Source organism: Oryza glaberrima, chromosome 2 (genome assembly GCF_000147395.1).
Source record: "Oryza glaberrima chromosome 2, OglaRS2, whole genome shotgun sequence".
NCBI lineage: Eukaryota > Viridiplantae > Streptophyta > Magnoliopsida > Poales > Poaceae > Oryza > Oryza glaberrima.
The window spans coordinates 3,419,325-3,554,348 of NC_068327.1; the positions used below are offsets into that span (position 1 = coordinate 3,419,325).

The 135,024-nt window shown below is 41.9% G+C and overlaps 21 protein-coding genes and 1 non-coding gene across 34 annotated transcripts in view; 12 read left to right on the top strand and 10 right to left on the bottom strand.

Annotated features, from left to right (window-relative positions):
* Positions 1-3,394: 3,394 nt before the first annotated feature.
* LOC127761251 (biotin--protein ligase 2-like) lies at positions 3,395-6,557 on the top strand. 2 transcript variants are annotated; one of them, XM_052285517.1, is made up of 9 exons: positions 3,395-3,808; positions 3,895-3,956; positions 4,433-4,581; positions 4,665-4,833; positions 4,933-5,088; positions 5,366-5,411; positions 5,739-5,805; positions 5,878-5,954; positions 6,120-6,557. In XM_052285517.1, exons 1-9 carry the CDS (start codon positions 3,420-3,422, stop codon positions 6,163-6,165), a joined length of 1,161 nt encoding a protein of 386 aa, XP_052141477.1. In that variant the 5' UTR covers positions 3,395-3,419; the 3' UTR covers positions 6,166-6,557. The 2 variants fall into 2 exon arrangements, with proteins under 2 accessions (XP_052141477.1, XP_052141478.1); XM_052285518.1 differs by having other exon boundaries at positions 4,713-4,833.
* Positions 6,558-7,278: 721 nt separating this feature from the next.
* Positions 7,279-10,407, top strand: LOC127764057 (thiosulfate/3-mercaptopyruvate sulfurtransferase 1, mitochondrial-like). Of its 2 annotated transcripts, none has more exons than XM_052288882.1 (12): positions 7,279-7,348; positions 7,439-7,547; positions 7,887-7,946; positions 8,036-8,098; positions 8,342-8,466; positions 8,595-8,757; positions 8,841-8,900; positions 9,137-9,195; positions 9,392-9,473; positions 9,562-9,625; positions 9,841-9,908; positions 9,983-10,407. In XM_052288882.1, the coding sequence occupies exons 2-12, from the start codon at positions 7,479-7,481 to the stop codon at positions 10,091-10,093; spliced, it is 924 nt and encodes a 307-aa protein (XP_052144842.1). In that variant the 5' UTR covers positions 7,279-7,348; positions 7,439-7,478; the 3' UTR covers positions 10,094-10,407. The 2 variants fall into 2 exon arrangements, with proteins under 2 accessions (XP_052144842.1, XP_052144843.1); XM_052288883.1 differs by having other exon boundaries at positions 7,288-7,348; positions 7,442-7,547.
* On the bottom strand, positions 10,364-13,497 carry LOC127764056 (pentatricopeptide repeat-containing protein At4g20770). Its single transcript, XM_052288881.1, has one exon. It carries the CDS (start codon positions 13,495-13,497, stop codon positions 11,086-11,088), a length of 2,412 nt encoding a protein of 803 aa, XP_052144841.1. The 3' UTR covers positions 10,364-11,085.
* A 2,655-nt stretch (positions 13,498-16,152) lies between these two features.
* LOC127762311 (tubulin beta-5 chain) lies at positions 16,153-19,062 on the top strand. Its single transcript, XM_052286784.1, has 3 exons — positions 16,153-16,629; positions 17,450-17,719; positions 18,115-19,062. Exons 1-3 carry the CDS (start codon positions 16,236-16,238, stop codon positions 18,792-18,794), a joined length of 1,344 nt encoding a protein of 447 aa, XP_052142744.1. The 5' UTR covers positions 16,153-16,235; the 3' UTR covers positions 18,795-19,062.
* Positions 19,063-19,550: 488 nt separating this feature from the next.
* TRNAD-GUC (transfer RNA aspartic acid (anticodon GUC)) lies at positions 19,551-19,622 on the top strand. Its single transcript has one exon. It is a non-coding gene; the product is annotated as a tRNA-Asp (tRNA).
* Positions 19,623-19,908: 286 nt separating this feature from the next.
* Positions 19,909-27,842, bottom strand: LOC127762196 (SUPPRESSOR OF ABI3-5). Of its 3 annotated transcripts, none has more exons than XM_052286605.1 (17): positions 27,551-27,842; positions 26,649-26,775; positions 26,434-26,474; positions 26,038-26,226; positions 25,488-25,905; positions 25,325-25,396; positions 25,145-25,237; positions 24,982-25,061; positions 24,167-24,245; positions 23,586-23,670; positions 23,418-23,509; positions 23,272-23,340; positions 23,025-23,195; positions 22,635-22,803; positions 21,535-22,473; positions 20,917-21,104; positions 19,909-20,345 (listed from the first exon to the last, which is right to left on the bottom strand). In XM_052286605.1, exons 2-17 carry the CDS (start codon positions 26,694-26,696, stop codon positions 20,163-20,165), a joined length of 2,916 nt encoding a protein of 971 aa, XP_052142565.1. In that variant the 5' UTR covers positions 26,697-26,775; positions 27,551-27,842; the 3' UTR covers positions 19,909-20,162. The 3 variants fall into 3 exon arrangements, with proteins under 3 accessions (XP_052142565.1, XP_052142564.1, XP_052142563.1); XM_052286604.1 differs by having other exon boundaries at positions 24,167-24,317; XM_052286603.1 differs by having other exon boundaries at positions 24,167-24,320.
* An 11,927-nt stretch (positions 27,843-39,769) lies between these two features.
* On the top strand, positions 39,770-40,689 carry LOC127763552 (auxin-responsive protein SAUR71-like). Its single transcript, XM_052288290.1, has one exon. The coding sequence runs from the start codon at positions 39,881-39,883 to the stop codon at positions 40,250-40,252; it is 372 nt and encodes a 123-aa protein (XP_052144250.1). The 5' UTR covers positions 39,770-39,880; the 3' UTR covers positions 40,253-40,689.
* Positions 40,690-43,716: 3,027 nt separating this feature from the next.
* Positions 43,717-53,835, bottom strand: LOC127762309 (cullin-associated NEDD8-dissociated protein 1). Its single transcript, XM_052286782.1, has 29 exons — positions 53,526-53,835; positions 53,040-53,128; positions 52,768-52,937; positions 52,146-52,353; positions 50,646-50,811; positions 50,414-50,543; positions 50,078-50,192; positions 49,840-49,997; positions 49,635-49,758; positions 49,391-49,441; positions 49,225-49,307; positions 48,984-49,068; positions 48,820-48,921; positions 48,645-48,743; positions 48,457-48,567; positions 48,296-48,379; positions 48,078-48,218; positions 47,460-47,552; positions 47,227-47,348; positions 46,990-47,152; positions 46,675-46,911; positions 45,951-46,199; positions 45,682-45,867; positions 45,432-45,578; positions 45,233-45,349; positions 44,962-45,130; positions 44,637-44,714; positions 44,399-44,537; positions 43,717-44,136 (listed from the first exon to the last, which is right to left on the bottom strand). The coding sequence occupies exons 2-29, from the start codon at positions 53,073-53,075 to the stop codon at positions 44,040-44,042; spliced, it is 3,660 nt and encodes a 1,219-aa protein (XP_052142742.1). The 5' UTR covers positions 53,076-53,128; positions 53,526-53,835; the 3' UTR covers positions 43,717-44,039.
* A 4,812-nt stretch (positions 53,836-58,647) lies between these two features.
* Positions 58,648-62,162, top strand: LOC127763203 (urease accessory protein F). 2 transcript variants are annotated; one of them, XM_052287841.1, is made up of 3 exons: positions 58,648-59,331; positions 60,391-61,236; positions 61,662-62,162. In XM_052287841.1, exon 2 carries the CDS (start codon positions 60,444-60,446, stop codon positions 61,227-61,229), a length of 786 nt encoding a protein of 261 aa, XP_052143801.1. In that variant the 5' UTR covers positions 58,648-59,331; positions 60,391-60,443; the 3' UTR covers positions 61,230-61,236; positions 61,662-62,162. The 2 variants fall into 2 exon arrangements, with proteins under 2 accessions (XP_052143801.1, XP_052143800.1); XM_052287840.1 differs by lacking the exon at positions 58,648-59,331 and having other exon boundaries at positions 59,341-61,236.
* LOC127763202 (4-hydroxyphenylpyruvate dioxygenase) lies at positions 61,864-64,309 on the bottom strand. The gene is made up of 2 exons (XM_052287839.1): positions 63,092-64,309; positions 61,864-62,311 (listed from the first exon to the last, which is right to left on the bottom strand). The coding sequence occupies exons 1-2, from the start codon at positions 64,243-64,245 to the stop codon at positions 62,125-62,127; spliced, it is 1,341 nt and encodes a 446-aa protein (XP_052143799.1). The 5' UTR covers positions 64,246-64,309; the 3' UTR covers positions 61,864-62,124.
* Positions 64,310-66,325: 2,016 nt separating this feature from the next.
* On the bottom strand, positions 66,326-68,292 carry LOC127764296 (transcription factor HHO5-like). The gene is made up of 4 exons (XM_052289154.1): positions 67,968-68,292; positions 67,209-67,285; positions 66,968-67,108; positions 66,326-66,837 (listed from the first exon to the last, which is right to left on the bottom strand). Exons 1-4 carry the CDS (start codon positions 68,134-68,136, stop codon positions 66,517-66,519), a joined length of 708 nt encoding a protein of 235 aa, XP_052145114.1. The 5' UTR covers positions 68,137-68,292; the 3' UTR covers positions 66,326-66,516.
* A 3,797-nt stretch (positions 68,293-72,089) lies between these two features.
* On the top strand, positions 72,090-75,425 carry LOC127761727 (protein JASON-like). The gene is made up of 8 exons (XM_052286057.1): positions 72,090-72,257; positions 72,362-72,416; positions 72,539-72,612; positions 73,773-73,865; positions 73,970-74,013; positions 74,111-74,825; positions 74,909-74,991; positions 75,078-75,425. The coding sequence occupies exons 1-8, from the start codon at positions 72,198-72,200 to the stop codon at positions 75,121-75,123; spliced, it is 1,170 nt and encodes a 389-aa protein (XP_052142017.1). The 5' UTR covers positions 72,090-72,197; the 3' UTR covers positions 75,124-75,425.
* A 3,035-nt stretch (positions 75,426-78,460) lies between these two features.
* LOC127764267 (putative E3 ubiquitin-protein ligase LIN-1) lies at positions 78,461-84,060 on the top strand. Its single transcript, XM_052289120.1, has 7 exons — positions 78,461-79,846; positions 79,971-80,118; positions 81,261-82,234; positions 82,365-82,509; positions 82,598-82,849; positions 82,952-83,261; positions 83,586-84,060. Exons 1-7 carry the CDS (start codon positions 78,861-78,863, stop codon positions 83,693-83,695), a joined length of 2,925 nt encoding a protein of 974 aa, XP_052145080.1. The 5' UTR covers positions 78,461-78,860; the 3' UTR covers positions 83,696-84,060.
* Positions 84,061-87,165: 3,105 nt separating this feature from the next.
* On the top strand, positions 87,166-89,471 carry LOC127762864 (O-fucosyltransferase 23). Of its 4 annotated transcripts, XM_052287383.1 has the most exons (3): positions 87,166-87,499; positions 87,633-87,653; positions 87,737-89,471. In XM_052287383.1, exon 3 carries the CDS (start codon positions 87,849-87,851, stop codon positions 89,172-89,174), a length of 1,326 nt encoding a protein of 441 aa, XP_052143343.1. In that variant the 5' UTR covers positions 87,166-87,499; positions 87,633-87,653; positions 87,737-87,848; the 3' UTR covers positions 89,175-89,471. The 4 variants fall into 4 exon arrangements, with proteins under 4 accessions (XP_052143343.1, XP_052143341.1, XP_052143342.1 ...); XM_052287381.1 differs by having other exon boundaries at positions 87,633-89,471; XM_052287382.1 differs by having other exon boundaries at positions 87,645-89,471.
* Positions 89,472-90,035: 564 nt separating this feature from the next.
* On the bottom strand, positions 90,036-94,012 carry LOC127762865 (OVARIAN TUMOR DOMAIN-containing deubiquitinating enzyme 11). Of its 4 annotated transcripts, none has more exons than XM_052287387.1 (10): positions 93,854-94,012; positions 92,742-92,940; positions 92,453-92,526; positions 92,321-92,375; positions 91,909-91,983; positions 91,700-91,773; positions 91,558-91,606; positions 90,871-90,955; positions 90,573-90,629; positions 90,036-90,303 (listed from the first exon to the last, which is right to left on the bottom strand). In XM_052287387.1, the coding sequence occupies exons 2-10, from the start codon at positions 92,901-92,903 to the stop codon at positions 90,260-90,262; spliced, it is 675 nt and encodes a 224-aa protein (XP_052143347.1). In that variant the 5' UTR covers positions 92,904-92,940; positions 93,854-94,012; the 3' UTR covers positions 90,036-90,259. The 4 variants fall into 4 exon arrangements, with proteins under 4 accessions (XP_052143347.1, XP_052143346.1, XP_052143348.1 ...); XM_052287386.1 differs by having other exon boundaries at positions 92,742-92,968; XM_052287388.1 differs by having other exon boundaries at positions 92,742-92,968; positions 93,883-94,011.
* Positions 94,013-95,225: 1,213 nt separating this feature from the next.
* On the bottom strand, positions 95,226-97,611 carry LOC127763575 (peptidyl-prolyl cis-trans isomerase FKBP17-1, chloroplastic). Its single transcript, XM_052288318.1, has 4 exons — positions 97,255-97,611; positions 96,844-96,966; positions 96,032-96,148; positions 95,226-95,726 (listed from the first exon to the last, which is right to left on the bottom strand). Exons 1-4 carry the CDS (start codon positions 97,528-97,530, stop codon positions 95,601-95,603), a joined length of 642 nt encoding a protein of 213 aa, XP_052144278.1. The 5' UTR covers positions 97,531-97,611; the 3' UTR covers positions 95,226-95,600.
* A 1,816-nt stretch (positions 97,612-99,427) lies between these two features.
* LOC127764186 (porphobilinogen deaminase, chloroplastic) lies at positions 99,428-102,391 on the top strand. 2 transcript variants are annotated; one of them, XM_052289022.1, is made up of 5 exons: positions 99,428-99,716; positions 100,446-100,851; positions 101,025-101,228; positions 101,695-101,872; positions 101,976-102,391. In XM_052289022.1, the coding sequence occupies exons 1-5, from the start codon at positions 99,547-99,549 to the stop codon at positions 102,092-102,094; spliced, it is 1,077 nt and encodes a 358-aa protein (XP_052144982.1). In that variant the 5' UTR covers positions 99,428-99,546; the 3' UTR covers positions 102,095-102,391. The 2 variants fall into 2 exon arrangements, with proteins under 2 accessions (XP_052144982.1, XP_052144983.1); XM_052289023.1 differs by having other exon boundaries at positions 99,442-99,716; positions 100,441-100,851.
* Positions 102,392-102,687: 296 nt separating this feature from the next.
* Positions 102,688-104,337, bottom strand: LOC127764187 (uncharacterized). Its single transcript, XM_052289024.1, has 4 exons — positions 104,147-104,337; positions 103,971-104,063; positions 103,534-103,709; positions 102,688-103,006 (listed from the first exon to the last, which is right to left on the bottom strand). The coding sequence occupies exons 1-4, from the start codon at positions 104,298-104,300 to the stop codon at positions 102,941-102,943; spliced, it is 489 nt and encodes a 162-aa protein (XP_052144984.1). The 5' UTR covers positions 104,301-104,337; the 3' UTR covers positions 102,688-102,940.
* Positions 104,338-105,049: 712 nt separating this feature from the next.
* On the bottom strand, positions 105,050-108,949 carry LOC127764185 (uncharacterized). The gene is made up of 7 exons (XM_052289021.1): positions 108,519-108,949; positions 107,624-107,683; positions 107,126-107,374; positions 106,876-106,952; positions 105,940-106,016; positions 105,710-105,842; positions 105,050-105,622 (listed from the first exon to the last, which is right to left on the bottom strand). The coding sequence occupies exons 1-7, from the start codon at positions 108,901-108,903 to the stop codon at positions 105,467-105,469; spliced, it is 1,137 nt and encodes a 378-aa protein (XP_052144981.1). The 5' UTR covers positions 108,904-108,949; the 3' UTR covers positions 105,050-105,466.
* Positions 108,950-111,899: 2,950 nt separating this feature from the next.
* LOC127764183 (phosphoglycerate kinase, cytosolic) lies at positions 111,900-115,588 on the top strand. The gene is made up of 7 exons (XM_052289020.1): positions 111,900-111,991; positions 112,102-112,309; positions 113,487-113,564; positions 113,664-113,924; positions 114,294-114,611; positions 114,900-115,058; positions 115,141-115,588. Exons 2-7 carry the CDS (start codon positions 112,115-112,117, stop codon positions 115,336-115,338), a joined length of 1,209 nt encoding a protein of 402 aa, XP_052144980.1. The 5' UTR covers positions 111,900-111,991; positions 112,102-112,114; the 3' UTR covers positions 115,339-115,588.
* A 2,608-nt stretch (positions 115,589-118,196) lies between these two features.
* On the top strand, positions 118,197-119,291 carry LOC127761621 (uncharacterized). Its single transcript, XM_052285939.1, has one exon. The coding sequence runs from the start codon at positions 118,197-118,199 to the stop codon at positions 119,289-119,291; it is 1,095 nt and encodes a 364-aa protein (XP_052141899.1).
* Positions 119,292-132,880: 13,589 nt separating this feature from the next.
* The window catches only part of LOC127761167 (protein argonaute 17), a 7,110-nt gene continuing 4,966 nt past the window's right edge, over positions 132,881-135,024 (bottom strand). The window contains exons 14-22 of the mRNA XM_052285409.1: positions 134,859-134,996; positions 134,602-134,744; positions 134,449-134,511; positions 134,203-134,266; positions 133,975-134,107; positions 133,813-133,886; positions 133,626-133,720; positions 133,510-133,541; positions 132,881-133,387 (exon numbers count right to left, since the gene is read on the bottom strand). Coding sequence (XP_052141369.1) covers positions 133,203-133,387; positions 133,510-133,541; positions 133,626-133,720; positions 133,813-133,886; positions 133,975-134,107; positions 134,203-134,266; positions 134,449-134,511; positions 134,602-134,744; positions 134,859-134,996 — 927 coding nt within the window. The 3' untranslated portion in view covers positions 132,881-133,202. The remainder of the gene's footprint in view (positions 133,388-133,509; positions 133,542-133,625; positions 133,721-133,812; positions 133,887-133,974; positions 134,108-134,202; positions 134,267-134,448; positions 134,512-134,601; positions 134,745-134,858; positions 134,997-135,024) is intronic.

The following is a 135,024-nucleotide window of genomic DNA, read 5'->3' on the forward strand; positions in this document are numbered from 1 at the left end:
TATCCATAATCTTGGATTAATTCGCGAAACGAATCTATTGAGCCTAAGTAATTCATGATTAGCCTATGTGATGCTACAGTAAACATTCTCTAATTATGGATTAATTAGGCTTAAAAAAATTGTCTCGCAAATTAGCTTTCATTTATGTAATTAGTTTTGTAAGTAGTCTATATTTAATACTTTAAATTATTGTTTAAATACATAGACTAAAATTAAGTCCATGGATCCAAACACCACCTAAACTTTTAACTTTTCCATCACATCGTTCCAATTTTAACCAAACTTTCAATTTTGGCGTGAACTAAACACACCCATTGTATGAATTGGCTATTAAGTTGCCTATAGGTGATTTGAAGCTAGTAGTTGGTTATGCCGTTAAACTTGCTCTTAGGCAAGTAGGTACTCCTACTCTGCAATTACTATTAAAAAATCTGGAAGAAGAAGAATAAAGGAAAAATGTTGGCCTAGAAATGGATACCAATGGCGGTAGCTAGCCTAGGCGTATATTATACTCTACTCTACCATGACCCCTTCTTCGCTCCATACTCTACAAGTGTAGAGTACTCCTGAAATGGAGTAACGAAGACCGACGAAGATCAAACAAAAAACGATCAATGCACAGGAGCATAGACATCAATGCCAATCGTCAAAATGCAGGCAAGAGCTAGCAGTGTTGGTCGTGGCAACAACAGTACTAAAAATTTGGCCCGGATTTGACGTGACTCTGATTTGATCTGTGATATGATGTGATGTGTGATGTGATGTGATATGACCCGTCGGGGCCCTCGTCCTCCTACAGAACCTGAATCAAACGTCGCACCCTTTTCCACCGCCGTCGCCTATCGCCGCAACAGTAGTGTATCGCTCTCCCTCTTCCTACCCCTATGCTGTGTGTTTAGTTCAGCATAAAATTTAGATTTTAGTTAAAATTAAAGATGATATGACTGAAAAGTTATATATATATGATATATTGATGTGATAGAAAATGACTGAAGTTTAGATCCAAACTTTAAATCTAAACACAGCCCTATTTTGACGAGGAGTAACTCAGGAGAGGATGTTTGGTTGGCGGTTGGCACGCTCAATTTGTCTCATCTTTTACACTACCTACGTATTAAAAAAAATATAAGTTAATTTTTCACTCCAGTCTTCCGGTTAGCCTAATGAAACGTACGTCCAGAGGTCTTCTGGCTAGCTCCACAAAATAGTGGGCTAGATGACACGATGGCCGACCTAGACAACCTGAATCAAATGTGGGCTAGATGACCTGAATCAAACGTCCTGCTCGATCTATCGCCTATCAGAGGTAGCTCCGTAAGGTGGTGGGCTAGATGACTTGGGTTTGAAGTCTCACACCTTCTAAATATTTGATATTAGGTCATTCCCTAATATTCACGTCTTTTTTACCCATTTCACACATACAGATAAAAAAATTAAAATGTCCATACTATATCAAATCTCAACGCAATTATTTCTCACTTTATCTACTGCCAATATAATAACTACTCCCTCCGTCCCATAATATAAGGGATTTTGAGTTTTTGCTTGCAACGTTTGACCACTCATCTTTTTCAAAAAAATTTAAAATTATTATTTATTTTATGTGTGACTTACTTTATTATCTACAGTACTTTAAGCATAACTTTTCGTTTTTTATATTTGTAAAAAAAATTTGAATAAGACAAGTAGTCAAACATTGCAAGTAAAAACTCAAAATCCCTTATATTGTGGGAAGGAGGGAGTATTATATACTTTCACAAATTATGATGAAATGATTACTCTATAAATAAACTTATTTTGGGACCAAGGAAAGATGCTGAAAATAAACTTAATATGGGACAGAGGAGGTGGTAGAGATATCGATCACCACAATTTTTATCTATACCATCCACTTAAAAAGTTTAGAGTTAACACTCTATTACACTAGCCCCAATACACTTGTCATCAATCTACTTCTTTTTTTTATCTCACACTTTTTGAAGTTTGTATAAAGATTGTCCCTTTACGAAGGTGGGCTTATCCTCTCTCTTTTCTCCCCTCCCACAAATCATCCTTTTAGCCTAGCTTGTTTCTTGTCTAAATTCGTATTATTAGAATGTGACTCTTCTCATTTTAGATTTGTTTCTCTTAGAGTGGAGGATGGAGTATTTTAGATTGCCTTATATCTAGTACTTACCACTATATTAAATTTGCTCTTAGAGAAAGATAACCTTTTCATGTTTATTACCCATTCGCATTAAAATATAGCGACCTAGTACCGTGGTGAATATGAAGAGATGTTTGATTCCTTTTGTTCGAGGATGTAGTACTTTAAGGCAATATTTGTTAGGAGGACAAAATGAGAACAAATCTCTATTTTTTTTCTGGCACGCTTTCTAGTTTCTTAAATTATGTTTTGATACAGTGACTTTGTAAATTTTAAGATATGTCGATCTAATCTTTTGGAGGTTTTCATAGCGGCAACGTGATGTTCACAAGAATGAGCGTCAACTCGTTACGAGTCGCATACTATGTTTTAACTGTATTTTTTAATTAAAAAAAATCGATGAAGAGCTTGATCAGCGCTCCAGCTGTGTGTTGATTGGTGACGTGTCGTTTTCTAACACTGCGTGCGCCATCCCATCGCTCCCCGCGTTTCCCGGATCTTGGACGACACGCCCCACGGCCCACTGCCTCCCGTTTCATCTTGGGCTGGGCCCCATTTCGTCAGTGCTTTGTGCATGCCATTGCAATTGCAATGCACCCAGCCAAGCAGAATGGAGTGCCACCATGTGCCACGTACCATGTCGGTTGCCGGGTGGTATACAAGGGATTTTGGTGTTCAATTGAATATCTAAAATCTCTTATATTATTAAACGAAGGTGGTACATATATATATATACTACTTCCTCTGTTTTATAATATAGAACGTACACATATTTTAAGATTAGACTTTAGAAACATTTGACCAACAATTACTGTAATATAAAAACGTTTTGAATGTGAATGTTGGATTGCGGAGGCTGTGTTCGGAACGGTTGGTTCCCAGCTCATCCGCCTCGTTTTCCACACGCATACATTTTTAACTGTTAAAAGATGTGTTTTTATAAAAAGTTTATATATAAAAGTTACTTAAAAAATTATATTTATTTATTTATTTATTAAAAATAGCTAATACTTAATCAATCACGTGCTAATGAACCGCTCTGTTTTCCGTGCGCACTATACGTGATTTTCACCCATCGTTACGAACAGAGCCTAAGAAGGGCCTCAAACGCAATGGGGTCTCGATCTGTTAGGCGGGCCCAAGCTGTGGATTTCACCGGGCCCCTTTAGGCCCAATTGGCCTAGTTCTCGTGGGCCCGGAGTTCTCTATCAAATTAAGTGAGAGAAAAAAAAATAAAAGCGGAGAAAACAAGGCACGCCGCCGCCGCCGCTCGATGCGTTTCCCCGTTCGCCTCTCGCCGCCGGCCACCGCGGCGGCCGCCACGGCCGGCGCCGTCCTGGCCGCCGTCGCTCTCCGCAGGTACCTGCGCACCCGCTCCTCCATGGCCACGTCGGCGCACCGGCGCGGCAGCGCCGGTGGAATCACCCTCGTGGTCTCCGGCAAGTCCACGGAGGACCAGCATCTCCTCGCCGCCGCCGGCGGCGCGCTCGTTCTAGGGGAGGGCGACTCCGTCGAGGATATCACCGTGTCGCTCGACTCCGGCGCGGGCGCGGGCGCGGGCTTCGACGCCGGCGCTTACATGGCGGCGCTCCGGGCGTCCCGCTTCGGGAGGTGGATGCTCTGGTCGCCCAGGCTGGCCTCCACGCACGACCTCGTGACGCAGTGGGTGCAAGATTTGCTTGGTTTTTTCTTGGCGCTGTTTGAATTGGGATTCTCTTGTTGACTCCTCTCTTGCTCGGAGTGTGCAGGAATTTCGCCAAGCTTCCGGTGGGCGTCGTCTGCGTCGCCGACGTGCAGTTCAAAGGGAGAGGTGAGTGGGATGGATTGATGAATAGACAGTCTAAGTGGTGATTGTTTGTTGCTGTTACTGTTCTAGATGTGATCAATCCTTGACACTTTAGGTGGATTAATTAGTGTTGTCTGCTCTAATGCTCTCTAGTTCTGACATGTTTGATGGTACTGGATGTATGACTCGAGAAATAGTGAACTTGGTGGATGAATTTGGATTTGTAAGTAATCCATGCCATGTATGTACTCGACTTGGTTAAACAGAGAAGTTTCAGAAGTGAGACCATCCTGGCAATATAGTGCGAGAAATGCTGATCAAAACTTGTTTTTCGATGATTCAGCCTTATCGTTTCTACGAAAATTCTTTAGCTTACCGCTTACATATACTGGCTAAAAGAGTCCGTTAAGTACTTGATTGTTTCATGCTTCCTTTTATCCATCACCACAATGCGATGTGCATTTAGACCAGATCCTAATCTCACTGATGAATTTATGCAGGTCGTTCAAAGAATGTGTGGGAATCACCACCAGGATGTCTCATGTTCTCCTTCACTTCACAGATGGAGGATGCACGGAAACTGCCTCTTATGCAGTATGTTGTCTGCCTTGCCATGACCGAAGCCATCAAAGAACTGTGTTGTGCTAAGGTGAATAATAGTGCAGTACCACTAATTCAGTGATTATTCGTTGTGCAGACCATTTATCACATTATGGATATTTCCCTCAACAGAATCATGGATATTTTTCTGAGCTTGACCATCTTTGTGGTTCAAATCAGGGGCTTTCAGAACTTGATGTTAAAATAAAGTGGCCCAATGATCTCTATCTGAAAGGGCTAAAAGTTGGTGGCATTCTTTGTACTTCGTCTTATCAACCAAAAGTATACAATATTTGCACCGGTGAGTATTATTTCTAATACTGATGATAATAATACCATTCACCACCAAATGTTAAGGTATTTCTTAAGATAAATTTGCTCTTATTTCTATCCTTTCCAGGTATTGGTTTAAATGTTGACAATGAGGAGCCTACAACATGTTTGAATGCTGCACTGAAAGAAATGAATGCTAATTTGCCCACATTGAAACGTGAAGACATACTGGCATCATTCTTCAATAAATTTGAAGTTCTTTTTGAGATCTTTACAAATGAAGGTAACTTATATTTTCCCCTCCTCTCCTGTTGTAAGTGGCCACATGTTCAAGGCTTCAACCACAATGTCCTTTTGATGCATGCCCATAGACATGCGTTTTGCTGCTATTTTTTTTTAACTCATGAGTGATATTGTACTGCGGTGTATAAATTTTAGGGTCAAAATTGAATAGATGTCTCAATTTCTATTCTTAATTGAATAGATGTCTCAATTTCTATTCTTAAATTGAATAGATGTCTCAAAATTGAATACCATGACATTCTTAATTTCTATTCCAGGATTTCAGGCGCTTGAGGAACAGTACTACAATTCATGGCTTCATAGGTATGTAGTGTCTCAATGCTTTGGATCCCCATTGTTTGATTTTGTCTTGAATTTTATCTGCTAGCGCTGTATATCCATGGGTCACACAGGTAAAAGGTGGCTTCCCAGACTCTGGCATGGCAATCAGACTGATCACCTAGATATATCCATGAACACCCTAGTATCTTTTACTGCTAATTGAGTCATTTGCCATATGAAACTTGTGTGTGAGAATGGTTGATGGAAAATATTTGGAAAAATGTTGAATCTTTTGAGAATCACCTTGCATGTCATATATTTTCTACATGTGATTCGATATTACTGAGGCAGATCTTCGCTGATATGCAGTGGACAGAAGGTCGTTGTGCAGGATGGGCCTGAAGCCCAGCATGCAGACAGTGTGGTTACTATTCAGGTTAACACCGAATTTAGGAATTATGATTAAAATAGACATTTTCAGTTCTCTGACCATTCTGTTCTTTTTCAGGGGTTGACACCAGCTGGGTACTTGTATGCTATTGGCGAGGATGGCAAAAGCTATGAGTTGCACCCTGATGGAAACAGGTATTGTCTTGTTATCCATCGCTAATATCCTCCTCATGTGCTAATCTTAGTATCCATATACTATAAACTTCTCTTCTGATTTCTGTTGTCAACAATGTAAAGCGCCACATGGTATCAGATTTTTTTTTTCAAGAGTGACATCTGAGACAATTTCCTGCACTGCAGCTTTGATTTCTTTGCAGGGTTAGTGCGAAGGAAGATGGAAACGTAGTTCTACATGAATACATACATAGGTAGAAGAGCAGTGTACAATAATGGATAGAAGGCTGCTAAAATCCACATATTTGTAAACATGAGGGGTTGAAATGTTTTCAACTATGTAAATTAACTTTGAGAAACTGCTACCACCTTTGGGTTTGCTACTGCTAACATGGCGCCATCAGGCACAAGATCAAAATAAGCCTTCCAATTCAAGGTGGGATTAAAGAAAAGAAAAGGAGTTGACCTGTTAAGTCCTGTAGAGACTCAAGGACCAGGAGCAGCCATGCTTTGAGTGAAATGTTTCTGGCTTTCTGCTACCCTTTTGTAAGTTGTAACTTTCTTGAAACAGTGTAACAATGATTGATGCAATAATATATCATCTGAGCTTGTTAACTTATTGTATCCTTCAATTGTTGATGGTAAAAACTGAAAATAAGAGCGATGACTGAATTCACCGTACTGGTGAGTTAAACTTTTCTAATGGCAAATTTTAGGCCTCTCTGGTTCTGAAAGGTATCGTTTCAGGTGTGCATTCATCCTGATTATGAAAAAGGAATGAAAGAAAAAAAAATATCTTATAATCACAACCCGTCCGCTTCACTTGCTTCGAAAAATTAAAGAAAATAACAATTGAAAAACAATATAGTTCACCAGATTAGAAGACTCTTGTGCTGAAGTGTCATGGATGACGTACTCCACAACTAATCTACAAACTGCCAAGTCGCAGTTGTTTGTACTCATAGACTTGGTTGCGTTCCTTTTGGCTTATAGGGTGAGCTACAGATTTTCATTCACGAGCACTTTTTCCAAACTAATAAATGGTGTATTTTAAGAAGTATATAGAAAAGTTTTCTTAAAAATGAATATATTTTTTAATTTACAAAAGTTAATATCTAATTAATTATATACTAATGACTCGTTTAGTTTCACGTGTTGCTGCAGATAATAAAATTGGTCTTTCTCACAGACGAAGAAAGCGGTCACAAACATGATCCCAGAGTCAGCTGTCGCAGGACATCCCTGAACAGACAGCAAGTATTTCTTTATTTCTTTCTTTTTTATTTATTTATTTATTTATTTACTAGTAATATATAAAAAGGCGCCCTTGGCTGCAGCTGCTTCACGAGTCCAACTCGGCTCATCCTGCTGCTCCGCCCACAGCCTTGCGCTCCGCCCTTCTCAAGATCACCAAGGTGAGTTCCTCCCCCTCCAAATCTTGGGAGAAAGATGGGCCCTTTGCTTTCTCTCACCTCCAAATCCCCTGCTTCCTGATCCGTTTTCAGCAGCCGCAGTAGCTCGGCGAGCCGGCAGCCGACGGGTCCAATGGCGCAGGATGATTCGGTTGTTTCTGCTCAGTGGCTGCATGAGCACTTAGGGCAGCCTGATGTTAAGGTGAAGCAGTTTTCAATTTTATCATCTACTCCGCATGCAATACTTAGGGCCCTCAGTTCAGAAATACTTTTATGCTTGAATCTTTTTGGCAGCATTTTAGAAATAGTAGCAAACTGTTCTTGATTATTGTCCAGTAATTAGTTTTGCCCATGTAAGAAGGATGTGGAGTACAGTACTACTGTTTAGTGATGATCAATATAAGAAATTATTGGTTGTTTGCCAGTTTGATTATAGTATCTTACTTTCTTGCATGTTGTCTAGTTTTGTTGATCTGCCAAAAAAAAAAGCATTGGAAGATTATTGATTGATTTGTTAGTAACATTCGTCCACTTGATATAGGTGCTGGATGCTTCCTGGTACATGCCTGTAGAGAAGAGGGATCCATTGCAAGAATACCAGGTTTGAGGATCAGTTGTACTGAAAGTACTGAACTTTGTTTCTGCTTTTGTGAAAATGTTTTCTCAGCTCAAGCATTCTGATTTACTCAGGTGGCCCATATCCCTGGTGCGCTGTTCTTCGACATAGATGGCATAGTTGACCTGACAACTGATGTGAGATGTTTCAAGATACACCTTTCATTCTCATTTCACTTATTGTTTGAGACTTTGAGTTGAGTAAATAATCAGCACAAACATCCTTGTATGACTTGCACTTGTTAATTTTGCTACAACTGGAAACTTATTCTTTCAATTAATCAAAATTTTCTTACTGTATGAAGTTTTTCTGTCCTTTTTTAAGGCATGGCATATAAATTTAGATATGTGATATATCTTTACTTCATGAATTTGTGTCAGTTGCCACACATGCTGCCATCACAAGAGGCTTTTGCAGCCGCAGTTTCTGCGCTCGATATAAAAAACCATGATAAAGTTATTGTTTATGATGGAAAGGGATTTTTCAGTGCACCTCGTGTATGGTGGTAAGCACAAAACTGTGATTTTTTAATACTGCGACAATGAAGTTGACAGAATCCACAGCCTTTGTTTTACTTAAATTAATATGTTCAACATGACAATTTTATCTTTGTATACTCTTATCAATCAACAGGATGTTCAGAGTTTATGGACACAATAAAATTTGGGTGTTAGATGGAGGTTTACCTCAGTGGCGAACTTCTGGATTTGTTCTTGAGAGTAGCACCCCTGGTGATGCAGTTCAGAAAACTAAAGCGGCTAACAGTGTTGTTGAAAGGATTTATAATGGTCAACTGGTAAGCTGGCTATAAATACGGTCTAACTATGCATCATGCAAACTGTTTTTAACTTATTGAAGATTTATGGATTCATTTTTCAGGCAAGTGATGTAACATTTCAGACTGAATTTCAGCCTCATATATTCTGGACACTAGAAAAGGTCAGCCTTTCCTTTTATAACTGAAAACTTTATAGAGTTATGAATGAACATGACCATGAACTCACGCGATGTGTTTCTTTCTATAGTGGTCTCCAACTCTAAACTTTAGGTTTCATGATCTTAAATTTAACCTCCTTAAAAGTTGTGTTACTTTAACCATGAGGAAATGAAGATGACTGTCAGGACTCTGAAACCTTGATTATCCCTGTGTGTTGGGCTGTTTTTGTTTTGAACAGGTTAAACATAACATGGATGCACAGTCTCACCAAGTCGTTGATGCCCGATCAAAGGGCAGGTAAGTTCTCCTAATCTTTAGTACTTAGATTGCAATATCTATTTATAGAAGTTCTAACGATAACTATAAGGTGCTAGTATGTAAAGTGCCAATCAAATATGATTACTTATCTCTGTATTAGTAGAATAAGTAGTAATAGATACCTTGACAGCAGTTTATTACTTCGTGAAGAAAATCACTTGCACATCGTTTGCAGATTTGATGGTGTAGCACCAGAACCACGGGAAGGAGTAAGAAGTGGACATATCCCAGGGACAAAATGTGTTCCATTCCCTGAGGTTGGTTATAATGCAAATATGCAACATATCACATGGTATTTGGGTAGTCACAGACTTCTAAAAACTGGCTTCATTGATCTTGTTACAGATGTTTGATGATGCACCAATACTTCTCCCTGCAGATGAGATCCGTAAAAAGTTTGAGCAAGCAGGTTCGAAACTCTGATTCATCTCACTATCCAAAAAAAATGTAGTTTGGCCAATGTACACATGAAAAGTAGAACAGATATTTCAACAAATAAACAGTGTAAATTTTCTTACTCAAGAGATGATATTTCTTAGGGATACGAGGATACTATAGCTGTAGAATTATGAAAATTTCACCGAGCAAAAACCAATGACAAACACTCGTTTGACGTTTCTGCAGGGATATCCCTTGATCGCCCCATTGTAGTCACTTGTGGATCTGGTGTAACTGCCTGCATACTTGCTTTGGTTTGAAACATTACCTGCTCATCTTAGATTGTGCCATTTGGTTGTAAAGCACTCTAACAACTATCACTTTACAGGGACTCTATAGAATTGGGAAGCAAGATATTCCAGTTTATGATGGATCTTGGACAGAATGGGAAGCTCTACCGGATCATGATTATCCAAAAGTTACCTCCAATGGTTCTTAAAAATCATCAGCTCCGAAATGATGGATTCATCTGCTGCATTTTTCACCATTCAGTTTAGATTGTCAGCTGGACTGTGTTCTCTTTGACATGCTTAGCGTTTGAATCAAAAGGAAGCGGAAATGTGCACTCTTGGCAATTTTGATGAGGCCATATTCAATATTAAACTTAGATCGATGATGTACTGAATGTTATCGTTAAACAATAATAAGCATACCAATTGATTTTATATCAGAATGGCAAACTGTGTTGTCACTGCATTATATTTTTTTATTAGTTCTGTGCTCTGTAACAGTGCAATAAAATGAATTTGTTTACCACAAGTGCAAGTCCGCAACCTAGTACCTCAGGTAGCAATTCGTTTTACATAAATATAAATAAAATGATTAATAATTGCTCAACTGAGCAAATGATATTTGTACTAGGTACAGAAGATAAAAATCTCTGCTCCCCAGTACAAGTTGAGTGGCAGTACAAAGTTATCGTCCTTTGCTACAAGACAAATACTCTCTACTCAGCAAGTTTTTGGCTAATTATTAGTCAGCCCATGCTCATGGATGCAAAGAAAAATGGCTCAATTCTAGACCCTTTTATTTATTCTTCAATTGAAGTTTTGAACTGACAAGCTATTTCATTTCATCCAATGGCCCATCCAGATTAATTTAGCTTTACTGTCATATATTGGGGCTGGAATCTCTTTGCATTTCCAAAATCCAGAGGCTCTCCACCCATCAGGATTCAACACTTAGCAGCCATATGACAAACATGAACAGATCATGTAATGTCCCTTTGCGCCTAATCTGCAACATATATCATTTTGCCTTCCAGATTCTTCCACAGATCATTCAGACGCCCCCTTGACCACATTACAAGAATGAATCCTCGAAGGCTCTCAAGCAAATGGCACCAAAGTGGCACAACTGGATTCAGCAACCATTTGCTTAGATTTATCAGTGCATTTTGAGTATTTGACAGTAGAAAATCCACATGTTGAATCAGCCGACACAATTCTCATCTTGGTGTACCTGAGGAATGCTATCTTCGTTGCTAAACATGGTGAGTTCTCCACCATCTGCTCCAAGATCATCAGCAACCATAAAGGCACGAACACCATCCTTCTGATCTATCCAGCTATATCCACGACCTTTGACAACTCCACGATTACTCATCAATGCCCTAACAGCCGATGCATCCCCATGTCGGCCCAAAGACGCATATATATTTGACAGAAGTACATAAGGAGATGGGTTTTTAGGATCAATTCGGAACAGGTGCTCCGCAGCACATTTCCCCAATTCAGCATTGTGATGTACAACACATGCAGCAAGTAGAACTTCCCAGATTATAGGATCATCTTTGCATGGCATTTTATGTATCAGGGCCTCCACTTCTACAAAGCAGCCAGCTCTTCCCAGTGCATCTATGAGACAAGTGTAGTGCTCAGCCAATGGTATAATCCCATAACTGTTCTCCATGGAATTAAAGAATGCCATTGCTTTGTCTACGAGCCCGGAGTGACTACATCCTGTTAAGACGGAGATGAAAGTGACAGCGTCTGGCTTCTGCTCTGTAGTTAGCATATACTCAAATAATTCAACTGCTTTGTCTCCAAGACCATTCTGAGCATATCCATGTATCATCTCATTCCAAGCAACTATGTTTTTCATCATCATGGTGTCAAAGAAAAGACGCGCATCATCCATGTTACCACATTTAGCATACATATCGATAAGCGCACTGCCCACATAGACATTCTGATCATAACCATCTTTCATAACCTGAGCATGTATCTGCCTGCCGTGAGGTATAGAAGACAATCTAGAACACGAGTTTATCATACTAGCATATGAAGATTCTGTTGGCATGATCCCATTTTCCCTCATCTGCTTGAAGAAATCGAAGACCTCTTTATTCAAGGAATGGATAGTCAAGCCTGAGATGATGGAATTCCAGCAAACCACATCTCTCTCGGTCATCTTATTGAAAATGCTCCTAGCAATACCAATCTGACCACATTTCGAATACATATCGACCAGACCACTAGCAACAAACATGTCGTTGTGAAGCAGGAATCTTACTGAAGCAGAATGCACCTGCCTGCCAAAATCCAAAATTCCTAATTTAGAGCATGAGCTGAGGATCACGGCCAAAGTAGTCCGGTCAGGCTGCACATTTTGATGCTGCATCCTTCTAAACAACTCAATTGTATCTTGATGCTGTTCCTCCTGGCAGTATCCTGACAAAAGTGTGTTCCATGTCGTCACACTTGGCCTTGATATCTTGTCGAACATTGCACGAGCAGAATGAACATCCCTTGCCTTAATACAGGAAGCAAGCAAGTTACTGTAAGTGACCTCATTGGGCTCAAAGCCAGCCTCTTGCATCAGGCTAAGTACCTCCACTGCCTTTGCACAGCTACCCTCTTGACCAAATCCAGTTATAAGGATGTTCCAAGACACAATAGTGACACTGGGCAACGACTCGAAAACCTTGACAGCCTCATCCATCTCCACGCACTTCGTGTACATATCGATCAACGAGTTCCCCACATGTTGGTCTGATCCAAACCCTTTTCTGACAACCAATGCATGAATGGCCTGTCCTAGCCGGAATGCTCGAGCAACGCTGTAATCAGTAGCGCAAGCTTGCGCGCAGGCGCCAAGAACACTAGAGACAGACACGGGATCAACAGGAACCCCGCTCCTGCACATCCTCGCGAACAGCCTCAGCGCGTCGTCGATGGACCCCGTCTGCGCCAGCCCACCCATCATCGCCGTGAACGACACCTCGTTCGGGCGAGCCATTCCGTCGAACAGCCTCACCGCGTCGCCAACGCTCCCACACTTGGTGTACATGCCCAGGAGCGCGTTCTCCACGAACTGGTTGGCGTCGAGCCCGACCTTCACCGCCACCCCGTGGCACCGCCTCCCGTCGCCGAGCGCGGCAAGGCCACCGCACGCGCTGAGCACGCTGGCGAGCGTGAAGTGCGTGGGGAGCAGCCCCTCGGCGCGCATCCGCCCGTACATCTCCACCGCCTCCCCGCCGTCACCGGGCGACCGCGCCAGCGCGGAGATGACGGTGTTCCACGACACGGCGTTCCGGCGCGGCATTCCGCCGAGCAGGTCACGGGCGGCGTCGAGGTCCCCCGCGCGGCACGCCGCGGAGAGCGCGGCGTTGTAGGAGTAGTCGTTGGGGCTGGGCAGCGCGCGGAAGGCGAGGAGCGCGTGGCGCGGGAGGCCCGCGCGGGAGTAGAGCTCGACGAGGCGGTTGGCGAGGAAGGTGTCGGCGGCGAGGCCGGCGGCGAGGGCGCGCGCGTGGGCGGCCTTGGCGTGGGCGCGGCTGGGCTTGGGGCTCCGCTTGATGCAGGCCTCCACCACGCCGGCTAGCTGGGCCGCCGCGCTCGCCATCTTCCCTGTCTCTCAACCGCGCGGGAAATTCACGAGCAACGACGTCTTTTATAGTGGCCGGGAGTAGCTGGGCCGTGAGATGGGCCTAAGGTTGATTTGGGCTCACATTTTAGAGGCCTCTGTTTCATCGTGCACCAGTGGGCCGTCAAAATTCGTCAACTTCTCTTTTTTTTTTTGAGAAAATCCCTTTGTGTACCCACTAATCCGTTCCATGCCCTCAAATCATACTTGATCCCTTCTGACTTGTGTACCCAAAATTTTGCTTCAATCTACTCCCTCTATTTCATGTTATAAGACTTTCTAGTATTATCCACATTTATATATATGTTAATGAAAATGTGGGCAATGCTAACAAGTCTTATAATATAAAATGGAGGAAGTAGTTTCTTTCTAATACGGTGTATTAAGGTTTTTTTTTTTGGTTGGACGTTCATGTCTAAATACGCTGTAGTAGTAACGTCCCATCCAATTCTATATTTATATATTCTGGGATAGAAGGAGTACCATATAATTGTTTCCAAATTTACCTAATATTAGATGCTCATTTTTTTATCAAACTTTAGCAAGGATAATGTTACCATACTTTTTTTAGCCATTAACATATGGTGCCTAGAGGGGATCTTGTTATAACTATGGCTACAACTAAATGATTGTTTAAGTTGGTTAAACTGTTGTCTGAACTTAGACGTGACAAACTGCGACTTGTTTGTAAGTGACAAACAAAACAAACAACCCTGATGCTAATGGTGGTAAACGACCAACTTCTCATGTCCTTATACATTTGATATTCATAGTAGTAGCATATTCTTGAGAAAAAACCATGACTTTTGTGAACACATGTTCCGTTGGTAAAATTGTATACCTACGCTACGTGAGCGCATGAGTTCTACTCCCTCTATCCAAAAATATAAGAAATTTTATGTGGGCATTGGACGCATCTTAATATTACGAATCTAGACAGACTTCCAACCACTACGATTAAAAAAGAAAAAGGTTCTTAAAAAAAATGTGGACGCATTAATTCGACCTGTACTAGCAAACCTAAAAAAGAAACAAATGTTTATGACCAGATACAGCAAATCCTAGGTACTGTAACTACTAGTAGCAGATAGATTTGCCGGGTGTTAGATCCGATCGAGAAGAACAAACAGATACAGCTAGCCCATGGATTAGATCTCCGATGATAAATCCTAATCTTAATGCAGCAACCATGATCCATCCAGTTCATCAGTTGGTGCTTTTCATGAGGCACACACGTGATGGTCATGGTCCTCATGGACCAGCAGGAGCAGTGTATCAGTGGATGCACACATGTGAACAGAGCCAACAGCAAGAACAGATCTATCCACTTCGCTTAAACATGATTAGCCACTTACTTTTGCTTTTCAATTAAGAGGCAAGCTGAACTGATGTTCACTGATAACAATGTATGATCTGATCTGAACTTATGAAAACAGTTTTGTCATCATTAACCAGGATTATCAATAGAATGCGACCATATCCGGCAAGAAATTAATTAAGGCTTCTAATTAAGTTGTATCTGTTTTTAATTACTGATTAATAATGACTTTGATGTCAGTCGGTCAATGTGGCTGCAACTACTACCGTGATGGGGAGATGAGAACAAGAAGATGGATAGATGCAGCAGTTTGTTGGGAAGAAGCTGTCGAAAGCGAAATACCATCTGCTGCTGCTGATAAGGATCATAACTTTGCATGCGTTTCATGGCCCAAGTTTCAGCTGTGTGTGGTCCTCTTTTCATTTTTCAGACAAATGTAACTGTCTCTGGTCCTGCTTGTTTGTAGCTAGATCTGTACTGGTGTTCACTGGCTTAATTATTTGGCAAACCAGCTAATACTTGCATGAATTTTGGCGGAATTTATATCAGCCACGTACGACAGGGGTATTCTGAATTTGTGGTGGAATTGCTGAGCAGAGTGAACTTAATTTCACACTGAAATTTAAGGTACTGTTTTTCTGTTCACTATCTATTTATTCCTTACAGGAAGAATTTATAGTTTGTAACCATGAAACACAACCTATTTATTTAGCCTCGTATGTATTCTGGATCTGTGATAGAATTGGTGACCATTAAGTACAACAGGCGGATGATTATTCAAACGATTAAAAAAAAGGTTCAACTAATCGCTAAATACAGAGTTCCGACGTCCAGAAAAAAAAAAGATCGTATCGCGTTAATGAAACGGTTTTGTTATTGTCACCGTATACAAGACTGTAGCAATACATTACTCCCTCCATTAAAAAAAACACAATCTTGAGTTTAAATTTTGATATATACTATGTTCAGATTCAAGCTTAGAATTGAGTTTTTTTTTTTTTTTACGGAGCGAGTATAACCTACTTTAATGAAAAAAGTCCTTGATGAATTAATAAACTCATTTATCTCCCTCCAGAAAAAAAAAGGGGTTAAAATCGAAAGCCCACATCAGGTTTAGGCTACATACACCAGTGTACAGTCCACTATACACCCACCCGGTAAAACCACCCCCCTCTCACCGCCCAAAACAAAATTCCAAAATCACCTCCTCCCCAAAACCGAATTTTAAATTTGAATCCCGGTAATCTCACCGCCACATTCCCCTCACCCACCCTTTCCCAATAAAATTCCCCACCTCCCCCCTCCCCACGCTTCCCACCCCCCAAATCCTCCTCCCTCCCTCCCCTAAACCTCGCCGGAATCCAACCCCTCCGCCGCCGCCGCCGCCACCGCCGCCGCCATGAGGGAGATCCTGCACATCCAGGGGGGGCAATGCGGGAACCAGATCGGGGCCAAGTTCTGGGAGGTGATCTGCGACGAGCACGGGATCGACCACACCGGCAAGTACTCGGGCGACTCCGACCTCCAGCTCGAGCGGATCAACGTCTACTACAACGAGGCCAGCGGCGGCAGGTTCGTTCCGCGCGCCGTGCTCATGGACCTCGAGCCGGGCACCATGGACTCGGTGCGCTCCGGCCCCTTCGGCCAGATCTTCCGCCCCGACAACTTCGTCTTCGGCCAGTCCGGCGCCGGCAACAACTGGGCCAAGGGGCACTACACCGAGGGCGCCGAGCTCATCGACTCCGTCCTCGACGTCGTCCGCAAGGAGGCCGAGAACTGCGACTGCCTCCAAGGTATTTTGCTAGATCTGCTCGTTTTGTTTGGAATGGTGGAAGATTGGGTGTTGCTTTGCTGCATTCCGCGTGTAGATCTTGTGTTCCATGCTTGTCGTAGCGCGAATGGTGGGGGAATGCTGCGATTCTAGGGTTCTTAGCTCGTAGATCTGGCCATTTTTTTTTACTGAACATGTAGATCTGTGTGTTTCACTGCGCAATCCATTTGTGGTGTAGTTGGGGAGGAGATGTTCCAACTGCTGAGATGTGGTGATTAGCACAGTAGGTGTGGTGGTTGTCAACAACCTTGTTAAGCCTTTCCTCGTGTAGTACTTAAGATGTGGTAGATCCGGCACAATTTCATTTATCTTTGTATGCTTGATTGGTTGGTTTGTTGCCTTGCTTAGCTGCAAATGTGGAACTCTACATTCCCCTGACTTGTAGTAAACTGTAATTTTTCGCGAGTTGTTGAAGGCATTTTAATTCGAACTGACACTTTTACACTTGCAAGTGTAACTGCAAGCTACTAAAATGGTAGTAGAATCTAGGGGCTGTAATTCAAGTTTTACCTTTGAGCCCAGCTTATCTTAAGGTTGTTTCTGGTGCAATACTCTGATATTTGCTAGAATGATAGATGCAGTTAGGAAAATAATGCAGCATATTGTTGTTTAGTTCTACTGAATAGGTATGCTATGTGGTTTCTGTCACATCCACACATCAGTAGTTCACTTGGTGGTGCCTTAAGTGAAGCGCTTATGATTCACGCTGATGTGTTGCAGTTTGTGTTCAACATCAACTGAATATTGGGTAGGAATTAATGTATGTGCTCCATTTGCCACAGGATTTCAAGTCTGCCACTCTCTAGGAGGAGGAACTGGTTCTGGTATGGGTACCCTGCTCATCTCAAAGATCAGGGAGGAGTACCCGGACAGGATGATGTTGACATTCTCAGTTTTCCCCTCACCAAAGGTTTCTGATACCGTGGTGGAACCTTACAATGCCACACTATCTGTCCATCAGCTTGTTGAGAATGCCGATGAGTGCATGGTACTTGACAATGAAGCTCTATATGACATCTGCTTCCGCACTCTGAAGCTCGCCACACCCACTTGTAAGTGAAAACATGCCATAATTATGGTACTGTGCTCAGTTATCGTACTCTGCTCTATGTTGTTATTGATCATTGATTTCATCCTGGTACATCAGAGCAGTTTATAATCAGTCACCTTTATGTCAGATGCCACTACCAATTTACTCTTTTGTGAAGTACGGAGTATAATGAATTAGCTGGTCCATGTTCCCCATTGTTGTGTATTTCATGCATCCTGGCACTACTTGATTCAATTAATGAGTATGTCTGGAACTTGCATTCGAATACACTGATACTGAATATATAGATGATAAGTCTGTACTACATGTATGGGGTCTACAGTGTTGTTATGAATATGGGTTTCTTCATGCTGTTTTACCTAATTCTGACTCTGCTTTGTTTCTTTCCTTTTGCAGTTGGTGATCTGAACCATCTTATTTCTGCAACCATGAGTGGTGTTACATGCTGCCTGCGCTTCCCGGGACAGCTGAACTCTGACCTCCGCAAGCTGGCGGTTAACTTGATCCCCTTCCCTCGTCTCCATTTCTTCATGGTTGGCTTTGCACCGCTGACCTCGAGGGGATCCCAGCAGTACCGCGCCCTCACAGTCCCGGAGCTGACCCAGCAGATGTGGGACGCCAAGAACATGATGTGCGCCGCCGACCCCAGGCACGGACGCTACCTCACGGCGTCAGCCATGTTCCGCGGGAAGATGAGCACCAAGGAGGTGGACGAGCAGATGCTCAACGTCCAGAACAAGAACTCGTCCTACTTCGTGGAGTGGATCCCGAACAACGTGAAGTCGAGCGTGTGCGACATCCCTCCCAACGGCCTGAAGATGGCGTCCACCTTCATCGGCAACTCGACGTCGATCCAGGAGATGTTCCGCCGCGTGAGCGAGCAGTTCACGGCCATGTTCAGGAGGAAGGCCTTCTTGCACTGGTACACCGGGGAGGGGATGGACGAGATGGAGTTCACCGAGGCCGAGAGCAACATGAACGACCTGGTGGCCGAGTACCAGCAGTACCAGGACGCGACAGCCGACGACGAGGAAGAGGACTACGGCGACGAGGAGGAAGACGAGGTTGCTGCCTAAGCCACCTACCTGCCTGCCATTCCTCTCGCTCTCGTCATCCATCGTAGATGATGATTGAGGATGTGCTCCCTTGTGTTATTATTACCTAGTACTGTATTGCAACTGTCGATCTGGGTCGTAAGATGTTTATTTTAGGTGATTTGATGCTCTAGTTACTCTTTTTTTTCCTTGTGTTGATTAATGGTGTGTTATCGATGCGAATTGTGATACTAGCTTTAACTGTGGACTTAAATTACTAGATCCTGGAATTGATACTGTTTGCCAGTAATATCGTGTGTTGCGCGATCATTATTTTTTCCACTACGAATACACTGCGATGTCATTAGCGGGCGTGTGCTAGGATGTTAACGTGGATGCAGTTGTTCTAAGCCTCCGTGGTTTGCTTGTTATCTATCTTATACAGCCAAAATTTGAAATCTAGAACTTAATTTTAAGTTAATTTTGGGGTTCATTCATCTTTCATTTCCCATATCGACTTTTAAAACACAATGGCATGTGTATATAAGTTGTGCCCATAAATTACTTTGGGGTGCTTAGTTCATTTCCCACGGCTGATGAGCCGTAGATGGAACAATCAGAGCTGCAACTTTTGTAGTATTCGATTTCTGAGCCCTAAATAGCTATAATACTTATACTTGTTTGGTTTGTTTTATAGATAATGGAATTTATTTGAGACAAATCGGAGTCAGTAAAGGACTTTTTCAAATTTTTTGAATTCAAGAATTGTATCGATGTCCCATTCGAACAGGCATCAAAGTCGTTGTAGTATAGTGGTGAGTATTCCCGCCTGTCACGCGGGTGACCCGGGTTCGATCCCCGGCAACGGCGTTTTCCATTTTTTTTTATGTGAACGCGTCTAGTCCGAATCGAATTTTGGTCGGTTATATATATTTTTTACACCGATCGATTCATACCAACGATCGATCCTACATTGACAAGTTCCAATGTTGCGTTGCTCCGGCGAATCAGATCATCGTCGACTAATGGCCGGTACCGGCGGCGGCAACCAGCAGCGTCAACGACAGTATGGACGGCTACCTGCTTAATAGTGTAGTGTTCCGGAAAAACATTCCAAATGGTAACAATTTTTTTGCCAATGCCAACAAAGATTAGCTTCAAACAAAATGGTTGCCAAATTTTGGTATGGTTGAGAATGGAAACAAACCAAATTTTGGTATGGTTGAGAAATATCACAAACATCGATATTTAATAGTCATACGACAAGAGCTCTCAATAATTTAAAATTTTAATCATACTATATGCCAGGATCAAGTCTGCTCAACACAAGCACAATCAAGTGATGCAGGGACAAATACCACGAGTAAAACATTACTACATCGACATTACAACAAAAATTGGCAATACAGCTCAAGACATCTCCCTGAATCTTGCCATAGCCTTCTTCTGGATGATGGTTTTGTAGCTATCACCAGCTTGCGCCTCCAGCGACGGGTCAGAAGATTTCCGCTGCTGACTTCCAAGTCCAGCCCTCACATCGACAGATTTAGCCTGCACTGGTTCCTTGATGCCACTACCAGTTTTTCCGAGACCCTGAATATTTGCGAAGGAATAGCAAGCAAAAGAGATTGCCAATGTATACTCAAGTCAGAGAATATTCGATTTACACAGCTTCCAGACTGAGGAAATATTGGCAAATTGATTCTTCTGCAGTCACAGTTAACTTCTCTTGTCTCACAAACTACTCAAGCCTACTGGAGCTATTTTCCCTCAAGCATTAGTGATCAGTAATTTCCACATTTATTCTAGCCTTACGAGGTAGAGCCAACAAACACAAGTAAATCACAAGAAATGATAGTTTATGGGTCAAACAAGATGATAATATAATCCACTAAATTTCCTTGCGAGGAAGCCTACCAGCGAGATTCGACAATCAATAAGTCAATACATTAGCTTTACCCATAACAGATAAAGATTTGCTCAACTCAGTCACAAGTGCAGGAAATAAAATTCTACAGCCTATATAATGCAACGGCAAGCCCAATATAAAAAACAATGTGTGGCTGGACAAACAAAAACGGACACCAGAAAGAATTATTCAAATACAGGCAGCAGCAAGGAAAGCCATCAAAGAGTAATAAACAAAATTAGTTATAGAACGTACCAGTCCTTCTTGCCAACCCATATTGCGCAGAATACGATTGCCCACATTGCTCTCATCTATTGCTCTATCAGCAGTGATAACCTCATAATTTTCAGTATTGCCAATTTCACCGCTAGAACGTTCACCCACCCCTGGAGGAAATGGCATTGACCCCATCTCACTTGGACCCCTTCGAGGGTACTCACCAGCTTGACAAGGAATATCCAGATAATTAATACAAGTCGATCAAGCTATATAAAGAGAAATAGCCTTTTATTGTGCCCCCTCCGATTGTGAATACCTAGTTCTACTACAAGTTTACAACTTTATCAATTTACGTATATTTGTAATCTCATGTTTCCTTAAGGTCATGCCAAAAAATACTCCACTCAACTCTACCCATATCACTGCGTTTTACTATCTTTTAGTTTGCATGCTTGTGGTGTTATTGGGAGTCTCTGGTCTAATTTTATTCAATTCATGATGTGCTTTGGTCAAAGTGACAAGTATCTATGAGTATATTTTACAAGCTAAATAGAAAGTACTGTAATGACAAAAAAAGCTATGCTGTGGATGGATAGTAAACTCTTGTGCTAAACAAATGAGGCTAGAAAATAATGTCTGTGAGAGCATTCTTACTTGGATCCAGTCCATCATTATCACTTCCAAGTGAAGAAGATGATCCATATAGATTTCGCCTTTCTGCAGCCCGATCTCTGTACTGTGAATGTCCTGGAGCCTCAGAAAACCGACGTTTACCACTCCCTGAAACTCCAGATGGAGTATAAGATGCTAGAGCAGATAATTCTGTTTTGAAGGGAGCAGAAGTAGGTGCCCCAGCATTTGCTGTTAACCCACATGTGCTTGTTTGTATGTTGGAGAAAGAATCAGCACCACCAGCATCAGATGGCGCATGAAATGCAGTGTCTGATCTGACTATTCCTCTACCAGAGCCTCTTATGACACCCATAATGGTAGTTCCTAAACTGTTACTGACAGGTGTAGGCTTTATATCAGAATCTATCATTTCTGCGGGTGCAGCTGTTCGTCCAAGAGAATTATAGCTAGCAGGCGAGTTCATGTCCTTAGCATTTCCAACATCAGATTTAGGCTTAGCTTTCACTGCAAATCCAGTTGAATTGTGTAAATTGTTTAATTTATCATCAGCAGAGTTGGATGGTTCCTTGTCATCAAGGATAGCACGCCCTGCCTGGCCTTCTTGATTTCTTTGTTTCCACATTGCTAGGACATTATTCATCTTTTTCTTATTCGCCAAAAGACTACCTTTTGATGCCAACTTGATCTCTTTTGCTCTCTCCTTTTCTTTCTTTTCTGCAGCCAGCGCTGCACTTGCAGCAGCTTGAACAGCTTCAGGTAATGAAGTTTTCTCACTTTGTTTAATCGTGGCTGCAGGTGCAGAAATCACTACATTTTTACCACTACTTTCTGAGGTCTTCGTGCTAGTATTTGCCATGTCCCCAGCTGCTTTACTGCTGTTCTGTTCACTACAAGGGACATACTGTTGAGTTTGTTGATCATATGAATACCACACTCCAGCATTACCATCATAGTAAAGTCCTGAAAACAAATACAAGGTTATAAACTGTAATACTTTAACAATTGACATGGAGCAAACATTTTTTTTTTAAAAAGGAAAATTGGAAAACATTTCAAAAACAAGTCACATGGAAAGTATTTCTGAATTGATCATAGTAAGAAAATTGTGGCAATATACATACCGGTATTTCCATCATAATAGAATCCTGAGGCTGAATCATAGTAATAACCAGACTTTTCATCCCAAACAAATCCAGACTGTGGAGCAGAGCCACTGCTCTGAGGTTCCGAGTTGCTATTCAGTTTGTCATCAGGATTGTACTCTTTTGGGGCCCAACCTATAGCATCATACTGGTCCAAAGGGTAAAAGAAATAAAATAATAAGCATCATGTTTATAATCTGCATAAATTGTATGTGAAAAACAATTGCACCTTACCCTACAGGGTGAGAAATTATTGGTTTTAGTGCATCATTTAATGGAGTTACATAACAGCAGTTCTCATTTTCTTCAATGCACTGTTTACTTTCCTGTGCACATGGTGACAAATTACAAGTAGGGGCTACAACTGACCTGCTGAGAAAATGATGCAGCCTCAATGGCAGCTGCAGCAAGGCTGTTTGACTGTGAAGCCCCTGATACCGGTCCATGTGTGCTTTTAGCATAAGTTACACGTAAAACCTGACCATTCTTCTCAAGTGTAATCCCATTCGTAGCTTCAAGAGCTTTTGTAGCTTCTTCCACCTAACACAATTGGATGCAGATAAATATGGGAGTAGACATCAAAGGAAAACTCAACATTTTTCCCACCACTACTTACTGAATGAAAATGGATGAAAGCAAAACCTCTGGACACATGAGTAAACTTATCCCGAACAAGGCGAATGTCCTGCACAACAACAGCATGTCATTCTCTCAACAGAAACGGAACACTGCAAATTTCAAGAGTCATAAGCTTCTTCCCACCTTTATAGGTGCATGCTTGGCAAATTCATATCGAAGCATTTCCTCGTCAGCATTTTCATCCAGACCACGAACAACTAAAACATGAGTTGGACCTGAAAATGCTAGTGTCTAATAAGGCAACTGGCAAAATAGTTTTAATAATCCTACAATAGAAGAACAGAGCTTTGCCTAGTTCAGATCCCCTTTTTGGATGGAGTGGAGTAGAACTTGTTGGATCAGCTGGTAGAGAATCTTCCGTTCGTGGTTCATTACACTACAAGAATAGAATGCAATTAGCCAAAAAAAATCAAGAGCTTAAATAAACAAACATACAATCAGTTAGAAAGAAATGTTATTCCCCTGATGCCTTTATAATTGTCATCTTGGTCCTTGGAGATAGACAAAGTAGTTTTCATGACAAATTCACTAATGGCATTTTCCATGTGACACATCTTATTATTTTGTTTATATTTATACTAGTGGCTAATGATCCAAACATCATGAGTTAATCCAAAAGCTTACAGTTTATGCAATTATGACACTACTTAATTTGCAACTTCTCATTAACAATAGGGATGTTGAATCGAAAGGGAAAACAGTACTCCATCAAGGAAATCGAGGACAGAGAAACAATCCAAGCATGCTAGATTGGATTTATAAACAGAAATGACATCATGCAAACTTCTGTAAGACAATACTAAATGCAATGGGTATTGCGATGAAGAACACGCCTACAAAAATAATTTACAACAATACAGAGTAAAACATACCTGAAAACATGAAGTTCTGCGAGCAAAGTTCATGCATCCACATATAGTACATATCCAATCACATGGCGCAGCAGCAGTCCTGTGCCCATAGTTATACCTTGTAAAATTTTCTTCTCCATGAGAAGGCCCACTCATCCCACTAGTTGGTTTACTACTGCAGTAAACAAGTTGCCAGCAGTAATTACAGTGGAAGAAAAGGATATAAGTATATACTTTTGCAAAAGGTAAGATGCATGTAAATTGTTTTTTCTCAATGTGTCCTTCTGCAAAACTAAGCTTGATGCAAGTAATACACACTAGACAAAGACATGAATAACATCCAAAAGAAAGGAACGAGCAACTTAACACACTGTGAATCTTTAACACACCAATGGTAGATTGACTGTTTTGCATCGCAAGCTTATCACAATATAAAAACATTTACATGACCTTAGCAATATGCTACCAAAATAATTAGATATTTTTGTGCCCTATTTGGTCAGTCATATGCTATTTGGATCATTGTATTGCTAATGCAATCACATAGTTCAATTGAAAAACCTTAAGTGGGAAAATAGTGAGCAGTGAAACAACAAAAGGCAGAGCCACACGAGAATTTGGTATATGAAAGACATGCTCCAGTGAAAAATTACTATTACATGATGCACCCAGTTTAAACAGTTCAACCATTATTGAACCATCGAATATGCTGCAATTGTGTTGTTCACACCTCAGTATCACGTAAAGCAGACTACTCAACAATGTTACATACAAGTAAACTGGTGAATAAATGTAGACGACTTCAGCTATTATAAGAAAACAAAAAGGGCACGTACCTGTACTGAAAAAATACCTTTCTACCATCAATTAGAAGGCCATTGTCTCCAACACCTTCCATCATTCTGCGGGCAGCTTCCTGTAGAGTACAATAAAATTTCTGAGCATGACACTACACGACGGTCTGAACAGGTAAGGTGATAGATCTTTTACGGTTAATACCACAGTAGGGAAGTCGATAAAAGCAAATCCCCGAGACATGCCAGAAGATCGTTCCTTAATTACGCGCACACTACGGAGAGGGCCCCACTCAGCCTAAAAGATATCAGACTCCAAATGATTAAATCGAACCAGACAATACACTTGCAACCAGTTTAACAGTTTGTGAAGAGGAACTTGTACAAGAATCTGGTTTAGGTCATCTTCATTAGTCTTCTGGGACAGACCCTTAACAACAACAGTAGCAGATGGAGCCTACAAGCATGAATGGAAATGTTATTTGATTCATCAGTTCAAAACACATTTGAAGCATGCAATTATGTACAAAACAAAGGAATGACCATACCACTAAATCTCCATGCCTTCTCTCATCCCAGTCATACTCCCTTCTTCTGCCAAAGGAATTGTCATCATAAAAGCCATCTCTTTGGTTCCGACCACGACTTTTGCCACGGGGTGATCTTGATCTAGACCGAGATCTTGATCGTTCGTCACGCCCACGAGATCGTGAACGGCTATGTTGCATGTATGGACTTCTGTCTCTTTCATGACTCAACCCTCTTCTTTCATGTTCACTCTCACATAAATCACGCCTTCTCCAGCTACCATCTCTCCTGCTTTTCTCATAGTCCGAATCATAGCTGTAACGATCATAATCACGATCTCTCTCATAGCTATCCTCTCTACTTTGGTGAGAGCTGCGGTACCGGTCTTCAAAGTCACCGTGAAACTCCGCACGGTCTCTACTCCCAATCCTTTTGTTCCTATCAAAACCAAAATCACGGTAACTACCAGATTCATAGTTATCAGCAGCATAATTATCGTGGAGTATATCAACTCCTCCATAGGATTCAAATTCATGATGCTTTCCATCATTGCAATGATAAGTGTCATGCCTTCTGTAATCTCTAGCAGTTGAATATTCATCATCATGAAACCTTCGAGGTTGAGACAACATGGGAACAGAGGGTGCAGGTGGATACACATTTCTATCATGTGTGTCCTGATAGAATGCCCCCCTTCCATATGAATCTCCTGGGAAGCCATCATCCACAAACCTCCTACCATTGTAGGATCCACCGGCCCTGCAATTTGAGTCAATTGTAGAAAATATGGTAATATGACAGAGCACATTAAAGTGGACAACATGTCATAATGGAAAAAAATATTGCAACTACTCCCAATAAATTATAGCTGAGCACACTTCAAAAGTAAGTCGAATAGAATGGAAGATGTGCATGACTACAACCGCTAACAATCTAACATACCATCACAATAGCTTATTGACTTACCTATAATCTGGGCCATTGATGACACCATACCCATCCAATGCCTGTAGATTCAACAGAAGTTGAGTCAGCAAGTAAGTCTACAGAACAGGCATGTAACCCATTCCATTTAAGCAATGGCCGCTTCTTCAAATTCTTTACATCACAATGCTGGCCAACCACATGGCCAGCAAATCTGCTATTCCTTGTTAGCTAATAAAGGGAAAGGCTTCAATTACACTGTTGTTCTCCCATCCATGCTGTGGAGCATAACGCCCATGATCCATTTCTGATATTCGGCACTGATGTTAGACTGCAAAGTTCTTGGAGATCTTCAGAATTTTGGGTGTAGATTTTTCTACTGTCCTGTAAGAGACGCATGATATCACAAGGTTAAGCAAATGCCAACACGAAAACCACCATACTGGCACCCTTCTACTGCACATTCAATCAACTAATCAAGAGGACGTTCCTTTGATTGCTAATCATCTCAATATCAAATTCCACTTTTCAAGTTTCACTTTTTTTTATAGCAAGTGTCTGTTCCCCTTCTTAGAAATCCCTCCACCATGTGATTAGCAATTCCAAGTAATAAACCAACTTCACAAATTACTAGATTCCATATTATAGCCACTTGGTTTACGATTTTGTACGTAGATGGGACGGTGGAGAATGAAGGGGACGATAGAAATTGGACTATTTGGTATATGATTTTGCATATAAAATTGTAGATTTGATAGTGGACATGGAAGTGTCAGAGGTGGAGCCACTGGACTTGGCACAATGTTGTAAAGTCAAATGCTGTTGCAGCAACTGCACAGGCACCCTAAACAAAAACTATACTTGATTCATTAGATCATGATTAAAATCTCAATAAGCCTCCGAATTCTAAGGTAGTAAATTACGATATGCCATGGCTTAGAATTCACATACACACAGGCAGCAGCAGCACAAAGTCAAACTATCATGACACCATCCAGAATCTCTAGGTTACCCCCAAGAAATCGGCAAAATTTTAAATCGCCAGAAGTTAATCCACTAGGGCGATTCCCACGACACCTCCGCAAAACACAAATCGAAGACGAACACGAGGTATCCCGACCCGTCGCACCCTCATCCTCCTCTCCTACTACCACTTTACCTCTCGATTCCGCGTGAGGTCGCCGGCGTAGCGGGGACCAGGCGGCCGTCGGGGCACACGGGGCCGAAACCCTAGCGCGAATCGCGATCCGCGATTCGCGCGCAGGACCAAAAGTAATCCTCCTCCCGCCGACGGCGCTCGGGCGAGCGAAGGAAGAGGCTAGGGTTTCCGCGGCGCGCGCGCGTGGCGTTCGATCGGCGGGGGGAGGAATCGCGGCGGCGCGTGGCGGCGGCGGCGGAGTAGTGGTGGCGTTGCGTGCGGCTTTGAGCTGTCGCGACTCGCGGACGCTTTGGTCGTTAGCGTCTTAGCGAGAGAGGGCGAGGACGTTGGAGAGGGAAGTTAGAGGCCCAGTTAGCTTCTCTGTTGGGCTATGTGGGCCGTGGCCCAATGCTCCTAACGCCCAAACGAATACAAGATCGATTTATTATTTCCTCGGTCCTATTTTTTGCGCGATTGCTAATCGGCGTGCGTTTCCGGCCCATAAGGCCCAGCGCCGGCGCGCGCGCCTCCCACTCTTTTTTTTTTTTTCGTTTTTCTTTACCCATTTTTTTTCGCTTTTTCCTTTTTTTTCTGATTATTTTTTTAATCTTTAGCATGTTTTGAGTTTGAAAGTTTAAAATTTTGAGTTGAAAATTTTCAAATCTGGACTAGAAAGTTTTTAAATCTCGAGTTGAAAGTTTTCAAATCTCGATTTGAAAGTTTCAAAATTTTCAAATCTGGACTTGAAAGTTTTCGAATCTCGAGTTGAAAGTTTTCAAATCTTGATTTGAAAGTTTTCAAAATTTTTAAATCTGGACTTGAAAGTTTTAGAATCTTGAGTTGAAAGTTTTCAAATCTCAAATTGAAAGTTTTCAAAATTTTCAAATCTGGACTTGAAAGTTTTCGAATCTTGAGTTGAAAGTTTTCGAATTTAAGTTGAAAGTTTTCATTTCTGAGTTGAAAGTTTTCAAAATTTGACTTTAAATTTTAAAATTTAAATCGAAAATTTTCAAATCTAACATAAAAAAATTTTTAATCTGTTAGTAAAAAAATCTCTCGAATCTTTTCTAATTACTATCATTAGTGTTAAGTATATTAACTAATAGAGGTAGTTAAGTATATTAACTAATAGTGTTAATAGAGGTAGTTAATAGGGGAGGAGTGCTCGCGAGCACGCGCTAGCTAGGAGCCCCCTATTTTTTGGGACTATTTTATCAAATCTTTCGATGGAGAGCTTCAAATCTTACAGGATTTTTAACTAATGGATGCATATCTTTGTGAATGAAATAAAACAAAAAAAAAGACAAATATATCAAAAATCGTCAATCTAGAGAAAAAATATTGTTGTAAAATCTAATTTTGATATACATCGTAAGTGAGTGCAAGTGCTCTATAACTGAGTGTAACTGCAAGTTAGATTTATAGAAATATAAATCTTGATGCAATATCATATACGGATAAAAAAACGAAAGATAGAAAAACCGTAAAAAAGAAAAAAAAACTCTTCGATTATATGGAAGATACGTACACTCACATTCCATGAGTACGTCCTCTACTCATACTAGCATAAGACCATTACAGTTCGACTAGCTATGATAGATCTTGTGTGAATTGTGATGCCAATACCTTTCTTGCAGAAATCTCTCCAATTTGGAACAATGTTATAGCAACATTTGCAGCATGTATTAAAGGAGAAAATACAGTTATCCATCATCACTAGATTAATTTTTCCAGCCCAGTCGGTACATGTCCCTTCACAGTCACAGGTGAAGGGACCAAGAGTGAGACTGTGAGAGCTAGCCGGTGTCTCCATCATCAGTGGAAAAAGGATCGAGCAGATGTCGACGGAAGGTAAATTCTACACGGTTTGTAGAAGACGATGGCCGCCTACGCTTTCACTCAGACGTCGACGCCACAGAATACGTACATATAGGCTATGTTTAGTTCACGCTAAAATTAAAAGTTTGGTTGAAATTGAAACGATGTGATAAAAAAATTGGAAGTATATGTGTATAGAAAAGTTTTTGATATGATGGAAAAGTTGAAAGTTTAAAGAAATATTTTGAAAACTAAACACGGCGATTACCTACGTACGGCACAGAGACGGCAAGACACGTATAGATGATGTATACGTATTTATACGCGCTGGTAAAAATTAACCCAACCACAATTAATTCGATTTGACGACCAAAAAAAATCGCCCTCTGCTATCGTTGTCAGCAGAAAGGAAAAATAAAATTGGTTTCAGAAAAAAAAGAAATAAAAAAAAAGGCAGCAGCTAGCTACTCCTACCTAGCAGGTGTAGAAATTAAAGAATCGATCGATTGATCGAGGAGATCTTCTAGAAGACTCTGGAGGGGAAATTAACAAGAGGACGGCACCGTAGAAAGCGAAGCTTTTGACGACCATTATTCTCGCGTGCTAGCTAGCTCTTCACACGTACGGTACAAACACCGTGTAAAATATTGTGGCATCGAGATACAACGCCACGCAAATCGATGCCTTCAATTTACTGAATCATCCATAATTTTAATTAGCGTCGTTATAAACACCAGAAATACTTCACCTACGAAAAACTATTTGGCAGTTCCGCGGTTGATAGGTTTCGTATGTGCATGGCTGTCAGTTCATCTCAATATCGCAAATGTAGAGGTTAATTTGGTGAGGTCTATAAATTTACTAAGGGGCTATTTAGATCATAGCCAAAATAAACCTTACAAAATTTTGACAACACCAAAAATTTGGCAAGTTGCCAATATTGCCAAAATTTTAGCATGATTTCTTATGTATTTATCTAAGTTTAACAAAAAAATAAATTTAGACACTTGTTTTTTTTGATAATTTTGTAAAAAAAGTATGCTTGAAAATGACATCAATCTAAACAGCCCTAAGAAACTTTTAATATCGATATGTTTATATGGCTAAGATAGAAGGGACACTTAGTATGCACGCAGGCACGCTTGATTTAGCTCGGTTGGCTCGTGAAAGCTTGGTCAAGAACAGGCTTGGCTTGATAAATGGAACGAGCAAAGAGTGCAGCTCGGCTTGGCTTGTATAAAAGCTTGAGCCGGCTCGAGCCGGCTTGCGATGTAAGCAACAAGTAGGGCCGGCGGCGCAGGGGGCGTCGAGCTCGAGCGGCACTAGGGAGGGAGGCCGGAGGTAGCGCAGGGGAGGAAGGCGGCGCCGCGGCGGCACGAAGCATCGAGCCGTTGATCGTCGAGTGTCGCTTGGGAGGGAGGCCGGAGCCGGCGCAGCCGCACAGAGGAGGGATGCGGCGGGCCGGCGGCACCGAGGGGCGACTAGGGACTGGGGAGGGAGACGGCGGGCTGGCGGCGCAGGGGAGGGAGCCGGAGGCGGCGGCCAGCAACTCCTCTCGCTAGTCGCCGCCAGACGCTAGTCGTGCGCGTGAGCGGCGGCGTGCCTGCGCCTGCGTGGGATGGGGAATGGGGAAGGTCAGCGAGCGGTTAGGGTACGGTAGGGTTCTCTGTTTCTCATGGGCTAGACTGAAACAACTTATTAATGGGCCAGGTCAGGACATGTACTCATGTTTTCCACAGGCTTGACGAGCCTACTGAGCGGCTTGCGAGCTAGCTCGGGCTCAGCTCGATTTGCAAACGAGCTGTGGAGAGAGCTCGGGCTCGGCTCGTTTAATCTTCGAGCCGAGCCGAGCTTCACGAGCTCGAGCCAAGCCCGAACCGAGCTCACGAGCCCGAGCTTTTTGTCCACCCCTAATTGAAGGTGAGAGCATCTTAGATATATGGCGCTAGCTATCAAAGACTTGGAATACGTTGAGCTAGCTGCCACCTAGCCCAACAATGTTGATAGTTTGGAATATGTATTTTGGAATACATGTCGGTGAGGGAGAAGAGGGGGAGAAGAGAACGATGGTTACTATAGTGTAAGCAAAGATCTTAACATAATTTGGACTGTCCAAAAGTTATTAAAATTTATGGATAATTTTTAGTATCTAGAAACTAAACCATCTCATAAGAATATGCTAATTTGACAAGACAATTACAGTTAACTAGTTAAGGCGGCATAAAATTAAGGTATATATCACGCTAGAAGCAGCTAGTTGATCGAAGTTTGCAGTAAAATATGCATACTCGTCGTTTAATTAAGCGGGACCGTACCATAACTAACAACACCTTTTTAATTAAGGTCCGATGTCTAGATTAGCAGTTAGTTTATTCGTGAGTTAATTTAATCGCAAGACATAGTCCATTCTAGTAGACTCCGAGTCAAAAAGATCGGGATGTGAGTAGGAGAAAAGCACAACGTGCCTTTCAGCAGATAGCTTTTGAAAAACAAACAGCGAACTGATCATAGTACGCCATTAAAATAACACCCGTGTTTGAAAGATCTCACGCATGATGCATCCGAGCTAATTAATTGATCGTCTAGTCCTATTCTTGCTCCTGATCCTAGACGTTAATTAATTTACAAGGAACTATTACATGTTGCATGCTAAAATTTGGAGTCCATATATAGTTATACATATATTTACCCATTTCAGATGAAGATTTACAATATACTTAGATAAATGTATTTTTTAGATATATTAGTCTTAGCTTTTGCCCTCCATTAATTTGTTGAAATTGTTTAGTTTATCTTTGTTGAGAGAACGTCCGTTGTAACAAGCGATTGAAGCTTGTTTGAAGCAAATATCATAATTCATTCCATTATCTTAAAGAGAAAATTTACAGTGTTTGAAAACATACTTATACTAAAATTATATACTAATTAAAGATTTTGATACTTCAAAAATATCTGGTGCCTGGTACTATCAAATTTTATATTAGAAAATACTATCTCCCGTCCCGACCTTCTCAAGGATAATCATATTCTAAAAGGGAGATTAATTAATTTTTTTCCTTTTATATATAGCTGTCGTCAAATTAAAGTTATGTTGTTCTTGGTGACAACCGAAAGATATGCATATATGGTTTGATGTATCGAGATCAAAAGTCGTGCTTTCTTGCGTGTGGCCGACGGGTCGCTTTCGTGGCATGCAATAGTACCGTATAATATTATAGTATGCTGCAACTTGACCACCGTGCAGTATTCGTACGCGTAGGTACGGTATGGTAGTAGCTAGTGGTACGGAAAGATGAGCCAAACGGTCCTAACAATCCAGTAGTATCATCTTTTTTTTTTCACTTTTCTTTTTCTTTTCATCAAGAAAGAAAAAAGGAAAGCATGGGAAGATATGATAAAGATTGGAGAGCATGAGATATGATATGCGATCCAGGCATGCACCGAAGTGGAGCAGTAGTAACAACTACCGTTAAATTTTAAATCCCAAATAGGTCTACAATTCACAAGTTTGACTCGTGCGTGGTTAATTATATATACAGGACACTTTTTTATTTCACAAAGTATATTTTCATACTATTCTTTTTCAATTACATGCACGTGCACATGCATACCCGCACACTTTTAAGGTTGCTCGTTTGGTAATTAGCTGTACCAACTTATACCCCTCATCTTTTACGCGTACGTCATTTTTTAAACGGCTAAACGTGTGTATTTTTTTTTAAAAAAAAGTATTTATAAAAGTTGCTTTAAAAAATCATAGTAATATATTTTTCAAGTTAGTTTTAGTTGATACTTGATTAATCACACGCTAATGATTTGTTTTGTTTTTTTGCCGGAGGAGAAGGTTCCCAACTCAGGACAACAACGCAACCTAAGTTCAGCCTTTTAACACACGTTTAGTACGTATAAGTAGGTCATCGATCAGGAATAAATTCAGAAAGCATCATATGACAGTTCTATCTTCAAACCAAAACAAAACCTATTACGAAGCTTCGTGCGATTGACACAACTCGAGGAGCTTACACATGTACGAGTGGTGATATATTTAACCAGGCCGGCATGACTAAGACTAATGCAAGAACGGAGAGAAAATTACATTGGTCAAAGTAATTGACTCTTAATACTTCATCCGTTTCAAAATGTTTGACACCGTTGACTTATTACCACATGTTTGACCGTTCGTCTTATTCAAAAACTTTTGTGAAATATGTAAAATTATATGCCTACATAAGAATGTATTTAATAATGAATCAAATGATAGAAAAATAATTAATAATTACTTAAAATTTTTGAATAAGACGAACGGTCAAACATGTTTAAAAAAGTTAACGGCGTTAAATATTTTGAAACGGAGGGAGTAATTCTTATTGCTAGCAAGCACATGTAATGCATGCGGCGTTGAATTTTCTCTCAAAAGAGTGAGAAGAGATAGGGTCGTAATACGTGTACACCGTACGCCCGTGATTCCGGACAGCACCCGTACGCGTGTACGGTCCACGTGGACTCCAACGACAGTGGGCCGCTGACGTCATCGCCGTACACGCGTACGTGGGAGGACAGGTAGGTACTAGTACGTACTAGCAGAGCAGTGTGTGGGCCCCACATGACAGTACGTGACAGGTCATCGTGACAATTAATGCATGTGTGTGCCCCATTTTGGGTGGGTGCCCTTTTGCTTTGCTACTTGTGGTAGGTTGCTGTTCATGGATCGATGAACAATAGCGTGTGTGTGTATGCAATGCATGGTGCGCTCCAAGTCGATCTCCAAGATGCGTAGTACTGTACTTCATTGCGTGCCGTAGGAATCCAATTATCTTGTTATCTTTTAGCCCTTTTGATCTTCTTGTCACAAAGCATCGATATGTGGCTGAGAAAGCAAAGTATGTACTGTGATCTTTATGAGCAATTTGCCTATAAAAAGTTGTTTTTTTATATATAAAAAAATCCTACACACATAGTATAACTATAGCTTCACGGATTTTCAAATGGTGTCATTCTTGCAAACGCATTGTATGATTGTATTTATGAGAAGACTGTCTTAAATCATGTTTATAATTTTATATGATTTGTTCGCTTGCACACTCGAATAATGATCACTAATAACTAAGGGTAAGTTTTAAATAGCTACTTGAAGCGACTACATCACAATTTCTTGATGAGTACATTTCCCGAACTGATACATTTCGTGCAAAAGTTTTTTAATATAGGTTAATAAATATATTTTTCTAAATTTATTATAATTAATACTCGACTAATTATCATATAGAAATAACTTACTCTATATGTTCTAAAATATAGCAATCTTATACTGGATGAGACAAGTACAAAGAATCTAGACATGAGTATGTCCAGATTTATTGAACTAGGATGTGTCCCATCCAGTAAAGGTTGCTATATTTTGCGACGGAGGGGGTATCTTATTTTACATGCTTTCAAAAATCTAAGCTAATCATCTGTTCCGAACCAACTAAATTTTTTAGCCATTCGGCATGCACAAAAGAGCGAGATGTAAGAGGCAATAGATCATAGTTCCACTAGAAACATCTTAAAATTTGAGAGATCGATCGAAAACGAGTACACCCATATGCACGGGCCGAACAGCCAACTTAAGCAAATTAATGCGCCGTGACGGTGGTGGATATTCGATCGCTACCCTCTCTACCAAGTTGCATTTCATTGCATCGCATATGGCCCATACATTCATACATGCAAACTATAGCTAGCTAGATATATATACTCCATCTCAAATATAATCTCGTGTCCACGCGCGTGCGTGTGTACTGTTCAGTAACGCGGGAGTACGGCTCTTAATTTTAGCTAGGCAGGCAGGCAGGCACATGACTGACCGATCGACATGGGACCCACCCACACTGCACACTGTCATTAGAGACTTGTTTTAGGGAATTTAAGATTTTGAGAAATACTCCCGCCTCCCTACCAAAATATAAGAGATTATAGGTGATTGTGACATATCCTAAGACTATAAATATGGACAGATATCTTAGGATGGACAGATGTCAGATTCATAGTCTTGGAATATATCACATACCCATAATCCCTTATATTTAGGGATGAAGGGAGTACCTGTTAGCTAGTTTCTGATCAAAATCCGAAAAAATAGGGGTTTTATCAGCTTGTATATAACTTTTTAAATGTGAAAAAAATGTATTGTTTAGAGGAATTTCTAGTTCTGAGATAAAATATAGTTGTCAGAAGCTCTTCCGAATAGATCCTAGATTGCGGTCGATGGGTCCCACCGACCATCCACTCACAAACTAAACCAACCGATCAGAAATTAAAGCCAACAACGGTGACCGGCCGGCACGCAGCTAAGCTAGCTAGCGTGCGACGACGGTGGTAAAACAGCCGTTGCCGGTGGTGACTTCGATCGCCGTTTAATTTGGGTCTCGGATCCGCTCAAAGATTGTTGTTTCCAGGAAGCTGTGTATGCTGCTGCATTCATCTACGACGAAGAACCAATTCTACGTACTTCTATACATACTACTATATATATACTAATCTTGGCTGCAGGAGTCGTTTTCTACCCGCGTAGCTAGTCTACTTTGACTCGGAAAAATACTTAAATTTAGACTTGTTGCCTATATATGTGTGTGTGTGTGTGTGGCATGCACGCATATATACATCAAGCTGCCTCATTTTCTATATATCAGTCTTTCTTGACCTGGACTAGCCTTTTGCATGCATCCTTTTTGTTATAAACACACAATACTACAAACACAAGCGGTATGATAACCTAATGACTGAACCGACATCTTTTGGGATTGATAAAATCATCACGGACAACTCACTGTCGACGAGTATATTGCTAATCATTGAAAATAATTAGCCGTAATTGCGAGCACTCATGCTAAGTGGTTAATGTTGAACTTGGATGTGCAGGTTCCATCACTCGAAACCTAATATGTTGGGCTACGTTCACTCTGTCTTTTGTATGTGTTATGGTGAACCAATTGGCCGCATATGAACGTGGGGGTGAGATTGGTTGCAACTTGATATACTGAAACAAATGCTAGATGTACCGACTATCTAAAAACTTATACATGCATGTGTGGGAGGTTCAGGCAAGCTCGTGCATATTAGGGCCCGTTCTTTAATTCCTACTATTATGGTAGCAAAATTATTGTGAGCATGTTTTCTAAGCTACTAAACAATACAATTTGTTATAAAATATTTCTTCATCAACATTTCTTATAAAACTTTGAAACTATTTTTAATAGTTATTTAATTCATTTGTGCCTAAATAACTATGCATGATAAGCTCTAGTTCTCCCACCATCCATAATCTATCAGTGATGGCTCTTTAGCACAAATATATATACATATCCCTCGTGACCACGATCGATGATCGACAATACGATTTAGACACTGCTTAATTGCGCAGGTTGTCCCCCGGACGCTGAAATAATTTCAGCCACACCAATTTAATGATGGCATAATTAAAAGGAGTATATGTGAATATGTGACAAACACTCCTACTTCAATTAATCCTCCAGTCATGACCGTGCATATACTTTTTCCTGGTTTATCGCTCAGAAAAGAAGACAGCCAGAACTCGAGCCAAAAGATCTTCAGGCTCAGGGCAACGTACACGTACACTATTGTACGTGCAGGTACAAGTAGATATATGTGGCTTGCTAGCTAGGACAAGTAGCTATTAGTATTAATAAACTTTCAATGTCTCCTACTAATTCATACATACGTGGAAGGACCACCAATCCACTATTCCCCTCTTCTCATAATATAAAGGATTTTAGGTGAATGTGACACATCCTAGTATAGTGAATATGGACGAACCGTCTATCCAGATTCAATGTAATGGGACGTGTCATATCCACCCAAAATCCCTTATATTATGAGACGGAGCGAGTATATGTTTGGGCATCGATCGAGCAATATAACTATCCATCAATTATTTATATGGAGATGGTGATCGAGAAGTAATAGCTACACGTATATTATCTGGGTTTTTCTCGGTTGTGGTACCACCAGCGTATTTAACTCTAGAAAAAAAAATATAGGATATGTGATATTACTCGGTTTCTCACAGCTTCATAAAATCAATTCCCTATGAACCACAAAAAATTTTACAACATCCAGGACCTCATACTACACACACGTAACGTATAGAAAATCAAGCAGAATAACGAGAAGTCCAGATGAGAGACGAAAAAAAATCGCCAGTTCAGCCCATCACACCAACAAAAAAAAATATTCGAGGCATTTACAAATTTGCCATCAGTTTTTTCAATATTGTAAGGATACCACTCGGATGACAGTTCTAGTGGTATTTTTACAATTTTAGTGACAATATTGCAATAACGATTCAAAGTAGTGGTAAATTTGCAATTGCCCAAAAATATTCTTTTTGAAAAGTAATACTCCCTCCATATTTTAATGTATGACGCCGTTGACTTTTTAATCAACGTTTGACCATTCGTCTTATTCAAAAAATTTATGTAATTATCATTTATTTTATTGTGGCTTGATTTATCATCAAATATTTTTTAAGTATGACATAAATATTTTTATATTTGCACAGAAAATTTAAATAAGACGAATGGTTAAACATTATTAAAAAAATCAATGGTGTCATACATTAAAATACGGAGGGATTTCTAGGACGTAGGAGTAATAAACAAACAAAGGAAAAGGAAAATTGATTTAGTAGCAGCACTGTAGCAGCATTTCCATCGGTACGGAATTCCTAGGTGGGGCCCGCCAATCCCCCGCAGTTGCAGCGGGTGTCGCTGTCACGAGCCAGCTCGTCCCCCGCGTCCCCGCTGTCCCGGTCGCCATCGGTCGGTTCGCTGGCCCGCCCCCCAGCCGTACCGTACGAGCCGGACTACGGAATCGGCACGGCAAACCAGGGCGGCTCACGCTCGCATCGACCGGACCAGACACCACACCAACCGGTCGGGCTCGGGCGCCGCGCCGCGCCGGCCAAGGCGACCGGGTTTAGTAAAAGGCGTGTGGTGTGGTGTGGTGTGGTCACGACGCGATGGGATGGGGGGTCCGGGTCGCCACCGGCTTTGTGTCGCCCTGTACCTGCCGGGTACACTATTCGGTACCAGCTTGTACCCTACCCTCTCGCCCCTGCCCTTATCTGCTAGCCTCATACCTACGTGGTGCCAACCATTTTGTTGTGCCGGTGAAATCAGGTTCTTCTTCTTCTTCTTCTTCTTCTTCTTCTTCTTCTTCTTCTTCTTTCCCTCCGCGGTTATATAGAAGACGTGCATGCATCAGATGGTCATGAGTGCGTGACACACCGACGCGCGCTCATATAATTATCCGGTGAAAAATTCATGTGTAACACACGTGCACTTAAAGGATTATCCGGTGGAAAATTCATGTGTACTTATGTGTATAGGAGTAGCATTATGTATGTAAATGGACCGTTATCGTAGTTTTTCCCTCTTCGTGAACAATGTCAGACCTATATATTAGAAACAACAAAGTTGGACTCTTAACCATTATATCTTTCAATACACAATGCCGAAATGTTTTCTATTTTGTACATAGTTATACAGAAGACGCGCATACATCGTGCCGTGAGAAGGAAACACCCGCTAGCAAATTCACATGTACTAATGGGTAGGAGTAGTGTTCTGTAGTAGTATTAAATGATCCTATAAATTACCATATTATTGTGTGTTTTACACGAGTGAGTATAAATAAATAAATATGAATATGAATGGTTTGACATAAAGCATGAGAGCAGTCCGAATATATACAAATTAATTATATAGTATGCCTACAAGAGATGGTTATCATGGTTTGTTGCCATCTACTATGAATAATGTTAGATCTATATTAGAAACGGCAATAGTCTCAACCATTGGGATCTTAACCATTATATCCCTAAGCGCACAACTTTAAACTATCGTGCATTGTTGTTGCACAATTTCAAATTGTCACGCATCGTAAGAATCTTGGGTGTAAGGCTTACTTATACTTTGTGCTATTCAATGGAACTTATGTATATAGCCCTTTTTTTATCAGCAACATTTTATTGTACATATAGAGAAGATGTCACCATATCCGTCACAAAATAAATTTACTTTCACACATCCCACACGCACCAATAAGAAAAGGACTGCAACACCCCCTCCCACCCAATTTTTCAAATCTCAATACAATTATTCCTCCCTTATTTACTCTCATTACATTTATATCTTTCTTTTATAAACTCCGATGCACCAATGCTAAAAATAATAAATTAATTTTAAGATAAATGAGATGAACTAAAAAAATACTTATTATACTAGAACGCAAGGCATAAAATATTACTCCATATTGCAAAATGGAATCAGTAATTAACTAGAAATAAATTAATACTCCTACCCTCCAACTTCTAAAGTGGAGCAACCACTAAACCCCCACAGCATTTATATAAGCCCACACCCCCCTACCCTTGTTGTACCGACCGCAAACCGCAACAAAGCTCACGCCTTTGCCTCCCCAAACAACCCACCTTTCGCTTCATCCTCCTCCTCGCCGCCGGCGAGCTCAGCCATGAAGGCCAAGCGCCTCCTCAAGCGGCTCTCCCGCGTCGCCGACGACTCCCCCGCCGCCGCGGCGTACCAGCAGCTCCGGCCGAAGCAGGCGGCGGCGGCGGCGGGGGGGAAGGTGCCGCAGGGGCACGTGCCGGTGTGCGTCGGCGAGGAGGGCGGGCCGGTGGAGAGGTTCGCGGTGAGGGCGGAGCTCCTCGGGAGCCCGGCGTTCGCGGCGCTGCTCCGGCGGGCGGCGCAGGAGTACGGGTACGGCCACCCCGGCGCGCTCCGCATCCCCTGCCCCGTCGCCGACTTCCGCCGCCTCCTCCTCCGCCTCTCCGCCGCCGCCGCCGCCGACGACGAAGGCGAATACCCCTCCTCCTACGACTGCTAGCTCGCCGCCGGCGAGACCCGCGGCGCCGCCCTCTTCTTGGCCGGGGCGCATTTTACGCTCTTCTGCCACTGGAGGCGTGTGGCCACACCATTTTACCATTTTACCCCTGGGTAGGATTAGAGTGTACATACAGGGATTGTGAGCTGCTGGTGATATGGAGGGCAGGATTGGGATTTGGGTACTAGATTTTTCACCTACAGATTTGTGATTTCTTTTATTTACTATTTGTTACTACTAGCAGTAGTATTATCTACTACTAGCTGCTGATGGATGGGAAGAACTATGGGTGTTCATTTTTTTCTTACCCCCTTGTAGTTCTAGGATTTGCAGTAGTTTGTGAGGGAGGATTTTGTGGTGTTCAGCATTAACCATACATGTAATCCTTGAGGCTAGTTTGATGCCATTTTATTATATGGAGGTAGTAGTAATTTTTACTAGAGCACAATGTTGTTGTGTTTCTTTAATTCCCTCACTCTTCCTGTTTACTTTATCTGTTGTTCTATAAGATCTAATTAAGAAAAGAAGTATAATAATCTTTCTCCCAATTAAGAGAACAACGCAAGAGATTCACATGATTTTTTTTGTGAACATCACGGATTATCTGGATTTTGACTAAATTTTGGTGACCCAGGCATTGAATTTTATGTCCTTATCTAAGTAGGAGTACTAAATGTTTTCTTGCAATGCATTTTGGGGGCACAAAGCAACACTAGTGCAAGCAAGCTGTGATGCCCTGAGATATTTGGTGGTCCGGCCTAAGATGGCAAACCAACCTACTGATTGAAGCAGAATCTGCTAAAGAAAGCAGGGCATTCTGCTCCCTTTGCAACCGTACCACTGCCTTTTTATTACAAATTTATAATCAGCGCCGACATATTTTCTGAAAAAAAAAATCTTCACAACCGGTTGTCAAACAAGTTTTTTTTTTCAATTTGAAATTCTCTCGATAGAAAATTTAAGTTATAAATACTCAAATATTGCAACATTTGGATTGCACTCCGCATGTAAAAACCTGACTAATCTGTACTCAGCCAAAATCCCTTATATTTTGACGCGGAGCCTAAAAGACTCTGCATGTGGAAATTATGGATGGAAAGATTGTTCAGCCTAATAAAGCAAGAGTTTTCGTTATTTCGTTTTCATGTCGAGAAGAAAAAGGTCCAGATTTCCATTGGATGGATGCTAATGTTTGTTTGCATGTTGAGATATATGGCCAGGACAGGGGCAGGGCAGGAAGGAAGCATCCTGAAGAACTTCAGGTCTTGTCTTGGTACGACCCTTAACTGATCGTCAGGCTGTCATGAGAAGGACGGCTTTGGTTTGGCACAGCTGAAAAAGAGAAGGGGAGATGAGACAGCCATGGCTGATGACTTGGCTGTTCATTTCTCCTGTTCACTCTTTAAGCTAGGAAACATTGGTATCAAATCGTCTTCAGCGAAGGCGATAAGTTGACCGCGGCGAAATCGCTTGATGCATGACATGTTGCACTGTTGCAGTGTCTCCTCAGTATTTTGCTTGATCTGAAGGGAAGATTTCGGGGAGAAAATCGGTACTGATATTTTACTTGAAATTTCAGGAAAGATATGTGTTTTCCTAGGAGAAAATGAAGCCACAAATGCATTTGAGTCATATTATGCTGTTCTTTCTCTCTTGTAATGCAGCTGTCAAAGTTGACACTTTCACCAAATCAAAGATATGGTTTTTTACAGTTTCTCTGTGGATGCTTCCATGAAATTTCTGAATCCAATGTTTTGTACCACCATATAAATAGAAACTGTGGTTTAATTCATGTTTTGCAATAGAAGAAGCAGCATCCCCATGTGCAGAGAGATTGACTAGTACTACAATTGACAATAACTACTTAACTGTGACTTAGCTCAGAGGGAAGAAGATTCAGAAGAGATCCAACCTACTTATACACCTAAAGCAACCAATCTTGCATTATTGTTATCAGCATCATGGTGCCCTCTTTCCTAATCATTGTGACAGAGCCAATTCTAAACTGTTTCTGAATCTCCTCACCTCAAAAGAAAGAGAGAAGAAACTGTTTCTGAATCTCCTGCTCAAATAAATCAAGCAAGCCATAACAACCACCTGAAAAATAAAACAGGTAGGTTCCAAATGCATCATCATGCTACAATTTCCTAGGTTTCAGCATGTGAGGGGAGAACAGAAGTGGAGGCAAACAATGAATACCACCAATTTCCCTGCTCATTTAAGTGCTCCCTGATATGATGATATATCACAGATACACACTCCATCAGTCACACATGCATGATGCAGAGCAAAGAGATACAGAAGCAGGTACACACAGCTCCTTTTCGGTTTTGCCATTGTGGAAAAAGACTAGTCTCCATTTGCAGCACATGGTGAGCACCAGGAAGTTTCTCTCTTTCTCCCCTAGTTCACCTCCAGCCTTTTGCAAGCAAGTGCAGTGCAGCAAATGGAGCCATGGCAAAAATAGTGGTAGCAGCAAACTAGCAATGCACTGATGCAGAAGTGCAGATGCACAGATGGGAAGGGCAAGTGAAATGACAGGAAGTAGAAAATGCTACTGCACCTACTAAATTTGTAACTGAAATTCTTGTGTGTGTTTTTTTCTGGTTGCAAGAGATGATCATGTGAGCAGTGCAGAAGAGGGCACAATGAATTAGAGGAGAAGAGGGTAGGCAAAGGTAGCCCATACGGTCAAATTGCCAAAGGCAGGCAGGCACATGATGGGGTTCAGACTTCAGAGGGGGTCTCAGGCCGGTCTCTCCTAGTGTAAATTTCCAGTGGTCGAGGGGCACCACATGGCACGCCGCGTATGCAATGCAATGCCAAAGCGTCGTTTGCTGACACAGGGCACGACACGCTCGGAGCGCGACGTCGCCGGTGCGTCCACTGTTCGGGACGCCGGCGGCGTGGCCTCGTCTTGCGGCGACAGGCGAAGTTCACGGTGGATGGCCGGCCGGGGCGACAAGAGAGAGACATGGGACATGGCTGCTCAGTGCTCTTTAGCTGAAATCATGTGGTTCTCGTCGGCAGGGTTTACTTTACCGTCGGTAACCCTGCGCGGTTACCACGGGGTACGGTAATATAAATACCACGGTAACCTCCTTAAATTCAAATAAACTTAAAAAATAATTTGAATATTTAACAAATTTTGCATGGTTTTATACTGTTACTGCGCGGTAAACGCTAGCGGAGGTGCGATATCCCCGGCCCCGGCGGTTTCCCGGTCGACGACTCGTCGTTCAGGTCACGATGGATTTGATATGTAGGGCAGTATGTTTGAGCTTGAAGCGTCATGCGAAGCATGTGGCCTGACGTCAGCTTACAAGAGATGAACATTGAAATACAACATTTTTATGAAAAAAAATACAAAATCGATCAAGTTAAAAATTGATCGAGTTTTTAATTCGATTTTCAAGTTTTTAATTTTCAATATCACGCTTGAACCAAACTTGGAAAAGGACGGCGTCTAGAGATTGGAAGAATTACTAGTACCACGCAATGAAAAAATACGCACAAGACGGCTAAAATATAATCCAACTTTACTGAATCTAGTGAATTGCCGCCATACTTTGTACAAGACAAAAAAAAATGTCTAGCTTCCAACCAGCCATTTGTGTTCGCAAATTTTCAAACCACCTCTTAGTCTCAGCTGTATCGTTCAGTGTTTCGGACTAGCTCCACCAGAAAAATATAGGGCAATGCTGGGTTGAATCTTCACCTCAGAATAGGCAGTGGCACATGTACCAAGTCGGTTCCAACTATTTTCTACCATATACAAAAAGATCAGCTCTTACTCGCTGCGCACCGAGTTGTACTTGTCAGCAAGCGGAGGTGAGGCCATTATCTTGTTCATCAGATTCTTGAACCTCATGCTGTAATCATTACCACTGCAGACGTAACCCAAAAGATCAAAACAAGGTAAGATACTCAAATTAGAATGCAGATGTCACTTTCGAACAAACATATGGCATGTATAGAATGGCTGTATCGCAAGTAAAATGAGGTAACCATTTGTTTCTAGTTATCGCTTATCAAGGGCAAAGAATAAAGATGTGGCGATTCACTAATAACGAGAAAGATGACAGCACAGTTAAAAGTGTGGTTAAACCAGAAAAAAAGTGTTCGGGGCAGGACAGAATGATGCCTGACCTTATGCGGCTTAGAGCAGCGATTGCTCGAAGAGCACTTCGAATCATGTCTTCATTGCGATCAACCTCTTGCTTCACTGCATCGCCCTTGGGTTTGTGATTTATAGTTTTCTCAATGGGGTCAACTAATGAGTCCAAAACTGAGACAGCATAGTAAGAATATTAGCAAAAAGAACTCAGAGTAGGGCATTTGCATCGTATGAAACATCCCCGTAAGGACCTAGATTAAGGCAACAAACCTGCCAGAACAGCAGAAGGGCACTTGTCTGCTAGCTTTGAGAGAATCAGATGGCAAGGCATTTTTACATCATAATGATCTACAAAGTGGTTCCATAAGACAACAAAAAAGCAGTTATTACAGCGTGTGTATACTAAGCATAAACAAGAAGATACGAATACTAGTGAAAAAAGCACTGCGAACAAGTAAACAAAATAAACATGACTTATTTGTGTGCGGTGTAAAGGTTTTAAAGATTACACACCACCTAAACATCTATATTACTACAGTGGATTAAACGGAATGTTCGGTCAAAGTGATAAATTATTTAGTGTAACAGTACTTACCACCTAAACCAGATAAGAGGAAAGGAACGATAAATGATGATGGGTTCACTTGATCAAGACAGCTATCCAGCAATGTATCCACACATTCAAAGGCAGCTTTCCTGAGTTCAAGACCATCGTCCACAACATGCTTGAAAGGCCCAAGGTCAACTGTTCTGATCAATTCTTGCTGCACAGGAAAAAATCATTACGATAAGATGGATACAAAAAACATTACTTGATATAACAGTCCTAGCTCACAACAAAACAAGAAGTCAATAAGAAACTATACCTTAACAACAGTTTGGTCATACAAAAGAGGCAATAATTCAGGAAGAAGACCCTTAATCAAATTTGGCTTGTTGTGGGCAGCTGTACTCAAGGCCAGCACAGCTGCACGCCTCACGTGCTGCAAAGTGCAAAAGGAAACAATGAACACCACATCTAGACAGCATTAAGTAAAAACGCTGAACTGTGCTTAATTTCCATACCCTGTCACTGTCTTTAATCAACATCAGGAAGGTAGAAATCTCGGAGTACATAATTTCATCTATTTTTCCAGGCCGTTCAACAATTGAATATTTTATAGCAATGGCAACTGTAGCTCTTGTGTTTGCAGCTGGACTAGATGTGCGTTCCTACAAAAAAAAAACGCAAGGAATGAACCAAAAGACCTCTAATCATTAAATGACAGCAGAACAAAATGAAGAAAATAGTTTAGATAGTAATCCCATTTCACACCTTTAGAGCAGGGATTAATTTCCTAGGTTCAATCAGAGCAATTTTGCCTAAGCATTCTGCAACTACATTCCGAACTCCTTCCTCCTCACTTTCACAGTGATTAAAGAGCAATGCCAAAATCTTCTCAATGTTTGAATCCTGGAGCTCACTCTGGCCAGTATGGTCAACAGACTGCCGTGCAATTACCTGAGTGATTTAAAGTACAAGCAAGAATTAAGCAACAAATACATGGAGAATGCACATCAAACCAAATCCTAATGGGGACAAACCTCTTTCAGTGAATGAAGCAATAGATACTGTTTCTTCTGTTGGTTGTCAATCTGATTCAAGATAAAAGGCAAATACTTCGATAAATTTCCAACAGCAATGTTTCCGAGAGCATATGACGCTGCAGATTTGATCTCCTCAAAAGGTGACTGAAATGACTCAATGACAATATTCTCAATTTGAGCATGATTGCTGAGGTCCTTCCTTCTTCCAATTTCTCCCAAACATAACAAGGCCATGTGCTGTTTAGCCTGGTAAACAAAGATAGGCAGTCAGCTGAATACAAGGAGAATGATAGAGATCATATTTGAGTTATTTGAATTCATGCAATTAATAAATAACTAATACTTCAATGGCAATTTTCATGGATCAGAATCAAACAAGCACATCAACAGTTACCAAGGACTTTCAGACTATACAATTTAGGGTGATCCTATCAAATTGAAAAAAATAAAGCATGATCCCTCCAATTCAGCATAGTCATTTTTCAAAATTGTCGAAGGCATAGGAAACTAGTTAAGAGAGAATGTAGTATCCTATTTCACAACGCTATAGAGTTATAACATTACCTACATATAAAAGATGTTGATATATGAAAATCTATATAACTAACTTAAAAGGATCACCAAGATATGGCATGTACTATACCAAAGAGTAGAAGTACTACATAAAAGTGAAACAGTACAGAAGTTAAACAACACATCTGTCATCAAGAATGCGCCTTACAGAATTAGTAGCACTGTCATCTTTTAAAATGCCTTTAAGCATTTCAATAGTTGAGGCACACTTCTGATCCCCAGCTGCTAAGCACAACACAGCAACACACTGTGCAATGGAAGACAATGCTTGTTTGGCAAGTCCACCTGACTGCGATGGTTTAGCAGTAGAAATAAGAGAATCCAACAAAGTGTCAAAGCTTGTATTTGCAGACTGGACCAGTGAAGCAAAAAATCTCTGCAGTGCCTGTGGCAGTAACATCCCATGTTAGTGTCAACATGCAACTTAAGAAGAAATCAAATATTTAAATGAAAAAAAAAATACCTGTAGTGCCTGCCCTTGCAAGAGAGCACTCCTGATCAAAATAAGGGCCTGGGGCAAAACCTTGTACCTCACTGCAAGACCAACATTTTGGATGGATTTTCTATCGACCATGATCGTGCAACAAAGTTCCAGCGCAAGAGCAGTCATGTGCAAATCCATGTCACTGCCACAGTAAATCAGGTCAGCACCAGTCATCATGGTAGCCAGAAAATGCAGGATTGATGAATAACAACAAACCTAATGAGCGTAGAAAGTTCAGCAATAATAGTTTCATAAGAGGAGGATCCAATTTGACCACCATATGCAACAACAAGAGAATTTAGTGTTCCCAATGTAGCCTGCCTTAGAGCTCTGTTTGCCTGTTGAAATAAATGTGCATCAAATAAAACTTAGCGAACAAGTTTCATAACTGTTATTTAAAAAGTTTTCCCATGAATCGTGACAGAAAACAAAGTAAACACTGGGTATACCTTTCGAAGGAAAGCCGTGAGCTCAGAAATGACATGGTCTAGGACACACGAAAGATCAATGCGAAGAGGTGATTTAGCAATCACTGCAAACGCCTGTAAAGGGGAAAAACATTTTATGTACCAAGCAGATCAACAAAACAAATAGGCACTCGATTGAAAAAATCAGGCAAATATAGAAAAAAGAACTTCTAATTTCAAATGTAGGCATTAAGCAAGTGATAATAGGTTATATCATTAAAATTCTGAGGACATGATCTGAGCAAATAGATTGGTAAAATACGCTTCAACTAAGTTTGCATCACAATGGACCAACTACAACACAATTTCTCTTTCAGGCAATCTAGTGAGATGTGAAACCAGCACTTATCAAAACACTCGTAGTTCCTTTAACATCATTGACCAGAATATTGAGATACGCTTGGGGGTATGGGTTTAGTTAACTATTCTTTCCTACTAAAATCTTCAAACTGAGACTAAAACAAAATTGTGTTCCATAAAACAAGTCAATTAAGACTAAAATATAATTGTGTTAAAGAAAACAAGTAGTGCTCATAAGTAATGAATCAATAAGGAGATTAGCAATCCTATCTGTCAGTAAAGGTGCAGTCGATAGCTTACCTTAACTGCTGTAAGTCTAGTTATTTCATTACCCATTCTATCAACAAGAATGGGAAGGCATGCCGGCAGTTCCCTTTGGAGACCATCACCAAACGTGAATACCACAAGGCTCATGCAAGATATGGCACACTCTTTAACTTCCTGAAACAAATATTTCCATAAGAGACCTGAGAGAGAAAGAGACAGATGAAGATAGGGAGGTGTTAATTTTGCTCAACCTGATCCTGATCCTGATTTGCCAAGCGGGCCAAGATAGCCTTATAGATTGGACCAATATATGGCCTGTAATCTAGAGTGCGTGCCTGTATCACAAACAAACAAAGGCTTCAAGAAACAGAACTTAGATTTTGTTCAGCAACATATGAAATACAAGATTGACCTCAAAATTTGGACGAAGTACACGAACTAGCTCTCCGCAGACTCTTAAAGCCTCAGCGGTGACTTTGTAATATCTGTCTCCAATAGCAGACAATATTGGGCCAGAAAGGGCCTGGAATTTCACTACGATCAATACAATGATGACAAATGCCATAAGTATATTTTACTGAAGATATACGCTACAGTTACCTGTATGTATGGATGAAACACAGCTGGGGAATGTGAAGCCATAACAAGTCTTGTAAATACAAGGGCTTCAATCTTCAGGTTGGAGGTAGATGACTTATCCTATGAAAAAGAAAACAAGTTAGCACCAAGTAGAAGTCCTGCACATAATATTTTTAGCAAAATGGGAATCACCAACATTCAAAGCCTTCTCAATCCCAGGAACAAGTGACCCAATATGATCAGCAAGACAGTCTGGCAGTACAACAACAAGCTCCTTCAATACAGAGAATGCTCCAACCTGAAATTTTATCTAAAATCAGAACCAGGTCGATAGACATGATTTGCAGTCAAAGAGCTCACCTTTGTCTTGATTGATTTTTCACGCAACTGCCTATTGATGGATTTGACAACCTTAGGTACTTCTTGTTTCAGCAACCATCTAGGGCTGAAAAGCAAAAGGATTGCCAACATGGGCTCAGTGCTCTAAACATGGTAGGATCAACTTCAAGCATGTAAAAGTATTTCACCAATAAACTGCATAAGATGATATAACTTGGAGAAGTTGAAAATAATGATGCACATAAGAGCACAATAGACTTGCCTAGACTCATCAATGTCACCTTGTCCTTTTGTCATGTTACCAGTTTGGCGTAACAACTCAATAAATGTGTTAAAGATGTCCATCTAGAATCATATAGAAGCTTCATCAGATTGACAAACAGAAAGAAAACTCAGAGACTGACAAATTATTGATACAAAGCAATTACCTTTACATTTTCCTCTCTTTCCCTAAACCGTTCGATTAACTTTGGACAAGCCTGCATATTTTTTAAAAAAGAAAAACATCGAAGTTAAATGGGGCACTCATTATTAGCTAATGGGTCACATTACTAACTGGTAAAAATCATTACAGAAACACTATCCGAAACATGGGAGAAATTTAAACATGCCATCAAACAGAACATTTTTCAGATGATCATATGTTGGTTTAACATGATTATGTCAATATACCTCCAGATACATCTTAGACAACATTTCAGGACGAGATACTATAATTGCAGATAAGCACTTTGCTGAAGCCCTCCGGACTTTCCAGCTTGCATCCTCATCATCTGTGTATTCATTTGCGCTCTCACTGGAGAAAATATCGAAAACATATTTTGATCAAGTAAACAGATGCTATTTATCTATTACTGTAAGAGCATCAATTACGTACTCATCATCTTCCTCATCCTGAGCCTCATCATCAGTGTCCTCCTCCATGCTATCAGTGAAATTTGGATCATAGCTTATATATTCCAATGCAAGATTTAAAATACCCTCACAATATGGAGATATATCTCTTGGACACCTCAGCATAAAACTCTCGAGGGCCTACATTATGGAAAAACCCACAGGAGTCATACAAGAGAACACTCGTTTCATGTAACATTGGAAAGAAGAAAATTGTTCACCTGCAAGCTGTATTCACGGAGCTCTTCATCATTTTCCGATGCACTTGTACAATAGTTTATGAGCAAAGGAACAGCTTCAGCAAGGTGTGGCCCAAAACGGTATCCAACCGAGCGACTGTAAATGAAAATAATATTGAATCAAAACTTGGATAGCAGCACACCAGATAAGAACCACTAAATCGCCAAAAAATAGTAAATATCTGGATTTCAACTGGCTAGATAAGTTTGAAGCGTGAACATGATCTCATCTAAGCTATTGCGAACAAATGAGTGTGCCCTGTTCCTTAAAAGAACTACTCAAGGCATACATGTACAGTTGAAAGCCAAAGTATATACCTTAGAGCGCCAATCATCTGGATATTTGTTCGGGCAATTTCAGACTTTGCACTTCTATTTTTAAGCAACTGGACAACCTCAAAAGTTGCCTTGGCTAATAAATCATCAGACAGACATGCAGCAAGTGATGCTGAAGAAAAATAGCATGTTAACAGTCAGTGTAAACACCTTTACAAATTCAAGCCACCCAAAAAACCAACATATAATAGCACAGCACATCAGTTCGACTTACCAATGCAAGAAATAGACTTTTTCCTAACACTTGCTTGGTTAGAGCTCAACTGGGATAACAAGGCAGTGAGCATACTATCATGATCTTTTGTGATCAAGTTGCCAAATCTATGAAGTACATCCCCCAATATATCAAGGCACTCGCATTTCACTTCCGCACTTTTTCCCTGTCAACAAAAGAAGAGTTATCAAACCTACCCAAGACATCCCATGGTATAACAAAACCAAGTATATGCTACTAAGCCCCAAAATCCATATATTGGTTTATCTATTATAGGCAGGTGTTAAACATGATGTGCTGGCAAAGGCAATTCAATAAACCGCTCTTGTTTTTTTAAGGTAAAGACGCATAGGTGAAAGCTAATGTGTTCTTATAGTTATGTGGATAGCTAGAAATTGACAGATAAAACCTCATGGACTGTGCATGGTCAGCATCATTGCCAGATTTGCAGCTAAAATCTATCATGTGTTAGGAAGGGTAGCACAGTTTCCTAATTAATTTATCCAAAGAAAAGATTGCTCATGGTTTATCATTTGCATTGTATTTGCTGCAGTAGCTAAAATTGCGGTTTGAAATTTATGGTGGCTAGAAAAATCTAAAAATATTGACTGGTCTGGAAAACTATCCAACTTTCTGCAATAGCGGAAGGTACTGTACCATGGCACTTACTATCATGGCTCTCAAACTAAAAACAAATGTTAAAACACACTTTCTTTTTGGCTCTCTGTGCTGCCAACATAATTCTGAAGTTGTGAAGCCAGCATATAATGACTTCAATTGAATATGGCAAGCAAACATGGCTGAACACCTAACCAGACTGGATGAATAGGGAGGTAAAAATAAATACATAGTTACAAGGTTTGCAAATGTGTTCTTTGGTATACCTCACAAAAGTATAATGCACCATCAGAAACGCTGTAAACTTAATTAGCAGGCTGAAACTTTCAATTGTAATCACTGTTATCAAGTCGCCCGACTAGTCGTGATTAGTCATAGATAAGTCGTAAAGTCGGTAAAGCTAGTCGACTAAAGAGCCACGACTCAACCAAACAGCAAGTCGTGCGATTAGTCGTGGTAAGTCGTGGTTAGTCGTAGATTAGTCGTAAAGTCGGTCGTAAATTAGTCGTGATTAGTCGTAGCAAATCACCAATTCACCATGCTAATTGGCTTATTGTGTTTAGTACTTTAGTTTTATTTCTTGTTGACCTATTGTCTTGCTTTGCTACTCCATAGTCCATAGTTTATACTCCATACATTTCTTAGCACAGTATAATAGTAGTAAAGATTATATATTGCATCCCCTGTTTTTTGCATGACCAAGTCGTGGACAAGTCGTGGACTAGTCGACCAAGTCGGTCCAGGGGTACCTCGACTCGACTTTACGACTTGACAACCATGATTGTAATAGCAAATACAAACTATATGGTTCGAATGGCACCCGCCGCAAGATTAATATGGAAGCATGTTTTACCACAATTAGGAGACGAATTGAGAACTTACAGCAGTGGCGCCCTTGATTAGCTGTGGGGCAAGAGACACCAAAATCTTTTCAGCAAGTGATGTTGTCGTAACTTCCACAATGATTGTCTTCAGAGCAATACTAGCAGTGTCTCGATGTTGGTCCTTTCCATTGAGTAACTTATCACAAAGAATGTTGGTCATCTCCACCACCCTATCCTCACCAACCTTCTTGACAAGTGGAGCCAAGCTAACCAAGAGAAGTAATAATACAGATTAACATAGCAAACCATGAAGTGCAGAACACCGGAATGTGGAAAACATAACAGAACAATTGGGTATCAAATTGCTATACTAAATGTGCTTCAATGGATGCAATAATTGAGGCATGAAGTTGCAGTGAAAAAAACAGCAGTTAGAGATATATACAGAAAAAAAAAAAACATCTACTGTAATAATCAATGCCCTATATTAGTCCAGAAAATTGAATGAGGCAGTACAAATCCTTAACAATAGCAACTGCACCTAACATAAATTACAAAAGTAGCGAGATCCAAATGACAGTGATTTCTTGCAATAAGGAGAGGATGATCACCATTAACAAAACAAAATGCTAATCAGACGATACCGCTCTCAATAAAGGGAGAAAGCACTTAATGCATACCATTTAACAGCTAAACCAGAGACATCTCCTGAAGCATCTTCCAGTTGTTGAAGAACGGTAGTAGTCAACTTTGGCTCGATGTCTTGGTCAGCTTTGAAGCCCTCTTTGTTCAATTCGCTAAGCAAATCTGAAGTTGCCATATATCTGTAGTCCTTATCTTTCCCTGTCATCTGAAAGAAAATTTTACACAACGGATGTTAAGATCAAATCATAGAAAAATAAAGAGAAAAATTCAGGTTTACAGTTCACATGCAGATCAGTGAAACCCATACCTTCTCCAAGATGGTGGTTATGTTCATGTTTGCCATTTTAGCTAAACCGTATCCAAAAGTCCTTTTCTGCGGAACTAATCACTGTTGCCCTGATGGAAATAACAAAAATCAAGTATAATGAGATTAAGTTCCATTACTGGCAAGGTGAACAGCGCACATTGTTGAGTGTTTGCATGCTGGCACAGATGCAAAACTCATCTACTGCCAAACTCCAGTTCACGATCACAGTGAGAATCCTCAGTTCCTCGCTCCTTTAAAAAGGAGGTGGGCGTGATGGTGTGGTGTGCTCTATTCTACCCCCACTTCGGAAAATCAGAAGATCCTCCTCCCTGCTAGATCTACGGCGATACAGAACCGAAAACCTAACGCCACGAGCGAATCATTCGGATCGGGCACCTCGGGTTCAAAGCCCTAGAACCACATCACGCCTGCAGAAAACCAGTCGAAGCAGCGAAACAAACCAACCAACCAAACGGAGGTACCAACCTAGCGATGGTGAGCCCTTGACGACGACGACGACGCCGGTGGGGGGTGGGGGCTAGTCGAGCGGAGGGCGGCGTCTCCAGTCCAGTCCAGTGAGTCCAGCACGCGGCGCGATCCCAGCACTCCGGGGCCCGAGACAACGTAGCGGACGGCGGGAACCGCGGCGGGGGGGCGACTCCACGCGGCCGGCTCGCCGGCGGCGAGGGGTCGGGAAGGGGAGGTGGGCGGGCGGCGGCTAGGGCTTGGAGAGCTCGCTGTATTTTTTGCCGTCACGGCCCTGACGCCGATGGGGGATTGAGGGGTTTTGGGATCGAAGGGTGGCTTCTACTAGTAGGCTTGGCAAGGTGGGCGGTTTGGCTTTTGGGAATTGGGCAGCCTTGGATGGGATATGGTTTCCTATCTTTTCCCTGAGGTTTTACCTGTATGCCATTAAAAAGATGATGTCTATCTCTGTGCCACTAAAAAGTTAGAGCCTCTCTCTATGTCATCGTCGAACTTTATCGCGCCCTCCACACCATTCCGTCGCTATTCTGTGTGGGTTTAACCGTTTGGCAGATCTGACATGTGGGTCCGGGCAGGAAAAATATCGCTCTTACCCTTTCAGAGAGAGGACAGGCGGCGTGGCGGACAAGCGGCCAGGCGTGGCGCTGAGGCAGGCGAACGGCGCGGCGGCAAGGCGGCCAGGTGGCCAGCCGAGGCGGGCGGCGGCAAGGCCTCCGCCGCAGGGAGCGATGGCCACCGCCACCTCCATCCACGCCGCCCACCGCAGCCAAATCGAGATCCCTCCCCGTCCTCCAAGTCGGCGACTCCCTCCCCGTCCAGCGGCGGCATTGGCGGCATCCGCCACCTACAACTCCCTCTGCGTCGCCATCAAGCGCCACTCCCGCAAACTCAACACCATAAAGGCTGGCTCCTCCTCCTCCGGCGCCGACGCCTTCGGATCATCCGAGCCCGCGGGCTCCTCCTCGTCGCGGACCAAGAAGATGGATGAGGAGCGGCGGCGGCCGGGGAGGGATCCCTCCTCCCGCCGATCCGGGTGTCGGAGTAGGCCGGCGGGGGCGAGATGAGGAGGAGCGGCGGCGGCGACATCTTCCCCACATGTACATCTTCCCCGGGCATTCTCTGGCCGCTCCTTGAACACCCACATATACATGTTCTCCATGTCGTGCTGCACTAGGAAAGCATCCAGTGTAGCATTATTACCGTTCCCACGGCAGTGGGGGCCTTCGCCTTTCCGTTCTTGTCAGCCAACATGACCGGCTTGCAGTAGTGGGTGAAGAAGAACCACGTGCCCCATATGGTATCGTTCCTCTTCACACACTTGCAGGCAACGCTAGAATTGGAGCCCTTGGCATGTGATTCGACGACCGTGGTGGTCGCCGCTACCGGGGCAGGGGATACGCCGGTGGCAGCAGGTGAGTCCGAGTCGTAGAGCTGCGGGCCGCCGAGGCCGACATCTAGCATGTCGACGTTGGGGTCGTGGAGGGCGCCGGCGGCCGCACAGCAGCTACCTCCTCCTCTCCTTCTCCGTGCTCGCCATCGTCGACCAGCTCGTCGACTTCCCACTGCTCTCGTTCACTATCCGGCCGGACGCCCTCGAGCACGCCACCATGTACCTCCACCTCGCCGTGTACGCGTCCGTGGCGCTCGCCGCCGACGGTGTTGCATCCTCCCACCATGGCGACGCGCAGGCGCAGCTCAGGGACGTGGTGGCTGCGCTCGCCGCGTCGGTGTTCGGCCAGGAGCTGTTCCCCTCCTCCCCCTTCCTCGGGGCCTTGGGGACGAACGAACGAACATGTCGGCCCCAGGAACGAACGGCACCGGCAAGAACGTCTAAGGGCAACTAAGTCATTTGGCTGTGCCGTTACCCATCGTTAGGACCAAAAACGGACGGAATAGTGTGGAGGGCGCGATAAAGTTCGACGATGGCATAGAGGGAGGCTCGAACTTTTCAATGGCACAGAGGCAGTCATCATCTTTCTTAATGGCATATAGGTAAAAACATCCTTTTCCTTTCCTTTCCTTTTATTTTCTTCTCTTTTCTTTTCTTTTTTTAAAAAAATGGTTCGGGGATTTGAAAATATAGTGTGAGTGTGAGTTATAATCAACAAAAGTATTTCTAGTGGTAGACGGCGTACTCATCAACAGCAACGTGTCCGTGGTGACTTCGTTAATCTTAAAATGTGTCGGTCCAGTTTTCCGGGTGCTCGTTGTGCATGGGTACGATCATAGGGTGAGTATGCGCGCTTTCATGAGCGTATGCATTTATACTGTGTTTCTGAAAAAAAATACATAAGTTTTTATTATGTATTTGTCTTATCTTTCGCTTCAAAATAATTCATACGGTTAAATCAGTTGTAATCACATCTACATATAATTTAAAAATAGTGTGATATAGATGGTAGTAGTAGTGATTTATATTATATGCAACCAAGCTAGATGTTTTTTTAACCCAAAGCTTCATACCGATGCTAAGTTCAGGCCTTATGATTGATGTTGATTACATCTAGGCATGAATGTATAGTGTTACAGTAAGGCATTGTTGTCTTTCTGCAGCTTTTAAAATTGAATTAGAATTAGTGAACGTGTTGCCAGATCGTCAAATAAAACCGTGGCCATGTCCTACTAAAGTAGCAATTAAATTGGTCACGTAGACGGTCAGAGCTAGTTCGTCTCTGTAACTCTCATTCACGGTTGGTGCCAGTTGTTGTCGTGACTTTGTTCCTTTTGCTTATGTGGGTATGTACAACCATACGAAGGCATACAATAAGTTATGAAAAATCAAGCTGCAGTATGGATTGATTTTGCTGTCCTACTATGTCCATAAGTCATACGTGAAAATTTCCGATTGAATTTGTTTTAAGATTCATGTCAACGTGGAAGGGTTTTGCTATCCTACCATGGACAAAATTTAGACGGGGAATCTGTTTTGTTTTTTCATGCTAGTAGCATATGGAGTGAAAAAAGAAAGGGGATTTTTAGTTTATCTTCGGATGGATATAGGCCATCCGTTTATTTTGATCCACTGGATCACATTTATTTATACTACACCATGTAGTATGCACAGCAGAAATTGTATAGGGTTAAACCTGGAAAAAAATATCCCACGGCAGTTAAGTAAATTTGCCAGCTTCAGTGACAAAAACGACTGAAATTTAGCAACTAACTCCTAGTCACCTCACTGCAAGTGGGCCAGCCCTAGCGCATGCAGGGGTTTTTTTTTACAGGAGCGCATGCAGTTCTATGGGCCTCATCGTTTGGCTTTTTTTCGTAATAAGCCAAAACGGCTTATTAGAAAATAAAAATAAATTTGTAGTTAAAACTTTTATATATGTGTTCTTGGTGATTTAAAAGTCAATGATGAAAAAAAACTACGTTAAAAATATCTCAAAATCAATGTTAAAATTAAGTTTAAAAATTTAAATTTTAGCTTTTTTTTTTGGCTGAATAGGCATCCGATGAGAGACCAGGATTCTTGGACAGTTCAGTGTGAAGTCTGATTCTGTTTATTATTTTTTGGCTTCTGTTTATTGTTTGCCTCATCGAGAGAAGCACAAACAAATTTCTAAAAGATAAATATTGGAAATTTGATCAAAATGAGGCCTCTAACAGATTCTTAAACATGTTCGCAAATTTTATCTACACCTAAAATCGGTGCGCGGTCTTTTACCCGACCATGCCAATTTATTTTGGATCTATCAAAAATATGGCGTCAGATTTTTAGTTAAAATCTAATATAATTGCATATGTAAATCAGTGTAATTTCATATCATATGTAATTTAAGAACTTATATTATAAATACATACTAATTATTTTGGGTTAATTTGATCCATGCCACTGCAACTTTAGCTATTAAAAAAATACCATTACAATTCATCTTTTTATAATCGTGCCATTAAAATTTTATAAAAATTAGAACCGTGCAACTCCCGTCGCATTTTCTATCCTTTTCCGTCTTCTCCCGTTCTCCGTCGCAGCGCGCCGCACGCAGCGCCGCCGCAACCTCGGTCAGCCGCCGCACGCGGCTGCGGCCGGCGGCCTTGGTCGAGGAACCCCACGGCCCCTCCACCATCCTTACGACCTCGTCCCCACGCACCACTGGCGCCGGCTTGCTCGAGTTCGCCGCGGACTGGACTGAGGAGGAGACCGACGCCGCTGGCGAGTTTTGGACGTGCGGATAGGCGGCGGGACCAGGAGAGCCGGCCTCCTAGCGGCGGCGGCGGCGGAGGAGGAGGCAAGGCCTTGGTGCGGTCGCAGACCCCGTGCCGCCGCTGCGGCTACTGCTGCTGCTGCTGCGGCTCCGGTCCTGCGCGCCCCCCGCGCCGCCGCGGCGACGCCGCCGCCGGCTGCGCCGACGCGTGAAGCCGCGTGGACGCCGTGCTTGCCACCGCCGCCGCGGTTGCGGTCGGCTGCTCTGCTGCTGGACCACCCACGGCTTCGCGCCGATGGGTACAGCGCTGCCGCTGCGGCCGACGCCAACGCCGGCTGCGCCGACACCGTGCTCGCCGCCGCTGCCGTCATAGACGTGCTCAACTTCGTCCAGGTATACATATACGTGATTGACTCGTACTCGCATCCACTTCATTGATACATCAATCGTGCTGCTGATTATATATACTTCGATGATATATATCAATCGTGGTGTTGATTAGACCAACAACCATGAGAGATTGAGAGAGTCCACTTCCTAGATGCAGAGCACCTGTGAATCTTATGAGAAAAAAACAGAGATTTTTTTCTTCGATTCTCCTTTTCTCTTTCTTTTTTCTTTGATTTCTTCTGTTTTTTGTCTTCCTAATGGCTGACGTGCCGTGGCTAGGCATGACCGGCGGCGTGATGCGGATGAAGCTGGGCGACGGTGGCGCGGCCCGACGAGGGCGCGGCGAGGTCGGGCGGCGACGCGACCTTGCGGTGGCCGGCGAGGTGCGGATGGCGGCGGGGCGTGGCCACGCGGTTGCGGCGCGGCCCTGCGGTGGCCGGCGAGCCACGGATGGCGGCGGGGCGCGGCCACGCGGTGGCGCCGCGGCCCTACGGTGGCCGGCGAGGAGCGGCGTAGCAAGCCGAGGACGGCTCGGTGCGGCATGGCTCGGTGGTCGGGCGCCCCCGCGGTTGGCGCGAGGCGGATGGCCGGCGCCCTAGGCGGTCAACGACGCGATGGTCGGCGGCGCGGCAGCCGAGCGCATGCGTGACGGCGGCGGCCGACGTTGCCTCTCCTGCTTTTCCCCTGTTCATTTTCTTGTTCTTCTTCTTCGACCAGCTAAAAACGAGACGAAGACGGCAGATAGAAGGGAGGAGACGGCAAACGTGACGGGAGTAGCACGGTTTTAATTTTGTAAAATTTCAACGTTATTTTTCTGAATAGCCAAAGGTGCAGTGGCATGGATTAAATTAACCCAATTATTTTTAGCGAATCCGTTTATTTTCTGGTGGCGCCAATCCTTTTTTTTTTTCGCCCGCGTCTTTTTCCCCACTCTCGCGCCGTCGTCTTCTTTCTCTCGCTAGCTACGAAGTCCACCCGAAGAAGTCGCCGTGCGCCGTCTCCCTCCTCCGTGCAGGCCCTCGCTTCCCCTCGGCCGGGCCAAGGGCGCAGCTTCCCTCCGCCCAGATCGGCACGGTGGCCCTCCACCCCGTGCGGCGGAGTCCCCGTCGACGTAGGGCGTCGCCGGCCGGTCCTCCGTCCAGGGCAGCGCCGGCCACCTCAGCTGTCCAGTGTCTTCCGAATCCAGGGCCAAAGGTTCTGCTTGCTTCCCCTCAATCCAACATCTATTCCTCCCCGACGTGAACGTCGCTGGTTTCCCTCTGGCCAAGGTGAGCAAATGCTGTTTAATTTGGTGGTAGTAGTACTTGGTTGAAGCAACTGCTGAAATTACTTGTCTGGTACATGTGTGCACAAAGATTGTAATTTTGTTCAGTTTGAGGTTCAATTACAATGATCGATAGGGCCAGACCTGAAATTGAAGTTAAATGCTACTAGTAATAATTGTACTAGTTGAATATAAAAGAAACCATAAAAATCAACAAATGCAGATGAATCTGTTTCAGTTTTTTTTTTTGAACGCCGCTGTTTTAGGTTTTAAGTTACCTAGACAGAGACTTTCAGTTTGTTTCTTTGGTTCAGAATTGTGGAACTTTAGGAGCCTATCATGTTTTGATCTGTTCATTACCATGTATGTGATTTATATCGTGGAAGATGATGGCTTGGCGGTATAGTTTCAGTAATCTGAAAATCAATTCACTGTACAGAATAAGAGTGCTCCAACTTCAGCCTCAACTTTTTATATTCACATTTATAATTTTAAGTACTAGTATATTTATACATAGAAAGTTTATGTTGTTCCTCTGAGATTTGATGGGTCAGAGTAAAAATTCAGTTCTATGATTCTTGGACAGTTCAGTGTGAAGTCTAATTCTTTTTCAGTTCAGTGTGAGAACATGGTAATGTGCTTTTTAGCATGGAGGATGATGGCTTGTCATTATAGTTTCAGTTCTATGAAAATCAATTCACTATAAAGAATTGTATGTAGCTGCTTATGTGTACATCTAGCAAGCCCATGTGCGTGCGTGGAAAGAAACTCGCTGCCCACCGTAAAAAAAATCGATGCAACAAACCAACCACTCATCCCACCTTGCTGCTACGTGGCCAACCAACTAATTTTTAGGATCTGATTAGTGGATTTTGAGCCGCCCAATTCTTTTTGGAATGGTCCCAATCCATAGTTTTTGGGAGCTAATTTTTAGGGAATGTGTTTTAAAACATTTATTTTGAGTTGAAGAGCCATAATAGAAAGTGCCATAGTACATTACATTTTTTTTTTCATTGAAAGATCATGTACATTTTCATGACTCGAAAGTTTACTCTTTTTTCAGTACTGAAGTCTGAAGATCTGTTTCATCCACCCTCCTATTTTTTTTTTCTAATAATGGAACGGGTAATGGAATGTGATTACCCGGCTTCAAAGAAGAACAAAGTGGTTCATCCAATGGATTGCGAGATGAAGGAAGAGCCAACCAATGCAGCAAGCATGAATCAGCATTCTCTCTGGAGCCAGTGGCAGCTCCTGGATTCCATCCTCCCAACTGGCGGGTTCGCGCATTCGTATGGCCTTGAGGCCGCAATGCAATCCCGCATGGTGAACAACCCAGAGGAGTTGAGGTCATTTGTTGTCCAGGTCTTGGAGAACACTGGCAGCCTGTTGCTTCCATTTGTGTTCTGCGCTAACAAGTCTCCTGATGCCGCAACGTGGGTGAAGCTCGATCAGTTGCTGGAAGCTATGTTGACGAATGAAGTTAGCAGGAAGGCCTCGATGTCGCAAGGCTCGGCTCTTCTGAGAGTTGCTGCTTCTGTATTCACTGAGATTCAGTCGCTGCAGGATCTTCGACAAACATTCCTTGGTTCCAAGATTGTGTCGTTTCACCATGCACCGATATTTGGGTTGATATGCGGGCTGGTTGGATTCGACAGCGAGACAACGCAGCGTGCCTACATGTTCGTCACAATGAGGGACGTGATCTCTGCTGCGACGAGGCTCAATTTGATCGGGCCGCTAGCTGCTTCGGTTCTGCAGCACCAGGTTGCGGCAGATGCTGAAAGGATGGTGCAAAAGTGGAAGGATCGCGGTGTCGAAGAAGCAACGCAGACATCACCTCTGCTTGATGCGTTGCAGGGTTGCCATGCTTACATGTTCTCTAGGCTGTTTTGCTCCTGACAAGGAGGTGTGCTTCATCTCCCTGTTTCTTTCTTTTTTATACATAATCCCCTCGATGTGTTTGCAGAGTTGCCATGCTTACATGTTCCATAGGCTGTTTCTGTACATTTGTTTTGAATGGATTCACCTCAATAACCATGTCAATTTTATGACACAAACACTTCAATTTTACTGTATGACACTTCCATAATGTTTTGAAATGTGATTAGTGCAGTGCAATGCAATTGAGTGATGAAATAAAATTCAGATGAGTGATGTCTTACATGATGAGCAGTTCACTCAAACCAGTGGCGCATTTTTTCCCTTTTAACATATAGGAGTTCTTTGAGATCTGACAAGCCCATTTTCTTGCCATTTAAGGCCACGAAACAAGATGATCATGTCATACACTGAACTATTGACCTTACTCTGTTCATCCCCTGTCTCTTGCAGATTGCTAACTGCAATTCGCTGTAACTCAGCCCACGGTTTACACTTTTACCCTGGACGGTTGGAGGCAGCAGAGGACCACTACATTCTGTTAAATAAAAAGACACCAGAAGATCACAAGCATCACAAGGACAGATTCTCTTGGTTGATTCTTATTTTATTTCCAAGCAAGATTGTACATCAGCAATGCCAACAGTAGGTTACATTCTTTCTCCAGGTTGATTATTATTTTATTTCCAAGCAAGATTGTACAGCAGCAATGCCAACACTAGGTTACATTCTTGTATGTGATCCATGTCTATTATCTATTACAGTGATTGTACCATCATTTGTCTTCAGCTTCCACAAATTACAACATCAACTTGCATGACACATATCACAAAGCAGTGAAAGCACATCTTTTTTCTTCTGCTCCATAATACAAATACACTGGTTACATCTGTTGCTCCAGGCCTCCAGCTCCTACCTAGGATCCTTGAACTGTAGGGGCTTGCTTGGCTTCAAGGGATTTCTCATACTCCTCAATGGACTTGAACAGCTCCGAGAAGTTGCCCTTCCCAAACCCGCCGCAGCCGCCCTTCTGGTACTCCTGCCCACTCTCATCCTTTTCCATGCACCCAATCCTTTGTATCATCTCCAAGAAAAAGGTTGGCCTGAGTGAAATAGCTGATCCAGTTAGATTTGGAGTCACAGAGTGGAAATAACAATAGCAAAGATGCAGCAGAAATTAGAATACTGACTGAATCAGACTATTAAGCTTAAAGACAATTACAACCTCCTGAACCTAAAGTTTAAGTTGTTCCCAGCAGCATTGCTGGTTTATGCTGATGGAGTTGCCATAAGATTCTTTCTTTCTTTTGTAAAAAAAGGAATTCATGGACCTTAGATGTAGTAAGTAATACTTCCTCCGTTTCACAATGTAAGTCATTCTAGCAATTCCCATATTCATATTGATGCTAATGAATCTAGATAGATTTATATGTCTAGATTCATTAGCATCAATATGAATATGGAAAATACTAGAATGACTTACATTGTGAAACGGAGGGAGTACTCACTAATTAAGTAGCTATATGTGGCTGGCTATCTGCATTACAACATGCCGGCAAAAAGGAACTGGGATATGCTTGCAAGAAGGCATAAACAGACACACATTGGCTTTTCATTTTTTTCCTATGCACATTCAGCTTTATTCCCTTTCTAGTGTCACAATCTTCAGAAAGGCGCATCATGGATTCATGGAGACACATAAAGAGTATCCATGGAGTATCACAGAGCTCACTATCATATATTATACTGTATTATTCAAGCATTCTGGATTAATTTCATAATGCTTGACACCTTTCTGCGCCTAATCGATGCTATGTGCCAACAAATAACTGCAAATCTGAATTCATAAGCCATTTTCATCATGAAAGAGGTGAGGATTTTACCTGTCTCCTACTGGCTTGGTGAAGATCTGGAGCAACACCCCCTGGTCATCCCTGTCCACGAGCACCCCGAGTTCCTGGCACTCGTTGATCTGCTCCTCCGAGAGCACGTCCCCGGCGCGCCGCCGCACGCCGTCGTAGTAGTTGGGCGGCGGCGGCGCCAAGAACTCGAAGCCGCCCATGGCGGAGCGCGCCCGCATCTCCCTCAGCGTCCCGAGCACGTCGTCGCTGGCCAGCGCGATGTGCTGCACCCCCGGGCCGCCGTGGTGGTCCAGGTACGTCTGTATCTGGCTCCGCCGCTTGGTGCCGTGCACCGGCTCGTTGAGCGGCAGCAGCACGGTCTCCGCGTTGTTGGCGAGCACCACCGAGTTGAGGCCGCTCTCGGCGGTGCCCACGTCCTCGGCGGTGAACTCGGCGAACTCGTGGAACCCGGTGAACCCGGAGATGTACGCGGCTACCGGAGCGAGCTCCGGCACGTTGCCGACGACGTGGTCGAACCGGCGGAGGCCGTAGTCCACGGCGCCCGGGTTGCTCACGCCCTCGAAACCCGGGAGGAAGGGCGCGTCGGCGCCGTCCGGGTGGCTGACGAAGCGGAGCACGACGTCGCCGTAGAGCTCCACCTCCGCGAGGCCGAAGCCGCCGCCGAGGTCGGCGGGCTGGAACGCCGGGCGCGCACCGGCCGCGACGCTGGCGCGGAAGGCGTCGGCCGCGTCGGCGACGCGCAGCGCCACGGCGCGCACCGCGAGGCCGTGGTCCGCGGCGAACCTCCGCGCGGCGCCCGGGGAGAAGGAAGGGATGGAGGCGGTGGTGGCCGCGTCCGCGCCGACGCCGTGGTCGCCGCCGTAGGGGGCGGTGAAGAGGAACGCGACGGAGGCGGAGCGGAGGAGGAGGGAGGCGTGCGCGGAGTTCCCCGTGGAGAGGTCGGACCTGGCGGCGAGCGGCGCGCCCAGGGCGAAGGCGAACCGGCCCGCGGCGGACGCGGCGTCGGCGCACCAGAGCTCGACGTGGTGGAACGCGAGCGCCTGGAACCGGTCGCTCCGCGGGTTGGCGCGGACGAAGCGGCGGTGCCCGACGAGGCGGAACCCCGCGTTCTCCCCCGCCGCCGCAGCGGCCGAGACTGCGCCGGTGGTGGCGGTGGGGGTGGGAGTGGGAGGCATGGCGCGGCGCGGCGCGGCGTGGCGTGGCGCGTCGTGGGGTCTGGGGGAGTGGATGACAGTGGCGGCGTGGGGGGAGGAGTTGGTGGTGGGGGGTTAAATAAAGGGAGGAGATGGCGCCACGTGGACGCTAAGTCTAGTGGTTGCGGACGGGATTTGTCCTCTGGTGCTGGTTGCCTTGGCTGCTGGTGAATTTGTGAAGCTGATGAGTTTGTTACTTTTTTTTTTTGAGAAAAGTTGGTGACTGTTCTGATTTTTAGAGGGAAGGGGAAACAAATTTTGTGGTAACTTGGAGTAAAGCTCTTGTTTTTACTAGGTGATTATATGTTCAATCATTTGTTTTATTTTAAAAACATGTGTAAACATAAGAAAATATAAGTCATATTTAAAAGTGTTTTTAATGATAAACCAAGTTAAAAAAATAAAAGATAATTATATTCCTTAATTAGATGAATGATAAATATATATTTTTAAAAATTGATAGTGTTATCTATTAAGAATCGGGGAGAGTAGTAATGGAGGATTTTCTTATTGCAAATGGATGGATGGTAGTGTTTTTCACATCACTTCTCTAAAACGTTTTGTGCCATACATTACCTCGGTCTCGATAGACATATGAAAAGCGGTAGAATGAGCTGTCTCAAACAGTCAAAATCTCAATTGAAGATATCTCTACTGCTTCCTTTGCCTAAAAGCATTTGATATTGGATTTTGATTTAGTGTGACGTTAGCCGTTATTTTGTATTAAAATAAGTTTATGAGGCCTTGAAATTATTTGCAAAGACAAATGAACACAACATTTTTTCATGATTTCGATGTAAATATTTTGATAGTCGTTGGCCGTCTAAGTTTCAAAAGATTTTACGTAAAACATCAAGTGTTTATTACCGCTAAGCAGGGTTTATACTTTGTTGACTGACCATCGATAATCACCTTCGGCAAAATCGTCAGTAACCGTCTGGTTATCGTGATGGCTCTTCTTCTTCTTCTTTTTTTCGAATTTGAAACAGCGTCCTTTTTTAAGGGATGGAACCATTCCGTCCGGCAGCACGTTTTCTAAACTTCTAAACAATACCATTTTCGTAAAAAGAAATTATATACATTTTTCATATGACCGTTTTAAATATATTATCATCAACTATTCGTGAAAAAAAAACACACTCTATTGGGCTCAGAATATGATAGAAAACGATATGTCCCGTAGCAGAACATCATCTTGGTAAGTACTCCATCCGTTTCGAAATGTTTGACACCATTGACTTTTTAGCACATGTTTAACCATTCGTCTTATTCAAAAACTTTTGTGAAATATGTAAAATTATATGCCTACATCAAAATATATTTAACAATGAATCAAATGATAGGAAAAGAATTAATAATTACTTAAATTTTTTGAATAAGACGAACGGTCAAACATATGCTAAAAAGTCAACGACGTTAAACATTTCGAAACTGGGAGTAGTAAAAACCCTCGTCCAAAATAGGGGATAATAAAAACTATGGCATACTACAAAGGAGATCTGAAAGTACGAATCTCTCTTTAGCTTTTTGGATAGAAACGTTTTTGATCTCTTGATCTCGATCAGGAGCTGGATAAGCGATTGAGTCATCGCTGTGCTGCCTTGGTTTCTTGCTTGACTGTCTCTGTTCATCAGTTGAAGTAGATCTCTCGACGCCTCATCATCCATTTCTGAAACCCTTGCACCATTCCTGCACGCATGTTGCTGCTGGCCGTTAGGTGTCACTGCAACCATCACCTGTCCATCACGCATATGCCCATCCAGAAACGGACCAGGAGGGCTGCAGTGTCAAATTGACTTACTAGCAACTTGAAAACGATGTAACCAAGAAGCAAACAACAATGAGAGCCTGTGCAAGACCCCAAGAGGGCAGCACTCAATTTGGGAAGCCAATCTGGAAACTCGAGAGCAGAAGTTGAATTCAAATTGGATTTGCTATGCGGCTGGCTGCCTCTCTCGCGAGAGGGGATCGAAATCGAATAGGTGTGTGGTGTTGGTTATGGGCTTATGGCGAGCACAAGGTGTGTTCGTATACTATGTACTCAGAAGTCAAAACCTTTAGAAGCATCAAAACAAATCCATTAATCTAGTATACAAACTACTGCCAAAAGTCCTAAAACTAGGTACAAGTAATCCCGTACAACCATGGAATATATATACTATATGTTAATTGCACACATATGTATGCAAGAATTAATTGCAGTAAGAGCAAAATATTACAACTAGCTAGCTTCTAGGAGTACATGTATATTTTCTAGGTGAGCCAGCAGCAAGGAGAAGAAATCGTCAGTTCAAGGTTAATGGCCGCCGGTGGCGGCGGCTGTGTGGAACAAGCAAAAGGATGACGATGACCATGCCGCGTTGATCCGTCGTCGTTGATGATGTTAGGCGCCGGTGGCTGGATCAGAAGCTCGTCGTCGTCGTCGGTGATGCTCGAGCCACCGTCTTTCGATTCTTCAGCGGCGCCGCCGCTGATCGACAGCGTCAGCTCGCAGCCGTCGTCGTCTCCGGCGTGCAGCGCTTGCCGCCGGTGAGGTCTCTGGTGGCTATGGCTCCCAATTCCAGCTGCTGGCACCTGCAACAAGAAAAATCAATCAATCAATCAATCAATCAATCAAGACACTCAAATGAGCCAATTAATTAATAAATTGATTAGCGTTCTTGATCTGTCCTAGTATTAATTAGAGCTAGAAGAAAATGGTTACCGTTCTTGTTGCAAGGAAGCTGAAGCTGCTCATCTGTCGTCTCTGCTGTTCATCCTGCTGCGCCGTCGTCGTCCAATCGATTTGTGGGGTGACAGGATGACGACGGTTAACATTGCTACTGTTGTTGGAGTTCCTGTACATCTGCTCCATGCATGACGCAAATTAATTTAGTTTAATTCGATCGAAATTAAAAGAGATGATGATATTTTTAGTGTAGTCCTGGCTATATGTTTTTAGCTACCTGAAGATGGCTTTTAACGTGCGATATACTGACTCCCTTAGCGCCCATCAGCTGCATAATTCGCTTCGGTGTTGCCTCTGTAATTCAGATGAGAACAAAAACAAAAGTTACTTCGAATTTAATTTTTAGGGATTAGTACATTTTTAAATACCGACTAATACCACGGTTCAGTTTGGTTTCTCCGAATAGATGGTAGTACATTTCAAATTTTTCGATTTTGTGATGATATATACTCCCTCCGTCCCAAAAAAAAAAAACCTAATCCTAGATTTGTCAGGTTTAAACCCAGGATTAGGTTTTTTTTTTTTTGGGACGGAGGGAGTATATATCTCCAAGGGACACAAACGAAGTCTCATATTGACGTGTAATTTTTTTTCTCATTCGTGAATAAAAAACAAACGAAATCTTGAGAACTTATCCTTTTCCTTTCAAAGAATGAGCAATATTTATAAATGCAAAAGTTGTATATTTAATGTACTATTTAGAAATTTAAAAAGCATGTAAGAAACTGCAGTATAAGATAGTAAAGGAACTGGTCACAATGCTAATTAAGAGATTACTAGGGGTTATTTAGATTGTAGCTAAAATAAACCTTAACAAATTTTGACAATGCTAAAATTTTAGCAAAGTTTGACAAGAAACTAAATATATGCATATATTTAACAACTCTACTTAGAAAAAAATGGTATCCATCTGAACGAGTGATTGGTTTAGGCTTTATAGTTGAGGGAGATCAAATTAACATCTAAATTAACTGACCGTGGCATCCGCCGAGGCGGCGGACGGCGTGGACGAAGCGGCGGTGCAGCTCCTCCGGCCACCGCATCCGCGGCGCCTCGCTCCGGTTGTACCGCCGGACGACGACCGGCGGCGACCCCCCGCCGCCGCCGGCGCTGCCCATTCGATCTCTTCTTCCTCTCGCTCCCATATTAGCTTCCTTCAATCTAGAACTACTAGAAGCTTAATTAGCAATGCGACGATCGATACGATGGATGAAGCTAGTACACATGCACATCAGTACACATGTATATATGCTAGTAATTCCATTAATTTGTGCCTAACCCTGGGTATATATATACAAGCAAAGCTAAGCTTTGCTTATGAAACGTACGGCCAAGTCACCACTATCTGTACGAACTCTATAATGAGTTGATAATTCATCTAAGAAGCCGTACGTCATCACTTTACTGACCTGGTCCAGTCAAAACACGCACGCCCGCATGCATGCTGAATTGCTGATAGATAGATACTAACTACGACTCTCTCTGAGATATCAGATATGCTTGCTGCCTCGTAGCTTCACATGAATATACGAATAAGAAAAAGAAAAAGAAAAAAATAAGAAAGAAAGAAAAAAGACAGCCTTATAGCTCATCTATTGTACTCATGGTTATATCAGCTATAAACTTATATAGAGAAAAAATAAAGAAAAAATAATTAGTGTTGACGTACACTAATGCGAGAGCTAACTCTACACATGCTCTAAAACTAATTACATTAATTACATAAGTGAGAGAAAAAAAGTGGGAAAGAGAAGTAAATAAATATAATCTTATAACTAATCTATTATATATGTTATCTCTAATTAATATGGACTTGTAGCTAATAGTTAGCCCACTATTAAACTTGCTCTATTGTGCACTCTTTATCTTGGGTTGTCAGTTTTTAGATTGTTTCTTCTTGATGGTTGGTTTCATCTTTTAAGTTTATTTGAACTTCACTCATTTTGAGTGTGAGATTGTAATAATTGGCTGTAGCTCTTTGAGTAAAGGCCGGGATGCTCTATTCCATTATCTAAAACAATTAAACTTGCTCTAATAGACTTATATTTAATAGCTAGCTCTAATACTAAGCTTAGTACTAGCTGGTTTGATAATATTAGCACTAATAATTATGTATACTTTTTTTTATCCCATAAAAAAATAATTCCCGACTGTCTATATACACGGTTGGAATTTGATTTTTTTTATGTCTGGAAATATTTTTTTTTAATCAAGGGCAAGGAGCCCCCATTTCCATTACTAGAATATATCTGGACATATATAGGTCCTGTTTAGTTTCCAAAAAGTTTTTTCCAAAAACATCGCATCGAATCTTTGGACACTTACATAAAATATTAAATATAGATAAAAATAAAAACTAATTGCATAGTTAGAGGGGAAATTGCGAGGCGAATCTTTTGAGCCTAATTAGTTCATGATTAGCCATGAGTGCTACAGTAACATACATACGCTAATGACGGATTAACTATGCTCAAAAGATTCGTCTCGCTGTTTCCAGGCGAGTTATGAAATTAGTTTTTTCATTCGTGTCCGAAAACCCCTTCCGACATCCGGTCAAACGTTCTATGTGACATTCAAAATTTTTTTTTCGTGAACTAAACGGGGCCATAGTGGCTGCTGTTTCAATTCGTTGGTCCACGTATGGGTACGGCACGCATAAGTCGACGTAAGTCGATTGACCCTACCCTTACCCTATATGGCTTGATCGAAATGTAATATAATTAATTATATACATTTCGTCGTTCATTATTGATTGCAAAATATAATCGGTCGAATGTCATCCACACGTGCTACAGTTCTCTCCAAAAAAATGATATTTTTTTTACAAAAAAAATCATCTATATATACATGTGATCGATCATTGACAACGATTTGTTGTTAGAAAATGAAACGACGGATTAATCGGTCAATGTAATTTAATCAAAGGTCGTGGTTTCTGATCAGCCGTACATAGCAAATGGCAGTGTCAGGGGACTAGTAGTACTCCCTCCATTTCAAAATATTTGACACCGTTAACTTTTTAGCATATGTTTAACCGTTCGTTTTATTAAAAAAAATTATGAAATATGTAAAACTATATGTGTACATGAAAATATATTTAGTAATGAATCAAATGATATGAAAAGAATAAATAATTACTTAAATTTTTTAAATAAGACGAATGGTCAAACACATACTAAAAAATTAACGGTGTCAAACATTTTAAAACGGAGGGAGTACTTTTTATTCCGTACGGAAGTCGTACTAATACTTTTCTTAGTATACATATCACGATCGATGAGTGCTTTACATTCTTGTCAAGATTAGTGTCAACGGCTAATGTCATGCATGTGGATACCGCAATGCAAACACATGTCTCTCCATGATATTGGTCGCTTGTTTAGTTGTTTACACGATCAAAAGCCAAAAACAGTGTGCACGAAAGAGTTGTAGCTAGCTAGCTAGCTAGCTCTCATATTGTCATATATAGGGCATCGATCAAAGTGGTTCCAAGTCAGGTGAACCGTATTATTAATTCTCCCTATATATATGGTCATCCGTTCACGTCCTAAATTAATTCCTTCACCCCTAACACTACAAATTCTTTAACATATATATGATGCTTGGACTAGGCTAACCTTTTGGAGGAGCTAAATTTTGAACGAGTTCTATTGACAGAGCAGAAAAAAATTACGATTACAACACTGTAAAGTCGTAAGAAAAAAGGAAAAAAATATCACCACCTACACACCGACAGCGCCAACACACTGGTTGAGTTATCTAGACTAGAGGTTTTGTTCAACGGTTGAGTTATCTAGACTAGAGATCTACTTTATTTATACACAAGTCTTTTCCTTCTTTGTACAATTATCTTGTACATGAACAACTAATTTATCTTCCGCTATATTCAACGAAATTGGTACACCAAATACCGATTTATTTTTTAGAAAAAAGAAGAAAACAACCATTGGAATCTGTTTTTATTTTTCAAGAGAATAACATATTTATAACTAACATTATTTTACCATCTTTAACAAGTTTTGAATTATTACTAGCTCTAAAATATATACTTGTGCCTCCTTGTAGAGAAAATCCCTCATGTACGGATGTACCCATAAATTTTCACCTAATCCCTTGTTTGCCCTTAAATTTTGCCTTATCCCCTACTTACCATCGAGTTTTCATCTTTATCCCCTATATGCCTATTCCGTGAGTTCAAAAAAATGTCTATATTACCCTTTGTCTACTTATTGGTTAGAGTTGATTGAAGAAAAACACGGTTCTCAACATAAAAGTTGATTCATTTATAAAAACAAACGTGACATAATTACTTTATCATAAATTTGAAAACTAAAACTTAGATTTTTTAAAAATAAGTATCAAATTAGATTTGATGAAATTTGTTCAATTTTTTTTGCTGAAATTTAATCCCAAATAAGAAACAAATTTGGTTTTTCAAATTTCGACTAAAACCTTTTGTGAGTTTAATATTTTAAGAATGATTTAAAATTTGTTTTTTTTCTGAAATCTGGTGTCAATAATCATGTCTCTTTTGATTTTTTATTATAGATTAAGCTTTTTTATAACGAGACTTATGTTTTTAAAGTAGGTAGCATAAAGTACAAGCGAAGGGTAATATAGTTATTTTTGGAGTCAAACTCAAGGCAAGGGTATAGAAGGGATCAAAATAAAAACTCAGAGGTATGCAGAGGATGAAGCAAAATTCATGAGCATATAAGGGATTGAGTGAAAACTTATGGGTATGTGAGGAATTTTCTTGTCCTTGTACTCCCCGATTTCATATTCTAAAATGCTTTAACTTTTTTCTTAGTCAAATAGTTAAAGTTTAACAGAGTATATAAGTAGAACATAGTAGTATTTTTAACACAGAATAAATTATTTTAAAAATATAAATTTAACGCTAGATGTAATAAAACTAATTTGATATTGTTAATATTACTAAATTTTCGAATAAATTTAATAAGGCTAACGATCGTACTCGGCCCATCCAAAGCCCAGGCCCAACAAGAAGTAGAAAATGGGCCCACCACCAAATCTCCCCCTGTCCTTCCCCATCCACTTTCCCTCTTCGTCTCCATTCAATTCAAAATCCCCTCCGCTTCTCCTCCTCTCCCCATTCTTCTCCTCTCTCTCTCGCCGCCTCCAATTCCTCCAAACCCTCATCCTCCTCCTCCGCGGCGGCGGTGGCGACGGCGGCGGCCGCACCATGGGTTGCTTCCTCTCCTGCTTCCGCGGCGCGGGATCCGATCCCGCCGGTAGCCTCCGCGTAAGCCACAGCCCCCTTCGCCCCCGTCGGCTCCCCGATCCGACACCCCTTCGTCTCTGTGTGTGTGTGTGTGTGTGGTGATGATTTTTGCTGCCTTGTTGCAGGATCCGCTCGTGCGGGAGAGCCGGATCGGGGAGGCGTTCCTGGACGACGAGACGAGTGGGTTTTCTCTTCCGTTTTCAACTGGATGCCCTTTGCAATTTTTTTTTTTTTTGTTTTCGCTGTGTACGATCGGATCGGAGCTGAGGGTGTACGGAGGTTTATTTGGTATTTCTCTGCAGAGGTTGAAGCGAGCGGGACGCTGGATGGGGATCGCGGAAATGGCGGAAGCGTCGACGAGGAGCTCTGGCGAGAGGTAGCTGCAACGTTTTCTTCTCTACCTGTTTTTACTGTTGTGTGGCGATTTCATCAGAACTGGGTGGCATATCTCGAAGCACCAATGTTTCTAGAGTGATTTATATCAAAATTGATCCTCATGGTTGGTGAGGAGTAACAAAATTGGACCTGATTGTGTAATCTACAGTGTATCTCATTGTGTTGTCACCTATGTAGTATTGATGTGCTCTTCCAGTGGACTCCCTTGCAGCTTTGTAGGTGCTTGGTTATGCTCTCTCCTTGAGTTGTAGGTTATGCGAAAACGACATTGGTTGCCAATTTTGTTGTTTAGGTCCAAAATTTGGCTCTTAATATAGTCGCGCTTCACTCGATGTGCATAGAATTTACCGCTAAAATTACACCTTAAATCTTTCTGAAGCTATTTTCATGCCTGCACCTATCCTCACAGGCAAAATTAAACTGCAAATTATTTTACTCTTTTTTACTTTAAGAATTTGCAAATGTGTGTTAGGTCACAAATCAGTGTTCAGCTGTCCAGTCCATTACCATGTCAAGTTCTTTTGGCACTAACCTCCTATAGATGGATGAGATAAATAGGAGTAGTTGATAATTCTCTGATTATCAGTATTAGTATCCAGATATATATATTATGCTACAGTTACACTAGAGTGAAGGCAGTGAGCTTTTTGCAGGTCGGTAGATTATAATTCTATGATGATCACTCGATCAGTTAAGATTATATTCTTCAGATATAATGTTGTACTGATTTTGAGCTGTCAGTGTCTAGTTTTCATTCAAAGTACCATAAAAGAGTTTACTGATGCCCAACTTGCTGTCTGTAGGTTTATGTGCATGATTGGTTTATGTAGATATATTGTTGCCTCGATCAAATCTATCTTGAGATTGATGCAAACTTTCAACATTCATCACATCTTCTATTTAGTATAACGCCCTTGCACATGCTTAAAGAACTTTGAATGGATGTCCTACATGTACATGTGGTTTGCATTTTCATTGGGCACACTACATGGACCATACCATGTTTTAACTTTCACGGTTCTGCTTTAACAGTTGAACTTCATCAATACATGTTACATTATAATCAATTCTTTTTTTTTTTGCGGGGACATTATAATCAATTCAACTGAAATTAATTTCATAGCATCTCTCTATAACCAGGCAAATTATCTGAAATCATGTGGTGCGATAGGAGAAACCCCACCAGAAATGCTGAAAGGGTCAAACCAAATCACTGAAGAAGAAACTAATGGGGTAAGGAGTGTGTTTCTGCATCTTTGTTTACTAAAATCGGCTTATGATATCTTTATTTTTTAACACATACTGTAATGACTAATGACACATCATGCATTATGCAGGAGCTTAAAGGAGCAGCGGTGTCTGAAGAAAACTTATCTGAAGGGTAAACAAATACCATCAGTTTTCATGAATATAACAGTATTGAATACTACTGTCACTACCATGGTCACATAACCAATTCTTCCTTTCTTGTGATACAGGTTCAACTGTGATGAGCATAGTGCTTTGAAACATGAACAAAGCGATTCACCTCACCCAACCCCTCTGGTTCTCAGAGGTGATATGCAAACTCCTGGTACACTGAATACTGCATATAAGGAGTCTTTAAGGTCTGGGAAGCGTGCAAGGACCAACAAGCAATTCATATATCCTGTCCTCAGACCTATCGAGAACAAATTACAATGGATGGAACTAAGAGACGACTCTTCACCTATCCTGTCATTCAATCCTCCAAAGAGAAGATACTTGAGCACAGATTGTAGCGCGAAACCTCAAGAGTCCATCACAAATTCAATGGCTACGCAAACAGCGCGAATAACTCCTGCTTCCTTCTCATTTCATGACATTACTGCAGGGCAAGATCAAGGAGTGATATCTCCGGAGGAACATAAGAGTGAGAATGACAGCAGAAAGCTGTTAGATGATGCAGATCAATTGAAATACAACGCAGACAGTGAGAGGAAGGGTGTTGCAAGCCTTTCTTGCTGGCTTAAGCCTCCATCTTCAGCTGGTGGGAGTCAAAGTGACACGGAGGGCAAGGTGGTAAAGCAAAGATGCTACGAGAATAGTGTTTTCACAGACCTGCCTATCTTTACAGCTTCTGGTCTGAACTGGGACAATGACAAGCCTACTCCTGTGTTGCCAAAGGTGTGGGATGGTAACGGTATCCCAAACACAACTACCAAATACAAGGAGGTGAATACTTTCATCCGATGCTCTCTATACCTTGCACTTACTACTTATTTGCCCTACTTACACTGTTGCTTTGCTGTTATCAGGACCAGAAAGTCAGTTGGCACGCAACGCCTTTTGAGGAAAGGCTGATGAAAGTTCTGTCCGATGAGAAACCGCATCATCAAAGGTCTCCTGCTTATGCTCTAATCATACTCTGCAACCTACTGTTACTTGAAATTACTACTAATATTGACATCATGATCCTTGCACCAGGAAAATCAGCGGAAAGCTGATCCAACTTGATGAAGAGACCAACTGAAGACCCTTGCAAGAAGACCATCATCCTCGTAGCATTTGCATCATCATCATCATCCTTGAAACAGTGAATTTTTTGAAAGGGCCCCAGCTTTGGCTAATCTGATATGGACTCTAGCTACAAGCTGCGCATCTTGTCATCTGTACAGCATTCGCAAATAGGGCGTCTGAGCTACATTCTCGTCAAATTTCATTTCGGACCGTTATTGCCAAGTTGTCAACTTAAGTTGTCGTTTGCAACCTTTTGTTTTCCTCTGTAAAGAAGATGATACTTTATCTGCTGTGAACATCAACTGCCGACTGGAGTTTGATAGTAGTATCAATGAAAGAAAACTTCTCATGTACTCCCTCCTGCGTATTACACTCTACCGTCTAGCCACTCTTTTATTAAAAGAAGTATACCTTTATTTGTCTCTGCTTTTGATTTCTTGTTTTTCTAATAGAAGGAAACTATCTAGGACAACCAGAACTGCGAGTTTTTTTTTGGTTGTTATTAGTACCTGATACATTTCCATTATTTCTTTTTTGACTTTTTAGGCAACTCATCAGCAAATAGTGGATCAAAGGTAGTAATCCAGTCTCAATGCATTATCACAGTAAGCCAGACTGTAAGACTGTTCCTCTAAGCTGCTAGTGGCAGAACCTGCAAGCCAGAATCTTGTACTACAAAGGAGCAAATAGAGCTTGGAGATGCTAGACACATTCCCCATCAACGCAGCTGTGCTTACAATTATCGCCAAATCATTGAGGTATTTTCGTCGAGTAGCAGCAGACACAGCAAGGCACAGCAACTCAAAGCTGTTCTTGGTTTCTTAGAGAGCTCAAGTTTCAGTCACAGGCTCACAGTAACTGGCTGACCTGACCACATGTTTATAACAGTTTCGCTCTCAGGAAATCTCACCTCAAGACACAGCCACATATCTGCTTCCTGAATCAACCTGATGGATACAGCTCGGCAGTGGAAAGGACATGTTGCATTGCATTGGTCCAGGTTACAGTCTTGCGCTGTGGTGAACACACACTGATGAACAATTGGACATGGCAATTGCTCCTCTACCGAACAAACTAACTACTAGGGTGGTTGCAGTGTAAAGTCCAGATCACAAAAAATGGCACATTAAATTACATCATCCGGACAGATCATCCTTGTCAGACCAAAACGCATGCAGAGAGGTAAAAAAAAGGGATCAAGAAGTTCAGTAAACTACAGGGAGGCTTACGATTTACAGTGGCATGAAGAGAACAATCCAAGCCGGTGGGTGGAGATTAAAACTGTGGGCTCCCAAATCCCAATCATGGCAAGACTCTGGACAGGCTCTGTCACATTCAGATCAAATCAAACCACCACAAAACAAAACCACAGGCAGTGAATGTACAACTACACCGTGTCACCGTGTCACCAGCCAGATGATCTAGCTAGAGCAGAGAGGAGGAGTAGCAGCATGCAGGTATTCAAATGGTCAGATATTGTAATCCTGAATTCCTGATAGCCTGATGGTTTGCAGCTTGCAGGATCACGGGTACGACTGTTCCTTTGGCCAAAACCCTGCACCTCTCTCACTAAATCCATGTCGTTTTCGTTGCAACTTGCATCCATGTATCAACTGGTTACAGATCTTGCATTTGCAATACTCTTCTCCCCAAGTTGATCCATGAATCTTTCATCCCTAATAAAAAAAAACCAAAGGCCGAACTGAACCGCACTGAAGTTTCACAAAACTGAATAAACCATATAAACCGAATGCCCACCCCTAATCCAATATACTTATTATGTACAGAGTACTACATTATATTCTATACTGAATAGTTTCTTGTTCAGAAATACTACCTTGTTGTAGAATATAAGAGATTTTATCCATGTAACTATAAAATCTCTTATTATTCTGAGATGGAGGTAGTAACTTGATATGGAATAGTGCTACTGTTTTATCTTACTGTAGTAGTGGTCACTATGGATCTTTACATTTGAGTTAAAAGGCATGGGACCAATGTGTCTTCTCCTTGGCTCTCCATGCATGGGGTGAGTGATAAGAGTGAGTGCTCTTGCAAAAACCTGATCTCCAGCAAGCAAGCAGACAAAACGCAAGATTGGAACAAATAAATAGCTACACCCATTTGAGTTGGGCAAGATGCCAAATGGTCTCCCTGGCTGCACCAACAGCCTATCAGCATCTAGGCATATTGATCTGCAAAAGGGTCATTACCTTTGCAGCGTTTGTCCACTTGCTGCTTGTCCCTGGCTTTGGCACTTAACTAATTAGCACTCACACACATAATCACGCATCGAGTCACTTAGTTAATCAGCTCAAATTGGTGACTTGAGACAGTTCAACCAACCTCACATGTTAACTTGGATGGCTCTGCTGTGGTTAAATTAATTCTACTGTGGTTAAATTAATCGATTGACCCATGTCGATCGATGGAGGTATGTGGTGTTAAATTGTTAATGTATGCGTTCTTTTTGTGCCTACGTGCATGCAGGCATATCTTTTGGAGATTCGTAGACGTTCTTGCATGCCGTGATGTTCAAGTTGTAGTTCAAAATTGGGAGAGGCTTGTTTCTTCTAGGATTTGGATGTGCTCGCTTGTGAAGAAACCAAGACAAAAGCTGCACATTGTCCTAGCTAGCAAGCATAGCTTCCGCCTCAGATTTCAAATTGTAGTTAGTTTTAGACTCGTGTACAAGAATTCAGAAACAAACACATAACACATATTAGGTGATATTCATATAGAACAGTTCAATTCCAGGTTGTACAGTGCAGAGATATTGAGAAGTCGCTAGCATAAAATTTGAAAGTATATCTTAAGTCTGGATTTTATACTATCAAATATGTTACTCCATCCATTCTAAATTATAGAAATCTAGTATGTGAAAAGATATATACTAATGATACGATTTGAAACATGCCTTCTGTCGAGATCGAGATCCATAGTATTAGGATGTTTCCCATCCCATGCTAAATTGCTACTCCCTCTGTTTCATATTATAAGCCGTTTGATTTTTTTTCCTAGTCAAACTTTTTAAGTTTGAATAAGTTTAGAAAAATATATTAGTTTTTTAACATAAGACAAACATATTAACTAATTTAATATTTTAAATGTTGCTTAATTGCTCTATAAATTTGATTAAACTTAACAAAGTTTGACTAGTAAAAAAGTCAAACACCTTTTAATATGAAATGGAGGGAGTATATTTTAAAATGAAGAGAGTACTTATCAAATACTAGTTCTATAATCACTTGGAGTAACCAGACAAGTGAGGCTACCTTCTTTCGTAAGTGTTGGGTATAAAACGGTGTGAATGATTAGCACGCAATTAGTTAAATATTAACTTAAAATACTTAAAAATAAATTAATATAATTTTAATTTTTTTTAATATATTTTTTTTCAAAAAAAAGATACACCATTTACGATGGAATATGAGTTAGGAAATGGGAGGAAAACAACACGCCCTGTGTGTTGGCAGTTGGCACAAGAGACGAACACGCTCAGGCTAAGGGGAAAAAACGGAATAGCGAGCCGGTGGCCGTCACCTTCCCCTTGGCGTTGCTGCGTCTGCGTGCGTCGCGCGTGCGCGTGCGCGCGTGGGCCCGAGACTGACAGGTGGGCCCCACCCACCAGCCGCCCACGCTTTAACCCCCTCTCTCCTCTCTCTCGCCATTTACGAGAGCGCGCGCGCGACGCGAGCTGATGCTTCCGCTTGGCCGCCGCGTCGCCGAAGCCGACTAACCGCCGCCGCGATGACCACGACGTCGCCGCCAATGCCGCCGATGCCGCCTTCGTCCTCGTCCTCGCTCCGCGACCTGCTCGAGCAGGAGCGCTGCGAGTCCCACGCGCTCGCCGCGGCGCCGCGGCGGGCGCGGTCGGGCAGGCACGCGTCGCCGCCGCCGCAAAGCGTGGCGCCGGAAGAGGAGGACGATGGGGGAGGAGGCGCGGCGGCGGTGGGCGCGGTGGTGGCGATGCTGTCGGGGTACGTGGGGAGGTTCGTGAAGGACGAAGGGTTCAGGAGCGGGCTGCGCGAGAAGTGCGCGGCGTGCCTCGCGCCCGCCGCGTCGCGGCGTGGCGCCGGCCACGCCGTGCTGGCCAACCTCGAGCTGGGCATCGAGAGCATCGAGCGCCTCGCCGCCGACGCCGCCTCCGCGCAGGCGCAGCAGCGCGACGCCAAGATCCGCTCCCTCCGCAACTCCATCCGCCTCCTCAGCGTCGTCGCCTCGCTCCACGCGCCGCCGCGCCACGCCGCTCCCACCTCCGCCCCCGCGGCGGCGGAGGCCCACACCTGCGGCGTCCCGAACTCCCACCTCTCCGCCTGCGCGCAGCTCTACCTCTCCGTCGTCTACAAGATGGAGCGCAACGACCACGTCTCCGCGCGCCACCTCCTCCAGGTGTTCGTCGACGCGCCCTACCTTGCCCGCAAGAACCTCCTCCCTGACCTCTGGGACCACGTCTTCCTCCCCCACCTCCTCCACCTCAAGGTCTGGTTCACCGCCGAGGCCGACCTCGCCGCCGACGACCGGAGCCGCCGGATGAAGACCCTGCAGCGGCTGTACAACGATCACCTCAACTCCGGCACCGCCCAATTCGCCATCTACTACAAGGAGTGGCTCAAGTCAGGAGGAGCCGAGGCGCCTCCTCCCCCCTCCGTGCCATTGCCCTCCATGCCCGGAGATTTCGATGCTTGGGACAAGCATTCCTCTTCCCTGCGCAGAAGCTCCATCAACAGAGGCCTGTGGGTGAAAGAAATTGCAATCTTTCCTCTCTCTCTCTCTCTCTCTCTCTCTCTCTCTCTCTCTCTCTCTTTTGGAATGAATCACTTTGTGTGATTTTGTATCAAGATTATCTGAATTTTGCAGGTACAATGCGGTTTTCGGCACGGCGATGGAGCAGGAAGATGTCAAAGATGCGAAGCTGGAAGATGACGAGATGTCCCAATTGGTTCTTGAGACTGATGTTGAATTGGAGGATAATCCAGGTTGCTTGAAGATGGGGAGGATTGCTCATGTGAGTCAACAGTTGCTTGCTTTCAGTACACTGATTAGCCTCATAATTGTGCTTATATTCTCTTGGAGTCTCAAATTAGTACCAGCATGTTTTAGACATGAGACAAATTATGGTCACTTATTGCATTCTGATAATTAAGTTGGTGTCAAGGAGACAGCTGGTTGAGCTCCATGAATTGTTTTTGTTTTCTCTAGTGTGGGGACAATAAAATTTTTTGTCTGCATTTCGAGTTATTTAAGTGCTAGGCGCCTAGGCCTAATTCGGTATCTAGCTGCCAGTAAACTGAACACCGTGTCTTTTGTGCCTCACTTGATTTACTCTTGCCAAGTAAGTACGCCAGTAAGTAAATTTGGTTTAGAATGTGCCAATGGTTTTCAAATTTTGTTACCGTTTTTCTGAATCTTGCTGTTCATATGGTTGGATTATCCATTCTATTGGAAGTGCACTTTCTGTAGAAATACATAATTTTGTCTTTGCTATCTTCCTAAACTTAATATCTTAGCATTCTATCCTTATCTAGCATAGAGGAAACAAAAGTATTGCAGAATTCAAGCAGCAGGCAAGGATTCATCCGTGTAGATTCTTTTTGTAGTCATTTTCTTCAAAAAAGAAAAGGATTGTTTTTGTAGTAAACTAGACTAGAGTGTGGCTGCAAATACAAAAGGGAGTTATGTTGTAAAAAAACATACTTGCAATCTGAACCTATTCTCTTAGTGGGACACTTTTACAATGATTTTAAATGCAGAGAAGGTGAAACTAGATGCATAATATTCATTCTTGGACCTGAATTATGATGGGCTAGTCTCTAGTTATAACTTATTACCAAAACATGCGAAATTGGGTCAAATGTTGAATTCAGAGTATCAAAACAGCCTTTGAATATGAAACACAATTTCAATTCTTAATTCTAATCTTAGTTCAGAGATCCAAACGGGTGTAAGGAGAAACAGCCCCATTTTGATATAATTGCGACAGCTTTAGAGCCTATGCCTACCTGGTGCATTTACCATTCCTTGACATTAATGTTTGAAGCATGCTAATAAGTTCTGATGTTCATTTGCCATAGAAGCTGAATAGTTCAACCCCGTGTAAATGTATATACCCTTGAAGTTATTTAATTTGTGCCTGTTTTGAGTAGACAGAGTAACATGGGGCTCCAAGAAAAGCATTCCGTTATTCGGAAAGAACGCAATATTCCAGAAACAGCACCAACACCACGGAAATCCTATTCTCTCCGACTTTTCTCGTGTCGTGGAGATCTAACCAGGAACGTCATCAACCATCCTAAGATACCAAAGAAGGAAGCCGTGTCTGTCGAGAAAGACCTAGAATGCAGTGAGCTAACAATGAATCTAGAACGAGCAGTTTCCATGGTATCTAGTTCAGACAGTCTTACGCAGTGCGAATATGCTGTGCAAGAAGTTGCCAGAGCATGTTCAAATTTGCGAGAAGATCCAAACCTTGGAACTTGGCTGTCATGTCCATCCTTTATTCAAGGGCTTCTCGAAGTCACATTCACTTCCAAGGATGATCTAGTGCTGGAGTGTGCAATTTTGATTATCGGAGAGTTGATTTTAAGCAATGAGGTGAATAGACAGATTGTACTTAATGCAGATCCACAACTTGAAGTTTTCTTGAGACTTCTGAGAAGCAAAGAGTTGTTCCTTAAGGCAGCTATAGTACTTTATTTGATGAAGCCTAAAGCTAAGCAAATGCTGTCATTGGACTGGATACCACTTGTACTGCACATATTGGAGTGCGGGGATGAGGTGCAATTTCTGTCTTCTGTGAAATGTGCTCCAAAAGTAGCTGCATTATATTTCCTAGATCAGCTCCTTATGGGATTTGACGTTGATAGAAATGTTGAGAATGCAAAGCAGATGATTGCTCTTGGTGGTTTGGACCTGCTCATGAACAGAATCGATGGCAGTGATTCCCGTGAGAGCAAAAAATGCATCTCTCTCTTGACGTCATGTATCCAAGCAGATGGCAGTTGTCGACACTATTTAGTTGATAATCTGAAGAAGGAACCTATTGTTCAACTTCTAGTAGGAAATCAGAAGAAGGCTAGTTCTGCTGCCCTTAACTTGCTGAGTGAACTAGTCTGCCTTAACAGGTACAACGATTATACAGTTCTGATAAGGTGTACACCGTTAGAATTTTTTTAGATAATGGTGCATACTGTTAGATTCATGTCTACTAAAACATCCTTTGAATTGAACTTGCTTCTTAACTTCTTAAAACAGAACAACCCAGATTTTGGAGTTCCTCAAGGAGCTGAAAAATGGTGGCTGCTTGAATACAATGCATATTCTATTGGTCTATCTCCAACAAGCTCCTATTGCCCAACATCCTCTAGCAGCTGTCATGTTACTCCAGCTTGATCTCCTGGTAACATCTTGAAAGACAAATCTTTTCTTCCTTTGCCGAGCCACATGTTTCGTATTTGTACATTCCCCATATAACAGTATTCTTGTAGGGAGATTCTTCGCAGTACAGCGTTTACAGAGAGGAAGCGATTGATGCCATGGTAGCAGCTTTGGAGCATGGTTCACACAGCAGAAAGTTGCAAGAACAGTGTGCTCGAGCTCTCTTACTCTTGGCAGGGAGGTTTTCATCCTCAGGGGAACCGATCGCGGAAGCATGGCTACTAAAGAGAGCGGGACTAGATGACTCCCTATCCGAATCCTTCCGGAGAACAGAGATATTCAAAGATAAGAGTGCAAGGGTGGTACGTTCTCATGCTAAAAAAAAACTAAATTCTATAGTTCATACCTTATAATTTGGTCTTGAAGCTAGGTTCTATTAATCTGTATGCTGTCTAAATTACCAGGAAGAAGAAAAGATAGTTGAAGAACGGCTGAAGAAACTTGCGCTCATGTTGCTAAACAGTGGGAACAAAAAGTTCCTCACAGCGCTGTCAAACTGCATATCTGACGGAATCCCTAGTTTGGCTCGAGCGTGCCTCATCACTGTAACATGGATGAGCAGCTCACTCTCCCCGCTGCACGGGTGCAACACGTTCCAGCCTTTAGCTTGCTCCATTCTTGCGACTAAGCTTGTAGATAGCCTAAGCTATGACAGAGTTTTGGAAGAGAGGGTGCTTGCTTCACTGTCACTGTTGAACCTTGTGAGACATCCAGGTATGTTTCTTTTGGTCATCTCCAACATGTTCTTGAAATGGAATTTCTTAATTTTTTTCTCATACAGTTTCACACTTTCTTTAGGCTACAATTTTCAAACTTGATACAGTCGGTACACAGTCATTTCTGTACATAAATTTTACTGCTCTTGTGATTTTTTTTTTAAAAAATGCTTTCAATGGACTATTATAAACTTGTCTAAGAAGAGCAGAACACTGTTGTTTCCATAGCCATGTAACTAGGAAGCTCCATTTCTCGTAATAAGATTGCATCACAATTTCGCTTCAAGCCTCATTGTTTTAAGGCAACCTTTCATTGTCACAGAATGTTTGGAGAAGCTTTACCCACTGAAGAAAGACACAGTAGAGTCATTGCAAGATCTTGCAGAAGTGACATGGACTGCAAAGGAGCTCCTTTTCGCATGCTGTAGATGACAACCATCTGAAGAGGAACAGTTTCTCAGTCTCCAAGAACAGTGTTTCAATATGGGATTAGTGATTGCTTAATTACACATTTCTTTTTTCTTGATATGTAAAGCACTAGAGTTTCTTTCCCTTGTAAAGAAGAATCTGGCAATGGCTTCTTTCCCTTGTAAAGAAGAATCTGGCAATGGCTTTCTTTCATATGCTGTACATTGTGATAATTCGTTCGTTCTGGTCTCTGCTTGCTGTGAGCAATCTGATAATTCGTTCGCTCTGGTCAGTGAGGCCTCTTACTACGACATGTGACACGGTGAGGACACACACGGAGTTGTTAGAAATATAGCGCTATATGCTACAGTCGATTTTTTTTCAGCCACTTACACAGTAATTACACCTCATTTACACCCCACTTACATATGTAATTAGTATGTAATTTTCGAATTTACATATGTAATTTTAGTACTTACATATGTAATTTTGAGACTTACATTGTAAATACACTAAAATTACATATATAATTTAGTGACTTACAATGTAAATACATACCGACTATTTTTTGATGAAAAATATGGCGCCATAAATATAGCTACCCCCAAAGTCTATATTTTCTCCACCAATATTTTAACTATGTTTTTTAGAAACACAATATGAATGCATGCGCACGCGCACACACCCCTATGGCCCTATAAACGTGTACATATACAATCCATCCTTATAAAGCACATATGAGAAACTGATCGTCATATCTTGAGCTACTTTTAAAGATATACCGAGCTAATATTGTATTTTTCTCACAAAAAGTTTAACTTTATTTTCTCTCCTCGCTCCATATCTAGACACCGCTACCAATTCGGTTGATCTATCTATTCTCTCCACCGCTAGCTGGTCTAACTCGCTAATTCCATCCAATTCCTGTTACCAGTTCTCCTAGGTTTATATATAGATTGAGATGGTAACTCTAATTTTTAATTTTAAATGCTACAATAATTTATGTGTGTTTTGACAGGAAAATATGTAGAAAATAGCTCCTTTCATTTCCCTATCAAGAAAAAGCTTTTCCCTTGTTCCTACTACATGGAGAAGACACGCACACAGTGCACACCCCTACAAACGTACAATATTTGTCCAACTCTGCAATATAGCCTATTCGATTAATCGGAGAATGTAATAAAACTGTTAGACAATAACAAGTTAATATTGTATACAAATTGTGTGGACATCCTTCTCTCCTCTCCTTCCAGAACCCACCTAGCATGAAGCAACTTATAAGGTTTCTCTATTGCCTAAAATTTGATTTTTTTTTTCAAACCTTCTAAAGTAATTGGTTATGTTTATAGAACACTTATTATCATTTGTATGAGATGCAATTGATGTATGGAACAACATTGTACCATGTATATATGAATAGATAAATGATTTATTTATTTGTCTAATTGTGTTTTCTATTGTAATAATATGCATCTAAATCAATCTTCTAATACATAAATTAAGCCAACAGAATGGCATGACTAGTCGTTCAACTCAACACTGTGAACTTACAAGAACTAGGTTGCTAACATCGTGTCATGGTAAATAAAAATTTAGGGTAGTTTCACTTCAGCATCATTTACATGATCAATATCTTGATATCTCTGTAATTCGGATGGCTGTTGAGAATGGTACTCCAACTCTAAGTTCAATCTATTCATCTCATCGTCTATTTTAGAAAGTATCATCAAATTAATAAAACTAGTTATAGGATTCGGAAAGTGTCATCTCTTGTTTTGCTTCTCTAAATCAGAAAACAGATTCCACACATTGAAAGTATCATCCATTGCTTTGTTCTAACCATCTGATGGGAAGGTTGAAGTGAAGTAACATAAAATAGTATATAATTGAGGGGGGGGGGGGGGGGGCACATCCCTCTTCCTCATTTTCTCATTTTTCACTCTCTTATCCTCTAGTCACCGATGCCGCCGTTGCACAGTCATGGGAACCAAGATTACTGAAAGATTTATAGAAACCATGGCGATTTATCTCATTTACTCCCAATTCTTTTACCACCAAAGGATAGAAACCATGGCTATTTTTGGGATTGTCTTTATAGAAACCATAACGATTTTTCTCCTCCTTCACTCTGCAAATCCTTCAGTCTCTAACAGGCGTTACACAATTATGGGGAAATGAGTGAAGCTGCCATTGACTAATCATGGGGAATGACGACTAAGACCACGAGTCATTCATTTTTTTTCCTTATTTACTCCAGTCCTTTGCCATTGCCTAGTCATGAGAATTGTGACCAAGACCACCAAAGGTTCTTTCATCGAGATATTTAACTATTTACCATTGAACTCAAATATCATATATACATCATGAGGGGGTCCACATGTCATTGATATACTCCCTCCATTCCTTTATAGATGGCAGCCATGCCTAATGCACATATCACAAGGCAATAAACTGTTGATCTGGATAATTACTAAAATGCCCCTAGCTCTAGATAGAAAATGCAATGACCAGGCACCAAAATGTGTCTAACCATGAGAACCTACCGGGCTGCTCAAATCCCAGTTGAGATGAATGGAGAAAGATGGAGCAGACTATAGACTCTTCTTAGGGTGTGTTTAATTCACGCCAAAATTGGAAGTTTGTTTGAAATTAGAACGATGTGATGGAAAAGTTGTAAGTTTATGTGTGTAGGAACGTTTTGATGTGATGGAAAAGTTAGAAGTTTGAAGAAAAAGTTTGGAACTAAACAAGGCTTTAGTGAAAATGAAAGACTTTCTGATTGGACCCACAAAGGGCAAAATTGGAAAATGGCATAGTAGGAATGTTGCAGTGCCAACTATTTTGGAACAAATGAAGTAGTCATGGCTGCCAACTACAAAGGAATCGAGGGAGTATGGGTGAAAAATAGTTAAATGGTTGTTTATAGTGTAGCTAAAATAAATTTTTTTTTGTAGGATTTCCTATCTATTTATCAAAGTTTGGCAAGAAACTAAGTGTATACACATCTTTGGCAACTTTACAAAAAAAAAAGATCCTCATCGGTAAGTATATTCGTAGGCTGATCAGCCAAATAAGCCTTTTTCAATTCAAACAAAGCCATTCCATCTATCAGCTTAATTGATTAATTTGCTGGACGAGGAATCTTCTATGTCTGGTGCTTGTATCTCCTAGTTTGTGGTATTGGGATTTTTATCTTCTAGTATGTACAACCACTAGAGAGTTCACAAATTAGCCACCCCTAATAATCCAACTTACTTGCGGGTAATGATCCAACTTACTTGCGGGCCCCACTGTGTTTGTTTGATAAGCCTAAGCCCAAGCCTCAGCCAAACAAGCTATCCGATGAGACCTTGGTATGTTTAAAATGGCATCAATCTTAACCGCCCCTAAATGCCAAATAACATTACAGTACAATCTTTTAATTTTCAAAAAGAAAAAAAAAGTCAAGACTAAAAATGGGCTAATTACCATCTTACCCTTCTTCCTGCTCTCTCTCTCTCTCTCTCTCTTGCTTCCATTTTTCTCCTTCCTTCCCGCACGCACGCACGCACCTACCCTCCTCCGCCATCGATCGTGCTCCGATCTGCGCCGCCGAGCCGGACCTCCGCGCGGCGACGGCGGCGGCTTTCCGGCCGGCGAGAGGGCCCTCGTGGGCGGCACGTCGTGGACCACGGCCCCCGCCCAGCGTTAGCCCCTTCCCCCCTGCGCTCGCTGGGTCCTTTGCTCGATCGCTTCTCGATTCCCCGGGTCGCCTGCGTCGATCTCCATCCCGCGGGGACGAGCAGCTGCGCCGGCATCCGCTGCTTCCGACGCATCCTCGCTTCGCTGGTGAGCATCCAATCCGTTTTTTTTACCCCGCACTTGTCGAATTTGCGTTAGCCCTAGCTTGTCTTGTAGATCTGGAATCCGCTTTTCTCTTCGCCTTTTGCGTTAACCCTAGTACGTACTGATACCAGTTTAGTTTTGATCCCAGGAAAATTTGGTGGGCCCTGAAGAAAGTAGTGAATTCTGATTGGATTGGTTGATTTCTGGTTCATCCATCCTAAATGTGGTTTGCATTTTCAGGGAGATATGCGTTTGTCATGCTCAAAATGAGGTGGTAAGGGGATAATCTACATGCAATGCTGGGTGGTAAAAAGGTTCACTCTAGGAGAGATTGGTTTAAACCATTGCTTCAATGAACATCATACTAGAACTCAAGCATCTCAAGCAGGTCAGCTTGCCGACGCGGCCTGTCGTTTGCAAAGGCCTTGTTATAGTGATTGCGCTTATTGTGCTGAGGGCAATCGTATCCCCGTTTCTCGCCGTTAACCCGTCCGAGAAGGAGGGTTTTTACGATCCGACAGCCGATTTGCTGCCTGGGATTAGGCGAGGCAAGTTCATTGAGGTTCCACAGATTATATGGGGATTGAACAATCAGAAGATTGCGTTTGCCAGGGCGTGCTTGACTGCGAGATTCCTGAACCGGTCTCTGCTCATGCCTAGTTTGAGTGCTTCGCTTTTCTACAAAGAGGTTGACTTGCTGCGACCAATCACTTTCGACAAGGTGTTTGACTTTACCAAGTTCAACGCCCGTTGCCAGGGGTTCGTAAGGTTAGCTCGCTATTCAGAAGTTTCTAATCAAACCAAGCCTTTCAAACTCCAAAAGGGAAGTGGTAGGAGGTGGACCGTGGAGAAAGACTTGGATCAGCTACTACAGTACAGAAGGGGTGAGGCAGATGACTCTGAAGTCATTGAAATCATCGGGAAACATCCATTTTTGTGGCCTGATCACTGGCCAGTGAAAGACTATGCCAGAATTTTCGATTGCCTTGCGTTAGTTCCGGAGATAGAAACTGAAGTGGTTAAGGTCATATCCAAGATTAGAGAGGCAGGCATAAAAGCAAGACATGAGGCTGGTATTTCTCATAATAAGCACGTGAAAGATGGTACAATGAATCCACCAGTGCCATACATTGCCGTCCACATGAGAATAGAAAAGGATTGGATGATCCATTGCAAGAAATGGGAGCAGCGTTCCAATTCAAAGGAAATTTGCAGCAGTAAAGAAGAGATCATTCATAAGGTCTCACAGATCACTGATCTACGTAGGCCAGTTGTGGTTTATCTTGCAGTAGCTGACAGCCTTCTAGAAGATAATTCAATAACTAGCGGTTGGAGAGTGGGTATGGTTGCTTTTGAGAAGAAGAGACTTGGAGTTACTGACATCTACAATAGGCAACCTTATCTTATAAAGTCCGCTATTGACTTTGAGGTATGTGTGAGAGCGGATGTGTTTGTAGGCAATAGCTTCTCAACATTTTCCAACCTTGTGGTGCTGTCAAGAACACAAAGGCTATATAACATGGGAGAGGCAATCTCATGTGGAGAGAATGTCGGGCTTTCATCCTATGCCTACAATGTTATTGGAGACGATGGCGGGCCACAGAGATGGATGACAGATATGTCAGACACAAGCCTCCAAAACTTGAGTTACGGAACGAACAATATCTCATGCCACTGACTTATGACATAAAACACTTGACTGAACACGATCACACACACAAGGATAATTCTTGGGAGAATTTTAGCTACAAACAGAGGAACATGTTAGAAGGTTGATATTGGCTGCCACACTTGAGAGAGACTTTGGCCAAGAATTGTCTGCAGACCTTTGTGAGTGTATACAAAAACTGTTCTCTGAAGAACATTGACTTGTATTGAACAGTCTTTAGTTTGTAAAGTTAAATGTTGTGTGTTACTTTGTCTTTCTCCGTAACTTTTAATGTTATGGTTTCGAAAGAGCAGCTTCATACTGGAACTTGATGGTGTCACTTTTCGCACGCATTTGCATGAGGTGTATTTATTTGTTTGCAGTGTTCCGACTTAACAAACTCTTGATCACGAGTACTGTGATAGCTTCCCTGAAATATTCTCTTTGGGTTAGTATTGTCTCAACACAACTTAGTTGAAATCTTACTGTGGTAAGAAAGAGGGCTGGTTGATCCAGATTGATTTAACTTTGAAAATGAGCAATATTCGGTGTTACAGAAGAAAAAACTTATTTTGGCCCATTTTCATCAAGGATAATTTAGAATTGAGAAGAGACGAGTTGGAACTTGGAACTCGAACAATAGTCTACCACTGATACTTCAGGTTTAACTGTAGTCTATCATCTTAAAGAGAAGGGGCATTTTGTTTATTTGATCAGACAAAGTATCAGAATGGCATGATCGAGCTGTTCTTCCAGTGATTCTAGCGCGAATCTGTAGATGTTTTTTTGTAACATAAATTAATAAAACTTGCATGTCGAACCTTTTTTTTTTACTTGAATTGCATGTTGAAACCTGATGTATATATTTATACATTTTGGAATCTTTCCCTCTTTCTTCTTTTTTTTTTTTACTGAAACAGGTCTTCAGAAAAGGAGATGAACAAACAGCATTTCACTGTACATAAGCTTACAAAGTTTGCTCCCGAGTTACAACTTACAGCATCAGCAATGACAGAAAATGAGCGAAGTGAAATGAAGTTACAGCTGCTACTAGATTGAGTGAGAAGAACAATGGCAGGTACAATTCCAAGAATTGCCATAGGCTATCTACCTACTTAGAACAGCCAGTGCTTCTTTCTGGTCTTGCGATTTGGAAGATCTGAAAGTGAAGAATATATTATGAGCATGAGGGAACTAATCATTAATGCAGAATTATCCCAGCAGAAATTGCTGAAATACATGGATAGTAGATACCAACTAGCAGAATAACCACACCATCATTTTTTTCCCTTCAAAATAACACACGAGTAGTGCGTGTGCGCAATGAAAAACGAATAGAAGAATAGAAATGTTTTGTGAAAATAGCAAGTAGGGAACCTTTCTTGCCCGAAGAGAAAGAAGGTACAGATCACAGAAAACAACACTCACCTTCAGTTGCATACAAGGAATTGTAGTGCACCTCACTCCAGAAGCTTAACCAAAGCTCTGCAGAACGAACCAAGGGAATGATCAAACACCATAAATATATATTGGGATTTACATTTACCAACCCATGCGGATACTGCGTACATGGATTTAGTTGGCTAAAAGCAGGCAAAGATTTACAGAATGAAGGATATCACAAGTATTGAATAATATAAAAAACATCATGACAACACAAAATAGAAAATGTGACCTCAAAGTTCTCAAAGATCTCAAACAAGATATCAAAGTTCTCAACTCTAACCTTTTGTGGGAGTGGCACCTCTGGGGACTATCTCGATTAGGCATGTGTCTCTAAATGATGTCAGCAGGCAAATCTTGGCAGCAAACTAATTTAACAGATAAAACCGTGTTAGTACATGATGCCTACTAATATTATAATGGAGTACTGGCAACTTGTTATTGTCAAGGAACATGATTTTGAAAACATGTTATTTGAAATTTCAAAATTTAGAGAGAAATGTGAATTGCAGGCTTAGGGATTGCTTAATCATCAGGAGTATAATCAACTAAATATGAAAAACATGGTGTTGAGCTGTTCATTGAGAATTTGAGAAGAACGGAGATGATAGGAGATGGCACTTGTATCTTTTACTCAACAAGAATGGAACAGTAACGTAAATGTTTTCAGAAAGATCACTATACTATAGACACAAGGAACCAATAATGGAAAAAAAGAACCCCATCATCCAATTCCACTTAAAAAATTATAGCACAGGTTCCTCTAAAAATAATAGCTATAAAATAAACAAACAATTTTTTTTAGAACAATATATTGTTAGGTTACAACTTGACAGAGTTTTGTGAACAAGAAAGCATCGGATTAAACTATCGTTAGAACTAAGTCACAAGATAAATAATGTCAAAACCTACAGTTAGAAGGTATTTTCTCATAACAAACCAATCAGCCATCTTGAAAGTGCTATCTTACCCGGTCTGCAGCCGCTTGTAAGGTCACATGATCTCCCCATTCTCCAGATCTACAATTGCGTAAATAAAATGCTTTAAATAAGGACATGAACAGCAAGTTAAAAGTTTTACATGACAGGTGTGTTGTTGTTAAGAACTAGAACCTTTTCATTTTCTTCAAGTACACCTTATATTCCATCGGTACATAGCCTTCATAGTGTTTCCTGAATTCCTTTAGCTAAACCAGAGAGATAGTAATTCAGCATAGCACATATCAAGAAACTAGATTGATGATGTAACTAAGTTAGAGACTTCTTTATTTGCAAAACAAACAAGTTTTGCTAAGGAATTAGTGAAAGAGTTATGGAACTACCTGCTTCACGACTGACTTCCTCACATGTTTGTGATAGTCCGGATTGCGGAATATCTGATCTGCCAAAGCTCGGAACTGTAAGGGGAAAACACATGACAGAAATAAGGACTGGTTGGAGACACACATCGAAAACTTGACCTTGCAGATGAACTGAAATAGGATCATAACACTCTTTTGAAAGAGGACATTATGGAAATAAATCACGCAAGTTTATACAGGAAAGGAGATGTGCTAGATTATTATAGTAACTAAATTCAGAATAAATCCAAATAATATAATTTGCCGAGAATATCATATTATACAGTCAATAATGAGATAGATGACTTCTCCAAATGTAGTAGAAATGCCTTTTAAATAGTTTTTTTTAAATTATACCTATGGTAATTATACAAGCAAGTAAAAAAATAGTAACCTGACAATTTCCGTCTCCTTCAATTTGGAATTCAGCTAAGCCATAAGTGCCCAATCTGAGAAAAAAAAAAGAAAGTCAGGTAAATGAAGGAGACATGAATCAGGGAAAAAGTAAAGAAAACAACACAAATACCTTTCCAGTAATGTTTCATGGTCTATTGTTGCATTATTAACATCAGGAATTTGCCCATTAACTCGAGGAGTGTGCTGCCAATGAATATATCAGTAACTTGGTACAGGGGAGTTAGCACAGTAGCACTATAACTTGCAGAGTAATCATGGAGGTTATATGGAGCATATATCAAAAATAGTATGTTCGTTACTAGGCAAGTTCTCATGCTAGATAGCTAAATAGCCGAATAGCTCCCGTCAAAGACACCAAAACTATCAAAAAAGACATATTCAAAAAAATAGACTAGTACCGGGATAGAATCTAAGTGGGAAAGGCGTTTTCCAAGACTCCGTCCACTGTTCTTTGCTTCAGTTAAAAGGGTACCAACTGTCACATCCTCCTCACTCTCCTGAGTACTGGTGCTAAGACTTGAGCAAGAACTTTTGCTAGCATGATCCTGTTGTTCAGACATGCTACCTCAGAGGGAGCATTGAAAATATATGGATTGGCTGCAGGTTCCAAAGGAAAGAATCAGTGCTGCAATATAAAAAAAAACAACAGTTAAGAGCATACATTTGCATAATAACATGGACAGTAAGTACAATATTAAAGAAACTGATGGCAAGTACTCCTAGCAAACAGCAAAGTGTTCAGACACAACACTGAATGGCTTCTATGCTGGAATTACCTACCTAAATATTCTAATATCAACATTGGAGCATACATATTACACAGCTGTTAGCTCAAAAAAAAAAACATATTACACATCTGGCTCCACCAGATGATTTCTTGTATCCAGCATATTTGTTGCAAAATAAACTCGCTGAGCTACAAATGCCATTGATTGTCTCATTGGTATAAACCAGTAAGGACACGCAAAGAACTGAAGTAGTAGAAACGATGCACCAGAATGCCAGATGATAAGGCAACTAATTTCCAAGAAAACGAGACAATTGTCAACTGGGTAACTGGAAGGCCCGTTCCTCACACGGCAACACTACTAATCAAACGAGATAAATCTGATATTTTCAGAGAAGCAAAAATTTCACACGCCTCCTTGCACTACCGATTTACTGGAGGAAACTACGAACTCTCTGAACAATACCCAAGCTTTAGCTAACCGTCCAAGAATTATACCACACAAAAACTGTACCAATGAAGCCATGGATCTGAGCTTGCAACTTGGAACGGACTCCCTGACCGGACAAAAAGGACACCCACAAAATTACCATTTTTCCGGGAACTACAAGGCAAAAAAAGTTGTACAGATGATGGGTAGACCTAACATTGGAGCATGGGAGTTCAACTGAATCCCCAATTTTTTTCTTTTTAACAGAAACAGCTAGTTCTGCTACAAATACAAGAACAAGCACGCATCAAAGAAATCCAGAAAACTAGAAGGGTTAACTGAAAGGAACCAACCAATCCAACTTCAGGTGGCTATCCCGCACCTTGCTGGTTCTTGCCGGCCGCGCGCGGGAGGAGGAGGAGCTCCGGCTCGCGCAGCAGCAGATCGGCAGCAGAGAGGAGAGGAGAGGAGCGCGACGGAGAAGAAGATGCGGGAAAGAAAGAAAGAAAGAAAGAAAGAAGCAAAGCAAGGCAACAGAAGAAAATGGAGGGGGAGGAGGGCATTTTGGTCATTTTACCTTTTTTTTTTTTACTATTCTCCTAATGTACTTCTAGGAGTGTTTGACTGGTTGCAAGTTGTATAACTTGCACTCCAAATGTCAAATTTGGTGATCCATCAGTAGAGTCAAAGCAACAATTTTGCAAGGGCTATAGCTTTGCATTGGGATTTTTATTTTCATTTTTTCGGGGATATGCAAAGTGCTTTTTCTTTAATTAAGATTAGAAAAAAAAGTGATTCTACAGAACAAAGTATGTAAAAAAAGAGAAAAGGAGGATGGTAGATTAGGAAGGCCGATTATCTCACAAAACATTATGTAACGAAGGAGCGCTCCATCTAGATGGACACCTTGCTTCACGTCAGAGGGCGGCTTCTATTGCCACCATCTCTCCTACTTCCTGCACTATTTTGCACTTGCCATTAAAAGATATACTCCTTCCGTCAAAAAAAAAACTCAACCTAAAAGGGATGTGAATAAATGGTAGTCCAGATTCATTATACTAGGATGGGCATCCCATCGTGGTTGAGTTTTTTTAGACGAAGGGAGTAGTTGTTTCGTTTCTTCCTGCTACTTCCTGCATTGTTCTAGAGGGAAGATTTTTATTTGTTTTGTTTTTTAAGAAGGACCTGCATTTCTTTTCCCTGTAAAATCATGGTATTTTTTTATATTTGGAGTAACTGTATATTTGTACGCATGCCATGTGTGTTGCGTGTGATTGACAATGTTCCATGTGGTTCATTTCCAAGATTTGTTTCGAACCAACTTGCAGGTAGCCACAGGATTTCACATCAGCCAGAGAGGTATTTTGATTAAGGATTCTTGATGCTAATGCTTTTAGGACACTTCAGAGAAACACACTGTGTTTGGTCTCAAGCTGCACGAACATGGCTAAATTATGAAAAGCATCCACGTTTTCATTTTTTTTAAACAAAAGAAAACGATTGAATCACAACCAAATGGAGAGGAAAGAAAATCTAAAATCAGTACCGGTGCACACTGAACAGAATCTCTATCTTCTTTTTTGCAGCATCGAAGAAGGACTACTACTAATTATTTGTAGTTAAGAGTGTACTAATACCAAACAGCATGTGTTCTATTGTAGAGGTATCTCTCATTTAATATTTACTCTTCAAGAGCAACAACCAGCCAGTTGAAAAAGGCATTAGATGATGAAATGCAGACATGATATGATCATGTGAACAAAGAATGGGAGAAATTGTTCACCACTGATGGGAAAGAAAGCCTTCTTTACTGCACTGTAGGGTGCAAAATTACTCCCTCTTTGATCCATCAAAAGCCAAATTTACATCAAATTTGAATTGCAATCAAAGCATGTGTACAATTTGATTTCTGGTTGTAATTTCTTTCTGTACCACAAAATCTGTTATAATACACCTGAGTTTGCTCAAGGAATGGAGAATTGGAGACCATCACTATGTTTTCTTCATATTACAGAAGGGATTGAACAGAAGGATGATCAGAGCTTCCTTGAGATTTCTATAGGGTGTTGATCAATCTACAGCCTTGGCAGTGCTGAACAGTTATGAATGCTGCCTTATGCTGATTAGCTCGATGTCGAAGATGAGTGTACCGAGAGTGGAACCCTCGCCATTTGCCAGACGTGTTGGGTTAAATATAGTAGTAAATAATCTCTGCCGATCAAAGAACTGCACACGAAGCAGCAGAGAAAAGTTTAGTTTTTTTTTTTTTCCATAGCCTTCTCAGTTAATCCTTCAATCGTAGATAAAGAATTAAAATATGAACGTTCATATGTCTGCGACTCTGCATTATTAAGGAAAAAAGGGACAACTTCTAGGTTAGTTTTGACTATTTGACAAGTCCAACTAATAAAGAACATGTAGAAATTGCCTAAACTGGGAAAGCTTTAATTAGTTAAGCAAAGGTGGCCCAGAATAGAAAATAGAAATCCAGGATTCTTGATAGCACGAGACTTTGTTAGAACAATACTTACATTAGGAGGAATGGGTTCTTGTGATGTGTTCTGATATCCCTGTGACGGTGGAATGATGACACGGCGAAGACCACCAACTCTCATGGACTTCACTGCTGCTTCAATACCAGGTATAACCTGCAAATCTCATGCATAAGATCTAGGCAAATCATCACCACCCTGAAACATTACAAAACAAACATCCCAAGAAACATACCGGAGGGATGACAGATAAAAGGGAGACATTGACCAAGTTGACAATACCATAAAAAAAAATCGCAAGGAGCATCTAGAATCTTAAGAACAGATGGTTTTAATGGGCTGTTAAGTGAGTTTTACAAATAATATGAACTGATAATAGACCCCAAATCAGGATATAAATTACCATCCTAAAATCAAACCTACGCACATCATAGCCTCATAGGATGATGTAGTTTCTCTTCTTTGTTACTTCGCCACTGGATTTTTTTTCTGCATATGAAAGCATGAACCTCTTCTACTTCATTGATAACATGCGTGCACTTGTGAGTTGTGAGTCAATTACACTATTTTAAAGTACCGAAGTTAAATAATGAGAAAATATATCAGTTGTCTGAATAATTGACGTTTCAGGAATTCCTTTGACACTGCTCCCACGTCATGTTACTATTTTATGAACAAGGTAATATCAAAATATTGTAACTGCAAATTTCAGCAAGCAACTTCACATTGGAAGTATTCAAGATATGGCATATAAAATTGCAGACTGTAGTGTAGTATCAGCAATCTATGCGATTCAATTCTTTGGAAAGGAAGTTCTGATGAAAATCTCGTGAGTTGTGACATTATCTCACATTTCCAGCTCTGACGGTGAATACGAACGGCATCGGATCACCGGTCTCGTCCTTGTGATCATAGGTGGAATCAAAGCGCCATCCTTGCTTCGCTGCCAATCTTCCATAGTAATGGATTGCAACCTTCATAGTTCATATATACAAGTACACATAAGAAACTTCCTTACATATTTTTCACAAAAAAAAATAAATTATCTGAATTTCAACCACACATTCAGACAGATCCAAACATACTGGAAATACCATCACATTAGAGGAAGAGATTCATCATAAGAAGCGAATTGAATCCATTAATACCATGATTATCTCACTGCCAAGTACTCCTACTAGGTATGCATTTCCAAGGTCTCCAGCCTCTCCACTAGCACTAGGTTAATCACTTTATTTTGCGCAGAAAGGCGCCGGCTTTACCTGGTCGCCGTCGGCCGGGACCTCGCCGGGACCCTCCCGGAGGTCTAGGGCCTTCACGCCGCCGGAGCCGGGGATCTCGGCGAAGCTAGGGGCGGAGGCGGCAGAGGCAGAGGCCGCGGCCGCGGCCGCGGGCAGTGTGGAGGCAGCAGAGGCGAGGAGGAGGTGCCTTCTTGGGATGGTCGGGGCATGCGCTTCGGCTACGGCGAAAGCTTGGGCTTTTTGAGGCGGCGGCACGACGCCGGCGGCCGGAGCGACGGCGGCGGACAGACTGACCATGGAGGGTCGTTGGTTTTTGCAAATCTTTTTTTTCCCTAGTTTTTTTTTTCGTTATTAATTCTTAGGCTATCTTCAAAATGGTGCTTTTTTTAAAAAAAAAAAGTTTCTACATAGACTTACCGAGGTTTCCCCTCCTCTCCTCTGGATACAAATTTAGCTTCATTTTGGTTTGACGTCCCTACTAGGCCTAGGAGACATTTGAAGCGCACGTTGAGAAAAAAAAAAGACAGGCAAGAATAGGTATGAATTGAGAAAAAAAAAAGTATTGACAAGCGCTCAATTCTAAGAAATTACATCAATAAATGATGAGCTTCATGCAATGTCATTGTACAAGTGACTTTGTTGTAAAAATATCTTCGCCGCTAGGGTTTCGTTAGCAGTGCACCGTTAAGTGCGGTAGGATGAACAATACATTTAATGATAGCAGGATGGATGAAACCCTAATAATGATAGCATTTATAGGATAAAAATCGTTTATACAATGATATTTCGTGGAACCCGCACCTATTGATGATATTTCTTGGACTTTGGTAATGATATTTCTTGAATTTTCTCTTATAGAGATATAAGTAATCTCTCCATCTCAAAATATAACCACTTCTAACATTCAAAATTTATCCTAAAATATAATTATTTATCCCCCTATATCTTCTCCCAACTAATCACAACCTTTCACCATTTAAATTCTTTATTAACTTTCTCTTCTCAATTAATCACAACCTTATTCCATTTAATTCTACCTATAAACAATATGAAAAACAAAAAACACATGAATAATGACTATTAGAATCCCAGTCTTTTGTTTCAACGGACCAAATAAAACAAATTTCCACTAGAATTTAAATCCTATAATTTTTCTATATTTTCCCTACAAATCAAAGGGTCCGTAAGCTTTTTGCAAGTGGTATATAAGCTCTCTTTGTATTTTCATGTATGTTTTGATGTATCAAGCTCATAATGAATTTTAACATACAACTTTTACATTTGACCTCATACATTCACTTAAATATATGTTGAGCTAAACCATATAAATTACCACATGTGCATACTAGTAGGGTCCGTTTGAAAGCTAGTTTAGCTTTTGCTTCTTTTTTTTTCACACGCCAAACAAGAAATACTATTAGTGTATTATTAATTAAATATTACTGTATTAACGATTACAAACTTGAGAAATAGGTTTTTTTTTTTGTTTTTTGTCTAAAAAAATTTCTACATACAAAGTTCTCTTTTAATAAAATGTATTATTTAGTAGCTTAGGAAGCTGCTTACAGTAAAAGGGTGTTGAAAAGGCGAATCGAGCAAACAAATACAACCTCACATGTTACACGTAGCAAACCGAATATCATATAAAGAGCTATAACTATTGTTTCAACTCCCATGTAAAGCTTTTAGAAAATAAAATCCAATGTAAAATCTAAATTTATCCATTGTTAACATAGGCTGTATTTAATTCCCTTCAAACTTTTAAAAATTTCGTCACATTAAATATTTGTGGACGAAAAAAACCAATTGCACAGTTTGTATGTAAATTGCGAGACGAATCTTTTGAGCCTAATTACACCATAATTTGACAATGTGGTGCTACAATAAACATTTGCTAATGACGGATTAATTAGACTTAATAGATCCGTCTCGCAGTTTACATGCGTAATCTGTAACTTGTTTTTCTTATTAGTCTACGTTTAATACTTAAAATGTGTGTCCGCATACGTCAAAAATATTTTGGCCAACAACTAAACACGGCCATAGACCTTAAAAAAAAGTGCTAATAAGCCACAAGTAAATCTGGCTCCCTCCAATCTCTCATCTCCTTCTCCCTGTGCTTCAGCTGCAGTAGCATACAGGAACTTGTTAAGCTGCGGTTGGCCAATCCGGACGTCTCACATTATCCTCATCCATCCCAACACCCAACCCAGGACAGCATAAACACACCCCAGCCCAGCTCGACTAGAATACGAGAGAAAAATCCCATCTTTGGTCTCCTCCCCCTCCCTCTCGCTCGCATCTTCCCCGGAGATGCCGCCGCCGCCGAGATGCGCCGCCACCACCGCCCACCACTCCCTCCTCGGCTCGCCCACCTGCCTCGCGCGCCCGCGGCGGCGGTGCTGCCCCGTGCGCGCCGCCGTCGCCGTCCAGGCCGAGGCGCAGGCCAAGGTCTCGCTCATCCGGATTGGCACCCGCGGGAGGTGATCGCAATCGATCCAACCCTTTTTTTTTTCTTCTCCTTCTCTAATTCTGGGTGCTGCTCGTGTGGATAAGCGGTAAAATTCGCGTATTTTAGGTGCTGAATTGGTTTGGATTTGGGGTCGCGGTGGCTGCGAGATCTTGTTTTCCTCTGGGAATTTGGGTGTTTGAGATGTGGCTCTGACCCAATTGCGTCGTTAGATGTCAGGCATTGCGAGCACTGGTAGAATTCAGGTATAGAGAATTGAGGCCGTTTACCAAGATATGTGCCTTTAGCTTCGTTTTGATGGAATTTTGGATCAGTGATAACATGCCATTGTTAACATTAGTAGTGCTAAAGAATAGACTTTTGTTCAGTTGGCAAAAGTTGGACTTTTAGATGTTTCCCGTACGATTGTTGGTCAACACGACAGGTTGTATTGTTCTTGCGCTTTATGAGCTAGCTGGAAGTTACATGTGATTCTTTGCACGATTCTAGACATTAGATGCTTTTTTTTTTCTGATTTTAACTTGGATCTCGTGTAAATTTTGCATCCACATTAAACTCTTATGAGGAATTCACAAGAATTGTTATGGTTGCTCTCTTTTCAATATTGACTTGAAAGTGACTTTATGGTTGCGAAAAAGGGACTTTCTTTCTTTTCTTTGTTTTTAACAATTTTTTCTTGTGATAGAGTAGCTTATTTGAGATATGCAAGTATGTAATTCAAATTATTGGCTGTGTAGGACAGTCCTCTTGCACTGGCACAAGCTCATGAAACCCGAGACAAGCTGAAGGCTGCACACTCAGAGTTAGCCGAGGAGGGGGCCGTTGAGATTGTCATCATTAAGACCACAGGAGACATGATCTTGGACAAACCCCTGGCAGATATAGGTGGCAAGGGTTTATTCACCAAGGAGATCGATGATGCACTTTTGCAGGGAAGGATTGACATTGCCGTCCACTCGATGAAAGATGTTCCAACATATTTACCAGAAGGCACGATATTGCCTTGTAATCTCCCACGGGAAGATGTGAGAGATGCATTCATATGCTTGACTGCAAGTTCCCTTGCGGAGCTTCCTGCTGGCAGTGTTGTTGGAAGTGCTTCTCTGCGTAGACAATCTCAAATTCTCTACAAATATCCATCACTCAAAGTAAGTACAATGACCACTTTAATGACAGTTACAGTATGCGTTGTAGATTTCTATTGTGAAAGGGTGGTGTTCCATTTCAACTTCGTAAAAATATGACTAGTTCAGGATATGCAATGCTAGATTCACATTGGTTAATGTAGGTTTAGGTTCTAATGTTAGTGAATGCTTTTCAGGTTGTTAACTTCAGAGGAAATGTTCAAACACGATTGAGGAAACTCAAAGAAGGAGATGTCCATGCTACATTGTTGGCTCTAGCTGGACTAAAACGCTTAAACATGGCAGAAACTGCGACATCTGTATTGTCAGTGGACGAAATGCTTCCAGCAGTTGCTCAAGGTGCTATTGGAATAGCTTGCAGAAGCAGTGATGACACAATGGTAGGGATCTAATGTTTTAATTTGCTAGTAGATTAAAGAAAATCATAGAGTCTGCATTCATAATGCCATACCCAAATCTGAACTGTGCTACCTTTTAATTCTGGTAAGGTGACAAGTTCAAGCACCTCTAGCCTTTTTTTTTCTTCTGTTCTCAGCTGTGGCACATCATGCTGTTAAAAAATGACAGATGATTGTTCACAAATCTGATGACCTTGTCAACCAACGCTTCACATTTTCATTTACCTACTGCAGCCTTGATCCATTTGTTTGTTGCTCTTTATCCTGATCATGCTGCATATTTTGAATATTTTAACACCTGATAGACTCAAAAATAAAATCTTTTAGAATATTCTTAATGCCTGGCCTCCTGTACAGCTATGCAGAATGTGCCAACTGCTTGCATGATCTGTTTCATTTTTATGCACCGAAGCTAGATAATGAGGCTCTTTTGTCCTTCCTTCTGCAGATGAATTACTTGTCCTCATTGAACCATGAAGATACCAGATTAGCTGTTGCATGTGAAAGAGAATTCTTGTCAGTTCTTGATGGCAACTGCCGAACTCCAATTGCGGCATATGCTTCTCGTGACAAGGATGGGAATTGTTCATTCCGAGGGCTATTGGCTTCACCTGATGGATCGACAGGTACCCTTTTTTGTTCAATAAAATCTATGATGATACAAAACAGCTATATTTTATCATGGAATTAAAATGTTTTCTTTTTTTTGGTGTGTGATGCTGCTTACAGTATATGAGACTTCGAGAACTGGACCTTATGATTTCGATATCATGGTTGAGATGGGTAAAGATGCTGGCCACGAGCTGAAAGCAAAGGCTGGCCCTGGCTTCTTTGATAGCTTGCAATGAAAATAGAAATCCACCATTGGCCAAGTAGAGTGTTGAGTGGATTATTTTGAATTTTTTTTTGTACCCTAGTTCTACTAGAGGATTGTACCACAATGTTGAGCTGTCTCATTCAGATCTGTATCTTTGCTTCTTTTAGCAAGGTGAGCTAGAATTTAGAACGTGGTTCCACACGGTTATTGTAATCCCTTGTATTTCCAATGAATTCTGGAAGAGGCTTTTGCGGCCAATTATGTTGTAACTTTGTAATTTGATGTAATTTTGCAGATGCTTTGTTTTCAAAATAATTTGATTCTGAAATTGTTGATTGTTGTACTTTAGTCATAAGTCTGGTTTAACATACAATCTGTCAACCAGAGCTGAATGCAATGCTTCCTGATACATAGCACTCAGATGAAATATAGCATATGTTTAGAATATTTGAACAACATATTAAGGGATGATAGTGTTTTCCCCCAAAACATTACAACACGTCAAGTAGAGCGTACAGTCTGGATCACTGTTCAAACATTACAGGTTACTGACATACTAGTACAGAATAACCGATGCAGGTTCAGAGTCCTAAGCTAAAATTACTCAAAAACAGTACTAGCACATTTGATGCGAATTTTCTTGCATGTAACATAAGCCTGGTCACCGGAAGCAGAGTATCCGGCATTCAAATTCTCACAGCTACTAATCTCTGTTTCAGTTGGGACTTGACACTGAAATAGTAGATTGCTTGCTAGATTGGTTGATAGTCAGGATGGTTCAGCTGATGGAAACTACTGAATAGCTAGTAGCTTTTTTGTTATAAATGCTGCAGTCATATCATGTGAAATTGCAGCTTCATCATGTCATGAATCTCTGTTAACTGCTCTGATTCTGCATTGCGGACATGTAAGCCATCTCTTCAGCGGTCACTGGCTTGTGCATCTGGATGAACAGAAAGGCAAAAACTCTAGTTAGACAATCGTCCTTTCAGAAAATAATTACGATGTCCTATTACGTATTACCATGTCAAATGAAAGGAAGATTGGCAAAACAAATTAACAACATGTTCATCAAATGTAAGACAAGCAGAAGAAGGCGAATTCTTCTAATATATTGACATGCAATTCTTTTGAGCGTTTGTGAAAAAAAACGAAGAATTAAATTTTTACAGAAAAGAATCAAACATCACTGCATCTTTTTGTTTAAAAAAAAAGTGAGGCATTGGATAATGAAGGAGGCCAGCATGTCATTATTTAGACAAGATTGAGAAGAATGCAACTTGAAAGATGAAACTACTGGTGATATATAGAGCATCAAACGAACAAACTTCACCAATTATTTCTGTTATGTCCCTAGCTAGGTGGTTTGCGTAATCCACCGAAAAATTGAGTAGCATACACAAGCACAACAACAAAGCGCACGAACTGAAGAAATGATCAACAAATCCTGTAAAAAAGAAAAAAACTTACAGCATTAGCAACGGTTAGCAAATGAAAGCACCGCGGTAGGGGATCCTCTGCCGATGGTGTGGTATCATGATTCCAATATGTTATGTTTTGAAACTCCGCACGGGATTTGAAATTGCTAACCTCCCCCTCCAGCTTCTTCATATCCTTTCCTCCACTCCTCTTCTCCAATACATAACCTACACAAGAATTGGTAGAATCACCACGAACTTGATCAATACATAACCTGCACACACTCGGTTCAACTTACACTTGCTACTACAGATCATCATGTCATTACTAGATGTGCCTAGATGTGTAAATTACTTGGTACAATACCAAAATCTGGTTCTGTTTTTTTTTTCTAAAAAAAATCCAATCGTTGCTGCTGATTCGTAATTTGACGCACATTTATATGAATCGATTTTAAAAAATGAATCAAACCAATGCAAGAAACACACCTCGGTAGCCATCCGGGAGCGAGATGGTGGCGCCCTGCAGCTTCCTCCCGCGGAAGAAGGCCTCCTCCACCCTAATCCCCTCCACCTCCACACCTGCGCGCATCGATTCCTCAACCAAACGGCCACCACCAAGAAGAGAAAGACTGAGAGATGTTTGCGGCGAGGCACTGACTGACCTGTGTCCTTGGGCTTGAAGTAGTCGGAGACGGCGGCGGCGCCGTTCTGCTTGATGCCGCAGGGGAGGAGGTGCACCCTGCCGAGGTCGGCGGCCGCCGTGGACAGGTCGACGGCGGCCGTGACGGCGGCGGCGGCGGCGGCGGCTGGCTCCATGGCTCGTGGTTGCTTACTTGCTGTGGTCACACTGAGCTAATGGGCCAACTGGGCTTTTTTTTTTTTCGCTATAAGCCCATCTAGGTGAACAAGTCTCTCTCTCTACATGGAGCATTGAACGTGTTACAGCGAAAATCCGAAAAATAAACAGCCTCATCTTTTCGCTTATGTTTATACTTATCGGCCAAAATTTAAATTTTTAACATCAAATTTAGAGTTGATTTTGAGGTTTTTTCATCTAAATTTAGAGTTGATATATGTGATGCCCTATATATCACCAGTAGTTTCATCTTTCAAGTTGCTCCATCATATTTTAAGTTTGTTTTTCAACCTTTGCTTTTAGATCGATAAGAACACATATATAAAAGTTTTATTTACAAATTATTTTTTTGTTAGCAAATATGCCCAAACGATGGAGCCAAAAGATAGGCCTCGTTGTTGAGAGTTCGAACGTGTTATCAGTTACTCCCTCTTTTTATGTTTTGATTTTTTTTCCTTAGTCATAACTTATTAAAGTTTCATCGGGTTTATAGAAAAACATAGCAATATTTTTAACACAAAACAATCATACCATCAAAATATATTTTATGTTAGATTTAATGAAACTAATTTGATGTTATAGAGATTGCTAAATGTTTCTATAGACTTTGATCACACTTAAGAATGTTTGATTAGAAAAATAAAAGTCAAAACATTTTATAATATGAAGCAGAGGGAGTTTCACGCTGCTAAATGGAAGAAAACAGTCATGGTACAATTTCAGCTTATTTATATTCCACACCTATGTGTTCTTTTTACATTCGTGATGGGTCAATATGTCCTATCTATGTACATTTCATAGTAGCTGAATCACATGATCATACAATTCTCTCCAACTCATAAAGCTTCATACCAGCTAAGCTGTGTATCTTCTCTCCAGCTAAAAAAAATCCTCGTAGCAGTTGATTTGATAAATCCCCACATGATTTGGCCTCCTTAACCCACATCAAAGGAGTGTTTACTGCCAGGAGCACTGTGATATTCACAACTTCAAATTCTAGTTGCTGTCTACCAATCTTTCATTGCCGCTACAAAAGAACCAAATTACCAAGTCCATCTATGCATATCATGCAAGCTGGTGGGAAATATTGATTGATAGGAACAATGTAGATGATCAGTTTGTCCAGCTATTTGTCAGAGGAGATGGCTTCTTCTATTCTCCTGATAACAGTGCTAAGACTATGTCCACTTTCCAGTGCTTTGACGGCAGCTCTATGCGCTTTCTTGTGCCATTTCAAGAGGTTGTAAGATTGCATGACTGACCAACGAGCTCGGTTTGCCATCTGATAAGCAAATTGAGAAATATGTGTTTGACTACATCGGTTTCAATCAAGATGAGATAAAAGATTAAGAAACGGAGTGATACAAACCTGAGCAACAGAGAGTGGGGGATCCAGAAGAATGCACAAACTCCTGAACAGATTCTCGTCATTTTCTCCCCCTTCTGCCTCGCCATAAACGAGTGCTTCCGCGGCAATTCCAGCAAATAGAATCATACAATATCTGCAATTTAAGCATTCGAATTTAGCTTAGATGAGGAAGAAATTATATTGAAGAACTCCAAGTAACGACATTCAAGCACGATACCTATTTTCAGTACCTGTCAAATGCTGTGCTTGACAGATGGCCCTCAGCAAGTTCTTTTTCCATTTTTTCATCCCAGAACTGGGTCCCTGCCTGCAAAGTTAGTATGAAACACCGCCACTTCAGTTCTAAGTAACATGTGAAGGTCTACATAATAATTAAACAGCATAGCTCAGATCCTTTGGAAATAAAATGGTTAGAATAGATAACCCATCTCTACAGGGCAAAGCAAAGAGAGAGTCTAATAATCTACTAACATGGTAGAATATCAATATATTTTCAGGACAACTTTAAAGCATAATCCAGACAGAATGAAACATACCACCTCATGACAACTCACTCTTGTTTATAAACATTCCCGGAGGTACAGAAAGCATGAAATGTGGATGGAATAGCTACTACTTACAAAATTAGCCATAGTCACTGATGGCAGGTTACTATTTATTAAAATCTGATAAAGTGGTAATGCCATGTAGCTTACACGCCTTACTTTACTTCTAATATTGAACTCAAATCCTAGAGCGAAAAAGGGAACTGTTGATTGCTCTGTCAATATGATGGATAATTAATCAAGGAGACCAAACTCTATTGCAGACCTTTGTAGCAATAAGGTAATATATGAAGTGCAAAAGGTGTAAGCCCACAAAACAAAGAGTAGCAGAATACAGAGACATGAGTGTTTAGCAGGTACAACTTTCTCATATCTGCTTGTGTGGATTTACACTTTCTCACGAAAGTGATAGCATGAGCTTTTATAATAGAAACGGCAAGTTACCGAGTGAAATCACCAGAACCACATCCCACTAAAAAAAATAAAGGGAAAAAAAATGAAAAAAGGCCCTGGAAATTAAGTGAAAGAAGTTACACTACTACATGTAGATAATTGACAAGAGAATAAAACAAATGTAATAGTTATCCCTATACAATAAAGGAAAACTACTGATAATTGTACCTGGCCTTGAATGCCCATTCGTAATGCCACAAATGGATCTAAAATGACTCCTCGTATGGGGCAACCCATTAGATAAGCTACGTGCATTCAAAGTGAGAAGTGTTAGGTCAACGGAATAGAATCTCATGAGTCAGAAATAATAAAAACCACATACAGGAAAACGAAAGTAGAAAGTACCAATCTAAAGTTTTGTGTTAGTCACATGAACTTGAGACAGAAGAGTGGAAAAGGTTCTAAAGGAGAATAATACCAGTAAGAAGATGGCCTGCTTCATGTACAAGGATCCGGCGCTTGTAAGGAGGCCAAAAACATGAGATTTGAGCAACACAGGTACCACCAAGAAACATTGCATCTGCTGCTACTAACCCCAATATGGCAGCCAAGTTAGCCCGTACATCTACTCCTTGATTTAGAAGATAAGATACACCTCCAAGAAATCCAATTAGAACATACGAAGAATTTCCTGAGAGACCCCACTTCTTTGGTGCGAGCTTTATAGCTGAGAAAAGTAATCAAAGAAAAAAAAAATGAGAGCTCTACAGAATACAGCCACAGTTCATAATAGAAGAAAGAAAAGTCCCATGAAGCTGCTCTATCACATGCTGTAGTTGTGTTGCTAATGACTAATAAGGGGTATTGCAGTATGCATTTGTTAGGAAAAAGAAGTGTGGCAGTTCATTTAAGGACTCCAATCCAATACTGTCTGAAAAAACATCCATACGAAATGGGATGCTATTGCAACTCTCACCTTCCAAACCTGTCATCTCCTTCAAAACAGTTGGTGTGACTTCTCTTGGCCCTTCCAGAACTGCAACAAAAAAGAAATACATTCACGGTGGTCAGTGTAACTAACACCAATGCGAAAGAAAGTCTGAATTATATGGTATCTTATAACAAAAAAAATATCCATATAAACTCTAAATGCAAGTGAGATTGTGGGATCGAGTCTTCAATACAAGCACATCATATCATCAATTATCAATCTTAGGGTGCCATTCTACAACCATTTGCTCCCTCCATTTCATATTATAAATCGTTTTGACTTTTTCCCTAGTCAAACTAGTAAGTTTGAACAAGTTTATAGAAAAAATTAGTAATACCTATAATACAATTTTTTTTTAGAGAAGGGTATTTTTCACCCGGCCTCTACATTCAATGGATATATACGGCCATTGAAATAGGGAACTTAGCCCCGCAAACAACCCAATCTGAAATTCGCTCCATAGGAGATTTGAACTCAGGACCTTGGGAACTTAGCCCCGCAAACAACCCAATCTGAAATTCGCTCCATAGGAGATTTGAACTCAGGACCTTGGGGTACTACTCAGGTCACTATAACCACTAGGCTATATGCCCTTTCGTAATATAAAATTAGTTTTATGAAAACTAACATTTACATTTTGATGATATGTTTATTTTGTGTCGTAAATGTTGCCATATCTTTCTATAAACTTTGCCAGACTTAAAATTGACTAGAAAAAAAATAAAGCAACTTATAATATGAAACGGAGGGAGTAACAAACTGAATCCCGCACCCAAATTATCTCTTAAATTGCAACCAATTCACATTTTAGGACCCTCAAATCACGCACCAAAAATGACCAACAACAATGGAAAGCGAGGCCCCCGCGACTCGGGCTTACCGATGTTCTTGCACTTGCCGAAGTTGGCGAGGACCCCGCGGTCGGCGAGGAACTGGTAGGCCCGCCCCACGAGCCGCATGTCGTCGGCGTCGATGCAGGCGTCGAGCACCTCCCAGTCCCTCCCGGGGGGCACGGGGAGCGCCACCCGCGCCACGGCCGCGCCCGCCGCCGCCGCCGCCGGGGGAGTCTCGACGTCGACGGACTGCAGGAAGCGGAGCGCGCGGGGGAGGTCCCTGCTCCTCACGGCGTCCTCGAAGTCCCCCCACTCCTTGAGGGAGGAGCCCGCCCGTACGCGGAGGCGGAGGCGGAGGCGGCGGCGCCGGGAAGGCGGGGACCACCTGGAGGGGGAGGCGAGGGGAGGGGAGAAGGAGGCGGTGGTCGCCATTGGTGAGGGTGCGGAGGTGGGAGAGCTGCCGCCTGTGGCGGATTTGCGCCGCTTTCTGACCGACGAGATCACGTGACCACGACGATGGTTTACATGGGCCGGTCCGACAAACTTGGCCCTCGCTGGCCTTTTGGCCCATCTATTCGGAACATACTTGGGCCTTGAGTCCAACATAGTAGGAATAAGTTCACCAGAGGTACCTCAACTTAACAGCGAGATTTTTTAAGGTCCCTTAACCACAAAACCAGAAATCTCCACCCCTAAACTAAATAAAACCGTTCACTTAAGGTCCCTAGACAGTATATATGGGTGGTTTCGCTGACGTGGCATCCTAGTCAGAAAAAAAAATTAAACAAAACACGTGGAGCCTACATGACAGCTGCATATCTTATTTTCATCTCTTTTCTTCTCCTTTCTCTCTTCTCTCTTCTCTTCTCCCTCCTCCTGCTGCTGCTACTCCCATCCCTGCCCCGGCCACGGTACACGAGATCCGCCGCCGCCGCCGGAGTCCTCGTCGTCGCTGCCGGCTGGAGAGTGTGCTGTTGGGGGAGGTCGCGCCGGGCTCCTCGTCCTCCTCGCTGAAGCTGCCCCCCCCCTCGCTGTCGTCGTCTCCCCCGCTGGAGCCGGCCAGTTCACGTCGATCCCCCGCAGGAATGGCATCTCGACGTCGTGGCACGCCATCATCGCCGTCCTCCCCCGACCTTCGCAAGATCCATGCACGAAACTGAGTCGCCAAGATTGCAACATGCATGCACGCACGACATCGACGTAGTCCATCCATCTATACTCACCGTAGGAGGAAGAGGAGGAGAAGAGGCCGGCACCGCCGTTCCAACCGCACAGCTGCTGCAGCTGCGGGGCGGCACCACGGGAAGGCTCGGGCGAACCCGAGCCTGGGAAGCGCGCGCAGATGAGGTCCCACGCCAGGTCGACGAGGCAGTCGCCAGCGGCGAGGAACCGCCTCGTCCCGCGTTGCCGCCAGAGGAGTCAGGGATGGACGCGGAAGGCCAAGTGTCTCCTCGTCGGGTGTGGGTGCTGGTCCACGAGGGCGCGGTTCCTGGAGTCCGGCGCCGAGCACGACATTGTCGTCGCATTGGACGGTGAGGCGGAGGCATCAATGCTGCTGCTGCTTTTCGCTCAATCAGATGATTCGATCACATTCACTGCTACTTTCCGTCAAAAAAAAAACATTCACTGCTACTCGAGATCATGACTTGGTACTACTCATCGATTAATTAACTTGTACTCAAGACACTGATACTGATCAATCAATCAATCAATCAGTGGTTAGTGCTCGTCCGATATAGAAAGGCAAAAGGCGCAGGCAAGAACGAGGAGAGGACGGACATGAGGTTGCATAGCCATCAGAAAAGGAAAAGAGACGGGAGAGAGAGAGAGATCACGGTGATGGCCGGAGATGCGGAGGATGGCGACGGCGAGAGGGTGCGGCTGTTCGTCGGCCAGGTGCCCTGCAGCATGGCGGAGGAGGAGATCCTCGCCGTCGAGGCGGCCACGGCGTCGTGCACGGCGATGGACAGCGCCGTCCCGTCAAGAGGAAGATGGCTGGGCCCCGCGGGGCCGGATGCCGCCGTCGTGGACGGCGTGCAGCGGAAGCACGCTGCCATCGCCGCTCCGCCCGCCGCCGGCCTCCTCACTAAATAAGGGAAGAGGGAAGAGAGAAAAGAGAAGAGAAGGAGAAGAAAAAAACGTGCAGCTGACATGTGGGTCCCACGTACTTTTTAAAAAAAAATTGCTAAGTAGGATGCCACGTCAGCAAAACCACCTATATATACTGCCTAGTGACTTTGACTGAACGGTTTTGTATAGTTTAGGGGTCGAGATTTTTGGTTTTGTGGTTAAGGGATTTCAAAAAATCTCGCTGTTAAGTTGAGGGATCTCCAGTGAACTTATTCCAACATAGTATTCATGATTCAATTCGGCGGAGAAAGTCCATTTACTCGCCCTCACTTATAGCCCGAAGCCCGATTCTGATTTTCATCCATGAACAGCACAACAGTAAAACTATAGATATCGAAGCTTCCACAATATAAATTGATGCCAATCGACTCCTTTAATGGTTTGTGAAACACCAGGAGGTGGTGTGGTGGTGATTAAATTTATTTTTTAATCAGTTGTTACCCTGTTCTTTATTATTTGAGACTGTTTTTTAACTTTTGTTCGGGGTTAGCTCTCGTGCTCCTGCAAGTGTTAGAAGTCACCTTGCCATGGCAATCAGATGATCAAGGAGAAATTGTATTTTAAAAATGTGAAATAAATGACCAAGTCCTTAAATTTAAACCATTATATAATTTAGATATATGAAATTATAAATTACATGTTTGCGAGTATATTGTTGGTTTAACGTATCACAGCAGATCCATTCCTGGTTTGCCCGTGGATGACCGCTGATATGGCACTCCATGTTAATACAAAGAATGTATTCAAGTGATGTAAAACTTACACTAAACCTCTCCTTGCTATAGGGTTGAATCCCCTTTCCTCAACGCATGGATTCCCCTTGTTCACGGTGAAATGTACTCCATATGATGTACTACTACATTAATCTAAAAAGATATGATAGAGGCGTCTCGACTGGAAAAGTTTGGAAGAACATAGCATCGATTCCAAGCACGCAAGCTGCGAAACAACATGAGCCCAAAAAACCCAATGGTCCATTAATCCATCCATCCATTTTCGTTAGAATTCAGCCATGTTGATCAGGGCAACAAGAAGACGACCGCCCACCTCACCATTTCCACGCGCCGCCCCCACCTTTCCAGAACCTTCCCTCGTTCCAATACCGTCGAATCCTCGCCGTCGATCCCCAATCCGTGGGCCCACCACAAACCCGCAGGCGCCGCATCTTCTCTCTTACCCCCGCTCCAAGCCAAACCCCACCTGAACCAAACCCACTGCCATCTGGGCCCCACGCCTCCCGGCCCCACATGCCAGCGACGCGGAGATGCGAATATTCCCCCCCTCTATTCTATAAAGAATACCTCCCTCCCTCCATCGCCGCATCACATCGCAATCCAAACCTTCGTCTTCGTCTTCCTCTCGCCGCTGATTCGATCCGATCCGATCCAAGGTGAGTTCCCTCCTCCGATCGCGCGCTCGATCTTGGATCCGCGGGTGCGGAGGATTGCTGTGTGCTTCGCGGGATCTCGTTTGACGCTCGCGGGGCCGGATTTGGTGCAGGGGAGGGGAAGCAATGGCGACGAAGAGGAGCGTGGGGACGCTGGGGGAGGCGGATCTGAGGGGGAAGAAGGTGTTCGTGCGGGCCGACCTCAACGTGCCGCTCGACGACGCCCAGAAGATCACCGACGACACCCGCATCCGCGCGTCCGTGCCCACCGTCAAGTTCCTCCTCGAGAAGGGCGCCAAGGTCATCCTCGCCAGCCATCTGGTCAGTGAGCACCCCCTGCCATCGATCCTTGACCCTCCCGCGCTTTCGATCTGCAAAGTGGCATGCTACTTTAGATTTTTTTGGGTTCTAGGGGTGGATGAGATTTGGTCGCTAGTACTGGAAGGAATTCGGATCGGAAGCTACCATTTGTGTAGATATGAGTAACTTTGTCAGGGTTGTAGTGATCAACGTAGGATTCGATATGATCGAGGCAAAGGCGGCCCAATTTTTAAAATGAAAATCGATCTCTTATTTGTTTGTGTTGTTTAAATAGATTTGCATTATGACAGACTGACATAACGGACTTGACTTAATTAATGAACTGTTAGACGAGGTACTCCAGATGTGCTACTGTTTGTTCTTTATTGTGATCAGTGCCCGAAATGAACTTTGATTGTGATGACTTGGACCAGTGCATTGTTTAATGCTCTTGCTGACCTTTGTGCTTGCCTTCCATTTTGGTTGGGTACCATGACTATCTATGTCTTCCATTATATTAGTACGTTTTTAAATTTTGGATGACTAATAAGAGTTGTACTAGCATAATAATATAATGAACATTAAAAGTATTCAGCATGGAGGTTTGACCTTTAGTGTAATGGGGTAATTAATGGGTTTGATGATGATTGTCTTGTCTTCTGTTGTTTTCAGACAATGCAAGTTCCTTGTCTATAATTGATCATCAAATTTTTGTATAATTGATCATTAAATGTTTGTTAGGTAGGAAATAGTGGTTAAACCTGATCACAGAGACATGTCAAGTTTGTGCTTCTGCATTTCACATGTATATTTCATCCAGCACTTATATCTGTTTCATTTCACTCACAAGCACTTATATCTGTTCCATTTCTCTCTTGTGAGTGTTGTTTCATGGATTGGATAACATGATGGCATAGTTTCTGATAACCAAAACTTCACTTTTTTGGGCTAAAGTTTTGTGCCATGAGAACCTCCAGTAGAATATATCAATTTCAGGAGTATCCAAACCAAAACGGTTATGTTGTATATTGTACAACAAGTTGACAAATAAGCAACTTTGTGTTGTAGCTTTTATATGCAGAAGAGTTTATAATGCTTGTGGTGCGTACTGTGAACAAAACAGAATGGATTACTAATCAACTGTAAGCTCTTAACTGTTGCTTTTCATTCTAACATGATTCACTTTTGTAACCTCCAGGGCCGTCCGAAGGGTGTCACCCCCAAGTACAGCTTGAAGCCTCTTGTTCCACGCTTGTCTGAGCTCCTTGGAGTCGATGTATGCCATTGGATGATAGCTGTTAACAGTTAATTTTTGTTATTGTTGAACTAGACAACAGCTCTTGTATTCCTCTGATCTATTTGTGTGCATAAATAGGTTGTGATGGCCAATGATTGCATTGGTGAGGAAGTTGAGAAATTGGCTGCTGCTTTGCCGGAAGGTGGTGTTCTACTCCTAGAGAATGTTAGATTCTACAAGGAGGAAGAAAAGAATGATCCTGAGTTTGCCAAGAAGCTTGCATCTGTCGCTGACCTCTATGTAAATGATGCTTTTGGCACTGCACACAGAGCTCATGCTTCAACTGAGGGAGTGACCAAGTTTTTGAAGCCTGCTGTTGCTGGCTTCCTGATGCAGAAGGTATTGCCAAAATGAAGTCTCCATCCTGGTCAATGTTTGCTTAAATATATATTCCTAGTAATACATAGGTCCCGCGGTAATAACTCATAATTAGGAATTGAATTCATATACATTATTCACCTCAATCCTCAACCAACCTAGTTTGTATTCATTTCAAAGAAGCAATACCACCCTTAGGATTGGCAACCACCCAATAGTCCACCGAAGAGTTTGTTACTTTAGGAGTAGGAAATAACATGGAATATTAGAGAGAAGTTTATAAGTAAATTAATATTTTTTTTAATCTTCAATGTATTCTCCAAAATATGTTGCATAATGCTTATTTCAGAATAAAAAATACAACTGTACTGATATGGTTAATTATTTCAGGAACTTGACTATCTTGTTGGAGCTGTTGCAAACCCAAAGAAGCCATTTGCGGCCATCGTTGGTGGATCCAAGGTCTCAACTAAGATTGGGGTGATTGAGTCTCTGTTGGCAAAGGTTGATGTCCTCATCCTTGGTGGTGGTATGATCTTCACATTCTACAAAGCCCAGGGATATGCTGTTGGAAAATCTCTTGTGGAGGAAGACAAACTTGAGCTTGCAACTTCACTTATTGAGAAGGCGAAGGCGAAGGGTGTTTCTCTCTTACTTCCTACCGATGTTGTAGTGGCTGACAAGTTTGCCGCAGATGCTGAAAGCAAGGTTTGTTCATTTACACAGTTCTGCAAATTACATTTTGCTCCTTACTAGGAAACTAAAGTAGTTTTAAATTTAAAATAACAGGTGATTGTTGATGTATTTCATTTCAAGCATCATACAAGTAATGATCGATTAATATATTGGCATTTCAGCCTCCATCATGATATCATAAATTCGAAAATGTTTGTCCCTGTGGATGGCAACATCCAGTAATATTCATGGTGCATAGTACTAAATTATTACAAACTTTTATGTCCGTTGTTTTGATGTCCACTATACCATCATTTTTAGACTGTTGCTGCCTCCGCTATCCCCGATGGTTGGATGGGTCTTGATGTTGGCCCAGATGCCATCAAGACTTTCAGCGAAGCATTGGACACCTGCAACACTATCATTTGGAACGGACCTATGGGAGTCTTTGAGTTTGAGAAGTTTGCAGCAGGCACTGATGTTAGTACAATTGACTCACATCCGCTGATTTCCTGCATTTTCTTTCTTTTTTCTGTCGCTAAACATTCTCGTCTTTCATCAGGCAATTGCCAAGAAGTTGGCTGATCTTACTACCACAAAGGGTGCCACGACCATCATCGGTGGTGGTGACTCCGTTGCTGCGGTCGAGAAGGCTGGGCTGGCCGACAAGATGAGCCACATCTCCACCGGCGGTGGTGCTAGCTTGGAGTTGCTGGAAGGCAAGACCCTCCCAGGTGTTCTTGCCCTTGATGAAGCGTAAGCTAATTCGGCTTGTCTCCATCAGTAGTCTGCACTTTTGTTTCAGACCTCTCGGTGTAACTTTGCAATGTCAATGCTTGTATGAAGAACTTGAGATAGGCTTATCGTCAAGTTTTGCTAGATGAGTCGTGAATAAGCTTTTCGACTTCCTCGCTGCCGCGAGTGAAGTGGTTCGAACTGACATACATACTCTCATGGATCGATATTTTGATATGCGGTTATCACATCCCTATGATGGCATCATCTGTTGATATTGCCCGATCCGCTGTGGTTTATCTGGATTTTACGTATGATTGTTTGCTGTGCGCATTTATCTGGGTTGTTTTTTACGCAGAAATCTGCTAATCTATTACTCCCTCCGTCTCCGTCCCATAAAATAAGAGATTTTGAGTTTTTACTTGCAACGTTTGACCACTTGTCTTATTCAAATTTTTTTAAATTGTTATTTATTTTATTTGTGACTTACAGTACTTTAAGCACAACTTTTCGTTTTTTATATTTGCAAAACAAAATTAAATAAGACGAATGGTCAAACGTTGCAAGCAAAAACTTAAAATTCCTTATATTGTTGGACGGAGGGAGTACTTGAAAACATGCCAACATTTTTAACACAACAAATATATTATCAAAATATATTTAATGTTACATCTAATGAAACTATTAATTTGATGTTGTAGATGATGTTATTTTTTTTATAAATTTGGTTAAACCTAGGGAGGTTTGACTAGATAAAAAATCAGAACGATTTGTAATATAAAACGAAAATGGTATGCATTGTTATGAAACCGATCTCCCGAAGGAGTCGGATTTGTAGGAATCACGGTACCTCCTCCTTCTATTCTTCTGTTTCCTTATTAATGAAGCCTTATACCAAATATCCTGAAGGAGTCGGATTTGTAGGACCGTGATCGTGAGGATCACGGTACCTCCTTCTATTCTTCTGTTTCCTTATTAATGAAGGCTTATATCAATAAAGTTGATTGTCCTCCACTTTCGTGTTCGTGTGTGCTTGTTCGATTGTTGACAACGTGAATTCTAATACGTTATCAGCACGAGGTGCTCTTCAGCCAAGGTATATTGTCAACATCGATCTGTCCTAATCTCGTTCTATAGGGATAACGATAAACTTGCTAGATTGTTTTCTATTATTTTTATTTCTCCGCCAATCGTTCGATCGATGGGTTGTACTACGTGGATTTGTCCCTTATGGCGCACGTAGCACGAGAGTTTGCGGCTCTCCACCCCATGCGCAACAGGCGTATGGGGTTATCCCTTGTACAACCGATCTATCGAACGAGAAGCGGTTATCGCTATAGTCCGATTAGATCTGTTCCCAGCATTTGCGCTGGGTTTCTTTTCTTGCAAACAAATACACGGATACTGTACGCCCTAGACGCGCGAATGGATCAGACAAGCCGCCGCAAGAACGACGGTTTAGAACTAGTGATGCCTCGAAGGGCGACGCTACGTTCAGGGTGTAATCGCGATGCACATGAGAAGAATCGCATACCTGGCTAACGTGATTGCCGATTCCGAACGAATCGGCCCAAATCCTCATGCCAGCGCCGCCGTCCTCCTGAAGTTGACGACGACGAAACCGAGTCGATGACGCCAGCATGCGCCGTCGTGCCCTCGCCGCCGCCAGCACGCGTCGCCGGCCACCCCCTTCACCAATGGCCGCAGAATCGTGCCATCGGCTTTCCGTCGTCGGTTCGCCCTTGAAAAGCCAGCCGACGGGTCTTCAATTGACCGCCCGCACTCGCCGTAAACGGCCGCCGCCCGCAGAGACGCTGAGGAGACCGCGCCCGCATCCCCCTGCCGCCGGCACGCACGGCACGCCTCCCGCGCTACCGCACGCGACTGGGACGGGGGTCGAAGCCTCCGTGGCCTCCCGCCGCCGATAGCCGTCCGCCTCGCCGGCCCGCATGCCGAGCCAAATTCCGCCGGCGCACAGCAAGGAGCTGCGCTTGCCGGACGCCGGATACGGCCCGTAACCAACCACGCCGGCGTCGGTGCTACTTGTAGCCTCACCGCCGCTCCGCCTCTGTCGTCGACCCCGCCGCGCCGACGAGCTCCGTCGACCCCGCCGTGACGACGAGCCCCGTCAACCTCGCCGCCTCGCCCGCATGAGCCGTCGGGATACCCGCTGCCGCCATCGAATCGGTGGAATTGGGGGCTAGGGTTTCAACCCTAGCCACCCGATTGGATAAGGTGCGGCGCCCTTGTTGGGCCGCATATGGGCCAAGGCCATTAGCAGGCTGACGGTCCCGACGGGCCGGTTAACCTTTGAATAGCCGGTACATAGAGGTAGGCCGAGTATAAATAGGCCTATAAAAGGAGTCGGGCTCGAATCGAAATTTGGCCCCAAACAGGCAAACTTCTGAATATGTCCTTGAATTTTCAGGATACACGCGGATTTGGAATTTTAGCGGAATAGTCCCTTGGGATTATAGAAATTACAGAGAATATCACATTTTTTGTTATTCCGTACTTTCAATTTTCTGTATATTAACTGTTTATTAGTTAATTTTTTGAATCAACCATAGAATCCTAAAGACATGGTTTTTAGGAAATGAGCTCTCATAATTTGAAATTTAGTACACACCAGAGAGCATCATATTTATGGTTTATTTTCCTAGCTGTTTTATTTTTTTTCAGGATACTATTTAATGGGTTAGTAATTCAGTAATTACTTTGGTACCTAAATAAATAGTACAGCAATTCTGAGAAATGTTGGGAGAATTATGGGAATATATTGACACAGTACTAAATTTGGATAACCAAACAATTTACTATTTGCACACTTGTCATGCTCTTACTTGCAGTACTTATTGAATTTTGCATGACTAATGTAGGAAAATGACTGATATTGTTAAGAGAGATTTTGCTGAACTAGCAGTCAGCGGCAAGAATTACCTGACATGGGCACTGGATGCCAAAATCATGCTTGGTGCTAAGAAACTCCTGAACTGCATTCAGGACCCAACTATTGCAACATCAGCTGGAGGAGTTAATAATTTACCAACTTCAGTCGAGAAAAATCAGGCACTGCATTTCCTGAGGCACCATTTGAATACTACTCTCAAGAATGAGTATATGACTGAGGAAGATCCGAAGGTCCTTTCGGACTCACTGAAGGATCGCTATGGCCATCAAGTAAAGGCTTTGCTCCCAAAAGAAAAACGTGAGTGGCTTCACTTACATTTCCAGGATTACAAATCTGTGGAGCAATATAACTCAGTTCTTCACCGCATTGTCACTTGTCTTAAGCTATGTGGAGAGAAAATCACTGATGCTGACATGATAGACAAAACTTTGTCCACCTTCCATGCCAATCATGTGAATATTCAGAGGCAATACCGCCAGGCTAAATACGAGAAGTATTTTGAACTGGTCTCCGTGCTCATGGAAGCGCAAGGAGAAGATGAGACACTTGTTGAAAATCATACGTCTCGCCCCACTGGAAGTTCAACAACAGCCGAAGCAAATGCTAGCTCCTTTAAGAAGGGGAAAAACCAGAATAACCAGAACAAAGGGAAGAATTTCTGGAAAAATGGTGGCAAAGTAAACAAGATGTCTTTCAAGAAGAAAGGAAATCAGAACAGTAAGTCTAAGAAGGGCTCTACTAGTGGTGAATATGGAAAGCAAGATCAGGTATGCTTCAAGTGTGGCACTAGGGGACACTGGTCTCGCATTTGCCGCATCCCTAAGCATCTCATTGAGCTTTATCAAGAGAAGCATGGGAAGAAGAAGTCAGAGCATGAGTCACACTTCACTGTTGAGATCCAGCACTCAGAGGAGAAGATGGCTGCCATGCATATCGACAAGCATGTCGATGAGAAGGCAGTGGTTGCAATGCACATCAATGATAAGATAGAACAAAATGCAGCAGACGCAGAGCTGAAGCTCTCAGATGATCTCATGGACTCTGATCAGTTATATGGGGACATTTAAGTCTTCCAATTTGTATCTTAGCTTCCTACATTATAAGTTACTTTAAATTTTAGTCTATGTAATAGACTAAAGTTAGGTGATTTTTCAAGTGTGCATTTAGTTTGTGTTCCTAGCAGAACTATAGTTTCTGTAAGCTCCTTCAGAGCAATGGTTATCTTAATAATTGAGTGAACTCTTTTAGTTTAATATATTTCCCAGATTTTTATTTTTCTATCTTAAAGTGTTAATTTTTGCTATATGGTCATGAATTGATTATATTTAAATGCTTTATGATAGAACATTGTTACGTACTATGGCAATGGAAGAGGAGATGTGTCTGGTAGACTGTTGTACCACCAATACTATCTTTCGAGATACCACGTATTTCCAGACTTTAAAGAAAAAGACTGGTCAAATCGCTACTATTGCCGGAAGCAATGCACACATCGTCGGAGTGGGACGAGCAACAGTAGTTCTCCCACATGGTACCAAGATCATTATAAATGATGCTCTATTATATCCAGAGTCCAGTCGTACTCTACTAAGCTTTAAAGATATCCGTGCTAATGGTTATCATGTAGAAACCAAAGATGAGAATAAACTCGAATTTCTTCTCATAACGAAATTAGACGGAAATCGTAAGACTGTTGTTGAAAAACTCCCTTCCTTGAAATCTGGCCTGTACTACACTCATATAAAACCCAAAAATGTTGCAGTGAAAACAATATTTAAAAATCCTGAGTCATACAGAATATGGCATGACAGGTTAGGACATCCAGGTCTAGGGATGATGAGAAGAATCATCTCAACTTCAAATGGCCATAATTTACGAACTAACGATTTCCCAAACCAAGAAGATTTTGTTTGCACTGATTGTGCAACAGGGAAATTAATCATTAGACCCTCTAATCTAAAGGTGAACGCAGAATCACCAGTATTCTTGCAACGAATACAGGGAGACATATGTGGACCAATTAATCCCATGTCCGGATCATTCCGATATTTTATGGTATTAATTGATGCATCAACTCGATGGAGCACTGTTTGCTTACTTTCTACTAGAAACTACGTTTTTGCGCGGCTTATTTCCCAAATAATCCAGTTCAGAGCCAGTTTCCCGGATAACCGGATACAATCCATTAGAATGGACAATGCCAGGGAGTTTACCTCTAAGGTATTTAATGAATATTGCATGGCTTTGGGAATTAAAGTGGAACATTCTGTACCACACGTCCACACTCAGAATGGTCTTGCCGAATCATTAATTAAGAGGATTAAGCTTATCGCTAGGCCATTGCTACTGCATAGCAACCTACCAACTACATGTTGGGGACACGTTGTTTTGCATGCAGCGGCGTTACTTCAAATTAGACCTATTGCATACAATGTTGTATCCCCTATGCAACTTACACGTGGATATGCACCAAATATTTCCCATATGCGCAAATTTGGATGTGCTGTATACGCCCCTATACCGCCACCTAAGCGTACGTCAATGGGTCCTCATAGAAAATTGGGAATCTATGTAGGATTTGAATCTCCGTCTATCATTAAATTTTTAGAACCATTGACAGGAGACCTACGTACGGGTCGATACGCTGATTGTATATTTAATGAAGATCATTTCCCGGCATTAGGGGGAGGAAAGTACCTACAGAAGGTCGAATGCCGCGAAATTGAGTGGGAAACTAAAAATCTCCTACATTTAGATCCACGTACTAAGGAATCTGACCAGGAAGTTCAGACCATAATTGATTTGCAAAGAATTGCAAATAATCTGCCAGAAGCCTTCACTAACCCAAAGGGGATCATGAAATCTCATATACCTGTTGTGAATGCACCGGAAAGAGTAGAAATACCTCATGACGCAGAGGAACCGGTTTTCAAATTAATTTCTACATCTACCCCAACTTCTAGGAAGAGGGGGAGACCACCGGTTGCACACAACCAAACTAAAGTTTCTAGGAGACGTCCTATGAAACAACAGATTGGACAGAATACCACAGCACCAGAGAATAGTGAAGGAGCTCACCAGGTAGATGAGCCACCTGCAGTGATATGCCCGGATGGCAATGAACCCAGTGAGAATGCGCGCGCAATTACTACTAGCACTGGGAGACCGGAAATTCCTGACTTAAACACTGCGGGAAACAATGAAGATCAGGAATGTGAAAGAATAGAGGAAATATCCACCAGTTATGTGGATACAGGTGAAACATACAATAGAGAGACTACTATTGTCGACATATACTTTGCCGAAAAGATCGCTAAGATCATTGATCTGGATCCAGAACCAAAGTCCATGGCAGAATGCAAAAAGCGTTCAGACTGGGTCAAATGGAAAGAAGCAATAAAGGCAGAGTTAATCTCGCTCAATAAAAGAAAAGTATTCAGTCCTGTTGATCGTACCCCCGTAGGGAAATCCCCTGTAGGATATAAATGGGTGTTCGTCCGAAAACGGGATGAGAATAACCAGGTGGTTCGGTATAAAGCGAGATTAGTAGCACAAGGGTTTACGCAGAGACCTGGCATCGATTTCGATGAAACCTATTCACCTGTAATGGATGGAATTACATTCTGGTTCTTAATATCTATGGCAGTCAATTTGAACTTAGAAATGCAGTTGATGGATGTAGTGACCGCATATTTATATGGGTCATTGGATTCTGAAATCTATATGAAAGTTCCCGATGGGATTCAAGTTCCTGAAGAAACAAAACACAACATATACAGTGTTAAATTGCAAAGATCATTGTATGGGTTAAAACAATCCGGTAGGATGTGGTACAACCGGCTCAGTGAATTCTTAGAAGGAAAAGGATTCATCAAGAATGATGACTGTCCCTGTGTGTTTATAAAAAAAAATGAGAACATGGATTTTGTATTATTTCTGTATATGTGGATGATCTGAATATCATCGGGACCACACAGGTGATTAAGGAAGCTAGTTCTTACCTAAAGACGGAGTTCGAGATGAAAGAATTAGGTAAGACTAAATATTGCTTAGGTCTGCAGCTTGAGCACACTCATGAAGGGGTATTGTTACACCAGTCTGCATATATCCAGAAGATATTGGAGAAATTTAATATGAAGGATTCATATCCGACGAGAACCCCCATGGTAGTAAGATCTCTAGCAGTAGAGAGTGACCCATTTAGACCACAGGAAAATAACGAGGAATTATTGGGACCTGAATGTCCATATTTAAGCGCCATTGGAGCTTTAATGTATCTCTCGAATGGTACCAGGCCTGATATTGCATTTGCTGTTAACCTACTTGCAAGGTTCAGTTCGGTTCCTACCAAACGGCATTGGAATGGCATTAAGAAAATCTTCCGTTATTTACGTGGCACACAAGATATCGGTTTATTCTTTAGAAAAAATCAAGATTTGACCATGGCGGGATATGCTGATGCTGGATATTTGTCAGACCCCCATAAAGCATTGTCACAGACTGGGTATGTGTTTCTCTGTGGTGGTACAGCCATCTCATGGAAGTCGACGAAGCAGACGATGGTCGCGACATCAACAAATCACTCGGAGATTATAGCATTATTTGAAGCGAGCAAGGAATGCATGTGGTTGAGGAGGGTGATACAACATGTACAGAATAGATGTGGGCTGAATATCACACCAACTCCAACCATTATTTATGAAGATAATTCAGCTTGTGTTGCACAAATACAAACGGGTTATGTGAAGACGAGTCTCACAAAACATATATTGCCTAAATTCTTCTATATGCATGAATTGCAAAAGAAAGAAGAAATCAAGGTGACTCTCACCAAGACTAGTGAAAATCTCGCTGATTTATTTACTAAGTCTTTGCCAACTAGTGTTTTTGAGAAGCTTGTGCATGGCATCGGTATGAGGAGGATGAGAGATTTGCACAAATCAGGGGGAGCACTTCCCTGACTGTGTTCCGTTGATATTGATCATGCAGATCATTACATCATTCTTGAAGAATGATAGAGTTATCCAGTAGATTAGCTTATGGTTGTACTCTTTTTCCCTTTAGTGAGTTTTCTTTGAAGTTTCTCACATTTAGGTTTTTAATGAGGCAATAGTGCAATATAAGTAGCGTGTACTATGTACTCTTTCTCCTATTCATTTTTCTCCCACTGAGTTTTTGGAAGGAGTTTTGATGAGGCATATGTATAGCGCGGTATTCGCCCAAGGGGGAGTGTTATGAAACCGATCTCCCGAAGGAGTCGGATTTGTAGGACCGTGATCGTGAGGATCACGGTACCTCCTCCTTCTATTCTTCTGTTTCCTTATTAATGAAGTGGGCTTATACCAAATATATATGTATGTATCCATATAGGACATCCTATTGTGGGTATAAATACAATAGTGAGGTTGAGGGCAAAGTAATACTTGTAACAGAGAGAGAAACATCAATAAAGTTGATTGCCCTCCACTTTCGTGTCCGTGTGTTCGTGTGTGCTTGTTCGATTGTTGACAACGTGAATTCTAATATGCATGATTTAATTTGTTCTGTTATTGGATCACCGACTGAACCTATGGTGATTGATGGTTGTAGTTGTTCTGTGCTGAATTGCAGTTTGTTATCGATCATAGTTGTATAATTTTATTCGAGTAAGCAATCAAAGGTATGCAAAGGATTTACAGGAAGGATCCAGCAATACAAAGTTTAACCTATCCGGTTAACCTATATCCAGTACTATAACAGAAGGTGAAGCCTGGTGCGCCCTGAATGAATAAGAAATGGACAACTGAGGTCATGCTTGCATGAAAAAACACCTGAGGTTGATAAGAACTGAAGATAATAAGTTAGATGTCGATTACACACCTAAAGTTGGTAAGAGCTGAGGGACACTGCCCCCTCACTGGGCCCATCATCCAAGCAACTACTACTTGGTGAAGCCTGGAGCTTAACTAACCATTGTTCATTGGTGATTGGTGATCCAAACAATCAAAATTTAGCTGCTCTGCTAACTATTCATCTCTAATATTTCTCTTCAGGAACCATAATGGAGATCAAGTTTTTTTTTGTTGTGTTTTGTGAACTCATTTTTTAGGGAATGCACAAAAGTCCGAGAGAAAAAAAAAAGGAGAAATGAGTTGTGAACTCATTTTTTAGGGAATGCACAAAAGTCGGAGGAAAAAAGGAGAAATGAAAAAAAAAGCGAGCTGCTCAATGTAAAATCTCACAAAAGTATCTGGAATGTGTTGCCTTCAGGTTCTGAATTCTGATGGTATAGTTGAAATCTTTTTCCCCACCATCCGATTGTCTGCAAACTTTAACTCTTCATTAACAAAGGCGAGTATCTGCCATAAAAAAGGCTTCATAACCCGTGTAATATATAAAAAATACTTTGACTCTTCCACACTAGATTTCCAAATCGACATAAAGATTTGTATGCTAGTAATTTTCATGCTACTCAAATTCCACTTGCGAAGGGCTTTATTCTCATCGAGCTTGACCTTTATTTTTTTAGAAAAAAAGCATCGAGTTTTACTTTTCTTTTGATATTATTCTTACATAAATTCCTACTCCATGGCTCTTTTACTTCGATATCATTTTTTTTGTCTACTTACTTACCACCGAAAGACATGTCTTTAAGAAATTTTCCTTACCATATGTACCACCAAATCAAGCTTTACAGCCCTCTTATATTTTAGTCAACGTGATGTTTTTATCCATTTTCAGCAATACAAATCCCTAAAGTTAATTAATCAGCATCAAGTTAATGGAAACTGTGTTACTTTTTCAGCCAACTGCACAGCTTTGCTGAAAATATGATCTAGATGGCCAAAATGAGCCACAAGTAATTTGTGAAAATTAAAATTAATTGTCAAGTTGAGCTCATAATGCAATATTAGTATCAATTTAATGTGCTAATAATATGGCCAAAATGAACCAGAAGTAAATTGTGATTACAAAAATATCAAGTTGAGCTCATAATGCAAGAGTCGACTTCCATGGAACGTGCGTGCAATTGTGACTGAATAGGGAGCCTAAAGGAGTAGCATGATGTATGTCTCTGTCAAGCACAAACATCATAATCTAATTTTATGGTTTACTAGTGAATGCAGTCCATGAGTTGCATGGCCTTTTGGAGGCAAGGAATATAATTGCACATGAACATATTAGGTTAATCTGTACCTAATTGTAGTTTTGCTCAGCAGCATGTTCTTTCCATGCTACTATTTACCGACATCTCATTTCAGGGTGCTTATTTTACTTGTGGAAATGACCTGCCTTTTTGGATATATGTATCATTTTTGCAAATTTTTGTCTGTGCTATTTGACTATGAACATTGATTCTGTGTCCTCAGGTATTTCACAATAATTGCGTCGTCTAAGTATTTTGCATGCTCAGTAGTCCCCAATTGGAATTTTCCGCAAGATTTTATCAGCACTGTTAATAATGTGCAGGTTTTACTTAATTTACAGTAGATATAGTACTTTGCAAGTTTATTGCCAATTCAAAATTATATTTTGTTCTTTCACCATTTAATTGGTAGCTTTACTTTCTTCATGGTATGTTAAATCATGGATTAACTTTCATTGCATTCACCACACACATTTTGTTCTTTGAAGAAGCTGACATTTTAGACAAAAGTACCACAATTCTACTTCTGAAGTGAGAAAAAAAATGGTTTAATATCCAATAAAAATATTCTATTGCAAAAATTAGGAACTTGAATTTCGTAACTGTAGCAAAGTTGGAAGACATTTAGCAGAATTACTGCACAAAATGATTTCAAGAGGACAAGAAATAAACAACATTTGAAACTGTGTATGTGACAAATGATCACTGATTTTCCTTCCTTTCTATAGTTCTATTCCACTAAGGATCAGCTTGATTTAATGGGTTAAGCTGCTTAAGAAACAGATATTTCCATGCAACTTACACTTCAAAAAAAAATGTTTACATACAACTGAAGCAGATCAATACTTCTGTAAATTATACATATGTTATATGCAGTGAAAAAGGCGAGAGAATTTTGCATGAGGCAAAGCTTTTGCAAAGTAGAACAAAAGCAAAATCACGCAGTTCTATGAAAAGGAGAGGACAAAATCAAACTCTCAAAAGAAAGAGAAACACCATAATGAAATAAAGATCTAATAAACAAACGAAATCGTACAACAAGGTGAGAGATAGCAAATCTACCTTGTTTTCATACTCCATCATAGGACAACAAAGAAATGGAGAACTTGCACAATCTCCTTCGGATCTTTTGTTGGTGGTGAGAGAGTGAAGCTGCAACATGATCTGATGGAGCCAAATTCCAATCACTCCCACCTCTTACTGAAACTCACAAGAACAATCATAATTCTACCTCTACTAACCAAGCCCACACCTCCTATCACCAATGCTCATCAAGAACCCGTAATTCCCTTCGCAAGTTGACACGACGAAAAACCTCGAAAACACGGTAATTTCAGTACCACCAACACCATGGATAGATTTGGCTCATGCCTGACAACCAGATCATGCTGGCAGCTTCATTCTCTCACACCAGCAAAACTTCGTTCTTGCAAGAACATGAGACAGACAAGTAATACACACAGGAAGGAGAAGGAGAGGAATGGAGAAGTGGCCATTGGCATGTACTACTACTACTGATAATATAGCAGCAGTGGGCAAAGGAGAAGGAAGAAGAGAGACAAAAACAGTGGCACGAGGTGTGTGCAATATGGTTGTCACAAGCATACATACATGGTCCCTCTCCTACCTCTCACACCTCGTGACACTGCCTTTCTTTGCCATCACAACCACTGCCCCCTACTGCAAATCTGCAATACATGTATGTATGTATCTAGTGCTTGGTGTGTTCACTGTCCCAGTACTGCTTATCTGATTTTTTTTTCTTCAAGTGCAGGTGGTGATCAATCATGTTGCTGTTTGCCAATTTTTACCTGGAGCTGGAAAAAGGCTGAAGATGATACCAGTATTATGTTTATTGGTGCAAAATCTTTCAAGTACTGCAGATGATCAATCTGAATTTTAAGGTGGAGATGAAAACCCTGAAATGATAGTATTCTTGGTGCAATTCTTAGGTCAATTTTTACAAGGTTATATGTGCTGATGATCAAGCAATGGAAGTAGAGTGTTAGACAGACTAAATGTTCAGAAAATTGTCGATGCAAATCTTGTTTTGCGTCTGAATTTGTCCAGGGACAGAATGACAGATACATTGATGAAACTGAAAGATAGTACAGCGTACATGTCGAGGTATATGGCGTTTTCAGGAGCAATTTTGTGCTGCTCTGAAACACTGATTTTGCAGCACAATAAATTGGTACCAATCTGCATTCTGACGTACACTCGCCTACTCCATAGCGAACATCTCTGAATTTTCCACGAAGACCTGTTCTTCTTCCTTTCTTTCTGAAGAACACCCCCTGAATCCTTCTCCATCCTTATCAATCGCTCAATTTAATTTCTTTTCTTAGAACACGCAAAATATCTGCTGCATAATTGCATTAGTTAGAAATGTTACTTGATCAGAAAACAAATTTGCCTACCATTATAAAAGAAACATAGGAGGTCAACAATGGAGCAGTGAATTTCCCAAACAAGCTGTGCATGAATTCAATCATCTTGCTTTAGTGGGCAATAATTTCATTGGACTAGACTAATTGTCTGACAATGATGGCCTAACAACCTAACATGAAGCTTGGAAATAGGACTTGAGAGCGTCTTAAATGCTAATGATGATGGTCTAATCACATCCTACAACTTAGAGCTAGCTGTCCAGCTTAACACAAACTGACCAGTCTTTCTGAGGTTCAGTGTTAGAGATGTTTAAACATACATAGTTATGCACATGCATAATCACTGCCTGAAGAAAGGCTTCTTCTTCTCTCTCTCTCTCTCTCTCTCTCTCTCTCTCTCTACAAAATGATTGATTATTTTCTAGCCAGAGAAACAACTTATTAACAGTTTAGCTAGTTCCATGATCTGAATTCTTGATGCTTCCAAATGTAAAGTAAATGACAATGTTATTCTCAAAAAAGTAAATGACAATGTTTCACTAATGACCATGGATTTGCAGCATGTGAAATATTCAGAAAATGTGAGGAATATGCAGAGAGACAGCAACAAATCATATCGGCTTAGGATTTACTCGAAGATGAATCTAGCCTCTGCTCATGCCTGTGGCTCTGAATTTGTCTGAACCTGGCAAGAGATGACGACATCTGCACGATTACAGATTTACAGTTACTGTCACGCCCTGCATACACATCGGACAAGAGAATTGAAGCCGGCCTGGCTGGACAGGACCATGCGAAATTGTCTGAATATGAATATATTTGCAGATGCGGATGCAGCCAGGGTCAATGCTTCTTTCCAAGACGCCTGCTTAATTTCTGTCCGACTGTACGGCCGGAACTTATTATTAACCATCATTTCTGAAGATTAACCACTGCATTTGCAAGATTTATAATTACTCAATGAATCTTCCTTTGAGAGATGCAGTTTTGATCTTAGGTTGTTGTGCAAACGAGCAATAAATCAGCTTAGTTCCAGCAATCATTTTGATCTTAGCTAAAACTGAGTGGGCAGAGATCAATAACCAGGAATCAGCTGCAAATTAAGGTTGTGTTTGACAGGAAAGAAAATGAGAAAATTGAGAAGATATGTGAAACGAGATGAGCTATTAGCACAGGATTAATTAAGTATTAATTATTTTAAATTAAAAAATGGATTGATATTTTTTAAAGCAACTTTCCTATAGATTTTTTAAAAAAACAAAAAAATATACCATTTAGCAATTTGGGAAGCGGGCGTGTGAAAAACGAGATAAATCTTCTCTCTATCTGCTACCCAAAGCAAGACTATAACTAATGTTACAAATTTCTATGGATCAGTGGATGTGGATCACACGCTAAATTCTTGTGTGCTACCCACACACGTAATAAGTTAGTCAGCTGAACATTTCACCGTCATAGTGTCGCTCCTTAAGCATGACATAAAGGAGTCTCCTTTATTCATATTTAAAGCATGACATATATCTTCTGACATTTTGAAGGACTTTGGCACCAAAGAGAGCAATATGATCATATGGAAAATGTGATATATTTTTTTTATATATAGTTGTTATTGGTTAGGGTTCATAGGGGTAAATATCACCGGGAGAATAGCCGGGCGGTGACGACTGCTAGGAATGAAAGATGGACTTAGGATATGGGAGACTAATTCTGATTCGTCGCTTAACTAGAATGACAATACAATCCATCCTTATATAGATGTAGGGAAGGATCCAATTTAATCATTTGTAACAAACTCTATCCAACTGAGCTACCATAAGATGAGGGAACCGTTCCCTAGGGATACTAGGGCCTCAACCTCTTAGAACACTAACTGACCTCTCAACCCACTACCTATGATACTACATCATTCCTTTTGAGCAGCTCGAGACTACATCCCTCCTTTCAAGCAGCTCGTCCTCAAGTTGCAGCACGACTTGGCTAACTCAGACAACTACCTTAGTAAAACCTAACATGATGCAAGCCTTTTAAATCTTGGATTCTTTTACTATTTTGAAAGGAAATTAAACCAACGATTATCATAGATCGTTGCATTATGATATTGTCTTCAGTTGTTAGTCTTCCTCCTGGTAGTAAATAAATACCATCGGGAGAATAGCCGGGCGACATGGCTACTAGGGATGATAGAGGGACTTAGGGTTGGGAGAGACTAATTCTGATTCATTGCTTAATTAGAATGATACAATATATCCTTATATAGATGGAGGGAAGGACCCATTCTAATCCTATCTAACATACTCTATCAAGTGAGCTACCGTAAGATGAGGGAACCGGGACACTAGGGCCACAACCTCTTGGAACACTAACTGACCTCTCGACCCACTACCCATGACACTACATCGTTCCTTTTGAGCAGCTCGAGACTACATCCCTCCTTTCGAGTAGCTCGTCCACAAGTTGCTGCACGACTTGGCTGACTCAGACAATTACCTGCCGGCCTCCTCAGTAAAGAAGAGAAGAGAGAACAGAGAAAAGAGCAGAGAAGAGGAGAAGAAAAGAGAAGAAAAAAAATATGCGCAGCTGACATGTGGGCCCCACATACTTATTTATTTATTTTTTTGTTGACTAGGATGCCACGTCAGCGAAACCACCCATATATACTGTTAAGGGGTACAAGTTTAGGGGTACACATTTCTAGTTTTGTGGTTAAGGGACCTTAAAAAAAATCTTGTTGTTAAGTTGAGGGATCTTCGGTGAACTTATTCCTTCCTCTTAACTTTTGTTCCTCTACTTGAGCTGAGCTGCAATGTACAAGATGGGCCAAGATTTCCTGATCTGATGCTGTGCCACTGGACTTGGCTGGGTCGCTCTGTACAAGATGGGCCAAGATTTCTTGACATTAAAAAAGAAGGGACTAGCTAGGAGCTCCAATGTTAGGAATAAGTTCACTTTGTGACCCTCAAATGTGATAGAAATCTAATCTGTGACCCTAAACCACAAAACCGGATATCTCGACCCCTCAACTCTTAAAACCGGTGCAATTTGACTCCCTCAGCGGTTTTGGTGCTGACGTGGCGCCTACGTGACGATGTTGACTCAGTCTTCGGTCCACGTGGAGTTAACGTGGTGCCTATGTGTACTAGAATTAAAAAAATATGTGCGGGACCATTTGTCATTCACACAAAAAATGTGGGACCCACTGACATGTGGGGCCATGGGCCCTCTTGCCTTCTTCCTCTTCCTCCACCCTTCTCTCTTTTTCTCTCTCTCTCATTTCTCTTCGTCTTCGTCTGCAGGCGGCGGTGGGCCCAAGCGGCCGCGGCGGCTAGCGGGAGGGGAGGAGGCGACCCGGCGGCGGCTCGGCGGCAGCAGCGGCGTGCGGCGGTAGGAGGCAGCGTGTGGCGGCGGTATGAATCGGACGTGCCACCTTTACCAGCAAGACCCAAGGAAGGGACTAGGAGGGAGTTGGAGATGACGACGAGAAGGAGCGCTTGAGCCACCAAGAACTCCATCCCAATCCCTCTCCCTCTCTCAGCTCCTCACACTCTCCCTCTCACCACCCTCCTGCGAACCAAGTAGTGGCAAAGCAGAGTAGTAGTAGTAGCAGACACTGTAGTCACACTTAAAAGCGCACAGTTGCAACAGCAGCAGCAGAGCAGCGGATTCAAGTTCGTGGTTGAGGTTGTTGGAGTGTATAAAGTGAATTGCCCACCTTTCCCTATCAGCTTAGGCTTTTAGGTGCAACTGGCTGGTGCATGCAACTTAATATGGTATCAGAGCCAGAGGTCTCGAGTTCGAATCCTGGCTGGCGCGCAATTAAATAAAATAATTGCAGCCCACTCCAATATTCCACACTTGAGACTTGAGGGGGTCTCGCGTGAGGGGGAGTGTTGGAGTGTATAAAGTGAATTGTCCACCTTTTCCTATCAGCTTACGCAGGCTTTTAGGTGCAACTGACTGGTGCATGCAACTTAATAGAGTTGAGACTTGAGGGGGTCTCGCGTGAGGGGGAGTGTTGGAGTGTATAAAGTGAATTGCCCACCTTTCCCTATCATCTTATGCAACTTAATAGAGTTGAGACTTGAGGGGGTCTCGTGTGAGGGGGAGTGTTGGAGTGTATAAAGTGAATTGCCCACCTTTCCTTATCATCTTAGGCAGGCTTTTAGGTGCAACTGACTGGTGCATGCTTAGAGGTGACTAGACGCTGGAGGAGTTTCTTGCTTGCTGGGTCAAAGCAAAAGGAAGAAGGCTGGGAATGCCATTAATGACGGTAGGATTCTTTTGAGGATAAGCGGCGGCGACCTGGCGTGCGGCGGCGGTATGAATCCGCCCGACGAGCGCAGCGCAGGTGGAGCACGTCGTGGTGACCGAGGACTAGGAGATCAAGGGCGTCGTACTCCGGGATGGTGCATCACCCGGTGATCGGCGTCTCCTCCTGCCGCCGCCGAGTCGCTGCCTCCCCTCCCCTCCCGCTCGCCGCCGCGGCCGCTCGAACCCTCGAGCGCCCGCCGCCGCCTGCAGACAAAGAAGAAGAGAAATAGGAGAGAGAAAGAGAGAGAGAAGGGACAGGAAGGGAGGAGGAAGAGGAAGAAAGAAAGAGGACTGACATATGGGCCCCACATGTCAATGGTTATACATTATTATTTTGGTGTGAATGACAAGTGGGTCCCGCATATATTTTTTCAATTTAGTATACATAAGCGCCACGTCAGCTCCACGTTTACCCAAGACCGAGTCAACATCACCACGTAGGCGTCACGTCAACGAAACCACTCTCCAAAACCACCGAGGGAGTCAAATTGCACCAGTTTTAAGAGTTTGGGTCGAGATAACCGGTTTTGTAGTTTAGGGTCACGGATTAGATTTCGATCGCTTTTGAGGGTCACAAAGTGAACTTATTCCCCAATGTTAGTACAAGGAGAAGGAGCATTCTCTCAAATAAAAGGGATAACTTTTTTTTCTCGTATGAGAACTGCACATCATTATATATTAATATTAAGAAGGGAAAGAGGAAAACTAATCAGCATTCTCCCTCAAATAAAAAGGGAAACTTTTTTTTTCTCGAACGGGCATCCTGCGTAGCTGCACATCATCATTATATTAAAAAGGAAAGCTTTTGTGTTTCTTTGGCAAACCCATTTTTTATTTTTGCTTGTTTGAGTCCATGAAAAGGAAAACTAATCAACAGGACGCATCTACATAAAAAAGATAACAAATCAATAGACTCACAAAATGTTAAATGTGAAACCACTAATCTGTAACATACTCATGCTGTTCTAAGATATAATTAATTCATTTCTTCTAAAGTATCGGTACAGGAACAATGTTTATCAGTAATCCTACAGCTGCTACACCTGAATCTCGATGAACGATAATGAGTTTTGACTGCTCAGTCAAATCTACCAAGAACTGTGGGACTGTACAGACCACGTACAAAATGACAGCAGATCTTGCTGGCAGCAGTTCTAGCAGAAAAACATGGCCCCTTTCAAATTATCCTTTATAGGAAGAAGACTGCCAGTCTCTGAGGCTGCGCTGCTATCTTCTTCAGAAGGCAAGGAGGTGTGGCTCGTTGAATCGCCAATCGAGCGTGGTTTAATGTAACATCGAGCTCGTGATGACAGAAGACGAGCGCAGTGCACAGGGGCCACTGCAGAGTGCAAAAGAAGAAAAAGGTGTGAATATATATCGTAACCATATATGCTTTTGCTAGAGGAAAAGCACATTTCCTACAGTAAATGATAGTAGGAGAATGTGGGGGCTCGTGCTTACCAACTGATATGGATTGGGTGCAAGTTGCGGAGCTGCAATAATAGGTGACAACTCGTCCGTTAAACCGGTCAAGGGATTTCAAAAATGTAAAAACACATAACAAGTGGCATTCTTACGTGTAGCAGAGGTAGTTTGTGAGCTCTTGGAAAGAACCAGCCAAGAAGTCGTTCTCGTCCCACAGAACATGATAATACCTGGGCCGCTTAGTTCCCTAATGGGAAAATTTTGAATCAGCTAGGAGCGTGTTACAAATGGAAAAAAAAAGAAAAAGAATTATTTGGGTAAAGAAGAACTAAGCTCAACCTGCGTGCTGCGGTGGCTACACAAGTAGAAATCAAACTGATTTGGTTGGCAAATATTTGAATCAACCACAGTACCTGAAGTTGGACAAATTCACAGGGGTTAGGAAGAAGGTTTTAGGTTTGACGAGATAGGCAGTACAGCAAACAAAAATTAGCAACTAACCAGCCCGTATGTTTGCAGTTGAATCATGAGTATTCGCATTATAGTAGTCAGCAAACAGACGTGTATGGCGACACTTCTGGAGCACCACGTATGTAACTAATGGATTATAATCGGGTCCCATAGATGCACACGCCTGTTTTTATGGCACAAATTTATCATTTCAAAGAAATAGAATGCAGTGCTCATCACAAAAATGTTCAGAAAGAAAATGTGGGATAAAAACTTCACCATTTTGATGGCACCAAGTTCGTGCATCAAAGCCTGAGGGAGCTGTCCTTTGCTCACACCATCCCTGAAGAGAGCAGTCGTGGAATAATGTCAAATATGTAGACATAGAAGAGATGAGTCCGGCCAGGAGTGTTCTCTGTATGATTCTATCACCTCGGTGTAATCGTTTGTGATCAATAAAGCTCCCTTATCTAAAAAATGAAAAGAATGAAAAGATGAGGCAATTCGCCAGACATAGATTAATACCTGTAAAATATAATCCTTCCGGGCTTCCGTTTAGTGGCTCGATAGAAAGACATGAGATGCTCTCTGCATATAAGACAAAACTTATGTACATAGACTACAAAGACCTTTCAAGTATAGTATTCACATGCTAAAAGGTAACACAATCATTCGTACTTGATCATTCCGCTAGTTGTGGTTCCTCTTTCCGGATCATCCTGGACTTTAAAAAGACCTTGTATTGACTCCTGGTGGCACGCTTGCACACTGATTAAACCAGCATACTTGGTAACCTCGGGCCAGTCTTGAGAAGCAACAACCTGCATAAAACATGCAATTGCTACATATAGCACACATATACACTTAAAAGTTATAGATAAGCAGGACTCCTGCCTCCAGGCAACGGCGTCTTAAATAGTGAGATGTGCACTTACAGCAGCAATGGAAGAACTATTAGCTTTTCCTGGATGTGGATGGGTGACATGAGCACCAAATACAATAGTTGGTGTATCCCTAACATGGGGGAGTCTCATTTCTAAAGCATCAACCAGTACAGTATTTCTTCCGCCCATCTACGTACACAACCAAAGGAATAAATAA

Excerpts from the sequence above, each read along its gene's own strand:
- LOC127761251 (XM_052285517.1), top strand. The coding sequence starts at position 3,420 with ATGCGTTTCCCCGTTCGCCTCTCGCCGCCGGCCACCGCGGCGGCCGCC. Across the intron at positions 4,582-4,664 it reads AAGAACTGTGTTGTGCTAAG|AATCATGGATATTTTTCTGA; the intron begins GTGAATAATAGT and ends TTCCCTCAACAG. Across the intron at positions 5,089-5,365 it reads TGAGATCTTTACAAATGAAG|GATTTCAGGCGCTTGAGGAA; the intron begins GTAACTTATATT and ends TTTCTATTCCAG.
- LOC127764057 (XM_052288882.1), top strand. The coding sequence starts at position 7,479 with ATGGCGCAGGATGATTCGGTTGTTTCTGCTCAGTGGCTGCATGAGCAC. Across the intron at positions 8,901-9,136 it reads TATTCTGGACACTAGAAAAG|GTTAAACATAACATGGATGC; the intron begins GTCAGCCTTTCC and ends TGTTTTGAACAG. Across the intron at positions 9,909-9,982 it reads CTGCCTGCATACTTGCTTTG|GGACTCTATAGAATTGGGAA; the intron begins GTTTGAAACATT and ends ATCACTTTACAG.
- LOC127764056 (XM_052288881.1), bottom strand. The coding sequence starts at position 13,497 with ATGGCGAGCGCGGCGGCCCAGCTAGCCGGCGTGGTGGAGGCCTGCATC.
- LOC127762311 (XM_052286784.1), top strand. The coding sequence starts at position 16,236 with ATGAGGGAGATCCTGCACATCCAGGGGGGGCAATGCGGGAACCAGATC. Across the intron at positions 16,630-17,449 it reads GAACTGCGACTGCCTCCAAG|GATTTCAAGTCTGCCACTCT; the intron begins GTATTTTGCTAG and ends CATTTGCCACAG. Across the intron at positions 17,720-18,114 it reads GAAGCTCGCCACACCCACTT|TTGGTGATCTGAACCATCTT; the intron begins GTAAGTGAAAAC and ends TTCCTTTTGCAG.
- LOC127762196 (XM_052286603.1), bottom strand. The coding sequence starts at position 26,696 with ATGGATCATGGGCGTTATGCTCCACAGCATGGATGGGAGAACAACAGT. Across the intron at positions 25,397-25,487 it reads GAAGGCATGGAGATTTAGTG|GCTCCATCTGCTACTGTTGT; the intron begins GTATGGTCATTC and ends TCATGCTTGTAG. Across the intron at positions 22,804-23,024 it reads CTGCATCATTTTCTCAGCAG|TATGATGCTATAGGTTGGGC; the intron begins GTCAGTTGTAGC and ends CCTTTGGACCAG.
- LOC127763552 (XM_052288290.1), top strand. The coding sequence starts at position 39,881 with ATGAAGGCCAAGCGCCTCCTCAAGCGGCTCTCCCGCGTCGCCGACGAC.
- LOC127762309 (XM_052286782.1), bottom strand. The coding sequence starts at position 53,075 with ATGGCAAACATGAACATAACCACCATCTTGGAGAAG. Across the intron at positions 47,553-48,077 it reads CTAGACTTACAGCAGTTAAG|GCGTTTGCAGTGATTGCTAA; the intron begins GTAAGCTATCGA and ends TCCCCTTTACAG. Across the intron at positions 47,153-47,226 it reads GAACTTTCTACGCTCATTAG|TGACATGGATTTGCACATGA; the intron begins GTTTGTTGTTAT and ends TTACTGTGGCAG.
- LOC127763203 (XM_052287840.1), top strand. The coding sequence starts at position 60,351 with ATGTACATTTTCATGACTCGAAAGTTTACTCTTTTTTCAGTACTGAAG.
- LOC127763202 (XM_052287839.1), bottom strand. The coding sequence starts at position 64,245 with ATGCCTCCCACTCCCACCCCCACCGCCACCACCGGCGCAGTCTCGGCC. Across the intron at positions 62,312-63,091 it reads ACCAAGCCAGTAGGAGACAG|GCCAACCTTTTTCTTGGAGA; the intron begins GTAAAATCCTCA and ends TATTTCACTCAG.
- LOC127764296 (XM_052289154.1), bottom strand. The coding sequence starts at position 68,136 with ATGGGAGCGAGAGGAAGAAGAGATCGAATGGGCAGCGCCGGCGGCGGC. Across the intron at positions 67,109-67,208 it reads ACGTTAAAAGCCATCTTCAG|ATGTACAGGAACTCCAACAA; the intron begins GTAGCTAAAAAC and ends TGCATGGAGCAG. Across the intron at positions 66,838-66,967 it reads GCTTCCTTGCAACAAGAACG|GTGCCAGCAGCTGGAATTGG; the intron begins GTAACCATTTTC and ends TTCTTGTTGCAG.
- LOC127761727 (XM_052286057.1), top strand. The coding sequence starts at position 72,198 with ATGGGTTGCTTCCTCTCCTGCTTCCGCGGCGCGGGATCCGATCCCGCC. Across the intron at positions 72,258-72,361 it reads ATCCCGCCGGTAGCCTCCGC|GATCCGCTCGTGCGGGAGAG; the intron begins GTAAGCCACAGC and ends GCCTTGTTGCAG. Across the intron at positions 74,826-74,908 it reads CAACTACCAAATACAAGGAG|GACCAGAAAGTCAGTTGGCA; the intron begins GTGAATACTTTC and ends TGCTGTTATCAG.
- LOC127764267 (XM_052289120.1), top strand. The coding sequence starts at position 78,861 with ATGACCACGACGTCGCCGCCAATGCCGCCGATGCCGCCTTCGTCCTCG. Across the intron at positions 80,119-81,260 it reads AGATGGGGAGGATTGCTCAT|AGTAACATGGGGCTCCAAGA; the intron begins GTGAGTCAACAG and ends TTGAGTAGACAG. Across the intron at positions 82,850-82,951 it reads AAGATAAGAGTGCAAGGGTG|GAAGAAGAAAAGATAGTTGA; the intron begins GTACGTTCTCAT and ends CTAAATTACCAG.
- LOC127762864 (XM_052287381.1), top strand. The coding sequence starts at position 87,849 with ATGAACATCATACTAGAACTCAAGCATCTCAAGCAGGTCAGCTTGCCG.
- LOC127762865 (XM_052287387.1), bottom strand. The coding sequence starts at position 92,903 with ATGTCTGAACAACAGGATCATGCTAGCAAAAGTTCTTGCTCAAGTCTT. Across the intron at positions 91,774-91,908 it reads GGAAGTCAGTCGTGAAGCAG|CTAAAGGAATTCAGGAAACA; the intron begins GTAGTTCCATAA and ends TCTCTGGTTTAG. Across the intron at positions 90,956-91,557 it reads TACAAGCGGCTGCAGACCGG|TTTGCTGCCAAGATTTGCCT; the intron begins GTAAGATAGCAC and ends CTGTTAAATTAG.
- LOC127763575 (XM_052288318.1), bottom strand. The coding sequence starts at position 97,530 with ATGGTCAGTCTGTCCGCCGCCGTCGCTCCGGCCGCCGGCGTCGTGCCG. Across the intron at positions 96,967-97,254 it reads TCCCGGCCGACGGCGACCAG|GTTGCAATCCATTACTATGG; the intron begins GTAAAGCCGGCG and ends TGAACTATGAAG. Across the intron at positions 95,727-96,031 it reads AAGAACCCATTCCTCCTAAT|TTCTTTGATCGGCAGAGATT; the intron begins GTAAGTATTGTT and ends CTTCGTGTGCAG.
- LOC127764186 (XM_052289022.1), top strand. The coding sequence starts at position 99,547 with ATGCCGCCGCCGCCGAGATGCGCCGCCACCACCGCCCACCACTCCCTC. Across the intron at positions 99,717-100,445 it reads CGGATTGGCACCCGCGGGAG|TCCTCTTGCACTGGCACAAG; the intron begins GTGATCGCAATC and ends TGTGTAGGACAG. Across the intron at positions 101,873-101,975 it reads TTCACCTGATGGATCGACAG|TATATGAGACTTCGAGAACT; the intron begins GTACCCTTTTTT and ends TGCTGCTTACAG.
- LOC127764187 (XM_052289024.1), bottom strand. The coding sequence starts at position 104,300 with ATGGAGCCAGCCGCCGCCGCCGCCGCCGCCGTCACGGCCGCCGTCGAC. Across the intron at positions 104,064-104,146 it reads CTTCAAGCCCAAGGACACAG|GTGTGGAGGTGGAGGGGATT; the intron begins GTCAGTCAGTGC and ends CGATGCGCGCAG. Across the intron at positions 103,710-103,970 it reads GCTCCCGGATGGCTACCGAG|GTTATGTATTGGAGAAGAGG; the intron begins GTGTGTTTCTTG and ends ATTCTTGTGTAG.
- LOC127764185 (XM_052289021.1), bottom strand. The coding sequence starts at position 108,903 with ATGGCGACCACCGCCTCCTTCTCCCCTCCCCTCGCCTCCCCCTCCAGG. Across the intron at positions 106,017-106,875 it reads GAATGGGCATTCAAGGCCAG|GCAGGGACCCAGTTCTGGGA; the intron begins GTACAATTATCA and ends CTAACTTTGCAG. Across the intron at positions 105,843-105,939 it reads TCAAGCACAGCATTTGACAG|ATATTGTATGATTCTATTTG; the intron begins GTACTGAAAATA and ends CTTAAATTGCAG.
- LOC127764183 (XM_052289020.1), top strand. The coding sequence starts at position 112,115 with ATGGCGACGAAGAGGAGCGTGGGGACGCTGGGGGAGGCGGATCTGAGG. Across the intron at positions 112,310-113,486 it reads TCATCCTCGCCAGCCATCTG|GGCCGTCCGAAGGGTGTCAC; the intron begins GTCAGTGAGCAC and ends TGTAACCTCCAG. Across the intron at positions 114,612-114,899 it reads CCGCAGATGCTGAAAGCAAG|ACTGTTGCTGCCTCCGCTAT; the intron begins GTTTGTTCATTT and ends CATCATTTTTAG.
- LOC127761621 (XM_052285939.1), top strand. The coding sequence starts at position 118,197 with ATGACTGATATTGTTAAGAGAGATTTTGCTGAACTAGCAGTCAGCGGC.